Source organism: Mobula hypostoma, chromosome 10 (genome assembly GCF_963921235.1).
Source record: "Mobula hypostoma chromosome 10, sMobHyp1.1, whole genome shotgun sequence".
NCBI lineage: Eukaryota > Metazoa > Chordata > Chondrichthyes > Myliobatiformes > Myliobatidae > Mobula > Mobula hypostoma.
In genome coordinates, this window is record NC_086106.1 from 36,280,695 (window position 1) to 36,424,873 (window position 144,179).

General features: G+C 44.5%; 1 protein-coding gene across 1 annotated transcript; it reads right to left on the bottom strand.

The window, feature by feature from the left end:
- Positions 1-14,801: 14,801 nt before the first annotated feature.
- LOC134352512 (serine/threonine-protein phosphatase 2A 65 kDa regulatory subunit A alpha isoform-like) lies at positions 14,802-81,991 on the bottom strand. The gene is made up of 20 exons (XM_063059778.1): positions 81,935-81,991; positions 78,386-78,515; positions 74,854-75,011; positions 73,478-73,608; positions 72,739-72,818; positions 69,082-69,191; positions 65,861-65,951; positions 65,669-65,769; positions 62,040-62,272; positions 60,145-60,292; positions 57,136-57,291; positions 49,897-50,031; positions 44,769-44,942; positions 37,827-37,887; positions 35,943-36,097; positions 28,132-28,274; positions 25,381-25,472; positions 24,076-24,206; positions 21,209-21,365; positions 14,802-14,860 (listed from the first exon to the last, which is right to left on the bottom strand). Exons 1-20 carry the CDS (start codon positions 81,989-81,991, stop codon positions 14,802-14,804), a joined length of 2,502 nt encoding a protein of 833 aa, XP_062915848.1.
- Between the last annotated feature and the right edge of the window lie 62,188 nt (positions 81,992-144,179).

The window sequence follows — 144,179 nt, forward strand, 5'->3', positions numbered from 1 at the left end:
CAGTCCGTCCATGTGAGGCGATAGTTCACCGGCAGGTCTACCAGGGTCACCTGCTGTAACTTGGTGCAGTCTCCTCTACATTGGTGAGATTCAGCGTAGATTGGGGTATCATATAGTTGAGCACCTTCACTCTGTCTGCCACAAAAGGCAGGCTCTCCCAGTGGCTGTCCATTTCAATTCAACTTCCTATTCCCATTTTGGCGTGCTGATTGTCTCCTCTACCGCTCAAAGAGGCCACACTCAGATTGCTGGAGCAACATCTCATAGTCGATCTGGGTAGCCTCCAGCCTAATGGCACAAACACCGAGTTCTCCAACTTCCAGTAATCTTTCCCCACTCCCTCCTTCTCTCTGTTTCCAGCCCTCATGCGGGCTCCCCTCTTACCCTTCTCTTCACTTCCTCTGGTTCCCCCCTCCTCCTTCCCTTTCTTCCATGATCTCTATCAGATTCCCTCTTCTCCAGCCCTTTACTTCTTCCACCTATCACCTCCCAGTCTCTCACACCCCGTCCCCCTTCCCCCTCACCTGGTCTCGCCTATCACCTTCCAGCTTGTACTCCTTTCTGTCCCCACACCACTTTATTCCAGCTTCTGTCCCCTTCCTTTCCAGTCTGTCCTGAGGAGGGGTCTGTTTATTCCTCTCCAGAGATGGTGCTTGACCCGTCAAGCTCCTGTGTTTGTGTGACCTGTGCTGTTCCAACAAGAAAGATTCCAGTTTCAAGGTGACTCAAGTTAAGAGCAGTGGGATAATCAGGTTGTTCTCACTGAATCCTGGTCTTCATTGGTGTGTTTCCTTGCAGGGGGTGCTGTTGGAGAGAAGTGGAAACACACTAAATAAGGAGAAGTATGTGACCCAGCATGGAGCAGTTTGCAGGGGAGCCGGCTGGATTCAAACTGGGGACCTTTCGTCCCCAAGTCCGACTCTGATGCCACTACACCACCAGTCGGGTCACAGGAGTATAGATGGGGAAATGCAAGCAGTCTTTTTCCACTGAAGTTGGGTGGGACTACAACTAGAGGTCATGGGTTAAGGGTGAAAGGTGAAAAGCTTAAAGGGGAACATGAGGGGAAACTCAGAGGGTCATGAGAGTGTGGAATGAGCTGCAAATGCAAGTGGTGCATGCAGGCATCCCACCCTGCAAAAACTCATTTCAGGGAGGTAGCACCATCAATTTGCGAGAGACTCCTGGAACTTTCCGGAGAGGTGGGATAGCTGCAATAGAGTAGCTCCTTAGCAGCTCGTCGGCTAGTTTAAATAACGTTAGTTATGATAATGAATGAATAACACCTCACCTCACCTCACCTCAACATGTCTTTTACAGTCTTAGCCCACCATGGGCAATAGAAAGGTCACTGTTACAAGCAGTGCAGTGAGCAAAACGGTCATTATTTTGACCCCTGTTAGGCAGGGGTACTCTTTAGTGTAGTCTGCGATGAAGTACGTTTTATATTTTCTTTTTGCTTTTTGTGGAACACTCTGCCATCCATCCATCCTCTCTCCCTGCGCCCCCTCTCCCCTCCCGCCTCCTCCCTCCACCCTCTCCCCTCCCCGTCCCTCCCCCTCCCCCATCTGTGTGTGTCTCTCTCTCTCTCTCTCCCTCTCTCTGTGAAAAAAATCCATTTCCAGGATATTGTACATAATTTGCAGCCATCAGGGAGCCACTGTTAATGTGCGGGTGATTCCTGCAACTTCCGGGAGAGGCAGGATGTCTGCGTGTGAGCTCAATTTCAACATTTAAGAGTAGTTGGGATGGGTACATGGATGGCAGTGATGTGGAGGGCTATGAACCCAGTGCAGGCTGATGGGAGTAGGCAGCTTAAATGGCTTTCTATGAAATAGATCAGCCTGGGGCCTGTTCCTGTGTTGTATGACCTATGGAAGGCTATCTTAAGTATGAAAAAACAGTTCCAAGGGAAGCTGGAGACAGAATCGGATGCACCTTAGCTTTGGCAGAGTTTGCATGCTATTACTTCCTACAAGGTGAAATCTAACATCATAAATGGCTGAATTAAGATGAATGCCTTTTAAGTACACTTTGAAAGGCAGAATAAAATTATACATGTGTAATTTCGTGCAGCATCTTATATCTGTCTCAGAGGCCGACATCCGAATAGCTTTCCAGAGGGAGAACCCTTACAAAGCTTCAGGCCCAATGGTGTACCTGGCAAGGCACTGAAAACCTGTGCCACCCAATCAACCAGTTCTATAGGGAATGAATCTCATTGGCACTGAAAACCTGTGCCAACCAACCAACCGGTTCTATAGGGAATGAATCTCATTGGCACTGAAAACCTGTGCCACCCAACCAAACAGTTCTATAGGGAATGAATCTCATTGGCACTGAAAACCTGTGCCACCCAACCAACCAGTTCTATAGGGAATGTATCTCATTGGCACTGAAAACCTGTGCCACCCAACCAACCAGTTCTACAGGGAATGAATCTCATTGGCACTGAAAACCTGTGCCACCCAACCAACCAGTTCTATAGGGAATGAATCTCATTGGCACTGAAAACCTGTGCCACCCAACCAACCAGTTCTATAGGGAATGTATCTCAGTGGCACTGAAAACCTGTGCCAACCAACCAACCAGTTCTATAGGGAATGAATCTCATTGGCACTGAAAACCTGTGCCACCCAACCAACCAGTTCTATAGGGAATGAATCTCATTGGCACTGAAAACCTGTGCCACCCAACCAACCAGTTCTATAGGGAATGAATCTCATTGGCACTGAAAACCTGTGCCAACCAACCAACCGGTTCTATAGGGAATGAATCTCATTGGCACTGAAAACCTGTATTACCCAATCAACCAGTTCTATAGGGAATGTATCTCAATGGCACTGAAAACCTGTGCCACCCAACCAACCAGTTCTATAGGGAATGTATCTCATTGGCACTGAAAACCTGTGCCACCCAACCAACCAGTTCTATAGGGAATGTATCTCATTGGCACTGAAAACCTGTGCCACCCAACCAACCAGTTCCACAGGGAATGTATCTCATTGGCACTGAAAACCCGTGCCACCCAATCAACCAGTTCTATAGGGAATGAATCTCATTGGCACTGAAAACCTGTGCCACCCAACCAACCAGTTCTATAGGGAATGAATCTCATTGGCACTGCACTCACCCTTGCACCAGCTGCTCAACAACAATGCCTACGTCAGCCTCCTGTTTATTGATTATAACTCAGTGGTCAACATCATCATTCCTTCATTACTGATCAACAAGCTTCAAAACCTGAGCTCCTGTCCCTCCCCCTGCAACTAGATCATCGACTTCCTGATCGGGAGATCAAAACTAACATCTCCTCCTCCAAGACAATCATCAAAGACTTATTGTAACTTAGTTATTTTGTTTTCTGTATTGCAGCCACAAACAACAAATTTCACAACATATGCCAGTGATAATAAACTTGATTCTGATTTTATAATGAAGGTCCACGAACAACGCATCATTATGTATTTTAAACACTATTTATTTTGAAACTTGTAGCAATTTACTGTCTTTGGGCTGTACGTTTGCAACTTTGCACTTTACAATTTATGCAAAGCAGCTAATTTCCTGTCATATGAGACAGTATTAATAGACCTGGTTCTGGTGTCACTGGAGACTTTGCTCCAGGAGGTCATCATGCCCTTAACAATAAGTACTGCAGAACTGGTGAGTACGGTGAACAGATTGTAATTACAAATGAGGCTAGTATGTGGATCCAGACAACACCAAGGAAACTCCAGTCCTTGTATCTATTCAAGAGACTGCAGAATGGATGAGCAAAATTACCATATTACAATGGTAGAAAGAATACATTTTCCAAAATCCCACCTCTTTCTTCTTGAGGTTCCCCTCAACTGGAAGGAAGTAAATGTAACCCCACTACTTAACAAAGTTGGGAGAAGACAATTGCAGAGAAAATACTTAAAGTCTATCATTGAGTGAGTGGCAAGAGCACATTTGAAAAAGTAGGACTGATCAGAATTGGCGTGTAACTTGTCCAAGTTTGCTGAGAATTGATGAGGAAGACAGCTATGCTGATCATTAGATTTTCAGAAGACCTTGAATAAAGTGCCACAGAAGAAATCATAAAGCACATGGGATTGAAGGAAATATTCTTGTGTGGGTTGAGGATCAGTTAATAAACAGAAAATAATGACTAGGAATAAATAGGTCACTTTGAGATTGGGAGGTTGTTGACTAGTGTTGCAGGAGTTGATGTTGAGCTCTAATATTCAGTCAATATCAATGATCTTGTTGAGAGGGTTTACAATAATATACAGTATCCATGTTTGATAATGATATCAAGTTGGGGTCTGTATGGCTTGTAATGATGATGCAGAGAAGTTTTAAATGGATGTACACACAAAATGCTGGAGGAACTCAGCAGATATATGGGAATAAATGAACAGCCGATGTTTTGGGCCAAGACACTTTATCAGTGCTGGAGAGGAAGGGAAAGATGCCAGAATATGAAGGGAGGGGTAAGGGAAGGAAGACAAGTTGGAAGGTGATAGGTGTAGACAGGTGGGTGGGGGAGGGGGGAGGGAGAGATGAAGTAACAAGCTTAGAGATGACAGGTGGAAAAGGTAAAGGACTGGAGAGTGGACCATGGGAGACAGGGAAGGAGGAAGGGCACCAGAGGGAGGTGATAAACAGGGAGGAGAGGTAGTAAGAGGCCAGAGTGGGGAATGGAAGGTGCAAAATTATCGGAAGTAATTCAAGTAAGAGAAATCAATGTTCATGCCATCAGGTTAAAGACTACTTAGTTGGAATACGAGGTGTTGCAGTGTGGGATACGGGAAAATTGAGGTTGGTGGCAGTGTATGGGAGATCTCCAGAGTCAATGAGGTTGCTGGTGGTGTCAGAGATAATATCCTGATGGTCCCAAGTGAGGTCCTTTTCAAGGGGTCAGTAAGAGGAGGTGTCCAGAGAATTGACACCTGGTCACAAGATTCACAAAGCTGAATGGTTGGGTCAGCCCATTGTTTCTGCCTCCTCTTGCATCCACATACCACAACTCCATTTTACCCCTCGTTTCAGTTGCGTCCCACCTACATCTGCAAGTCACCTTCCAGCTTCTTACATCATTCCCCCCTCCCCCATCCATTTGGCTTCACCTATCACCTTGAAGCTCGGTCTCCTTCTCCTCTCCCCACACTTTTATTCTGGCATCTTCCCCCTTCCTTACCAGTCCTGATGGAATGTCCCAGCCTGAAGCATCCACAGTTTATTCATTGTTGTAGCGTGGACGAAATCACCAGAGAGACAGAGTCACTGGTAGGTAGAAAGCAGCCTCTTTATTTGACACAAGCTACAGCAGGCATCTTACGGACGGAGACGCTTTCCGCAGAAAAGTCTGCTAGCCCAATGCGGGCTCAATATTTATATGCTAAACACAAAGGCAATCGCTACTTAAAAAGTTATAGACAATGCTTCCTTTTGAGGCTACATACAAAATATCACACCACCCTTTCCTTCCGACGCCAACCTGTCTGGGTTGGTACCCACAACCTTCAGGAATGTAAGTTAAGTCTATGATACATTTATTTGGCATTTCCCATGCTAAGATAGAAAATAGTTAATATTTATAATGTATAGACAATACTGTCTTCGAAACTACAGCATCAGGTCAAACTACGGCGCCAGAAGCATAGGAAGTGCATTGTCAAGTAGAAGTCTGGTGGCCAAAGTTATTTAAGTGTCTGTCTGTCTGTATCTTGTTTTACGACGGTCGGCGTCCAGCTTAATGGTGCATTACCGCCACCGTCTGCTCCGGAATGTGCACTGGACATATATTCTAAATCCCTTCACCTAAACGCACACGCAGACACACACACACACACACACACACACACACACACACAAACCTACATTGTACCCTCCCATCTTTGACCTTTTTAGTACCCTATTCCTGTTTATCCGTCATATCCCATAAAAAACCGCTGTACCCCTTAAAAACGCTAATAATATCCAGACTTGTGCTCTCTCACCCATGCCCAGCAACCCTTTTAATGTGAATTCCTGCATCCCCAACTCCCTTAATTTATTTCTCATCATCTCTCTCTGTCTCCCATACTTCCTGCAACACAAAACTACATGTTCTACTGACTCCTCTTCCTGACATTCCTCACACAATCCTGTCTGGTGTTTCCCTATCATTTTCAATGTTTTGTTTAATGCACAATGCCCCAGCCTTAACCTAGTCCACACAATTTCCTCTCTTCTGTTTCCATTACCTACCCTAGTACCTGCAACACTCTTTTGTATTTGATATAAATGCCTCCCTTTCCCCTCCCTGTCCCATCTTTCTTGCCACATTCGGTTGACTTTTTCCCAGATTACACACTTAACCTCTGCTTTACTGATACTAATGTGCATTTCCACATTTTCTTTCTTTAACGCCCTCTTTGCCAACTCATCCATCCTCTCATTCCCCTTCACCCCTACATGTGCTGGAACCCATAGAAATTTTACCTAACTTCCCTGATTTGCAATTCTTGTAACTAACTGAAGGACTTCATAAAGTACATCTTGCCGACTGTTTGTGTGAAAAGACCTTAAACTTGCTAGAACTGAGGATGAATCTGAACATATCAATGCTTTGGCTTGTCTGGCTTTCTGCACCCATTGCAACGCAACCAACACTGTCAGCATCTCCACTGTAAACACCCCTAACTTATTAGATGTTCTTCTGCTGATTCCAGTTTCTTTTGCTGGTATTACCACCCCAAACCCTGTCACTCCTGTTTCAGGTTCCTTCGCACCATCCGTATAAATGTGAGTATAATCACTATACTTTTCCATCACATGACAGTTAAATGCATTTACCAAATCTGTTTTATATCTTTCTTTCCATTTTACCTCTAACAAATGCCAGTCTATGTCAGGCCATACAAGCTTCCATGGAGCTACTACCGGATAAACTACTGAAGGACTTCTCCTCAGATCAAATACTCCACATTCTTTCGCGATATCATTCCCTACCCGACTAAAGGTATCCCTCTGAAACCTCCCATTTTCACAGCACTCCTGCAACACTCCTTCAGCAGGGTGAGAATCATTGTGCCCCTGCAAGTTAGCCCAGTAGTTTGTCATCAGTTGCATCCTTCTTAGCTCCAAAGGCATTATTCCCATTTCTACCTCTAGGGCTGACACTGGTGACGTTTTAAAAGCCCCACTGCACACTCTCAAGGCCTGAGCCTGAATCACATCCAGTTTCCTTATAAGAGACCTAGCTGCTGATCCATATGCTATATTTCCATAGTCTAACACAGATCTCACTAAAACCACATACATTCTCTTCAAAGCTGAACAACTTGCTCCCCATTCCCTACCAGTCAAACACCTCATCACATTTATTACTTTTTTACATTTATCCTCAACTTTCCTGATATGGTCTGCCCATGTTAATCGTGAATCAAATATCACTCCCAGAAATTTAAATGATACAACCCTTTCTAATTCAACCCCATACATCCTTAACTTCTTCTCTACCTCAGCCTTTTTCCTGGTAAAAAATACAGTTTGAGTTTTATCTACTGAAAATCTACATCCCCGATCATAACCCCACTCCACCACTTCATCAATTGCTTCTTGTAGTTTCCTGATTATATGGTCCATGTTCCTGCCTCTTTTCCACAAGGCCCCATCATCCGCAAACAGTGACCTACCTATATCCACTGGTACCTTTGTGAAGACATCATTGATCATAATGATGAAAAGTAACGGGCTAATCACACTACCTTGAGGTGTGCCATTTTCCACTATGTACTGTTTTGCTAATTCTGATCCAATCCGAACTTGAATTTTTCTACCAAACAAAAAATCTTTAATCCAATTAAAAACTCTCCCACCAACCCCCATCTTGTGCAGTTTAATTAATAATCCTTCCTTCCACATCATATCATAGGCTTTTTCAATGTCAAAGAACACTGCCACTACTGACTCTCTATTTGCCTGGGCCTTCCTTATTTCAGTCTCTAACATAATCACTGAGTCCATGGAATTCCTTCCCTTTCTAAAACCACTCTGATAACTTGCCAGCATTCCCCTTTTCTCAAGCTCATATGATAAGCTTTCTGTTATCATCCTTTCCATTATCTTACATATACTTGATGTTAATGCAATTAGTCTGTAGCTCGTGGGTTTTGACGGATCCTTGCCAGGCTTCCTTATTGGAATTACTACTGCTTCTTTCCATGCACTTGGTAATCTTCCCTCCTCCCACACTCTGTTATAAAAATGCAGCAACTTCAAGAGCGCTCCTTCTCCTAGATTTTTTAGCATCACAGAGCATATCAGATCTTTCCCTGGGGAGATTGGTCCCGATCTCTTTATTGCTCTCACCATTTCTGCTAATGTAAATGGATCATCAATTATATCATCTGTCCCTTCTCTCCTGTTTAACATACCTGGGTGTTAACTCATTATTCTTTCCCTTCTCCTTCTCCCTTCTTAAGACAAATTTTCTGAACTGTGTATCAGTACAAATGACTTGGCCATGATCTCAGCCTGATCCCTACTGGAGACTGCAGTTTCCTCCTCAGATATCATTACTGGATATTCCCATTCCCTTCTATCTCCTCCCATCCTCTTAATCACTCCCCATATCTCTCCCACAGGTGTTGTTCTTCCTATCTTGTCGCAAAAACTCCTCCAACTTGCCCTTTTAGCTTGACGTATAGTTCTTCTCACCACTGCCTGTGCTTTCTTATATTGAACCAAATGCTGCATATTATGGGTTCTTTTAACTAGCCTGAATGCTCTATTTCTGTTTTTTACAGCCTGACAACATTCCTCTGTCCACCATGGTACCAGTTTCCTATTCATCCTATTTTTACTCCTAGGTATAGATCCTTCTGCTGCCATGATAATTGCTGAAGTCACCTGACTGTTTAATTTATCTACATTTCCAGAAATATCAATCTTTGTCAACCCTTCTTCACTCAACTTCTGGAACTTACCCCAATCTGCTTTTCCAAACACCCACTTTGGGGTTCCGCCACCTGGTCTTACTTCAACTCTTTCACCCACTGAACATAAAACTGGGTCGTGATCTAAAAATAAAATTAAAAAAAAAAAACTGGGTAGTGATCACTGCCTACTGTTGAAGCAGTCCAAACTCCCCAGTTACTAATGCCAGCCAAGGTATTAGACACGAATGTAATATCTAACACTGACTCAGTTCCTGTTGTTATGTCTATCCTTGTGCCTCTACCATCATTCATACACAGCAAATCCCTTTCTTCCATCAAATCTTCAATTACCTTTCCATTTGGATCTGTAATCTGATCCCCCCATATTGTGCTTTGAGCATTGAAAGCTGCACACCACACTACTTTATGTCTGTTTTGTCCTTGTATCTTTAATAGGCTGTCCAAATCCAACCTTTTACATGGATTGTAGTAGTTAATTATAACCACTCCCTCCCCTCTCTCCCACACTTCCACCACCATGTATTCCTGATCATCTCCTTTTTCCAGTACCCTATATGGTATACTTTGCTTGATTAACATAGCACAGCCCCCTCCTCCCCCTCGATTTCTATCTTTCCTCATCATTGTATACCCATATACCACAAAGTCTAAAGTTGGTTTCAACCAAGTTTCCTGAATACACACTACATCCGGTTTTACAACCATTTCTTTAATAAAGTGCTTGAATTCCTGGCTATTGGCCAGTAAGCTCCTTGCATCCCATTGTAAAAGAATCACCATAATTAGTATTAACCAACACATGACACTTCCTGGCTTGACTGATTACTGAGGTTCTCCCTCACTTCCTCCCATGCCAGTCCTACTAACCCTAAATGGTTTACTGCTGCTTTTACCACCAGCTGAATTTTGTCACTTTTTGACTTTACCTCAGCCGTACTATTAATTACTCCTGCAATGAATGTAACTAGAGCCTTTTTGTCTACATAAATCCTGTCATTTGTTCTTTGTTGCATCTCTCGTATCCCTATTGCTCCCTGTTCATTCAGAGCATTATTCTATTCTCCTGACATTCTTACAGCTTCTGCATAAGTGATCTTTCTTTTCACTCTTATTTCTTGAATTTTAGTCTCCCGCCTGACAACCTCACACCCACTATATGCAACATTATGAGCTCCTCCACAATTGCAGCATTTTGGTTGCACTCCTGTTCTGTACTTTCCATATTCATGATCACCCCCACATCTAGCACATCTCCTCTGCCTTTTACAGTTTTTAGCCACGTGTCCAAACCTTTGACAATTATAGCACCTCAGTGGCTTTGGCACATACACCCTTACTGGGTAGCTCATGAAACCCAGGAACACCTTCCTTGGCACTCTTTCTTCTTCAAATTCAATCAATACAGATTCACTTTCCTTTTTCACTCCCTCCTTTGTTGTTTTCAGTCTTTGAACATTCATTACTTTCCCTCCTTTGATATTCCTCTTTATCTCCTCCATATTTATACACATTGGTATCCCCATGATCACTCCTTTACAACCACTATTTTGTGCTCCCACCCTCCCAGTGTATTCCACCTTGCATTTCCTCATCTCTTTTAGCTTGAGTGCTTTCTCAAGTTGATCCTCATTCGCACATCTTACCAATAAGTTGCCATCATTAAGGACTTCTGCAAATACTATTTCCCCTATCTTATTTGTCAGAGTTGTTGTTAGCACAAACGGGTTAATTTTCTTCATATGTCCCTGAGCCTTCTCGTTAAACCTAATTATGACAACACCTCCTCTCTGAGCTTGTTCATCTTCCTCACTTTCAGAGCTTTCACCGCTATCATTTCTTATTCTTTTATTCCCTTTGTCTTGGTTTTTATTCATCCGACCCCTCACTACCTCCTCATTCCCTTTATTTCTCCCTTCACAATAATCCACCTCTCCCCAGCTACCCACCTCTGATCCCAAGTCCCTATCCCTCTCCTTCTCCACTTTCTTTCCCTCAACCCCACCTCTTATCTTGTCCGCCATTACCGGACCCACACGACCCCCTCCCAGCAATTTCCGTTCCTTCCCCACTCTCTTTCCCTCAACAGGTTCCAAACCACATTCACGCATCAAGCAAAACACAGCCAGCTTCCCGTCGAGCCAACTCCAGTTCCAGCCTCAGCCACCACGCCCTGGTCTCCTCGCCGGTATCAGCTGCCAACTCCCCAGCCCACCCTTTCGTTTAAGTGTAATAGAACTGGAACTTTTATTTACTACAGCAACTGCAACCACGTTTACCATGCAAGTTTCTCGATGATTTCTCCGAACACTGTCCAATCACGTTCTGACACGGGATATCACCACACGGGACACCGAGTGTTGCGAGCGGGGGAACTGGGTCACGCCATCCTGATCCCCGGCCAGGGCACGGGAGAAAGGTCCATGGGATTCGGTGCAATCTGTGAGCTGAGCCGGGATCGGAGCCCATTATAATCTGCCCAGCGCAGCTGGAACTATGGCGGCTTTATGGCTGCAGGAGTTTCGGCAGGGTGACGAGCCCCACCACTCGTTTGGCGTTCAGCAGGCCGAACACCATCAGGCCAGCAATCAGCCGAGACTGCCGCCCATTTCTCCACTCCCAACACCTCCAGGGCTTGAGGGCGACGGCAGTGCCAACCTGCTGTTCGACGAACGCTTCCCTGTGCTGGCGACCAGCAGCCAGGAGAGTTACAGCGAGGAAGTAGCAGCCGGTAGCCCCGGCATCGAGGACCTGCTCTCTCAGCTTCGGCAAACGGATAACGATCTCATCCTGGCGGCTAAGCTCGGCAAAGCCTTGCTGGAGAAGAACCAAGAGCTTACCAATCAGTACGAGATAATGCAGAGAGAGGTCACTGCCAAACTAGAGGAAAGATAATGTGGCAAATATAAGGGAATCCTTTCATCCTGCTCACCTCCCCTCTCCAAGCGTCTTTGACCCTGTTTCACATCGCATTCGTATTTCTGTCCAATTTGGTAGGGTTATTAACCATCGGTACCCCAACTTGTCATCCTTCTTATTCGTAACCACTACTATGTCATTGGACTCCACCGCTTCCCACACCATTGCATCCCATTTTTACGCTAATATATTGCGTCCACGACATTAACATCTCCCAGACTCGCCCTAATGCTGCGGGGACGCCTGAGTTCTGATGATCTAACGTCATTACATTGGCCCGGAACCTAATCCAAGACCCTCAAAAACTGGTAATATATTTGGAAATCCGCTCGTGTCCACGCTTTAATGTTCCATGATTAATCTCGAAAATGCTATTGAGACGTGTCGAATATATAAATTTAATAGCAATAATATTACATAGTAAGGATAAGAAAAGTAGTTCACCCCCTTTCATCTTGAGGGACGGGGTCAGTCCTGGTTTCGGTGTGCATTGATCGTTGCAAGGGCTTTTAAAGGCGGTAACTCAGGAAAATGTTGTTGACGTGGTTAGACTACGAATGTAGCGTTTGTCCTTGCTGTTCGGCGCCTTCCCGAGGTTGGCAATGTCTGTTCTGAAATAGTATCTGTCTACCTGTTGCAGATACCTGAAAACTACATGAGGCTCCGCTCCATTTTTTCACTTTCAGTCAAACAGGCGAAGTGGGCATGTCTTACTCATTCAAGCTTGGTTCAATGCTCAAACCTAATCAGTGTGCGGGATGTGCGCTATTTATATACAGCATGGTGGGGAAATGATTAGCAGCAAAATATTTCTTGTATGCAAATTAATATTTTGTCTGAGGTTTTCTTACAGAATTTTAAAGATAATGAAGGAGAGTCAAAGTAGACAAGTTGTGGCGAAGGCTGTAATGGTGGGTTGGAAGGGAGGAGAATGGTATTATGGTAGTAGAGCAAACACGAGGAATTCTGCAGATGCTGGAAATTCAAGCAACACACATCAAAGTTGCTGGTGAACGCAGCAGGCCAGGCAGCATCTCTAGGAAGAGGTACAGTCTACGTATCGGGCCGAGGCCCTTCGTCAGGATGAACTGATAGAAGAGCTAGTAAGAGATTTGAAAGTGGGAGGGGGAGGGGGATCCAAAATGATAGGAGAAGGCAGGAAGGGGAGGGATGGAGCCAAGAGCTGGACAGTTGATCCTCTCATATCCCTTTTGCCAATCACCTGTCCAGCTCTTGACTCTATCCCTCCCCCTCCTGTCTTCTCCGATCACTCTGGATCTCCCCGTCCCCCTCCCCCTCCCCGTCCCACTTTCAAATCTCTTACTAGCTCTTCTTTCAGTTCATCCTGACGAAGGGTCTCAGCCCGAAACATCGACTGTACCTCTGCCCAGAGATGCTGCCTGGCCTGCTGCATTCACCAGCAACTTTGATGTGTGTTATGGTAGTAGGGAATGGTATTGGATCAAAGAGAGAGAAACTGATTACCTTGGAGGTCTGATACAAACATTAGCTTCCTTCCTGATCTCTAGTGTTGTCTGTGGAGTCTACACATTCGCTCTGAGATCCCACCAGATGCATCCATTCCCATTAGGAACTTGCTGTGCAGCTACTGAGGCACACTCAAAAGATGTGCGAGTTACTAGGTTAATTGATTATTATAACAGGAAATCAGATTAGTGTAAATGAGCTCTTTGATAGAATGGACACAATGGGTCAAATGTACAAAGTCCCTATGTTGTACAATTCTGTGACTAATAACAGGGGCCAAGCAGAGCTGGGACAGCCACTCATCCTGACATGAGGGGAAGTGGTGAAAGGCTCATTGCAGAAGTTTGTTTATGCACAGAATCTTTATGGAACATTCTCCTCTCTGAACTTCAGTAAGATACCTAGTTGAGGTGCAGGTTGCCTTACACAAAGTCCTCACTGAAATAAATCACCTGCTACAATTACAACAATAGGGAAAGAACAGCATTGCCTTTTAATGTGGTGACAAATCTTTAGCGTTTGGCTTCTCTCAGATTGGAGCTGTTTTTAATAACTCACAGTTAGTTGTCCTCTGTTGTGTAAGAGATATTAAGACTGTTCAAATTTACTGAGAATGTGCAGTAATTTCACTGGAGTTGCAAGCTTAACTAGGGTACAGGGCACAATTACTGCATGCACATAATTTGCAGGCAACACTGGTATATTTTAGAAGGTCATAGCATTTCCTCAAGATCCAGTTGACGTGACCATTGGCAGTGAATCATGTAGGTCAGTGCCCAGCATACTGAATGCAGTCATGATACTTTCATTCTGTAGTGGTCCACCGATCCCATTTAGTAAGCACCCAGTGCTTCTGACCCTGCACCATCCTGTTCTGCAAGGGGCAATACAATTTGTCGGTAAGTATCACCTGGTTGACATGGCTATCTTGGTTGAAACGAGCAGTTTGTGTAACCTGTGAGATTTGGATTTGGGGGTTAATTGTTGGTGCATGGATAGAACAGGTGATGTACTCTAATGTTACATATGAGGCCTGATTTATAGTCTGATGCAAAACTGGTGATTTAATAGTCAATTAGGCTGTTGGTGCAGTTAATGGGATATGACTTTTGAAGGTAGGCTCATTGATCTTGACCGTGCTTTTGAGATCATTAAAAAAATCGAAGCAGAAGTAGGTCACTTTGCCTATTCATGTATGTCCTACCAGTCAGTGCAATCATGGCTGATCTTCTACCTCACTAACCCTTCATCCATTTATCAGAATGGTGGATTCCAGTTAATGGGGACACACCAGGATCAGTACATTTTGGCCCAATGAAGTGGCTGCCACAATTAGCCAAATTTTCATGAAAATAGTTTTAAAAGGGCAAACTATGTTCAACTGAGCAACAAATTATGTATTTAAATAAATACAGAACAAATTAGAATATTACCAATATAACTGTAGTACTATGATAACACCTAATAGTTCTCGACAGCAGAGTTGATACAGTGTACGCTGCTCTGTTCTTTTTGATTGACTGTAAATGAACAAAATCAGTGTTGAAGTAGTGTCAAAAATTGTTGCTTTGTCATTTGGCATCAGTAGGCTCAAATGAATACCATAGCACAAGCATACGCAATTGATGCTATTTAAAAACTATTTGCTCTAAGCATGCTGTAGTGTCTCATGGCCACACACATGCACACAACTGATGCTAGTTAGAAACTGTTGCATTCTCCAAATCCTCATTTTCATTGTAACATTCAAGATGATTGTCAATATCTTAACTTTCTTCGTGGTTTCTAATTTGTTGAAGCAGTGAAATTGTTTCACTTTCATTCCCAGCCATTTCTTGCATCTCCAAGCCTGACTGCTTGAAACTGCAGTGAGAAAAACAGTTCTGAATTGTCTTACTGCTTATTTCTCGCTACCTATCCCTGACATAAACCACTGCTTTTTTGAACACAAGCTGATGATATTTAAAAACTGTTCACTCTAAGCACGGTGGAGTATTTAATGGCACACAAGTGCACACAACTGACGCTAGTTCGAAACTGTTTGGCAATACTCTGCCGTCCCAGTTAAGAGACATAGTGTCCCAAATACGTGAGGAAATTCTGGCTTTTTTTTGATTAGTTTATGTTCATTTAGAGTTGTCCCAAATAAGTGGCTGTCTGGATTAACTGATAGAATAACTGACCAGAATCCACTGTACAGTATATCATTTATTCACACCCAGTCCACTCCTGGTGCAAGGTCTCAGCCTGGAACATCAACTTGTATTCTTTCTCTGCAGATACTAATTGATGAGCTAAGTTCTTTCAGAGTTTTGGTTTTGCTGGCAGATCCCAGAATCCACAGTCTCGTTTGTTTTCATATCCTTTATTAGCTCGAGAGACCAGATCTCTTTACAATATTCCAGGCACAATCTTACCAGATATTTATATAAATGCACTTGAATGTTATTATTCTTGTACTCCTTCTTCGTTCAATAAAGACGAGCAAACCATTTGTCTTTCTAACTGTTTGCTGTATTTTGGCATCAGTGATTCACGTACACTGGTACCCAGGTCACTCTGAGCACCAACTCCTTACAGTCTCTCATCATTTAACTACTCTACTTTTCTATTTTCCCAACCAAATTTCCTCTTGCACTTTTCCACATTACACTCTATCAGCTGTGACCTTGCAGATTCACATAACCTGCATGAATCCATTTCAAACACAAAAGATACTGCAGATGCTGGAAATCCAGGACAACACACACAAAACGCTGGAGGAACTCAGCAGGTCAGGCATCATCTATGCAAATGAATGTTAGAGTGAATTTTTTTGGGATAATGATTTGTTTACACTTAAATGACTTTGGCCACCAGACTTCGACTTGACAATGCACTTCCTATGCTTCTGGCGCCGTAGTTTGACCTGATGCTGTAGTTTTGAAGACAGTATTATCTATACATTATAAATATTAATTATCTTCTATCTTAGCATGGGAAATGCCAAATAAATGTATCGTAAACTTAACTTACATTCCTGGAGGTTGTGGATACCAACCCAGACAGGTTGGCGTCGAAAGGAAAGGATGGTGTGATATTTTGTATGTAGCCTCAAAAGGAAGCATTGTCTATAACTTTTTAAGTAGCGATTGCCTTTGTGTTTAGCATATAAATATTGAGCCCGCATTGGGCTAGCTGACCTTTCTGCGGAAAGCGTCTCCGTCCGTAAGATGCCTGCTGTAGCTTGTGTCGAATAAAGAGGCTGCTTTGTACCTACCAGTGACTCTGTCTCTCTGGTGATTTCGTCCACGCTACAACAATGAATAAACTGTTGATGCTTCAGGCTGGGACATTCCATCAGGACTGGTAAGGAAGCGGGAAGATGCCAGAATAAAAGTGTAGGGAGAGGAGAAGGAGACCGATCTTGAAGGTGTAAGGTGAAGCCAAGTGGATGGGGGAGGGGGGAATGATGTAAGAAGCTGGAAGGTGACTTGCAGATGTAGGTGGGACGCAACTGAAACAAGAGGGATAAAATGGAGTTGTGGTATGTGGATGCAAGAGGAGGCAGAAACAATGGGCCTACCCAACCATTCAGCTTTGTGAATCTTGTGACCAGGTGTCAATTCTCTGGACACCTCCTCTTACTGACCCCTTGAAAAGGACCTCACTTCAGACCATCAGGATATTGTCTCTGACACCACCAGCAACCTCATCGACTCTGGAGATCTCCCATCCACTGCCACCAACCTCAATTTTCCCGTATCCCACACTGCAACACCTCGTATTCCAACTAAGTAGTCTTTAACCTGATGGCATGAAACAATGATTTCTCTTACTTGAATTACTTCTGGTAATTTTACCCCTTCCATTCCCCACTCTGGCCTCTTACTACCTCTCTTCCCTGCTTATCACCTCCCTCTGGTGCCCTTCCTCCTTCCCTGTCTCCCATGGTCCACTCTCCAGTCCTTTACCTTTTCCACCTGTCATCTCTAAGCTTGTTACTTCATCTCTCCCTCCCCCCTCCCCCACCCACCTGTCTACACCTATCACCTTCCAACTTGTCTTCCTTCCCTTACCCCTCCCTTCATATTCTGGAATCTTTCCCTTCCTCTCCAGCTCTGATAAAGGGTCTTGGCCCAAAACGTCGGCTGTTTATTTATTCCCATAGATCTGCTGAGTTCCTCCAGCATTTTGTGTGTACATCCATTTAAAACATCTCTGTATCATCATTACAAGTCATACAGACCCCAACTTGGTATCATTAGCAAACATGGATACTGTATATTATTGTAAACCCTCTCAACAAGATCATTGATATTGACTGAATATTAGAATATCAACTCCTGCAACACTAGTCAACAACCTCCGAATCTCAAAGTGACCTATTTATTCCGAGTCATTATTTTCTGTTTATTAACTGATCCTCAACCCACACAAGAATATTTCCTTCATTCCCATGTGCTTTATGATTTCTTCTGTGGCACCTTATTCGAGGTCTTCTGAAAATCTAATGAGCAGCATAGCTGTCTTCCTCATCAATTCTCAGCAAACTTGAACAAGTTACACGCCAATTCTGATCAGTCCTACTTTTTTAAATGTGCTGTTGCCACTCACTCAATGATAGACTTTAAGTATTTTCTCTGCAATTGTCTTCTCCCAACTTTGTCAAAGAGTGGGGTTACATTTACTTCCTTCCAGTTGAGGGGAACCTCAAGAAGAAAGAGGTGGGATTTTGGAAAATGTATTCTTTCTACCATTGTAATATGGTAATTTTGCTCATCCATTCTGCAGTCTCTTGAATAGATACAAGGACTGGAGTTTCCTTGGTGTTGTCTGGATCCACATACTAGCCTCATTTGTAATTACAATCTGTTCGCCTTACTCACCAGTTCTGCAGTACTTATTGTTCAGGGCATGATGACCTCCTGGAGCAAAGTCTCCAGTGACACCAGAACCAGGTCTATTAATACTGTCTCATATGACAAGAAATTGGCTGCTTTGCAGCAATTGTAAGGTGCAAAGTTGCAAACGTACAGCCCAAAGACAGTAAATTGCTACAAATTTCAAAATAAATAGTGCTTAAAATGCATAATCATGCATTGTTCGTGGACCTTCATTATAAAATCAGAATCAAGTTTATTATCACTGGCATATGTTGTGAAATTTGTTGTTTGTGGCTGCAATACAGAAAACAAAATAACTAAGTTACAATAAGTCCTTGATGATTGTCTTGGAGGAGGAGATGTTATTTTTGATCTCCCGATCAGGAAGTCGATGATCTAGTTGCAGAGGGAGGTACAGGAGCTCAGGTTTTGAAGCTTGTTGATCAGTAATGAAGGAATGATGATGTTGACCACTGAGTTATAATCAATAAACAGGAGGCTGACGTAGGCATTGTTGTTGAGCAGCTGGTGCAAGGGTGAGTGCAGTGCCAATGAGATTCATTCCCTATAGAACTGGTTGGTTGGGTGGCACAGGTTTTCAGTGCCAATGAGATTCATTCCCTATAGAACTGGTTGGTTGGGTGGCACAGGTTTTCAGTGCCAATGAGATTCATTCCCTATAGAACTGGTTGGTTGGGTGGCACGGGTTTTCAGTGCCAATGAGATTCATTCCCTATAGAACTGGTTGGTTGGGTGGCACAGGTTTTCAGTGCCAATGAGATACATTCCCTATAGAACTGTTTGGTTGGGTGGCACAGGTTTTCAGTGCCAATGAGATACATTCCCTGTGGAACTGGTTGGTTGGGTGGCACGGGTTTTCAGTGCCAATGAGATACATTCCCTATAGAACTGGTTGGTTGGGTGGCACGGGTTTTCAGTGCCAATGAGATTCATTCCCTATAGAACTGGTTGGTTGGGTGGCACAGGTTTTCAGTGCCAATGAGATACATTCCCTGTGGAACTGGTTGGTTGGGTGGCACGGGTTTTCAGTGCCAATGAGATACATTCCCTATAGAACTGGTTGGTTGGGTGGCACGGGTTTTCAGTGCCAATGAGATTCATTCCCTATAGAACTGGTTGGTTGGGTGGCACAGGTTTTCAGTGCCAATGAGATTCATTCCCTATAGAACTGTTTGGTTGGGTGGCACAGGTTTTCAGTGCCAATGAGATACATTCCCTGTGGAACTGGTTGGTTGGGTGGCACGGGTTTTCAGTGCCAATGAGATACATTCCCTATAGAACTGTTTGGTTGGGTGGCACAGGTTTTCAGTGCCAATGAGATACATTCCCTGTGGAACCGGTTGGTTGGGTGGCACGGGTTTTCAGTGCCAATGAGATTCATTCCCTATAGAACTGTTTGGTTGGGTGGCACAGGTTTTCAGTGCCAATGAGATACATTCCCTGTGGAACCGGTTGGTTGGGTGGCACAGGTTTTCAGTGCCAATGAGATTCATTCCCTATAGAACCGGTTGGTTGGGTGGCACAGGTTTTCAGTGCCAATGAGATTCATTCCCTATAGAACCGGTTGGTTGGGTGGCACAGGTTTTCAGTGCCAATGAGATTCATTCCCTATAGAACTGGTTGGTTGGGTGGCACGGGTTTTCAGTGCCAATGAGATTCATTCCCTATAGAACTGGAGGTTGGGTGGCACAGGTTTTCAGTGCCAATGAGATTCATTCCATGTAGAACTGGTTGGTTGGGTGGCATGGGTTTTCAGTGCCAATGAGATTCATTCCCTATAGAACTGGTTGATTGGGTGGCACAGGTTTTCAGTGCCTTGTCAGGTGCACCATTGGGCATGAAGCTTTGTCAGGGTTCACCCTCTTGAAAGCTGTTCAGATGTCGGCCTCTGAGACAGATATAAGATGCTGCAGGGAATTACACATGTATAATTTTATTCTGCCTTTCAAAGTGTACATAAAAGGCATTCATCTTAATTCAGCCATTTATGATGTTAGGTTTCACCTTGTAGGAAGTAATAGCATGCAAACTCTGCCAAAGCTAAGGTGCATCCGATTCTGTCTCTAGCTTCTCTTGGAATTGTTTTTTCATACTTAAGATAGCCTTCCATAGGTCATACAACACAGGAACAGGCCCCAGGCTGATCTATTTCATAGAAAGCCATTTAAGCTGCCTACTCCCATCAACCTGCACTGGGTCCATAGCCCTCCACATCACTGCCATCCAGGTACCCATCCCAACTTCTCTTAAATGTTGAAATTGAGCTCACACGCACAGACATCCCGCCTCTCCCGGAAGTTGCAGGAGTCACCCGCACATCGACAGCGGCTCCCTGATGGCTGCAAATTATGTACAATATCCTGGAAATGGATTTTTTTCACACACACACACACACACACACACAGATGGGGGGAGAGGGGAGAGGGGAGAGGGGGCACAGGGAGAGAGGATAGATGGATGGCAGAGTGTTCCACAAAAAGCAAAAAGAAAATATAAAACGTACTTCACCCCAGACTACACTGAAGAGTACCCCTGCCTAACAGGGGTCAAAATAATGACAGTGTTGCTCGCTGCACTGCTTGTAACAGTGACCTTTCTATTGCCCATGGTGGGTTAAGACTGTAAAAGACATGTTGAGGTGAGTTTAACAGGTGTCATTCATTCATTATCATAACTAACGTTATTTAAACTAGCCGGCTAGCTGCTAAGGAGCTACTCTATTGCAGCTATCCCACCTCTCCCGGAAGTTCCAGGAGTCTCTCGCAAATTGATGGTGCTACCTCCCTGAAATGAGTTTTTGCAGGGTGGGATGTCTGCATGCACCACTTGCATTTGCAGCTCATTCCACACTCTCATGACCCTCTGAGTTTCCCCTCATGTTCCCCTTTAAGGTTTTCACCTTTCACCCTTAACATATGACCTCTAGTTGTAGTCCCACCCAACCTCAGTGGAAACAGTCTGCTTGCATTTCCCCATCTATACTCCTGTGACCCGACTGGTGGTGTCGTGACATCAGAGTCGGACTTGGGGACGAAAGGTCCCCAGTTCGAATCCAGCCGGCTCCCCTGCAAACTGCTCCATGCTGGGTCACATACTTCTCCTTATTTAGTGTGTTTCCACTTCTCTCCAACAGCACTCCCTGCAAGAAAACACACCAATGAAGACCAGGATTCAGTGAGAACAACCTGATTACCCCACTGCTCTTAACTTGAGTCACCTTGAAACTGGAATCTTTCTTGTTGGAACAGCACAGGTCACACTAACACAGGAGCTTGACAGGTCAAGCACCATCTCTGGAGAGGAATAAACAGACCCCTCATCAGGACAGACTGGAAAGGAAGGGGACAGAAGCTGGAATAAAGTGGTGCGGGGACAGGAAGGAGTACAAGCTGGAAGGTGATAGGCGAGACCAGGTGAGGGGGAAGGGGGAGGGGGGTGTGAGAGGCTGGGAGGTGATAGGTGGAAGAAGTAAAGGGCTGGAGAAGAGGGAATCTGATAGAGACCATGGAAGAAAGGGAAGGAGGAGGGGGGAACCAGAGGAAGTGAAGAGAAGGGTAAGAGGGGAGCCAGCATGAGGGCTGGAAACAGAGAGAAGGAGGGAGTGGGGAAAGATTACTGGAAGTTGGAGAACTCGGTGTTTGTGCCATTAGGCTGGAGGCTACCCAGATCGACTATGAGATGTTGCTCCAGCAATCTGAGTGTGGCCTCTTTGAGCGGTAGAGGAGACAATCAGCACGCCAAAATGGGAATAGGAAGTTGAATTGAAATGGATAGCCACTGGGAGAGCCTGCCTTTTGTGGCAGATAGAGTGAAGGTGCTCAAATATATGATACCCCAATCTACGCTGAATCTCACCAATGTAGAGGAGGCTGCACCAAGTTACAGCAGGTGACACAAGCAGACCTGCTGGTGAACTATCGCCTCACATGGACGGACTGTTTAAGGGTCTGAATAGTGGTGAGGGAGGTGGTCTAGGGGCCACGAGCAGCTGTGGAGGCCAAATCATTGGGTGTATTTAAGGCAGAGATAGATAGGTTCTTGATGAGACAGGGCATCATGAAGAGGCAAGGGGAATGGGGATGACTGGAAGAATTGGATGGCAGAGCAGACTCGATGGGCTGATGGGCCTACTTCTGCTCCTCCATCTTATCGTCTTATGATTAATTGGAGGTTTCTCTGGTGAGGGACACTAAGGTTGGGCTTGGGGCTTTTGTTAGGAAGAGATGAAGAGAGAAGATGCCAGAGAAAAGAGGTGAAGGGCCTGTTCCCCTGGTGTACTTGTCTCTCCACGTTGACTAAATCTTCAGTGACTAACTCTGATTTGTGTGCAAGACTTTGCTCTCTAAAACTAGCTGAACAGCACAGAAAGCTACCTCAAAAAGAAATTTAACAGAAGGAAAAAATTAAAGGGAAACGAAACACATGATATGCTTTTTACGTGTTTCTGCTCCGCAAAAGTCGCAAGGCGGTAAATCCTGCACCTCTCTGGTGTGCAACACGAAGCAGCGTTTACCTTAATCCACTTTATTAGGGAAAGCAGTCAAAACAACGATGTAATATACAAATTAGGAGAATGACGTCCACCGGTAACAGGTTAAATGTGCCTAACACAATCTCTATAATCATTCAAAAAGCTAACAGACATTAAATTACGTGATTTGCAATATTGAAATGGCATCCCAAATGTGACTAGACCACTGGAATGATACAATATTGTGTAATTCTGGTCGGGAAGAGAAGCTCAGCTATTGAAAAATCTACTTTAACTAATACGTACAGAAGCAATGGCTGCCTAACCAAACCATCAGGTAATCACAGCATCCACTGGCACTGCTGTTCAAGTCACTGGAATAATGAGGTCGGCATTGAAAGTCATTTCAATAACTGTCTAACGGGCACTCTTTCTTTTAATGTTAAAAATGATTAAAAGGGAAATTAAGGTCGGTCAAAACTTATAGCACGTCATTCAGCAACGTGGGGACAATGCAGTGCAGACACATGAGGCCCCATTAAATGTGGGCCCCACCTTAGGACCCATCAATGTGGAACCCACCCCTTCACCAGGCCCCATCAAATGCGAAACCCTCTCCTACATCAGGGTCAGGACGCATTAATGTGGACCACTTCCCCAAGCCAAGGCCCATCCAATGTGGACCCCTCACTGGGCCCCTCCTCTGCCACCCCATCCGAGAACAGTTTCAGATTGGACAACATCTTCAGTTTTAATTCGAGCATTTGCCACTGGATGCTGGGAATACAAGCGAAGGTGTTTTGGGAAAGGAGGAGGAGGCATGCTGGATACAAGTGACTGTCGACAGAGCAGCAAAGCTAATAACCTCACATCCTTGTTAACAGTTAAACCCATCGGATACACAATGCCACTGGGTACACTGCAGTCAATGAAAATAAATAAGGGGAGTAGACAGCTCGATATCTCAAGCTAAATTGAGACAGCAGAAAGACTGCAGAACTAGAATCTACAAGGCAGCTAAAATCCAGTGACACTACGTACGAGACGTTTACATTTCCAGGGGTAATTCTTTAAAGAGTGTTGTGTATGTGGCCTGGCTACACAACAATGCTATTAATAAAAATGCTGGAGACAGGAGCGAAGTTTCATGGTTCTTTACTAGTAGAAAACGATGCAGAACAAACACATACGTATCAATGTGCACCTAGTAGCGCATGCAATGACGTGTTACTACAACATAAAGTAGTCCCCATATCATACAGTAGGCTGACCCAGCTGGTGTTGTAGTGGCGTCACCCCGAGTTTGAATCCAGCCGGCTCCCCTGCACGCTTTCCATCCATGCTGGGTTACGAGCTGGTGATCTCTTTGGAAACTCACCCGGCAGAAGGCAATGGCAAACCATTGCTGTAACTTGCTTCGTACGCGGTTCCCCACTATGTTAGAGAGGCGTGGAGGGAAATCGTCCGCAAACTGGAGAAACTCCGGATGTGACGTAACTTTCCTTTTTCCTATACGGTACAAAGAGAGAGTGGAAGAAGGTTTTCAAAGATGTCAGCGGCAGATCTCGTTGCAAGTCTGGAGAGCCATTTCTTCACTCCTTTCTACGATAAGGCAAGCACTAGATAAGAAGGAAAACATGCAGATTAGATATTAAACGGAGACAAAATGGGAACGTTTCTGAAGATAATCAGAATACGCATCTATCTGTAAGCTATGACGACAACTTGTGGGAATTCTAGCGATGGAGTATGTCATTTCTAAAATATTGCAAGTGAATTCATACAATTGCCAGCTCTTAATTCCTGTTGCTTCAAGACCTATTCGGGCAGATGGGACTCGTCAGCTCATCTAGGAGAAGGAAAATTCTGATCTCAAACCCCCGCTGCCTTGCCGCTGTACCCACTCACAGGGAAGGCTCTGGGAGTAAACCCGGAGCTGGAGTCCCTAAGGCAGTCCTACGCTGACTGACAACTCCTGTGGTGCTCCTGGTACCAAACTCAATCTGCCGTTCCTTTGGGTGCGTGCAGACGGGGAGCTTGCTACATGGGGCAACAGCTTGCTCTCCATATCGTACTGCTACCTCCCTGAAATGAGATTTTGCAGGGTGGGATGTCTGGCACTAGATTTTAACACCCGTTCCTAAACCCTAAAAATCACCTAATATAAACACAGAACTCTTTACTGAGGATTGTACTCAAAACTCTGGATTGGTTCTTAAAATATTCAGCTTACAGAAACAGGGAGGGAAGTAAGAGACAGAACTGAGAACTTCATGCTTGGCTCTATAACAAGGTTTATAATTCTGAACAATTAGTAAATCCCTTTAACTGGAAACAGTTCCAAATATCACAGCATTGTTCCAGCACCTCGAATAACCCTCTTGCTGGTTCAGAGTTTTGAATCCATAATTTGTGTTTTATCCCCTTTAATGAACGTGCTGAGGACTGCATGTTTTTCCCTGACTCTCACCAGTTACACGTGCAGATTACAAAGCACACATCTTTAGTTTAAAGAGCCTTTTCTACCATCAGTGCACCTAGAGCAGGAACCCAGCAGACACCCATCTTGTCTTGTGCTCATCTTCAGAGACCCAGTGACAGACTCTAGTACAATGGAGGCCACAACTGCTTGAATGGAGAATGCTTATGCTCGTACCGAGCTGGGTCCAAAGCCACAACTTACCAGTCATGGCTTCCTGCGCGAAGTACTTTACGTCCATATCTTGGTCCTGACCCAATTTCTCCAGTGTTGGTTTGAACTTGTTCTGTAAAGTGCTGTGATTTAAAAAGCAATTTTTAGTACCTGTGACCTTCAAAACAAGACAGCAGCACATTCACTTAAATCTAAAGCGATACTGGATACTACCCAGATTAAAATCTCCTATTTCTGCCTCTCACGCAGGCTCCCACTACCACAACTGATCGTTTACTGGCCAGATACGGGTTAGAGCTCAACTAGCAGACTATGGTCAGAAACTGCAGCTGAGCTCATTTGGGGTAGTGGATGCAAAAGGAGAACAATTTGGATGCTCCATTTTTATGCCGTTGAAGAGAGGGGGCACTGAATGCATAAACTTCCTTTTAATGCAATCCATCTGTTATTTCTTTCCACACAAATTCCAATCAAATCACAAACGCACAATTTCACAAAAATCGTTCACCGGACGGGTTGGCGGGGTGGAGATACGTCGCTACCGAAGGAGGTGCAGGGTGCTCCTTCCCTCCGCAGGCCTGCAGGTCACCCTTGGGCAAGGTGCAACACCTGCTTAAGCCCCCCCACCTGATCCGGGTCACGCGATGCCGTGGGAGCAGATGGTGGACAGTCATGTGTGCAGCCGGTGCAGATCACAAGTCCCGGTTGTACGACCACTGACGCCGGGCAGACAATCTCTGAAGAGCACTGATAATGGCTGGGGGGTGGGGGGGGTCACCTCGTCTTGTAAAGACACACACGGCCCAGAAGGCGTCAATGGCACAAACCAGTTCTGCAGGACAATTTGCCAAGAACAATCGTGGCCATGGAGAGACCACGATCGCCCACGTCTCATGATGATGAAGATGGTGGTGGCGTTAACTGAAATCTCACTGTGCGGTTTTCACTTCTAACCAGGATTTATCCATCAGTGGTTGAAGGAGAGAGGGAAGATGTATTAAAGAAGATTGGAGGAGTAAACTTTTCATGCAGGAGTTGGTAGCTGAGCTGCCAAAGGAGGTGGTGGTGGTGCAGGCAGGAACAAAACCTGGACAGTCACTTGATAAACCTCTGGTTAGGTCACATTTGGAGTACTGAATTCAGCTCTGGTCAGTCCTTTAAAGGGTGTGGAGACTTTGAAGAAGGTACAGAAGATGTTTACAGGACGTTGCCTGTGATAAACCTCTGGTTACGTCACATTTGGAGTAGTGAATTCAGCCCTGGTCTCCCCTTTAAAGGGTCTGAAAAAGGTCCAGACATGCTGGCTGGTACTGCAGATGTTACCGGAGAGGTTGCTTTCTCCAGAGTGATGGAGTCTGAGGGAGGGACGAGCTGACAGAAGTTTACAAAATTCTGAGGCAAAGGCAGACGGCTCACAGTTGAGATGTAAGAGCCAGAAGAGAACAGCTCAAAGACGTGCCGAGGATTTGAGTACCTGGAACACACCGACGGGTCTGGTGGAACTGGATGCAGGTTTGAAACAAGTGTTTATGATCCAATGAAGGGTCACGGTCTGAAACACCGACTGGTTATTCATTTCCATGGACACTGCCTGACCTGCTGAGTTCCTCCAGCGTTTTGTGTGAGCATTGAAGTATTTAAGACACTGTTAGACAGGCAAATGAACGTGCTGAGAATGGAGGATATCGGCCACGTGCGGGCCAAAGGACATGGTTCAATTAGGCGCTGCTTTATTTATAAAGTCTGCAGGTGTTGGAAACCCAGAGCAACACACACAAAATGCTGGAGGACCTCAGCAGGTCAGGTAGCACCTATGGAAATGAATAAACAGGTGACGTTTCGGGCCCAGACCCTTCGTCCGGACTGAAAAGGAAGAATTAGTTTGGCACAACATTGTGGGCCAATGGGCCTGTTCTACAGGTTCAGTTAGCAAGACAGAGGGATGTGGAGTTAGTGTGGCTGAGTGGGTTTACTATAGCAAGGAGTGATTGTCAGTATAGATGTAATGGACAAGAGGGCATGCTTCTATACAGTACAACTGACTATATCCAGAACCCAAGCTTTGCTTGAAACACCCTCCACCATCCTCAGCCAACTTTTAACCCACGTTGCCAGCTTGCCAGAAGTTTTAACAATGAGGACCAGCCTGGAGGGTAGAAACGGGCCACTAAATGTTCTTGGCAAGGATGTCCTTTTTTAAAAAAAATGGGGAGAAGGCAGGCGAGTGGGGTTGAGGGGAATAATAAATCAGCCATGATAGAATGGCCCTGCAGTATCGATGGGCCGAACAGCCTGTTTCTGTTCCTGTGTCTTATGGTCTTAACCTCTGGATAGAGAAGATGATCGTTTAAGGGTACCAAAGGATCAAGGTCAAGCAGGAAAGTGAGGCAAACACCACAGGGCAGGGGGAGGCCTGAGGGTTAAGTTTATGCCCCTCCCCCACGCAGTACATGGAATGAGCTGCCAGAGGAACTGGTTGAGGCAGGCACATTAACAACTTCAATCAGGACAGGTACGCGGGCAGGAAAGGTTTAGAGCAAGGGTGCACAACTATTTTGGTGTCATGGACCATTACGCTAGGGGTCCATGAACCCCAGGTTGAGAACCTGGGACAATGGGACTGGCAGAGATGGTGGTCTTGGCCGGATTGGACCTGTGGGGACAAAAGACGGTGCGACTCCATCACTAAACGCCACCACAGTGGTGTCTCAACTTCCATTCCAAACCGGAGGTGAAACATTCTCCACAGGCCGGGTTATAAACCCCAACTCAAATACTTACCTGGCATCTAAAACCGGTCCTATTTTCTGCAATGATTTAGCCACGTTGAAGCGAACGTTTGCCACCTGATCGCCTGCCATCTGGAGAACCGTCGGTAGCATGTGCTTTGCTGTGATTTCTTGGCCACAGGCTTCAGACAACACCTAAAAAAAACCAGCAGAAAATGCAAATGTTCATTCACAGCCCCGACCTTCACGAAGCAAGACTGAAGAAAAGGTCATCGATCTGATTTGTGCGACACTCAGAATGTATTTTGCCCCATGATAAAAAGGCATAGTCCACGCTGACACCAATGATCATCCGCAAGGAGAGAGATGAGGTCCTGCAACGGAGATTTACAGATCAACAGACAAGTTGTAAAGAAGAAGTGCTGGTATATTGTAATCGCTGGACTACCCCTTCTGCCATGTACGAGCGAGTTTAGAAACAGGAAGGCAGGACGGCTGAAATGTACAAAGTGTGGGTGCAGAGCAGACAGCATCACTGGGATCTCTTCCATGGCAAGGTGACCCAAGCCAAGAGGGAACCAGGATTATAAGACGCAAGAGCGGAATTCGGCTATCGAGTCAAATATGATGGCAGAATATAGCATTAGTGGTCAGACTCTTGGCACTGTGGAGGATCAGAGGAATCTTGGGGTCTGAGTCCATAGGACACTCAAAGCTGCTACGCAGGTTGACTCTGTGGTTAAGGAGGCATACGGTGCATTGGCCTTCATCAATCGTGGGATTGAGGTTAAGAGCCGAGAGGTAATGTTACAGCTATATAGGACCCTGGTCAGACCCCACTTGGAGTACTGTGTTCAATTCTGGTCACCTCACTACAGGAATGACGTGGAAGCCATAGAAAGGGTGCCGAGGAGATTTACAAGGATGTTGCCTGGATTGGGGAGCATGCTTTATGAGAATAGGTTGAGTGAACTCGGCCTTTTCTCTTTGCAGCGACGGAGGATGAGAGGTGACCTGATAGAGGTGAACAAGATAATGAGAGGCATTGATTGTGTGGATAGTCAGAGGCTTTTTCCCAGGGCTGAAATGGCCAGAACGAGAGGGCATAGTTTTAAGGTGCTTGGGAGTGGGTACAGAGGAGATGTCAGGGGGAAATGAGGTGGAGGATAAATGCGTGGCTGAGGGATTGGAGCAGGGGGCAGGGATTCAGATTTCTGGATCATTGGGACGTCTCTTGGGGCAGGAGTGCCCTGTACAAAAAGGACAGGTTGCACTTCAATCTGAGGGGGACCAAAATCCTGGCAGGGAGGTTTGCTAAGGCTACTGCGAGTTTAAACTAGAATGGTTGGGGGTTGGGAACCGAACTGAAGAGACTAGGGAAGAGGAGGTTGGCTCACAAATAGAGAAAGCTTGTAGACAGTACGAGAGGGAGGATAGGCAGGTGATAGAGAAAGGATGCAAGGATGCTCTCAGACCGAAGGTTTGAGATGCGTCTATTTTAACGCAAGGAGTGTTGTGAACAAAGCGGATGAGCTTAGATCGTGGATCACTACTTGGAGATATGATGTGGTGGCCATCAGAGACTTGGATGGCTCAGGGACAGGAATGGTTACTTCAATTGCTGGGTTTTAGATGTTTCAACAAGGACAGGGAGGAAGGCAAAAGAGGTGGGGGCGTGGCACTGTTGATCAGAGATAGTGTCACAGCTGCAGGAAAGGTGGACGCCATGGAGGGATTGTCTACGGGGTCTCTGTGGGTGGAGGTTAGGAACAGGAAGGGGTCAATAACTTTACTGGGTGTTTTTCATAGGCCGCCCAATAGTAACAGGGATATCGAGGAGCAGATAGGGAAACAGATCCTGGAAAGGTGTAATAATAACAGAGTTGTCATGATGGGAGGCTTTAATTTCCCAAATATCGATTGGCGTATCCCAAGAGCAAGGGGTTTAAGATGGGGTGGAATTTGTTAGGTGTATTCAGGAAGGTTTCTTGACACAATATGTAGATAAGCCTACAACAGAAGAGGCTGTACTTGATCTGGTATTGGGAAATGAACCTGGTCAGGTGTCAGGTCTCTCAGTGGGAGAGCATTTTGGAGATAGTGATCATAATTCTATCTCCTTTACCATAGCATTGGAGAGGGATAGGAGCAGACAAGTTAGGGAAACGTTTAATTGGAGCAAGGGGAAATATGAGGCTATCAGGCAGGAAACTGGAAACAGATGCTCTTTGGGAAAAGTGTGGACGAAATGTGGCAAATGTTCAGGGGATGTTTGTGTGGAGCTCTGCATGGGTACGTTCCGATGAGACAGGGACGTTATGGTAGGGTACAGGAACCGTGGTGTACAAAGGCTGTAATAAATCTAGTCAAGAAGAAAAGAAAAGCTTACAAAAGGTTCAGAGAGCTGGGCAATGTTAAAGATCTAGAAGGTTATAAGGCTAATAGGAAGGAGCTTAAGAAGGAAATTAGGAGAGCCAGAAGAGGCCATGAGAAGGCCTTGGCAGGCAGGGTTAAGGAAAACCCCAAGGCATTCTGCAAGTATGTGAAGAGCAAGAGGATAAGACGTGAAAGAATAGGACCTATCAAGTGTGACAGTGGGAAAGTATGTATGGAACCGGAGGAAATAGCAGAGGTACTTAATAAATATTTTACTTCCGTATTCACTATGGAAAAGGATCTTAGTGATTGTCGTGATGACTTGCAGCAGACTGAAAAGCTTGAACATGTAAATATTAAGAAAGAGGATGTGCTGGAGCTTTTGGAAAGCATCAAGTTGGATAAATCGCCAGGACCGGATGAGATGTACCCCAGGCTGCTGTGGAAGGTGAAGGAGGAGATTGCTGAACCTCTGCCAATGATCTTTACATCATCAATGAGGATGGGAGAGGATTTTAATCTACTAGGATCGTTGGAACACACACAAATTGCTGGAGGAACTCTGCAGGCCAGGCAGCATCGATGGAAAAGAGTACAGTCGACATTTCCAGCCGAGACCCCTTCGGCAGGAGTGGAGAAAAAAGATGAGTAGATTTAAAAGTTCGGTGGGGCGGGGGAAGGTGAGTGGAGAAAGAAATACAAGGTGCTGGGTGAAACCAGGAGTGGGGAGGGATGAAGTAAAGAGCTGAGCAGATATCACAGAGTGAGAGAAGGTTTCACCGACTCCCGTCGAAAGGAAGCAGAGATCACGGAGGGGGAGCAGTGAGAGAGGGTTTCACTGAACTCTCGAAGAGACCTTGGGAGCTCAGCCCTTCCTTCCCATAACAGCCAAGGATACATTTCATCAGGCCTTGGAAACATTGCGTATCCAACTCCACGAAAGACTCCTAATACATCGGCTTCTTGCCCTGTTTGAGTTTTCCAGCCATGTCCTTCTCTCAAACAACAGGAATTCTGCAAATGCTGGAAATTCAAGCAACACACATAGAAGTTGCTGGTGAACGCAGCAGGCCAGTCGACGTTTCAGGCCGAGACCCTTTGTCCTTCTCTCACTCTGTTCCTCACAAAGTTTTCCTGGATCCCCCCTCCTTTGGGCCATTCCCTTTGAAATCGTTCGTGCTGATATCAGAGAGGTTGAGGTTCTGTACTGCTATAACCTGATAACTCGTACAACTGTGTTTTGCCTTTCTCCTTCGTATCCAGGACATCTTTGAGGAGCGATGCCTCAAAAAGGTGGCATCCATGGTGAAGGACCCCGCCACCCAGGACATGCCCTCTTCTCACTGCGACCCTCAGGAAGGAGGCACAGAAGCCTGAAAGCACACACTCAGCGATTCAAGAACAGTCTCTTCCCCTCTGCCATTTCTGAATGGACACTGAACCCATGCTCTACTTCACTACTTTTTATTTCTGTTTCCGCACTGTTATTTTATATATTTACTGTAATTCACAGTTTTCTGTTATTATGTGTTGCACTGTACTGCTGCCACAAAGACAGCAAATTTCACGACATTGTGCCGGAGACGTTAAACCTGATTCTGATTTCCTTGCTTCTGTACCTCATGCTGAATACTGGGAGAGCTGTCACATGTGACCACTCCTAGGGACTACCTGTACACTGTTACTTGAAGCTCTTTTTGCATATTCCTCCAAGGAATGTGTGGGCATCACAGGTTGAAGTGGTATTTAATTCCTTTGTGGTGGGCTGCAGTCCTTGAGGTTTGGGTGCACCCACAATGCAGTTAGGGTGGGTGATCCAGGGTTCTGACCCAGTCAATGTCAATGCCCTGGTTCAGATTTTTACTGCTATGCTGTAGGCATTTCATTTTAGCAGTTCTCTAAGAGCAATCTGTTCTGCTTTCAGCCTGTTTGGTTTTGAGCTCAGGAATGAGGTGTCATCCAATCAAGATGGTAGTATTGGGAGAAGGTGCTAGAGATTACTGGGCAGAGAGGTCTTTGTTTGGCGGGAGCTGGGAGAAGGCAGGAGGGAAGATGGTGGATGATGAGGGTGCTTTGTGCAGATGAATGGCTTCGAGGAGGAAGGACCAATAATCCCGTGGGAAAGCCTCTTTGTTCAAGATGGATTTCCAGTGACCTTCGGAAGGTGGTGTGTGCTTTCACGCAGATGGAGGGAGGGTCCAGCGCGCGATTTACAGAGAAGTTCAAGATTTGAGCTCCACTGTATACGTGACTTTTTAAGTAGAATGGGCCCTTGTTGTTTTTTTTCTCTTTCTTTCCTTCAATAACTGTTTGCTTAAGTTAACATTCTTAAATATACTCCTGAATAATTCTATGCAGTGTACAATCTGTTATTTTTTGCTGACAGGCGATTGCCAGGGGCAGTAAATCACACAGCATTCACACAAACCGGGATTTAGGTAGGCGAGACATCCGAACCTCACGGATTTTGCGGGACCAAAGTCACATACACCTTAGATGTACGAAGCCTGAAGTTTCTCCCCGCGGAGTCCAGTGGCTGTTTGCGAGGGGCTAAAAGGCTGCATTTCCAGAGACGCCCAGTAAAAAGGGGGTTTCAGAAGTAATGGCAATATATTTCCAAGTCCGGTTGGTGTGCAGCTTGCAGGTAATATTCCAATGTTTTGCTATTCTTGGCTGTTTACATCAAGTTCAAGTTTAATTGTCATTCATGAATACCCATGAATACATCCAAATGAAAGTGTTTTTTCAGGGTCAAGGTACAAAACACAGTACCAACAGTCATACACAGCACGTGGCACATATAGCAGTAAAATATAGTCACACAACAAATATAGTCCAAGTCCCTGAGTCCATGAATGTTGCAGCAGTCTGTAGTCGAACACGTACATCCTGCCTTCGGCCATGCAAACACTTGGGGGGAGAGGGACAGCACCAACATTAGCATAAACGCTGCGCTACATCACCTCCAGCGCCAGCTCTTGATGCCTCTCTCCTGGGCGGCTGCAAACAGGCGGCCCCATGGCTTGAGGCCACATCCGCTCACCCTGCAGGGGTGTCAGTCACCCCTGCTGCCAGCCCCTGCAGTCTGCAATAAATCAGAAGACCAGACTTGCAGCATTACACATTAACAATGCCGAACAGGGTTTTGCAATCACGAGAAAAGAGACTAAGACAATTGCTGGCTGCCAGTCTGCACGCCAACCACATTGCTGACTCTCTGATGCGGGGAGAGTGCGATCTGCCCCAAGTCCAGCTCCTTCTGTTTCTACGCCGATGGGGTAGGCCCGCAGCACTCTTTAAGTGCTTAACTTCCAGCAGGGTCTTGAGATCGTAAAGAAATAAACAAAAGACAATAACACCTTTGGCTGGCCCAGTAGAACCCGCCGCGCCCCAGCACACCGCCAGCTGACTGGAAGTTCACCAGTAGAGGCTTGTGGATTAGTAAGGAGTGTCCCAGAATGTCCTCCTCCTCGATATTTCAGTAATAAATCAATATTACGGTGCCATGCCCACCACACCATTCACTGAGTGAATCGTTCAGCCATTCAACCCTCTCTATGACAGTAACAATCGCCCTCCTGTGAGCTCATTTGCTTTACTAGTAACGTTGCTTACACCAAAATAAATATAATCTTGCATTTCTTATCAGACTGAGGTTTGCTCTCCTTACTGGGCTCGCTTTGTTTCCCTTCGATATTTAACTGCACGGCCACCTCAACTGTAAATGTGGCCTGTGGCCCATCCCTTTTGAGTTTGAATCCCAGCGAGCACTCCCGCAGGATGTTAGTCCTGTTTTGGTCCAGCCCGCGCAGGCATATCTTTCTGAGGTGTTCCTGCTGATCCAGAGGTCTAAAGTTCAACGTACATTGCTACCAAAGTATGAACTCCATATACAAGCAGGAGATTCGTCTTCTTGCAGGCAGCCATAAAGCAAAGAAACACAAGAGAATCCATGGAAAAAGAAAGAATCCCATGCAGCAAAGACTGTCAGACACGCAATCTGCCCAGAAAGAACAAATCGGGCAAACAAGAATAAAAAAATAGTAAACCAGTAAGACACAGAACATGAACCGCAGGGTCACCGAAATTAGGCCCACAGGCAGGGAGCCAGTTCAGATCAGTAGATGGCTGCAGGTCACAGCAATGGAGTCAGTTCCGTGCTGAGAGAAGTGAAACCAGTCCAGGGGCCCAATGGTTGCAGTCCACAGCCAAGGAGCCAGTTCAGCATGTTATCTGAGCCAGGGGCCCAATGGTCGCAGGACACAGCCAGCAAGTCAATTCAGTGCAGAGACAAGTGCTGACGGGAACAGTCGGTTCACTGCTGAGGTGTGTAAAGCCTCACAGAGAAGTTAGTCTTTCCCCCTGCGACTCTTTAAACTTTTTAACCTGGCTCGTTGCTGAAATTGACTGAACACCACTTCATTTTCCCCTCTCAGGCCACTCTCATCCAACCTGAAGTCCACTCCCAGTAATGGCTGCGGCCGCTGCACCTGCATTCTTGAGAGTCCAGCTTGCCAAATCCTTGAGGATACCGCAAAAACGCCAGGTCGTGCAGACCTCTCGACACCCTCCAGAACCTATCAAGCTCCACTTTAAATATACCCAATTACTTGGCCTCCCATCGCCGCCTGTGGCGATGAATTCCGTAGACTCACCACGCTCCGGCTAAAGAAATTCTTCATCTCCGTTCTAAAGGGATATCCCTCTGTTCCAAAGGCTGTGCCCTCCAGTCCTAGACTCACCCACTTTTAGAAACATCCATCTTATCTAGGCATTTCAACTCAATCTCTCCCTCACCTTGTCCAAACTCCAGCAAAGCCCAGGCCCATCAAATAAATCCAGGGAAAGAAGTTAATTCTGCATCTGGAATGACTGTGGGGGCCTTTAAGTACACTTGTAAATTGAAACTAGTTGCATCAAAAAACTTAAAATTCCCTCATCCAGATAATGTATAATGTCCATTTCAAGGTACTCAGATCTCTAAGCAAAAGACAGAGCCATAGTCCACTACAGCACAGAAACAGACCCTTGTGAAATAAAACTTGAAATCTGTAAGCCATCTGGTGGGTCAACAGGTCATTAAATCAGTTGTCCTTCAGCTAACACCATCAATCCATTTCCACAGGGACGGTGAGGAACTCTGCTCCACAAAATCATAAAAAGTCTCGTCCTCAACTCAATTTTTACTCCAGACACCTTGCAGATTAAACACAAAACACCACTACACCTCAGCAAATAACGCAAGCACAGAAGCTCCTATCAAGCAGATGTCAATATTGGAAGGAGCAGCTTTGGCAAAGTGTTAATTGATTTTTTGCAGAATCTAAACATTCACAAAGAATATATAAAAAGAACATTTTAAACAAATCCATAATATTTTTGTTAAATTCTTTATTCTTTAGTGTGTGTTCTAACTGTATGTTTTATTCATGAAATATATTAGCAGCTTGTGAAGTGTAATGGAAGTATTGTCAAAGTTATACTCACGTTAATGCAGAACAGGGTGGTCATTCTGTGATGGTAGTTGGGGTCACTGGCCATGGCAAGTACTTTCGGCACAATGGTGGATTCTGCCCAGTCTTTGCCAAACTTCTCCACCAACTTGGTCAAGTTGTTGGTCGCGGCCTCGCGAATGGCGTACACTGCAAGACAGCATTCACAGGTCAAGAAATGATCTGATCGCTGTTACTACTTGATTTTCAAATACGTACCTTGCTGATAAAATACAAAGTTCCAAAATGAAATGCTCGTACCACCTTCTTCAAAGTGTCAACCTGTTCCATACCAAGTTACACACAGTGGAGGAAATTATGCACTTGGAACGTAGCATTTTAATATACTTATCTATTATTGATTATTTATTGAGATACAGCGTGGAACAGGCCCTTCTTGCCCTGTGAGCCACCCCCGATTAACCCTAAACTAATTACAGGACAATTTACAATGACCAGTTAACCTACCAACCAGTAGGTCTCTGGGAGGAAACAGGAGTACCCGGAGGAAACCCATGCGGTCATGCTGAGAACGTATAAACTCTTCACAGGTGGCAGTGGGAATCGAACCCAATTTCAAAGTGTTGCACTAACCATTATCGCCCCATTAGATATCTCATTGGTCATTGTAAACTGTCCTGTGATGAGGCGAGGGTTACATCAGCCGGTTGCTGGGCAGTGCGTCTCATTGGGCCTGTTCCATGCTATTCTGTAATAATTAAATAAATAAACGTATCGGTCAAAGTCAAGTCTGTTTCTTGTTGCCATGTGTAGAAGTGTACGACAAGATTGCTTGCAGCAGCAATAACTGGGGGGGAGGGGGACGCCAGTGTTTGAACTATGATGGTATTGGACATTGGGCAGGAACCTGGGAGTACAAACTGGGATGAATGCACTCAGAAACACACAATTGAAATGTGGAAGTCATTTTGGGCTTCACTTGGATGGGGCTCTGCAGAGTTTTGTCCCACTGAGACGGGGAAAGAACAGAAGGGTGAAGGAGCCATGCTTGACAAGAGACGCGCAACAGCTCGTCTAGAAGCGTAGGATGCAAAGATCAGCCTGGGCTCCAGAGGGTTACAATGTGGCCAGTAAGAGAGTGAAGAATGGACTTTGGAGAACTAGCAGGGGCCACGAGAAGGACTTGGCGAGTTGGATTCAGGAAAACATACTTGAAGAACAGGAGGATGGCCAGAGTGAGAGTCTGGGCCGGCCAGAGCTAAAAGAGGCAAAATGTTTGGAGTCGGAGGACTTTGGGGGAGATCCGCAATGAATACTTCGCTTTAGTAATCACCAGTGCGAGGGACCTTGATGCTTGTGAGGGCAGTGATATGCTGCAACATGTTGACATTGAGAAAGAGGATGTTCTGGAATTTTGAAAAGCTCTAGGATAGATAAGTCCCCGGGGCCAGATGTGATATACCCCAGGGTTACTACGGGAAGCAAGGGAAGAGATTGCTGCACCTCTAGTGACGATCTGGGCATCCTCACTGGCCAGTCCTCACCGGAGGAAGTACCAGATGATTGGAAGTTGGCAAATGTTATTTCCTTGTTCAGGAAAGAGTGTAGGGATGACCCTGGGAATTATAGACCAGTCAGTTTTACTTCACCGGTGGGCAAATTATAGGAGAAGATTCTTACAGACAGGATTTACAAGAAGCATAGTCTGGTTCGGGAGAGTCAGCATGGCTTTGTGAGGGGCATGTCGTGTCTTGAGCCTGACCCAATCCTTTGAGGAAGTGACAAAGCACGATGAAGGATTTTTGGTTAGGCACCTGGTAGGGTCACTCAGCATCATGGAAGCACCAGTAAGATGACATGGACAACTTTGAAGGACTTTCATTCAACAAAAGTAACGATTCATCAAGGCTATACTCACCGTGATCCACCAGCCACGTCATGCACAAGGAGTTCAACTTCTCATCAAAAAACTCCACTCCCTAAACAGGTTTTGACAAAAAAAGAACGTTGATAAAATCACCCCTCGAATTTCGAGTAGAACATGCCAACTTGCCACATTTGCATTCTAGCCATCTTCACCTTTCGCTACTTACCAGTACAGTTTGCTAACTCCTTTGAGCCAATGGTGAAGGGGTCACACAAGAAAGACTGGCAACGTGCTCTAATAAACTGCACAAAACGAGATTGTGCCGTGGCAGAAGGCTACACAGAAGATACCCTATCTAAGGTACTTGCATCTAGTATTTTGACTATCCTTAATTAATTTCTTTGTGCCAATACCGGGACTATGATCCATGAAAAATAGGGAAAAACTTAAAAGTGTCCAATGGTTTAATGCAGACAGTAAGAACGTTACTAACTACTATCGGTGGCGTAGCAGTTGGCGTGACACTATTACAGCTTGGGAATTCTGATGTCACCTGTAAGGAGCAAGTACATTTTCCCTGTGCAACGCGCGGGTTTCCTCTCACAATCCAAAGACGCACCAGTTGGGAGGTTAATTCATCACTGTTACCTGTCCGCTGTTTAGGCTAGGGTTGGATCAGAGATTGCTGGGCAGCATGGTTCGAAGGGCAGGAAGGGCCTTATTCCTCAGTGTATCTTTAAATAAATAACCCAGTGAATCCTATGCTACCACATCCACAGCAGGGTGCTACTTCAACTTCACGATTTAAATGTAATTATGCATGTGCTGGATTATTTAGATTACAGATCCCACACTCCTGACCCGCACAGTATCTCTCTTCGACATGACAGTGCACCATTCTACATTCACGTCTCCCATGTGGTTAATACATTCCACTTTCTACATTCAGTCAGTGGGAATAAGTTAGCCTTTGCATAATTCTCAGGTTACTTTGCTTCATATCCAGCACAGCTAACAATTCCCAGGGTAACCACGTGGCTGAGTCGTCCAACCACAAGCTCTGCCCGTGACTCTGACTCAGACCTTGACAACCCTTTACCATAGAAAGTACAGCACAGAAACAGGCCTTTTGGCCCTTCTTGGATGTGCTGAACCATTTTCTGCCTGGTCCCACTGACCTGCACACGTACCACATCCCTCCATATGCCTCCCATTCATGTATCTGTCCAATTTATTCTTAAATATTAAAAAAGAACCCGTATTTACCACCTCGTCTGGCAGCTCATTCCATACTCTCACCACTGTCTGTGTGAAGAAGCCCCCACCTAACGTTCCCTTTAAACTTTTCCCCCCTCACCCTTAACCCATGTCCTCTGGTTTTTTTCTCCCCTTGCCTCAGTGGAAAAGGCCTGCTTGCATTCACTCTATCTATACTCATCATAATTTTATATACCTCTATCAAATCTCCCCTCGTTCTTCTACGCTCCAGGGAATAGTCCTAACCTATTCAACCTTTCTCTGTAACTGAGTTTCTCAAGTCCCGGCAACATCCTTGTAAACCTTCTCTGCACTCTTTCAACCTTATTTATATCCTTCCTGTAATTTGGTGACCAAAACTGAACACAATATTCCAGATTCGGCCTCACCAATGCCTTATACAACCTCATCATAACATTCCAGCTCTTATACTCAATACTTTAATAAAGGCCAACGTACCAAAAGCACTCTTTACGACCCTAGCTACCTGTGACGCTACTTTTAGGGAATTTTGTATCTGTATTCCCAGATCCCTCTGTTCCACTGCACTCCTCCGTGCCTTACCATTAACCCTGTATGTTCTACCTTGGTTTGTCCTTCCAACGTGCAATACCTCACACTTGTCTGTATTAAACTCCATCTGCCATTTTTCAGCCCGTTTTTCCAGCTGGTCCAAGTCCCTCTGCAGGCTCTGAAAATCTTCCTCACTGTCTACAACACCTCCAATCTTTGTGTCATCAGCAAATTTGCTGATCCAATTTACCACGTTATCATCCAGATCATTGATATAGATGACAAATAACAATGGACCCAGCACTGATCCCTGTGGCACACCACTAGTCACAGGCCTCCACAGAGAAGCAATTCTCCACTACCACTCTTTGGCTTCTTCCATTGAGCCAATGTCTAATCCAATTTACCACCTCTCCATGTATACCGAGCGACTGAATTTTCCTAACTAACCTCCCATGCGGGACCTTATCAAAGGCCTCACTGAAGAAAATCTACTTTGTGTTTGCACACCGAAACTGAGAGCGATTTGCTTCCTTAAAACCAAATACATACTAAATCCGGTATGATACAGGAGAGCTTAAGTAAGCTACAGAGAGTTATAAAATTAGTCAGCTCCGTCGTGTGCTCCAGCCTCCATATTATCCAGGATATCTTCAAGGAGCGGTGCCTCAAAAAGACAGTGTCCATCATTAAGGACCCACATCACCCTCTTCTCACTGCCACTACCAGAAAGGAGGGACAATTTGTCTGAAGACACACACTTACTGATTCAGGAACAGCTTCCTCCCCTCTGCCATACGATTTTTAAGTGGACACCGAACCCATGAACACTACCTCACTACTCCTGCTAGTTACCGAGACAGAGGAGGAATCTACAACAACCAGTTTACAACCAGCACGTCTTTGGGATGGAGAAGGAAATCGGAGCGCCTGGCAGAAACAGAGATGAGGAGTTATTTCTTCAGCCAGAGGGTGGCAAATCTGTGGAATTCACTTCCATGGACAACCGTGGAGGCCAAGATATTGGGTATAATTAAAATGGAGGCTGACAGGCTCTTCATTAATCAGGGCGTGAAAGGATACGGGGAGAAGACAGGAGAATAGGGTTTGAGAGGGATCACAAATCAGCCATGGTGGAATGTCGGAGCAGACTCAATGGGCTGAATGGACTAATTCTGCTCTCAAGGTCATTTGCTTCCAAACAATTGGTTTATTGATCATTACAGAATATCTCTCTGGTGCTTCCCTCTCCGTTCCCTTTTTCCCAATCAAAGATTCAAAGGTTCATTTTTTTTTCAAACATCTCTTTATTGCTTTTACAGAATGAAAAGAAAACACATTCCATCATCCATAGGTTTGAAAGTGCAACAAGGTTAAAGAAAAAGGGAAAAATGAAATACATAAGAAATAAAAGGAAAAAAAAACGCACAACAAAAGCAAACACCCTGCCATTAAAAAAAAAGCTGTCAATTCAATTTGTTACTTTCATCATCCCAAATATTGTTCTCCAGAAACTTGTAGAAAATGTCCCAAATTTCCCGAAATTTGCCAAGTTTGTTTTTCTGTGATGTAGTTTATCTTTTCCAGAGCAAGATACGAAGTCATTCCTTTCAGCCATTGTGAAAGTCCACTGGTTGTTGGTTTCTTCCATGAATAGGCTATGCAACGTTTGGCTTCCAAAAAACAAATATTAAGCAGAGATCTTGCACTTTTGGAGGTTAGAAAGTCCTTTGGATAAATGTTCAGAATACATAATTTAGGATCAAGGAGCACCTTTTTTCCAATAATCTGACTAATCAAATCCAGCACCTTCTTCCAGAAGCAGATTATCTGGGGCACTCACACATACAATGGAACAGAGACCCCTTTTAGTGATTACATTTAAAGCATGTGTCTGGAATGTTGGGGCTAAAGTGACGAAACCTGACTGGAGTAATGTACTGTCTGGTTATCCGTTTAGAATGAGTGTTCACTGACTGGGTTTGAACTGAGGAACAAGCTTCTGACCACTCTTTTTCTGACAGATTCTCATGCAAATCAGTTCTCCATGCTTGTAGCATGTTGTTTGATGACTCTTTGCATTTACTTGCAAACGATTTGTATGTAGCCCCCGGTAAGCCTCAGACTCGCTCAGCTCGCTTTCGTCTAGGGGGAGCAGCCTTCAGCCCCGCCAAACGGGGAGATCAAGTTTGTGTGGATGCTGCGTGATGTACCCCAAACCGCCAATTAACAGACAGTACGCCATATACGATTAAATGATTACACTTCATAAGTATTTCTTGGTGATGGGTTGGTAGAAACAAATACAATAAAGGTGCCAAGTCAGTAACTCTATCAGTTGGGTGCACACTCGTTGGAGCTCTTACAGAACCGGGTCCCCCTTCCCCCAATCGATGTCCTCTGAACTCCGCTAACCCACAAATGGGACCACCCTCGGTGATCCACCAAACACTCCACACGAGTCTGTCCTCGCCTCCTCTCCTCGCTGAAGACCCTGGGCCTCGGACTCCCGCTCGGGGTCCGTGCCATCGCCCAGCTTACAGCATCTCTCTCCTCGCGTCTCCTCTCTCTGTCCCCATCGTGCCTTCTGCCCAAAGCCCACGATAAACAATAGCTCACGGACACACAAGAAAGAATACCATCTATCCCAATTGGTTAGCAAATGAATACAATTCCTGTATCAGTAATGATAACCCAAGCAAGCTGCTCCAGAGAACCACTGTCTCAGCAGTTAACAGTACAGAGAAGCCATTTTATTAGCCTTAGCAAGTAACATAAAAGAAGAAACCCTTACATGTATAATTCAGACACTTGTCCCCTAGCTTCAGATAATTTCAGAGTGATGTCTTCGAGGGTAAATAAAGGAGGGAGCTTCAAACTGTAACTTTGCCTGGACATGATAAAACTTCGCAACTAAAGGTATTTACAAAAGTGTTTTGTTGGAATTCCATATGTGGCCTTGAGTTCTTCAAATGACATAAATGTATTGCCATTATAAAGATCAGACACCTTAGCTATGCCTCGGGGTGACCAAGTTTTAAAACCAGGATCCGCTCTGCCGGGCTGGAGCTATCATTTACAAAGATAGGAGTAAACTGGGATAACTGTGATGTCTCTCCCATTTACGCAACAGCATCGTGCCAAATCATTATTGTATTTTTTAAGAAAGGGTTTTTAGATTGTTTGACCAGTTTTTTCTTATTTGCTGAATACATACATAGTTCTAGAGGGATATTGATCAACTGGGATTCCATTGAGACCCAAGGAGGGGAGTGATCCTTAACAAAATAAATCATTCCTGCTCTAATTTGGGCCGCCCAGAACTACCATATAAGATTTGGTAGCTGTAAGCCAACTCTATCATACGGCAGATATAACAGGGAAAGCCTGAGTCTTGGACATCTATTATTCCAGATGAAATTAGAAAAAAATTTCTTTAATAAGTAAAAGAAAGATGATGGAAGAGAAAGTGGGATAGATTGAAAAAGGTACAGGAATTTCAGTAAAATTGACATTTTTAGAATGTTTATGCGTCCAATCAAATTTATGAGTAATTTCGTCCATCTGTTTGTAAGTTGAATAACTGAGTCTGTGAGAGGTTTATAATTAGTTGGGATAATTTTATCAATAGTAGGAGTAATTTTAACACCCAAATAGGTAAACCCTGTTCTGACAAAGTGACGTCATCCATGTACAGGGCTATGCGATGTTCCACATCTCCTATAGTTATTCCTGCTATGTTAGCCTGTTTTCAGATTGCCATAGCAAGTGGCGCAATGGCCAGGATAAACAGGAGGGGAGATAGGGGACAGCCCTGTCTTCTTCCCCGTTGGAGTTTAAAAGGTGCCGAAAAAAGCCCGTTAGTTAAAACTTCAGCCTGTGGGTTAGAATACAGAAGCTGTATCTCAGAAATTTTCCCCCTATTCCACACCACTCTGTCGAAGGCTTTCTTGGCATCCAATGACAGAATAGCGCCATCAGAGCTTCCAGATTTTTCATGAAGTATATTAAGCACTCTTCGAATGTTGTGGAAGCCCTGCCTTCCCTTATAAATCCATTTTGGTCAGGGTGGACCATTTTTGGCAACAGTGGCTCCAGCCTCCTAACTAATACCTTACAGAGAATTTTGAGATCATCGTTCAGAAGTGAGATTAACCTATAAGATCCACAAAGGGATGGTGGTTTTCCAGGTTTTAACAGTAGTGTGATTGCCGCCATATTAAGAGAGGAGGGAAGGGATCCAGTGTCAAATGACTCCTGATACATATCAAGCAGAGGTGCTACCAGTTTAGTCTTAAAGATTTTATATATTTCAATCGGAATTTCCATTGGGCCCGGGAGTTTTCCCTCCCTTCATGTTAGTTATAGCTTCAGACAATTCTTTAGCCTCTGAGTTAAACCCCAGTGAGGTCAAGGACGTTTCATCTCGGGGTATAAATTGTAACAAGTCGAGAAATTCCTATTGTATTTGTGCAGCTGAATCTGAATATTCTGAGCTGTACAGATCTTGGTAAAATCTCAAAAAGATATTGTTTATTTCCTCTCCGACAACCGTTGTCACCCCCTCATCTTATTGTATGGAGTTTATTGCCCTTTCTCTTTGTGTCTGTTTGATGTGCAGGCCAAAGGTTCACTTATTATCATGTACAACTCTGAAATTTGTCTTCCCCAGATAGCCAGGAAACAAAGAAAAAACATGAAAGTCATTGAATAACATCCTGATCATCAGCACCCCCCCAAAACCACCCCTCCCTCCACACAGAAAATGGAACAGTAACAACCCCAGCCCACCCCCCGCACAAAAACCAACAGAACATTTTACCCCCAAACACCCTCCCCTCGCACAACAAAATGAAAAGAAACAGGCAATATAAAAACAGAATATAAAATCCGTAAGTCTGACAAAGTCCGCAGTCCTTAAACAGGGGCCTAAACCTGATGGTCTAAACCAGGGGTTTCCACCCCTGCTTGGTTAATTGTCAATTAAAAAAAAGTTTGGGAGCCCCGAGTCTAAAGTAAGACTACCAATGTCAGTGGGCTACAAGTATAATTGTTACTATCGCACATTTGCTTCTGGTGCAAAAGGAAAGGAGATGTTCAAAGTTATTTCCGTCTTTAAACTAAAGTTTCAATTTAATATGGGCAATCATTTCCATTCTGTAAATCATCCATATGGAAGCATTGCTAATAGACTATAAAAACATTTTAGAATAAACCACTCACCAACAGCCCTGCAAGCAGAGGCATGTACTCGATTATCGCAAGGCGCACTCTCCATTTGGCATCTTCTGCTAATTCTGCAATGGCTGGCAGGAGAGACTGTGATAACTGGTGAATTCCAATAACTTCATTCACGCAGTCCAGATTGGAGATAATGTTCAAACGGACCTCAGGGCACTAGGAAGGAAAGGCAATTTTCTGAGTACAGCAAAGGTGAAAAACGTTCATACTGCGAACGCTGTCTGACAAACACACTGGCGCTCCCCAGACTCTCTGCTTTCAAAGTATCATCTTGGACATTTATGAAATATTAATCCCACAAAAGAAATATGAATGCCACTTTCACACTTACAGTACTTGGGCACATGCACATCTAGCCAGGGTGCTAAAGACTTTTGCACAGAACTGTACTTGCCAACGTGCAGCGGAGAGCAAGTTTGTAAATCTGGCGGGAGCACAGGATGTTGGGAATGGTGAGAGTGGAGTACCCACGGGAGGGGTGTGGGACAGGTGGCTGAGGAGGACTGCCAGGGGCAGGAGGGGTTGGCACGAATGCTGAGGCTTTATAAGGCATTGGTCAGAACGCAGTTGGGGGTATAGTGAGCAGCTTTGGGCCCTTTATCTAAGATGCGCTGGTATTAGAGAGGGTTCACGAGAATGATCCTGGGAATGAAACATACAAGAGGAGTGCTTGACGTCTCTGGCTCTGTCCTCGATGGAGTTCAGACGGGAAGGAAGAGGGGTGAATCTCATTGAAACTTATGGAATATTAAGAGGCCTAGAACAGAGAGGAGGTTTCCTGTGACCAGAGGGCACAGCCTCAGAATAGAGGGACATCCATTTAGAACAGAGCTGAGAGGAAATTTCTTCAGGAAAGGGTGGTGGATCTGTGGAATCCATCAACGCTGACGGCTGTGGAGGACCAGCCATTGGGTATATTTAACGTGGAGGCTGACAGGTTCTTGATTAGTCAGGGTGTTAAAGGTTACCGGGGAGAAGGCAGGAGAATGGGGCCAAGAGGGTAATAAGCTAGCCATGATGGAATGGCTAAGCAGACACGATGGGCTGAGTGGCCTAATCCTGTTCCTGAGTCTTAATTGTCCTTTATCGTCCGTTCACTCTTCCTGAGTGCAGGCGAGTTCCTCGGGAGGGCCATGGGAGGAAACAACGGTCATTTTGTAAAAAGCTGCATTTCACAAAAGAAAAACACTTGAATTTCTGCGTTTGAGAAATCTTTCTGCACCTTTGGCATAAATAGATGCAAAATACTAATTACTATTAAATTATCCAACAGTTCAAATCATTAGCCAGAGAAAGTGGCTCACCTGAGGACTGGGAGAAATTCAGAGTTCAGCAGAGGAGGACAAAGGGCTTAATTAGGAAGGGGAAAAAAGATTATGAGAGAAAACTGGCAGCGAACATAAAAACTGACTGTAAAAGCTTTTATAGATATGTAAGAAGGAAAAGACTGGTAAAGACAATTGTAGGTCCCCTGCAGACAGAAACAGGTGAATTGATTATGGGGAGCAAGGACATGGCAGACCAATTGAATAATTACTTTGGTTCTGTCTTCACTAAGGAGGACATAAATAATCTTCCAGAAATGGTAGGGGACAGAGGGTCCAGTGAGATGGAGGAACTGAGCGAAATACATGTTAGTAGGGAAGTGGTGTTAGGTAAATTGAAGGGAATGAAGGCAGATAAATCCCCAGGGCCAGATGGTCTGCGTCCCAGAGTAATTAAGGAAGTAGCCCAAGAAATAGTGGATGCATTCGTGATAATTTTTCAAAACTCGTTAGATTCTGGACTAGTTCCTGAGGATTGGAGGGTGGCTAATGTAACCCCACTTTTTAAAAAAGGAGGGAGAGAGAAACCGGGGAATTATAGACCAGTTAGCCTAACGTCGGTGGTGGGGAAACTGCTGGAGTCAGTTATCTAAGATGTGATAACAGCACATTTGGAAAGCGCTGAAATCATCGGACAAAGTCAGCGTGGATTTGTGAAAGGAAAATCATGTCTTACGAATCTCAGAGAATTTTTTGAGGATGTAACTAGTAGAGTGGATAGGGGAGAACCAGTGGATGTGGTATATTTGGATTGTCAAAAGGCTTTTGACAAGGTCCCACACAGGAGATTAGTCTGCAAACTTAAAGCACATGGTATTGGGGGTAAGGTATTGATGTGGATAGAGAATTGGTCAGCAGACAGGAAGCAAAGAGTGGGAATAAACGGGACCTTTTCAGAATGGCAGGCCGTGACTAGTGGGGTACCGCAAGGCTCAGTGCTGGGACCCCAGTTGTTTACAATATATATTAATGACTTGGATGAGGGAATTAAATGCAGCATCTCCAAGTTTGCGGATGACACAAAGCTGGGCAGCAGTGTTAGCTGTGAGGAGGATGCTAAGAGGATGCAGAGTGACTTGGATAGGTTGGGTGAGTGGGCAAATTCATGGCAGATGCAATTTAATGTGGATAAATGTGAAGTTATCCACTTTGGTGGCAAAAAGAGGAAAACAGATTATTATCTGAATGGTGGCCGATTAGGAAAAGGGGAGGTGCAACGAGACCTGGGTGTCATTATAAACCAGTCATTGAAAGTGGGCATGCAGGTACAGCAGGCGGTGAAAAAGGCGAATGGTATGCTGGCATTTATAGCGAAAGGATTCGAGTACAGGAGCAGGGAGGTTCTACTGCAGTTGTACAAGGCCTTGGTGAGACCACACCTGGAGTATTGTGTGCAGTTTTGGTCCCCTAATCTGAGGAAAGACATCCTTGCCATAGAGGGAGTACAATGAAGGTTCCCAGATTGAGTCCTGGGATGGCAGGACTTTCATATGAAGAAAGACTGGATGAACTGGGTTTGTACTCGTTGGAATTTAGAAGATTGAGGGGGGATCTGATTGAAATGTATAAAATCCTAAAGGGATTGGACAGGCTAGATGCAGGAAGATTGTTCCCGATGTTGGGGACGTCCAGAACAAGGGGTCACAGTTTGAGGATAAAGGGGAAGCCTTTTAGGACCGAGATAAGGAAAAACTTCTTCACACAGAGAGTGGTGAATCTGTGGAATTCTCTGCCACTGGAAACAGTTGAGGCCAGTTCATTGGCTATATTTAAGCGGGAGTTAGATATGGCCGTTGCGGCTACGGGGATCAGGGGGTATAGAGGGAAGGCTGGGGCGGGGTTCTCAGTTGGATGATCAGCCATAATCATTATCAAGGGCGGTGCAGGCTCGAAGGGCCGAATGGCCTACTCCTGCACCTATTTTCTATGTTTCTATGATTCGGCAGGCTTTTTTCTTGATTTCATTTCAAACTAACAAATAATTCAAGGCTGGAATTAACAGCTGACAATTTGAAGATGTACACTTGGAATCTGTCAGCTGTGCCTGGAAAATCGAGGCATTTCCGACATTTGGGGAATCTTTTCAGATGTAGCACATGAAGGGAATCAAGTCTGCAGACATTGGAAATCCAGAGCAACTCACCCAAAACGCTGGAGGAACTCAGCAGCTCAGGCAGCGTCTATGGGAATGAGTAAACAGTCGGTGTTTCAGGCCGAGGCCTTTTATCGGGACTGTAAAGGGAGGGGGAAGATGCTAGGATATAAAGGTGAGGAGATGGGAAGGAGGCCAGCTGGAAGGTGTTAGGTGAAGACAGGTGAGTGGGAAAGGTCAATGGCTGGAGAAGAAAGAATCTGAGAGAGGAGAGGAGAAGAGAGTGGACCACAGGAGAGATGGAAGGAGGTGGGGACCCAGGGAGAAGTAATAGACAGGTGAGAAGTAAAAGCTCAGAGTGGGGAATTGAGGAAGGAGAGGGGAGGGGAGAGATTTTTTTTTACATATTTAAAAATAATTTTAATTCTGTAAAAATAATGAAAGAGTGCAAATTTCCATATGAATTAAAAAATCCAGAATTTGCACATGCAACAGTTTTGTTTAAGTTCACGCCAAAATAAATAAGGAACTTGATGGATGGAAAAATAACCGCTCCATCACACCATTAACCGATTCATCTTTAATCCAATATGCACTAAGAATACAAACTAGCTCACATCACTGCTTCTAAAGAACGTACTGCACATTTGCTCTTATCTAAAGTTCTCAAACTAAAAGAACAGTTCGAGAGACTCCGGTGGAAGAAACAGTTGTTATTCCATTCATGATTCATAATAACATAAGAAATCGGAGCAGGAGTAGGCCATCCGGCCCATCAAGCCTGCCCCGCCATTCAGTAAGATCATGGCTGACCTGTCCATAAACTCAGCTTCATCTACCTGCCTTTTCCCCACAGCCCTTAATTCCCCTACTATCTATCCTCTCCAGCCCTTCATCTTTCCCACCCATCACCTGCCTTCAACTCCCCTCCCCTACACACCAACCTATCCCATCACCTGGTGTACCTATCACCTACCAGCTTATACTCCCCCCACCCTCCCAATCTTCTTATTCTCGTGCCTTCCCCCTTCCTTTCCAGTCCTGACGAAGGGTGTCAGCCCAAGGGTTCATTCCCCTCCATAGATGCTGCCTGACCTGCTGAGTTCCTCCAGCATTGTGTGTGTGTGTGTGTGTGTGTGTGTGTGTGTGTGTGTGTGTGTGTGTGTGTGTGTGTATGTGTGCGTGCGTGCGTGTGGCTGTGGATTGCCAGTATCTGCAGAATCTGTGATTATAACACTTTAGAATGCTGGACATCACCGCGCAGCTCCAAGCAAACGGCAGTTACAATGTTTGTCAACAGGAAAGAAAGCAGATGAACATGGGCCAACTGCTCTCCCCTTCCAGGAATCAGTATCAGTGAGAGTAAAAGCCTGGACACATCAGTCTGTATTGCAACACATCCCGTTCTGGCACACTTATCCAGACACCTGTATCTTGTGGTGGAGCATGGACTGCTCGTCACCTTCAGCAGATGTACAAGTTCCAGAGACGACAACCAACTTTTTGATCGCCTAATGAACAATAAGTGACCTTTCATCAGCACTCTTGACTTGACAACAGCTTTCAAACAGCACAGAGAAGAAAGCTCTCCATTGGTGTTTGCCTGATTTCGGTAGGCTATTCAAAAATTATCCACCATGCCCACCAGTCACACAAGGGGTATGTTAAAGTTTGTACTGCATGATAAAATTACCTTATCTTTGAGCTGAGCCAAGAACAGGGGAAGCAGGTGCTCAACAGTGCTGTCCTTGCCCAGGATGGTGGACAAGCCCATAATAACAGAGGCCAGAGCTGACTTCACGTGTTGATTGGTGTCAGACACAAGTTCCTGGAAAAGAAACCCATGAAATGATTAAATGAAAACCTATACAGATATCTCAGTCAACACGCACAAAAGGCTGGAGGAACTCAGCAGGCCAGGCAGCACCTACAGAAACGTCGACTGTACTGTTCCCCATAGAAGCTACCTGGCCTGCCGAGTCCCTTCAGCATTTTGTGAGTGTGGCTCGAATTTCCAGCATCTGCAGATTTTCTCTTGTTTGTCGTTAGATATCTCAGTCATGTTGCCATCCTGCTCCACATTCTTATAATCCACCTGGTCAGTCATGGATCATTCTTAAATAATTTCTTTTACAGTTTGATATTCTAGTTTATATAAATCATGGAACAGAACCGGCCCTATAACCCACAATGTTATACTTAAATTCCTAATCAAGTGGGCAATCTAATCTACACGATATCCATATTCTTCTGCTTTCCTCACATTCGTGAGCTTATCTAAACGTCATTGAAAGTGCCCGATATATCTGCCTCTACCATCACTCCAGGCAGTCAACACCATGTTAAAAAACCAGCAACACACACAAGATGCTGGAGGAACTCAGCAGGCCAGGCAGCACCTGTGGAGAAAAGGACAGTCGACATTTCTGTCCAAAACCCTTTGGCAGGACTCAGCCCTTTGGGAGAGGGGGAGGGAGCGGGAGAGGGGGATGGGACGGGAGAGGGGGATGGGACGGGAGAGGGGGAGGGGGTGGGAGAGGGGGATGGGACGGGAGAGGGGGATGGGACAGGAATGGGGCGGGAGAGGGGGATGGGACGGGTGAGGGGGATGGGACGGCAGAGGGGGATGGAGTGGGAGAGGGGGATGGGGACGGAGTGGGAGACGGGGATGGGACGGGAATGGGGCGGGAGAGGGGGATGGGACGGGTGAGGGGGATGGGACGGCAGAGGGGGAGGGAGTGGGAGAGGGGGATGGGGACGGAGTGGGAGAGGGGGATGGGACGGGAGAGGGGGATGGGACGGGAGAGGGGGATGGGATGGGAGAGGGGGATGGGAGAGGGGGCAAGATGTGACTCGTGCTTGGACATTGAGCTTTTCCAGTTACAAGCAGTTCACAGTGATAAATGGTGCCTGAATCCTCGTTTCAGGCCCACCCAAAATACTGAGGGACTTTTTCCTGAAGTGAATGAGATGAGTTGCTGCATTAATTTTAGATAGACTGGATAACCAGCCAAGAATTTGAGAAGGCATATTACCTTAAGATACGGCAAAATGTGACTTATTATGACAGTCTCCCTGCAATCTACTGGCAAGTTTTCACAGAAATCTGCAAGATAGAGTACTGCATGTTAGAGAGTTATTCTCAAACAAAACAATGGAGTCAGAGAAAAGTACAGCACAGAAACAGGCCCTTCAGCCCATCTATTCTGTGCCAATCCATTTAAATTGCCTCCTCCCATCGACCTGCATCTGGACCATAGCCCTCAATACCACGACCATCTACGTGCCCATCCAAACTTCTCTTAAACGTTGAAATGGAGCTTGCACGCACCACTTGCGCTGGCAGCTCGTTCCACACTCTCACCACAATGATAAATCAATAAAGTTTACCAGATTAAGCAATTGCTGAAAAGCATCTGCCTTAATATTTGTATCTTCTCAGAAGATAGTGGCAAGAGAAAACATACATTCTGAAGCACAATTTAAGTCACACAAGGAAAAGCAAGGCCAACACCTACAGTGTAAACATCAAGAGTCAGACAGCACAGGTTCAATTCTGGCACATCTGTACGGTCTCCCTGGAGTAAACCCCGAGGGAAAAATCCGGAGCCGGATTCTCCGAGGCCGTCCTACGTTGAGTTCAACGCTGACTGGCAACTCCTGCGACGCCACTGGTACCAAACTGTATCGGTCCTTTGGATTCATCAGATGCGTGGAGAGGGGGAGCCTGCTACATGGGCAACAGCTTGCTCTCCATATCATACTGCCCTGGCTTACATATCACGTAGACAGCTGCACGTAACATCCATGGTGGACCCTGACCAACGGAGGGCCTCGGGTTAGGCAGTCAGTGATACAAATGTAAAGAACAGCATTCACTCTTTTTCACAATCTGACAACCTTTCAAGACTCTGCACAAGCAATGAAGTGCACTTTGTAAGGAGCAGCCACCATCGAAACATGAAGTCAAGTGGCACACAATTCCTTTCCATTTGCTGTCATCCAGTTCTGGGATCAGATCAGGATGCCAAAGGGGAGGCATGCTGGCATGCTGTTCTCACTTGGAGAAGTGTCACCTGGATATGTGGTACCACATTAAATAGAGTCATAGAAAAGCACAGAGCAGAAAAGGCCCTTTGGCCCCTCTCGTTCATTCTGAGCAATTCAAACTGTCCACTCCCATCTGCCTGCACCTGGACCACAACCACCGCCCCCCCCCCCCCCGGCCCCATATCCGTACTATCCATGTACCTATCCAAACTTCTCTTAAATATTGAAATCAAAACTGCATGGACCACTTGTGCTGGCAGCTCGTTCCACTCTCATGACCCTCTGTGTGAAGAAGTTTCCCCTCATGTTCCCGTTAAACTTGTCACCTTTCACCCTTAACCCATGACCTCTGGTTGTTGTCCAACCCAACCTCAGTGGAAAAAACTTGCTTGCATTTATCCCATCCATACCCCCCCATAATATTGTACCTCCATCAAATCTCCTCTCAATCTTCTGCATTCTGAAGAACACAGTCCTAACCTATTCAATCTTTCCTTCTAAGTCAGGTCCTCCAGACCAGGAAACATCCTTGTAAATTTTCTCTCCATTCTTTCAACTTTACATCTTTCACAGGAGTTCAAAGTTCAGGGGTGTCCAGGGAAGGGGTCGCACCTCTGGTGAAGGGGCTTGTCGTGTCCATTCCGGGGCAGCTCACTCACCTTTGCTCCCCACTGGACACTCATTTCTCCCCTGTGGCTGCAAGCAGCCATTTGCACGTGACAGCAGTCTCATACTCCAGTGAGATTGGGACAAGCCAGTCCTCGCACGCAAAGTCAGCCTCAGCGGACTGGGCGGGTGCGATCTACAGTAAAACCCAACGGCCAGGAAGGTGGCTCTGCAACACTCCGTGGAGAACGAGGGGCATGAAAAGACACAGAAAACGTCCTGGTCATCCACTGCAAACAAGAAGACCCCAGTTTCTTCTGGCGCTTGTTCATACCACTGGACCCGGACTTCTGAGGCCGAGAGAGTGGAACTGCCCCAGTGCAAAGGCTTTTCCATTTTAAAAACTCTCCCGCACAGGTTTCCCGTCATCGTCGGACAAAATGTGCAACCACCATGCGTACCTTGACATTTGTCTCCTTACAGGCAGCCACAAAGCAAAGGAACCCAACAGAACCCATTAAAAACAGAAAACCATCAATCACACAATGTGCAGGAAAAAAAGACAAATTGTGCAGACAAGGAATGGAAGCAAATAATGTTCAGGACTGCACTGCAAAATGCCAGGTTGTACAGCTGGACCAAAGGCTCGTCTCCACTAGGAAAGTTACAGGCACAGATTGCAGTGTCATTGCCCAGAACAAGAGTCTATTAATGAAGTAATTGATAGTTGTTTCTGCTGCCAGAAAGTTGTCACTGTGCTTCACCAACAACATCTTAACCGGATGGAAAAGACAAGAATGAGAATTCCCAACCAACCTTTAACTTTGTTGGCCCCAGCTGCTCGCACTTCAGCCTCACAATCTTTCAACAGGTTTTGGAAAGCAGGAACCAGATCATTTTCCGCAATTTCAGGACCCACGGTTTTCTGAAGCTTTAAAGGCAAGAGAAACTGAATGAGTAACAAAGATAGAGCGGGTTTCAATAGCAGCAATCTGTGCATTAACACGTGAATAGAGGAATCACAAAGACAACACCATCTTTCTTTTCCACGCTCGTCTCGCTGCTGCCATCAGGTAGAAGGTGCAGGAGCCTCAGGACCCACACCACCAGGTTCAATAACAGTTACTACCCCTCAACCATCAGGTAGAAGGTGCAGGAGCCTCAGGACCCACACCACCAGGTTCAAGAACAGTTACTACCCCTCAACCATCAGGTAGAAGGAACAGGAGCCTCAGGACTCTCACCATCAGGTTCAATAACAGTTACTACCCCTCTACCATCAGGTAGAAGGTACAGGAGCCTCAGGACCCACACCACCAGGTTCAATAACAGTTACTACCCCTCAACCATCAGGTAGAAGGTGCAGGAGCCTCAGGACCCACACCACCAGGCTCAAGAACAGTTATTACCCCTCAACCATCAGGATCTTGAAATTCAGGGGATCAGGACACTTAAATCGATTGAGATATTCCCACAAGCAATGATCTTCCTTTAATTACTCTTTATCTTGTTATTTCATACTCTTGTTATTTATTGCTGTTTATTTATATTTGCATTTGTACTTTATCTTTTATTGATCCTGTTTACAGTTACTATTCTATAGAAATTGCGGAGTATGCCCACAGGAAAATGAATCTCAGGGTTGTATGTGGTGACATGTATGTACTCTGAAAATATGAACTTCAAAATTGAAAATCTGAACTCTACTTTAGCTACGGACTTCATTGCAAGATTAGTTTATATGTGATCTTGAGCATAGAAAGTGCCTTTTGTGATGGTCTGTCATTAGCAATGATAACAGAACATTATAAATACAATAAACTCCATACCGTTGTAATGCAATTGTTTTCCAATAATGGGTTGGTGCCAATTTCACAAGTGCTCTGGCAACCTTTAACTTGTTATGGCATATTTCCCCTTCCTTTCCAGTCCTGATGAAAGGTCTTGGCCCAAAACATTGACTGTTTATTCACTTCCTAAGATGCAGCCTGACCTGCTGAGTTGCTCCAGCATTTTTGTGTGTGTTACCTTATATGGAGCTTATTTTTGAACACGGATTAGTTATCTTATAAAGACAGACAATATAAAGTCTTTGCCTGTTCCAAGGGTAATAATCCTAAACTGACAAAATGGCTGTGTTTTCTGTGTGCTTTTCAACACTGGTCCATCTGTAATTTGCTTTAATTTTCGATCAGGTTTACAGTTTTGAATTACGTAATTTTATCATGGGTGGCGGGGTGGAAATACATCTCTACCAAGAGAGGTGTAAGGCGTTCCTTCCCTCCGCTAGCCTGCAGGTCACCCTTGGGCAAGGTGTAGCACCTGCTTAGCCAAGCCCACCCCCCAATCAGGGTCACGTGAAGCTATGGGGTAAGAGGAAAGAAACCCAGAGAAATGTTGCCATTGTGTTCAGATGTTTATCAATGAGTGGATACCTCATGCTCTGGTAAAGAAATAAATGAGTGGGGAGAAAAAGGGAATGGTGAGATAAATGGTGTCCATTTAGAAGCAGCATTCTTTAGTGTTACCCAGGTAAAACAGCTGTAATGATCTATCCTTGATAGTATATCCACAGATAAACCAGCTGCTTCAGTACAGATTTTACACTCATACAGAACAGAAAGATTTAATCTCAATGCTTTGGGGTGGGACCGGATTTTCCTGGCCTTCAGAGACAGAATTTTAAATTTTTAAAGAAAGGCAAAGTTGAGAAAATATTGTCGTCGATGGCTCTGAATCTGAAAGTATGGTACACAGACAACAACGTGAGCAATTGTAATCAGCTAGTTTCTCAGGTCAAAAAAACAACTAAATAATGTTATTTAATCATTAAATAATGTTTCTTAATTGTTAAATAATGTTAACCTGATCGTTATTGTTTGCAATTAACCTGTGTAGGCAATGTGCCTTTATTTTGAGGATTTGGATTACACTGTGGTGAGAAAAGCACGGAGATTTCAGTAGATCCGAGTGTTTTCCCAGGCTAGGAAAGTCTAAGACTAAAGGGCATAGATTTAATTGGAGACACAGAACAGAACAAGCTGTTCCGGCCCTTCAAACTGCACCGCCAGTAAGCCACCAACTTGTGCAACAATCTACAATGACCCTTTAACCTACTAACCGGAATGCTTTTGGACTGTGCGAGGAAACCGGAGTACCAGGAGGAAGCCTGAGGCAACAAGTTTGATACTGAGAACAAAGACCATCTGGTTCAAAAACTATAAACACACAGGAGATTCTGCAGATGCTGGAAATCTAGCACAAAATACTTGAGGAACTCAGCAGGCCAGGCAGCATCTATGGAAATGAAATAAACAGTCCATGTTTCGGGCCGAGACTGCTCTTCAGGGCTATAAATCTGCTGATGATACACTATTGTTGGCAGACTTTCAGATGGTAACAAGGAGCAGAAGAGGGGTGAGATAGATCAGCTGGTTGAGTGGTGTGGCAACAATCTGGCACGTGTCAGTAAGACCAAGGAACTGATTGTGGACCACAGGAGGGTGAAGTTGAATCACCACCTCCCTACACCATACCCGGTCTGTGTGAAGTCAGCAGTGGGAAGGAACCAGCAAAGTCCAGTCCATCAAAATTTTAATTAAATTAATTAATTAATGCACTACATCACAAAATTTACCACAATGACAGTAAAACCAAGGAACTGATTGTGGATGTCAGGAAGGGGAAGTCAAGGGAACACACATCAGTCCTAATCAAGGGGACTGTGGAAAGGGTGAGTAGTTTCAAGTTCCTGAGTGTCAAATTCTCTGAGGATCGTCCTGGCTTTTCGACCTTTCGGCTCATTTTTAAACAGAACTGAAGTTCCGCTTAACTTCCTCCAGTCAAATGTGAAAAATATCAGTGTCATCAACCTGTGCACTTGCTGAATCCCCAGATCCCTGGCACTATGCCAACAAGTTTGTTCTAAACCCCGTCACAGGATTATCCTTCAGATACACTGTAAAAGATCTGAGCTCAATTCAGACCAACTTTGTTCTATTTCAGATCCATGTTTAAAAGAGGCTAATTAAATGAATCTGGAAAGAAATCTCAGCACCATTTGGCATGTCAGTCAATTATATTAAAAATACGCAGGTGCTTGATTTAATGATTTTTTAAAACTATATTAGAGGAACTAATCGTGTTTTCATGACTTTTGACAGAATCAGAGGGGATTCGAGATGGAACAGAAAACTTAAAGACTAGTTTTAAAACATAAATGCACCATATCATCCTACCAAAGAGATGCACTTTGTGCTTCAGCAATAACACGTACTTCAGAAAATTTGTCTGCCACCACATAGCGAACACGCCAGGATTTATCGTCCACTGCCTGCCGGAGGGTCGGCATCACCAACGCTTCCAGGTCTTCCTGGGGCAGCAGCTGGGCTATGCTCACACAAGCCTCAACTGCCAACAGCCTCACCGAATCCTGTGAAAAAGATGTTCAAACCGGGTTTGAGCTGGTTCTTCATTAAAAAACAAAATTAATTTTCTGAAGTTAACATTAGGAAGAACTAATCTCATCAAAAGAATCATAAAAATAAATACTGACAACAAAACAATTGTTTCCCAGATGATATTCGTTCAGATCACCTAGAACGTAGCAACAGGTTTCATTACTTTGCAATGTGTGCTGGAATCTTCCCAGGATACAAGTACTGGAATGGAGATTTGGAGTGTATCAACATGCAACCTTTGATGGAAGCGTTCCTTGGATTAGTATATTAGCAAATGTCATGACAGTGCAAAAATTTATTGATGAATCAATTTTCTTTCTCCTGCTCTTGAAGCACCACTCTCTGCTGAGTGAATCTCCAAGCTAATCACCCAAGTGGTCACGTTTCACCGTAGGATGTAGGAGCTGAATTAGGCCATTTGGCCCATCGAGTCTGCTCTGCCATTTCATCATGGTTGATCCATTTCACCCTCAGCCCAATCTCCTGCCTTCTCCCCATATCCCTTCATCGAAACATGGAAATCTACAGCACATTACAGGCCATCCAGCCCCAAAGTTGTGCCGACCAAGTAACCTACTCGATAAACTGCCTGGAATTTCCCTACCGCATAGCCCTCTATTTTTCTAAGCTCCATGTACCTATCTAAGAGTCTCTTAAAAAACCCTACTGTATCCATCTCTACCACCTTTGTTGTCAGTGCATTCCACACACCCACCACTCTCTAGGTGAGAAACTTACCTCTGACGTCCCCCATATACCTACTTTCAAGCACCTTAAAACTATGCCCGCTCATGTCAGCCATTTCAGCCCTGGGAAAAAGCCTCCGGCTATCCACACGATTAATGCCTCTCATCATCTTATACGCTTCAACCAGGTCACTTCTCATGCCCTGACTAATCAAGAATCTATCAACCTCTCTGCCCTGAATATACCCAATGACTTCTCCTCTGTGACAATGAATTCCACAGATTCTCTGGATAAGGAAATCCTTCCTCATCTCCATTCTAAATGGACAAACCTCTGCTCTGAGATTGCTTCCTCTGGTCTTAGGCTGTCCCACCATAGAAAACATCCTCCCCAGATCCACTCCGGACGCCTTTCAGTATTTGACAGGTTACAATGAGATCCCTCCCCCTCATTCTTCTGAATTCAAATGAGTACAGGCACAGAGCCATCGAACGCTCCTCGTACGACAAGCCTTTCAATCCTGGACCTTTCAATCACTATCGTGACCCTCCTTTCAACCCACTCCTGTCTTGGCACACCCTTTGTTAGATAAGGGGCCCAAAACTACCTTCAACATTCCAAGTGAAGCCTTATAAAATGTGAACATTACATCCTTTTTTTGATATGCTAGCCATCATTGGTGGGGTCTGAACCTGGAGCAAGTGTGAACATCTCTTTGGCTACAGATGTGAAGGTTTATTTCCAGGAGTCACTGGACAGTAACCAGAAGAGAAGCTTACTCAACACCAAGGAGCACACGTCCAACCGTTAACCAGAAGCTAGGTGAGGGTCAAAGTATCCATCCCAGCTCCCCTTCAGCGTACCATTTCTGTACGACTCTGGCTCCTTAGTACACGAGGATACTGCGGACTGCGTCAAGCCTTTTGCCCGGGATACTTTACGTTGGAGGAATATGAAAGGACACACACTGATTAAACAGTTCACTCTTCAGGCAAAAGCCTCAAGATAACCACCTTCTTGGAGGAGCATCTCCAGCTGGAGTACTGGAATGGTGTAATCATGCCGATAGATTGACAGGCACCGCTTCCATCTGCTGTGGACAAAGGAACTTTATAAAGCAGGGGGTCCCAATCTGGGGCCCCTCGGTTGATGGTAGGGGGTCGATGGCGTAAAAAAGGGTTGTGAACCCCAGTTACAAAGGTGAACAGATGGTGCAGACTCCGACAACAGAAACTTTGCAAGCAGGAAGTGGCATTTACAAGGCGTAGCATATTGAGTACGTAGACATATTAACGATGCAACTCAGTTCTTTGCTACGGATGCACCATCCGTACTAATCTTTCCCACTTCCAGCTCATCCATACAGTAAAATGCAAGCGGTAATGTGGGGGGGGGGGGTGTGAAATCATGCAATTGCTCCAGTGAGCGGAATGACAGACAGCCTGTTACCGGAATGAGCCAAGTGCTCTCCGTTATTTCACACACTGCCATGACGTGTGGGATACAGATGCTCCTCAGTACAAGCAATTGATACACATGTGACATAAAGCGAAGGTTACAGCAGCAGCTTCAGCAAGATAAATCATGACAAGCCATGGGGAATAAGATCACCTTTCTTCCACTATAATCCACGCTTCCCTCATCCACGTCACCTGCATTCCCACCCCACAAGCCTTTCCAGCGCATCAGTGTCTGTAGCCCCCACCACCCACAATAGACTCCTAGACTAATCTCAATCCTCCGCTATCTGCAAGGGGTCTCTGCCACTAATCACACCCCCCTTCCCCCACCCCACCCTTCAGGTTTCCACAGGGTTCGCTCTCCACGCCACTCATTCATCCTCGCCGCTCTCCCCGAAAGCAAGACAAGGTCTACACTCGCCCATTTGCCTCCGTTCAGGGCTGCAAACAGTTCTTGCAGGCGAAGCGGTGCTTTCCTCTCGGGGCTATTCGCTGTATCTGGAGCTCCTGCCGTGGCCTGCTCGAAATCGGAGGACCAACACAGATGGGGTTGGGGGTGGGGGCTTCTTCATCGAGCACCTTCTCTGGGTCCGCTGCGACAGCCGGGGTATCCCAGTGGCCACCCACTTCAATTCGACTTCCCGCTGCCACACCGGTGTCTGCTCTACAACTACATACCTGCTCATCAGAAGCCAGGGAAGTGAAGAGGGGTATAATGTCACTTTTCAAAAACTCCAGCTCCAGAACCTTTGCAAATTCACCCAACTTTGATGCTGCTGCCTGGCGGACCACTGGTGTGTCATCTGAGCACAAGCTGTGGAAAAGTCTGCAGAAAAAATAAAATTAAAGGTCACATAGGAGTAGTCGCCCATTGATGCAGAACTTAACAATTCGCAAGCAGAAATACAAGCACTAAAAATTGACATTTTTGCAATTTATGTTTCTAAATCAGAAGCTACTAAAATATTTTGCTAAACCCATCATCATTATGTGCTGTGTCATATGCAATGGGTGGTCACGGTCTTTCCATGACCCTGATTGTTCTCCGTAAAGTTTTCTACAGAAGTGGTTTGTCATTTCCGCCTTCTGGGCAGTGTGTGTCTTTACAAGGTGGGTGACCCCCAGCCCATTATCAATACACTTCAGAAACTGTCTACCTGGCGTCAGGGGTCGCATAACCAGGACTTGTGATCTGCACCAGCTGCTCATCCACCACCTGATCCCATGGCTTCACCTGACCCTGATCGGGGCGGTGGTATCGAAGCAGGTGCTACACCTTGCCCAAGGGTGGCCTGCAGACCAGCAGAAGGAAGCCTTACACCTCCTTTGGTAGAGAAGCATCTCCACCACACCACCCAAACATCCAATATTTGTGGTATTCAGATTTTATCCTGAGAAATACTTCAAGATAGCAACAGAATATAGAAATATACTGCACATTACAGGCCATTCAGCCCACAATGTTGTGCTGACCACGTAACCTACTCTAGAAGCTGCCTAGAATTTCCCCACCATACAGCCCTCTCTTTTTCTGAAACAACTGACTGTATCTGAAAGTTTACACAAATGACACCACAAAAAATTTTAATTCTGGGAGTAAAGGGGCTGGAACTGAACCCCAGATGTGAGACTCCTGCACTTGGAGCAGAACAGAGCCATTGGTTGTGTACTGCAGGTGCACACAGTTACCAAAGCAACCTTCTCGTCCGACAAAAGTCAAACACCTCTGAACAAGTGAAATCCTTTGTGCGCCACATTAATCAAAATGGCCCTGAAGCAGAGCAACAGGCTTGACAAGACACGGCTCTCAAAAAGAGCACTCCTTTGTAAATGACAAGGCCACTTCAATCACACAGCCGAGAGTAAGTGATGAGCACCACTCGACTATGATGCACCTCGGCTTTTGCTCCTTTCTCACTAAAAACACACAAAAAGCCTTCAGTTTATGTCATTAAAAACAAAAATGCCGCACTTTCTGTGCTATTTTGGGGCTGATTATTCTCTAAACTAGAATCTTCTACCCACTCAGTTAAAACAAGGTCCCGTCCACCATGGTGGTAGCATCTTATCGCCAATAAAACCAAATTATACCGAAATTGGGTGGCAGGAAGGAAATCCGTCCCTGCCAAAGGAGGTGTAAGGCACTCCTTCCCTCCACTGGCCTGCAGGTCACCCTAGGGCAAGGTGTAGCACCCGCTTAGCCTCCCCGATCAGGGCTACGTGAAGCTGTGGGAGCAGGTGGTGGACGGTTGTATGAGTAGCAGGTGCAGATCTCAACTCCTGACACTGACACCAGGCAGACAGTCTCTGAACCGTATTGATAATGGGCTGGGGGTCACCCGTCTTGTAAAGACACACGCTGCCCAGAAAGAAGGCGATGGCAAACCACTTCCGTAGAAAACTTCGCCAAGAACAATCATGTCCACGGGAAGACCCACGATCGCCCACACCATACGACACGGTACATAAAAAGCGATACTACAGGATGTAGATTTTCTACAATAATACAGTAATATTCCTAGCTAACTTCTATCATGTTCATCTGCAGCATTCCAAGGAAGGAAAGTACTTACTGACGCAGCTCGGCCTTTACAGAGCTGGATACCCGAGGGTAGCAGACACTGAAAAGGCTGCATGCCGAAGTCCTGGACGTGAACCAGTCACCACATGTCAGGCGCTTCACCAGTGGCACAAAGTGGACTTCTAGGTCTGCAGGAGAGTGCTCGTGGGAGATGGCTCGCAGTGAATCGATGGCTTTATCTCGTACTACCGATTTTTCCACCATTGCCAGGTTCTCCAAGGGAGGCTGATTAGTGGGAAAGAATTAAACTGAAACACATCTTCTTTTTACTCTACTTCTAAGAAACACAATATTTAGAAACAATCTTTAAGATAAATTCTTAAATTGCTGAGAATTAGGAATTCTCATAAAGAAAATGAGACAGAGAAACATTTAAAGGCAGAAGAATATAGAGCCGTGCTGGAGGACAAAACACAAACTACCAAAAACTGTATAAATCAATGGACATATTTTCTCAATCACAGAAATTCCCAAGGTTCCTAACCAGAAAACACTGTACTAATATTAAATAAATGGAAATTACACTGACACATTCCTAATTATCAGTAATTACTATTTCATCTTCAAATTAAGTACCAATAATTGTTCATCCTATGAGGTTTTAATATGCAAATAAACATGAAGCTGCCTGTCATAATAATTTTGCCAAAGTTTGAGGGAAGTCCATGGTCATCCACTTTGTTAGAGAAAATAAAAGTGTAAACTACTTTCTAAATTGGGAGAAAGTTCAAGAATCCGAGGTGCAAAGGGACTTGGGAGCCCTCGTGCAGCATTCACTGAAGGTTAACTTGCAGGCTGAGGAAGGCAAATGCAATGTTAGCAGTCATTTCGAGAGGACGAGAATATAAAAGCAGGGATGTAATGTTAAGGTTTTATAATGTATTGGTGAGGCATCATTTAGAGTATTATGTGGAGATTTGGGCCCCTCATCTAATAAAGGAGGTGCTGACATTGTGCAGAGTTTAAAGGAGGTTCACAAAAATAATACTGGGAATGAAAGGCTTGTCACGTGAGGAGCGTTTGATGGCTCTGGGCCTGTACTCGCTGGAGTTCAGAAGAATGAGAAGAGACCTCATTGAAACCTATCAAATGTTGGAAGGTCTGAATAGAGTGGATGTGGAGAGGATGTTTCCTATGGCGGGGGAGTCTGAGGCTAGAGGACACAGCCCCAGAATAGAGGGATATCCTTTTAGAATGAAAATGATGAGGAATTTCTTTAGCCAGAGGGTGGTGAATATGTGGAATTCTGTGCCACAGGTGGCTGTGGAGGTCAAGTCATTGGGTATATTTAAGGCAGAGATTGATAGGTTCTTGATAGGTTCATGGCATCAAAGGTTACTGAGAGAAGACTGGGGAGTGGGGCAGAGGAGGGGAAAAAAGGATCAGCCATGACTGAAAGACAAATTGATAAGACTCTTGATTAATCGCAGCATGAAAGGATACAGGGAGAAGGCAGGAGATTGGGGCTGAGAGGGGAAAATGGATCGATGGGCCAAATAGCCTAACTCTGCACCTATATCTTATGGAACTATTCAAACAACAACTGTGCCCATGTTTCAGTTTAGAGTTGCAGGCACCACAGGGGCTCCGAGAAAACGTTTCTGAATTGCTATTTTCTATAATACAAAGCCATGCCATCTCAGCGTTCTTCAAGAAACACTGCTAAAAGTTTGTGATATTTTATATACAGCCCCTACCCACACATGAGCGAATTGGATTCCTTCCGTAAATGCTTCAAGAATTCTCTGCCTGTACTCGCAGGTAATTTTACACAAAAAGAAAACATTTTTGAAAGGAGTATCAATACAAAAAAATGTACACACTCTACACTCAACATACTGAATGCTGGAATGTCTAATTTGGAACCACTGCAAACAATAAAGTAAAACATCGAACAGTACAGTCCAGAAACAGGCCATTCGGCCCACAATGTTGTGCTAAACCAGCTAAAAAGAAAATGAAAAACCACCAAGAACTAATCCCTCCTACCTACACAATGTCCATCTCCCTCCATCTTTCTCATACCCATGTGCCTATCCAAAAATCTCTGAAAAGCCTCTACCATCATACCAGTCAATGTATTCCAGGCATCCACCACTCTGATGGTAAAAAAACTTACCCCTCACATCCCCCTTGAACCTACCTACCCACTCTCACCTTTAATGCATACCTCTGGTATTAGACATTGAAATCCTGGGAAACAGATACTCCTCTCTACTTTATCTATGCACATGCTTCTCATAATCTTACAAACCTCTAGCAGATCTCCCCTCGGCCTCCAGCGCTTCAGAGAAAACAACATTAAGTTTATCCAGCTCTCATGATCGCATGTCCTCTAAACCAGGCAACATTCTGGCGAACCTCTTCCACATTGACCCCAAAGCCCCAACATCTTTCCTACAGTGGGTCAATCAGAACTGCATGCAGTACTCCAGACGTGGCCTACCCAGAGTCTGATAAAGTTGCAGCACTTCCTCTGAAGCAGGCAGCATCCTGGTTAAACCTCATTGATCGAGCTACTTTGGTGGTTCCATAAATTGATTTCATTGTTTTAATTCTGAATTGTCCTATGATGAACTGATCACTGAAAATCATTTCAATTTGAACTATGCCCTGTAATAGCCTGAGGCCCTCATTATTTAATTTCAGAATCTTGTTCCCCATTATGAGTATTTAAAACCAATACAAGTATGTTATTTTAAATAAATATTTAATGCATAGGACCATTGCAGCTGGGCATTAAAATCTCTGTTTTGTTTCACCCAGTTGGGCTCATATTGAACGTATATTTGGTCAATACAGAGCAGAGGTTTCAGTGTTCGGGGGACGGTATCAGTCCATGTATGTTTTCCAACAGGCTGTGTGGGGAACCTGGATCAGGGGTAAAGTAACTACACTTCACTGTAGCAATTCTCAATGATACACCCCTCCAATATTTCAACCAGGTCCTGAAGAAGTGTCTCGGCCAGAAACATGGACCGCTTACTCTTTTCCAGAGACGCTGCCTGAGCTGCTGAGTTCCTCCAGCGTTTTGTGAGAGTTGCTTTGGATTTCCAGCATCTGCAGACTTTCTCCTGCTTACAAATATGTTGGGTGGCACAAAGCCTCATCTGCCTCAAAGATTTTATTGCAAACAATAAAAGCAGAGAGGGTTCTGTATGTGTCCATTTACCCCTCATTCAAGCAAACCATCATAACAAAGAAAGATTACAGGGACATTGCCGGGTCTGGAGGACCTGAGTTATATGGAAAGATTGAATATGTTAGGACTTTTTTTAACTTGGAACATAGAAGATTGCAAAGAGATATAACAGAAAGAGACAAGATTATGAGGGGTTTCGATAGGGTAAATGCAAGCAGTCATTGTCCACTGAGGTTGGATGAGACTGCAGCTGGAGGTCATGGGTTAAGGGTGAAAGGTGAAATGTTTAAGGGGAACATGTGCTGAACTTTTCTATGACTCATTATTAAGTCATTTACTTTATCATTGCCTGTGGAACCCTGCTGCTTTGAGAATCATCTTCTGGAAATTAACCTTTATTAAGACAGAAATACCACTTCAATGGCATTAACCGCGTGACCGTCCTGTGCAGTGCTTTGTAAATGTACGTCCGCTCTTACCAGCAAACAGTGAACATACTCCGGTCCGCCAACGAGCACCGTGAAGCTCCCTAGTTGCTCCGCTAATGCCAGCAGTGCCTCGTCTTCATCGAAAATGGTGTCTGCATCGAGACGAGAAATCAGTGGCAAGGCGACTCTGAGGGGCGATTGTTCAAACCGAGGCAGCCCAACCACACGCAGCTTTGTACCTACCAGTCAGAAGTGGGAGCAGCTCATTCCGGGTACGCTCTACCCCCAAGGCCAAGGCAGTTGTGGACAGTTGCTTTATGTTGTTCAACCGTAACTGGGGAAAGGAAAGAAATGAAATTGATCAATGCCATCCAACCCTGAACAAAAAAAGATATTTTGCTTAAAATATGCTACAATCAAAAATACACCACGAAGTGCCCCTTGTAACAATTAAATGCAGGTAATGGCGAACAGAACAGAAACCCATAGCAGAAAGCATTATTTCCAGAGCAGAGTGAGGTTATAGTTGTGACAGAAAGATTGGATCTCATGATTCAGCGATTCAATCCATTTCTTGCTTGGGCATTGTTGTGTATGTGGCCGGGTTACACAATAAAACTATAAATAAAAATGCTGGAGACTGGAGCTAAGTTAACAGGGTTTTTCACTGACGGAACCCGAACTGAACACAGATATACAGATCAATACGCGCCTAATAGCGCATGTTCAATAACGCGTTACTACACAATGAAATAGTCCCATGTTATCCAGTAGGCTATACGGTACAGGCATAATTCATTAGTACAGTTGATCAGGTTCAGTAATAACACTGGCCACTCCACTGGGCACCGCACAACATTATTCTTGTCAGCACAAGTCCTGAGCCCAGTCAGTAAAAGGTTTCTCTTTCTACAGATGCTGAGCCTCTGCTTTGGACATCCATTTCCATGAATACAGGACCATAATTCACTGAACGTGGTGCCATGGGTAGATATGATCATGAAGAAAGCTTCTGGCACCTTGGGCTTCATAAATCAAGGTAAGTTTGGATGTTATGTTGAAATTCTATAAGACAGTAGTAAGACCTAATTTGGAGTGTCGTGTGCAGTTTCAGCTGCCTACCCACAGGAAAGATGTCAGTAAAGTTGAAAGAGTACAGAGAAGATTTATAAGGATGGTGCCAGGACTGGAGGACCTGAGTTATGAGGGAAGATTGAATAGGTTAGGCCCTTATTCCTTGGAACATAGAAGATTGAGAGGAGATTTGACAGAGGTATGAGGGATCTAGGGTAAATGCAAGCAGATTTTTGCCACTTAGGTTGGGTGGGACTACAACCAGAGGCCATGGTTTGAGGGTGAAAGGTGAGAGGTTTAAGGGGAACATGAGGGGGGAATTTCTTCACTCAGAAGGTGGTGAGAGTGTGGAATGAGCTGCATACTCTTCAAAAACTTGTGAACGTCAGAAGCAATGTAGCAATGCAAAGGGTCTTAAGAATAAGTTGAGGGTGATATGAAGGATCTTCCAGCAATGGAACAGAAACAAAAAGAATAAAGCTCGATCAAGTCCTTTGAATAACCATATACTTAATTTCCTCAACAGTTTTCCAAATTAAACAATGATTATTGTGGATAGCAAATTGATTTTGGAGTAGTATATACAAACAACTTTCTTATTGCCCTAATCAAAGACTGGCAGGACAGTCAAGGTAAGAAGGTATAACATAGAAACATAGAAACATAGAAAATAGGTGCAGGAGTAGGCCATTCGGCCCTTCGAGCCTGCACCGCCATTTATTATGATCATGGCTGATCATCCAACTCAGAACCCAGCCTTCCCTCCATACCCCCTGACCCCTGTAGCCACAAGGGCCATATCTAACTTCCTCTTAAACACAGCCAATGAACCGGCCTCAACAGTTTGCTGTGGCAGAGAATTCCACAGATTCACCACTCTCTGTGTGAAGAAGTTTTTCCTAATCTCGGTCCTAAAAGGCTTCCCCTCTATCCTCAAACTGTGACCCCTTGTTCTGGACCTCCCCAACATCGGGAACAATCTTCCCGCATCTAGCCTGTCCAATCCCTTTAGGATCTTATACGTTTCAATCAGATCTCCCCTCAATCTTCTAAATTCCAACGAGTACAAGTCCAGTTCATCCAGTCTTTCTTCATATGAAAGACCTGCCATCCCAGGAATCAATCTGGTGAACCTTCTTTGTACTCCCTCTATGGCAAAGATGTCTTTCCTCAGATTAGGGGACCAAAACTGCACACAATACTCCAGGTGTGGTCTCACCAAGGCCTTGTACAACTGCAGTAGTACCTCCCTGCTCCTGTACTCGAATCCTCTCGCTATAAATGCCAGCATACCGTTCGCGTTTTTCACCGCCTGCTGTACCTGCATGCCCACTTTCAATGACTGGTGTATAATGACACCCAGGTCTCGTTGCACCTCCCCTTTTCCTAATCGGCCACCATTCAGATAATAATCTGTTTTCCTATTTTTGCCACCAAAGTGGATAACTTCACATTTATCCACATTAATTTGCATCTGCCATGAGTTTGCCCACTCACCCAACCTATCCAAGTCACCCTGCATCCTCTTAGCATCCTCCTCACTGCTAACACTGCCACCCAGCTTCGTGTCATCCGCAAACTTGGAGATGCTGCATTTAATTCCCTCATCCAAGTCATTAATATATATTGTAAACAACTGGGGTCCCAGCACTGAGCCTTGCGGTACCCCACTAGTCACCGCCTGCCATTCTGAAAAGGTCCCGTTTATTCCCACTCTTTGCTTCCTGTCTGCTAACCAATTCTCCACCCACACCAATACCTTACCCCCAATACCGTGTGCTTTAAGTTTGCACACTAATCTCCTGTGTGGGACCTTGTCAAAAGCCTTTTGAAAATCCAAATATACCACATCCACTGGTTCTCCCCTATCCACTCTACTAGTTACATCCTCAAAAAATTCTATGAGATTCGTCAGACATGATTTTCCTTTCACAAATCCATGCTGACTTTATCCGATCATTTCACCGCTTTCCAAATGTGCTGTTATCACATCCTTGATAACTGACTCCAGCAGTTTCCCCACCACCGACGTTAGGCTAACCGGCCTATAATTCCCCGGTTTCTCTCTCCCTCCTTTTTTAAAAAGTGGGGTTACATTAGCCACCCTCCAATCCTCAGGAACTAGTCCAGAATCTAACGAGTTTTGAAAAATTATCACTAATGCATCCACTATTTCTTGGGCTACTTCCTTAAGCACTCTGGGATGCAGACCATCTGGCCCTGGGGATTTATCTGCCTTCAATCCCTTCAATTTACCTAACACCACTTCCCTACTAACATGTATTTCACTCAGTTCCTCCATCTCACTGGACCCTCTGTCCCTTACTATTTCTGGAAGATTATTTATGTCCTCCTTAGTGAAGACAGAACCAAAGTAACAATAATCTTACGTCTAGTCTTTTACTGAGTCTGGCCTCCCGTGCCTTCAATCTCTCCTTCTGATACTTTTCATGCACTTCCTTCAATTTGTCTACAATAGATCTCTTGTCAGATGCTGTCTCTGTTAGGGATGCAATCAAATCAAAGTTATAACAGGTAGTAGCTTACAATTCAACCAATTCTTTATCTTTCAAAATATACACCTCAGCAGGGAGAAATCAACTAACAATTTTACTTAGTTTCTATTCATTTATCGCTACCTGAAGCTTAAGTTTCCAATTAAAATCCATCTGATTCAATGCAGTAATATCTGCCAGAATTAAATGGAAACTCTCACATACCATTTTGTTTTGTTTATCACACATGTACTGAGAGCCCCAGTCTTAGAACACATACCGACTAACACATGTAGGCTTCTTGGTAATGTTAACTGCTAAGGCTAATGAAATGGCGTCTCTGTAATGCTCACTGCTGATGTAATAGTTTCTCTGTAGCTGCGATACTTGGGTTTTAACTACAGATAACAGGGAACTAACCAAATGAGAGACACGTTATTCTATCTTGTTTGTCTGGGAACCGAGTTTTTGCGGTTTTTCGGTCGAGGCGAGTGAGGAGGTAGAACGAGTGCAGGGAGTGCTCGGTGATCACCGGATGGAGTCTACGGGAATTCAAGGGTCCGGAAGTTGGCAAAGTTTCGGTGGAGGTCGTTTAAGGAGGAACACCGGAGGCGTGAGCTCCAACCATTTTTGTGCACAAACTGTTAACTTTAACAAGAGTGGCGTCTTTGTCTTTTATATTTGGTTTCTCTACAAACTACACAACAAAATAAGAGTTATAAAGTGTAATCATTTAATAGCTAGATAGAATTGGGGACCACGTGACTGAGGCCCCAGACTGTGAGTACTCTGCGCTCATTCTTGGGGTTCTGTGGTTGGTATCGGAGATCCGTGAAGGGCTATCCAAAGTGAGTCAACCCTTGAACCAGCTTCTGTGTGGTTACCCTCCCTTGGGGAAGAAAGGGAAAGGGAAAAGGGGACGGGAGGTTGGAGAATATCTAAACCCATCAGAGCCCTTTCGACAGATGCAAAATGCGACGAGGCTTTTCAATCGCTGAAAGAGTTGCTGACCCAGGCACCGGTGCTGGCTTTTGCAGAGCCCCGACTACCGTATGTTGTATCAGGATCAGGGCACCGGGTTGAGGCCTGTGGTGTTCGTCAGCTGGAGTTTGTTACCCTCTGAGAGAAACTCTCCCACCCACAAGTTGGAATTTGTGGCATTGAAATGGGCAGTGGTGGATAAGCTGAGTGACTGTCCCTCTGGGGCCAAGTTTGAGGTGAGGACGGACAACAATCTGCTCACTTACATCCTGACCTTGGCGAAACTGGATGCCACAGGTGGTTGGCGGCCTTCTCGGTATATGATTTCAGCCTGAAGTACCGGCTGGGGAGCCGGAACATTGATGCAGATGCTTTGTCCCGACGGGTGCATGAGGGACTGGACATGGACGAGGAGTGGGAGAGTGTTCCTGCCCCTGGGGTGAAGGCCATGTGTCAGTTTGCCATAACCGTGAAGGCCGAGGAAAAGGAAAGGGCGGATCGAGCAGTGGATCATTTGGGGGCTTCTGATGATGCCCTACCTCCAGTTTACTGTAACCTGACTGTTCTGAAGACCAAGCAGCTGCCGGAATTGAGTTCTGGAGGAGTGGCAGCTGCTCGGTGAGGTGATCTGAGCACTGGCACTATTTGGTATGTATTTGGTAAGGGGGATATGGCGCAGGCGGAGAAGACAAAACCAGCTTCAGTACCTCCATTACTGAGAGAATAGCCTCGTTTGAAGTTAAAGAACCAAATTTTATACTGGCCATGTCAGCCCCGGACCGACCTCGGCGTTGCCCGCTGGTTCTGCCTGAGAAGTATCGGAGCATTGCGTTGAGGTCTCTTCATGATGATTCTGGACATTTGGGGGTGGAAAAGACCTATGGATTGCTCAAAGACCGTTTTTTCTGGCCCTGAATGAAGTTGGAGGTTGAAGAGTACTGCAAGTCGTGCATTCGCTGCATACGCCGGAAGACACTGCCTGTGCAGGCAGCTCCTTTGTCATACCTGCAGAGTGCAGGTTCCTGGACCTGGTGTGTATGGATTTCCTGTCTATAGAACCCGATGCCAGCAACACGGCCAATGTCTTAGTCATCACGGACCACTACACTGGGTATGCTCAGGCTTTTCCTATCAAGGACCAGAAGGCGACTACGGTGGCAAAAGTTTTATGGGAGAAGTATTTCATGCATTATGGCCTTCCCCAGGCGGATACAGAGTGAGCAGGGACGGGACTTCGAGAGTAGACTCATCTATGAGTTACTGGGCATGCTGGGAGTTGAGAAATTGAGGACCATGCCCTATCACCTGCAGGTCAATCCCCAGCCTGAGAGGTTTAAGCTTGGGACCCTGGAGATCAGCAAGGAGAGCAGGTGGAGTTAACATCTCGGGCATCTGGTTCACTGTACCGGAAAGGAAGCTACTGCGTACACGTCATATGCAGGAAGCCAAGGTGTTACTAGTGAAGGCTTGAAACATGGATTGTCCCATGTAACTGCTGAAAAGGCATGTTTAATTGGGGCCCATGCAACTGTCCGAGGCTACACCTTTGGTTTGGAGAAAGTGGGAGAAACCTAAGTCAAACTTGAGAGTAAGAACTCGTTCTACCAGGTGAGGAAAGATGGTGATGAAGGGGAACTGATAAGGTCTGTTGTTTAGAAAGAAGCAGAACTTTAAGGACTTCCTGGAAGGGGATGAAAATGTATAAACACTAAACCCATAGTGAAAATAATGTGATCTGGGCCAAGCAACTGAAAGTGATTGAAGTGATGGAGAGATTACAGACCAGAGAATGTTCTAAGTGTCGGTTGCCAGAAAAACATTGGCAAGAACTCGAGGAAGAACACTTCCTACTTCTTTTTAAAATTAGGACTACATTATTTGTTACACTGATAAAACCAGACAGGCTTCCGGTTACCATTGCATCTCTATTGGTAGAGTAATCCTTCAATACCGTACCATATGAACAGCCTGGATTGTGGGACTCCAGGTCGGTCTTACAAGAGATATTGTTAAGCCTGGAAAATTGTAGCTATGGAGGAAAGATTGGATAAGTTTGGGTTGTTTTCTAGTCTTGAGATATATAAAATTGGGAGGATTAAATGGCAGAAATGAGAAGGGCTTATTTCCTGAACAGGGGGATTAAAAAAAAACTGAGGTCCATAGTAACTGCCAGTAGTATTAAAAGTATTTTCACTCAGAGGATGGTAGAGGGATCTGAAATGCTTCCAAGGCAAAATTCCCCTCATATTTAAAAAGTAAATGAATATCTGAAGCGCTGTGATCAACTGGGCTACAGAGCCTGAGGTAGGACGTGGAATTAGAATGGGTAGCTCTTTTCTTGACCATCACAGATGCAATTCCCAACATATTTATTTTTATGGTTCTATGAGCTTGGCTTAGGAAATAGGCAGGTAGGTTTTATTTTTAGAAACACAATTTAGTTGTTCAACTAATTTTTAAAAGTGTTTATACTTGTAAACTTTCAACTTAAAAAACTTTCTTTTATCAAGTGTTTTTGGAATGTGTCATCTCAGGTGTTTACAGAGAGAACATTTTGAGATGCAGACGTACCCTTTTTAACAATGCAACTCAATGACACATTAGATCCTTCACCCTCAGGAAGTGATTTCCAGCTCTTTTCAGATTCAGTCCTGAAAACAAAAAGCAGAAAACTAATTTTGAGCTTAAGAGCTTGGAAGATAAATATCATATTGTCTTTGCAATTTTGCAGTGACAAAGGATCGCAGATCGACATTGTAGACTGCTTTTCTTTTCACAAATTCTGCCTGATTCTGTGCATGTTACAGCAAGCTACTCACAACATTTCTGAGCCAAATCCCACAGACTCAGAAGCACAGCAAATTTCACAGATTATCATTAAACTGCAGAATAGAATGAATTATGTCACTGGATGGAACAATCAGCTATTGAAAGAAAACCTGCTAGAAATTTAGGTAAACTTTTTGAAAACAGAAATCAAAATATCACAGGTGCTGGAAATGTAAAGAGAGTGACAAAATATTCAGCAGGTGAAGCAGTGTCTAAAACGAGAGAAACAAAATTACTGAAATAATATTTCAAAAGTCACTGTCATTGTTTCATGCTCCACCTCCTCAGTAGAAAATACTGTACTACTCTTTAAAGAACTCTGCTAAATAAATGAACAACAGTCACGTGCAACCTAATTTAAAAATAAGTACTTTCAATAGGGGAGAGGGCATCCCTTTATGATTAACTTATAAAACAGTGATACTACCAATATTCTGAGAAGTCTTTTTCCAACTAAGGCTGTATTGCCCAGTGACATTACCTTTGTAGAGAAAGTGGTTCAGCCTTGGGCTTCTCAGCAGCAATGGAGGAAGGGGTTTCGATTTGTGGTTTGGAGGAACTGGACACTTTGCTCAGTTTTACTTGAGTCCTTTTAATCGATTCATCACAGGACTGGTAATACAAGAGAAAGAAAAAGGTTAAATGTTCAAAGGTTCATTTTATTGTCAAAGTATGCACGTACAACTCTGATATTTGTCTTCTCCAGGTAGCCCTGAAATACAGAAAGACCATGAGAGTTGATGAAAGAAAAGACACCAACTCTCCCCCACCACCAGCACGAAAAAGAAAAGAAACAATAACAATCCCCGAATCCCTGAGTCACAGAAAAAAAACAGCAACAATAACAATCTGCAATCCCCTGACTCACAGAGAAAAACAGCGACAATAACAATCCCCGACCTGCTCACTTGCAGAAAAATCAGAGACAATAGCATTAAATCCACACTGCTCCCCCACAGGAAAAAAAATTACAATAACAATCCCCGACCCCCTCGCCTGCAAAAAAGAACAGTGACAGGAGCATCGAAACCCCCAAACCCCACTTTACACACAAAATATTTACAGATCACCCACCCACCAACCAGCCACAATTAAGAAAACACCAAAAACCTGAAGGAAACCAATATGAAGTACAGTCCAAAATTCACATATGTCTCAGAATATTGGAAACAGCTTTCCATCGGCATACGAAGGCATTGGCTGCAAACTCAACAAATCAGCAAAAGCATTTTCAACTTAATAAATCCAATTTTAGTTGGTAAATTAATCAAGGCTAACAACTGAAAATATTCAGAGGATGGCAAATAAATTTGGCCAAATGCTGTAAAAAATAAATTGTAAAGACTGCAACAATCCAGATTTCTCCAAACTTTCAGAAAGCGTTGCCTCCTGCTGCTTTAACATAGTAGATACAAAGCAGGAGAATAGCGGCAATTGGGGAGAGACAACCGAACGCACTATTGAATGCTGCATACTTATCAAAGACTTTTGAAAGTCAGAAGCAATATAGCAATGCAAAGAGCCTTAAGAATGAGTTGAGGGTGATATAAAGGATTTTCCAGCAATGGAACAGAAACAAAAAGAATAAAGGTAGATCAACTCCTTTGAATAATCAGATACTTAATTTCCTCAAACACCAGGAAATCTGCAGATGCTAGGATTTCAAGCAACACACATAAATGTTCACCAGCAACTTTGATGTGTGTTACTGAATTTCCTCAACAATTTTCCAAATTAAACATTGAATATTGTGGATAGCAAATTGATTTTGGAGTAGTATATACATACAACTTTCTTATTGCCCTAATCAAAGACTGGCAGGACAGTCAAGGTAAGAAGGTACGACGATAATCTTACCCTTAGTTCGTTAATGAGACTGGCCTCCTGTGCCTTCAATCTCTCCTTCCGAAGCTTCTGCCCCTTTTTCAATTTGTTTACAACAGGTTTATGTTTCCTCAGATCATCTTTCAGTGCATGAATCCTGCCGTCGATATCACTATGCTCAGATGCTTTCTCTGTTCGGGATGCAATCAAATCAAAGTTATAATAGGTAGTAGCTTCCAATTCAACCAATTATTTATCATTCAAAATACATACCTCAGCAGGGTGAAATCAACTAACAATTTTACTCAGTTTCTATTCATTTATTGCTACTTGAAGCTTAAATTTCAAATTAAAATCCACCTGATTCAATGTATTAATAGCTGCCAGAATTAAATGGAAACTCTCACATACGAATTTGTTTTGATTATCACACATGTCCTGAGATCCCCAGTGGCAGGAAATGCATTTTGAGTTTGACACTGTCCTCCTGGTACCATTCTCCCGTGAATATAATCAAAAGCTGTCACTGTACAGTGCAATCAGATCCATAACTCACTAAATGCACTCTTAAAGCTCAGAATACTACTAACACACAGCTGAGCAAGGCAACAGACTCTTAAATGCCTTCTTAATTGGCCCAGTAAGCCAATAGTTGAAGGGCAAACAGGGAAGGAAAGAAATACTGATATCCCCCAAAATACCAGTTACGCACATAGAGCCCCACCCTCGTCGGACACCGACCGGCCAGAGTCACGGCCTCGTTGGAGACGTGGCTCACACTCTCAACAGCAAATACAGTTGTGGACTCATTGAGATCATAAGCAGGGAAACATCAGGAAACAATTTAAATATAAAATCGGATTTTAAAAAAAATGGAAGCTAATGGTGAGCATTGCATCAATAGTCAGAGAAACACGCTGCAAAATAGAGCACATGCCAAAGTTAGAACTCACTGACCACTGCTTTTAAACCTTTTCCTTTGTGTGGTACAAATCTTGCCAGTGTAGTTTTCACGTTGATTTCCAGAGTTCAGTTTGATTCGGGCTATTTAATCCCACACCCTGTCAAATACAGCCTCATTAAAGGCAGTCACTCAAATCACCTGTAAATACTGCACTAACTCTGACCATGGAAAGTCAAAATGGGCATGGGGGAACAGATTACTGAAGAGCAAATGTCCCTTCAGAGCACTGTTGGTGACACCTCCCATTACTTTTATGACAGGACAGTAATTAGCCAGATCGGATATACTCTGCTTTTGGTGGATAGAACGTAACTAGGGACATGTAGTTGCCACTGACAGACCTGTACTGGATATGCTTGGCATGCTAGGCATTTAGTTCTGAAGTGCAACTTTAAGCACGACACATCGGAGGTTACCCATTTTCATTATTATTGCTGTTCCTGCTGCTCGCTCATTCTTTGATTTGGCTGAAAAATACCATTATAACAGTGAGGACTTTGGGAGGAAGCACAGATGCATCATTCACTCAGTTCTTCAAGTTGAATATAGTTTCACAAAGTTAATTCCAGGCTCTGGTTTAGTTGAAGGTGGGGATCTTCACTGGAGAAGTGTCCTCATATTAGCTAACCTATCACCATCATGACTGTGTGAACCAGGGTGGCAGAACTTTGATCAGATCCATTGGTTGGGGAACTGCTGAACTCTTAATTGAAGATGAGAAAATCTGCAGATGTAGGAAATCCAAAGTAATACCCAGAAAATGCTGAAGGAACTCAGCAGGCCAGGCAACAGCTATGGAAAAGAGTTAACAGTCGTGGAACAGTCCATGTTTCGAAACTAAACGGGCATCACTCCACAACTCTTCCTACGCTACAAAGATAACTGCATTGGTCCTGCTTCCAGCACCCATGCTGAGCTCATCAATTTCATCAACTTTCTCCAATTTCCACACTGCCCTCAACTGGCCCACTTCTGACACCTCTCTCCCCTTTCTCGATCCCCGTCTCCATCTTTGGAGACAGTTTATCTGCTGATACTCTTTACAAACCCACTGACTCTCACAGCTCTCTGGACAAGACGTCTTCCCACCCTATCACTTGCAAAAATGCCATTCCCTGGCCTCAGTTCCTCCATCTCCACTGCATCTGCTCCCAGAATGAAGCTTTTCATTCCAGAACAACTGAGATATCCTCCTTCTTCAAAGAAAAGGGCTTCCTTTCCTCCACTATCAACGTAGCTCTCAACCACATTGCACAAATCACCCTCAACCCTTCCACCTGCCGCCACACGAGGGATAGGATTCCTCTTGTTCTCACCTATCACCACACAAGCCTCTGCATCCCGCACGTAACTCTCTGCAACTTCTGCTATCTCCAAAGGGAGCCCACCACCAAGCAGATCTTTCCGTAGGAATCACTCCCTACATGACTCCCTTGTCCACTCATCCCTCCCCACTGATTTCCCTCCTGGCACTTATCCTTGCAAGCAGAACAAGGGCCATACCTGCCCCTACACCTCCTTCCTCACTACCATTCACGGCCTCAAACAGCCCTTCCACGCCAGGCGACACTTCACCCGTGAGTCTGTTGGGATCACCTATAGTATCTGGTGCTGCCTCCTATATATTGATCAGCCCAGACTGGGAGACATTTGTCAAGCAGCTTCGCTCCATCTGCCATAAAAAGCGGGATTTTCCGGTGGCCAGCCATTCCAACTCTACTTTCCATTCCAATATGTCAGTCCATGGTCTCCTGTCACTGTGAGGCCACCCTCAGGTTGGAGTGGCAAGAGCTTATTTTTTGTCTGGGTGATCTCCAACCTGATGGCACAAACATCAATTTCTCAAACTTCCAGTAACTGCCTCCTCCTCCTCTCCCTTGGTTTCCCTCTCTCACCTCATCTCCTTACCTGCCCATCACCTCCCACTGGTGCTCCTCCTCCTTCCCTTCTTCAATGGTCCTCTGTCCTCTCCTGTCAAATACCCCCTACTCCAACCCTTTACCCCTTTCACCAATCAACTTCTCAGCTCTTTACTTTAACCCCTCCACCTCTCCCAGTATCACCTATCACCTGCCAACTTGTATCTCTTCCTTCCTTACCCCACCTTCTTTTTCTGAATCCTTCTTCCTTCCATTCCAGTCGTGAAGGTTTTCGGCCTGAAACATCGATTGTTTACTCTTTTCCGTTAATGCTGTCTGGCCTGCTGAGTTCCTCCAGCATTGTGTGTGATGCATCTGTTTACTGCATGCTGCTTTTGCCATTTAACAAGCTGATGGTTCTGTGTAGCAGCTCTATTCAGTTCAGATCCACCCAGTGCAACTTGTAAAACTTCTTTCTGTACTCGCCACTGAACTGGCATTGGTTCCTAGCTTGATTGTAATGGTCAAAAGGAGTGATAGACCAGGCCTCGAGATTACAGTTTGCAGCTGAATACAATTCTGCTGATATGGACAATTGCAACCCTTCATGAGCAACTGGATTTACTGAGACTATCCCATCAGTACTGAGCTGTAATGTTAGCTGTGGTTACATGGAATTCTGTGAGTACCTACCAAGTATAAATAATGAAAAGCTCACACATAGCTGTCAGAAACTTCATACCTGATTGTGTCACGGATACAGATTCGTCAGACGAGCTGCAGGATCCTTGGCGTGACTGTAAACTAGGGCTGTTGTTAGTCTTTCTATCAGCTTCGTTTGATGAAGGGACACTGTCTTCTGAGGAAGCAGACTGCACAAGGGCAAGAGAATGGCAATAGATTAGTTCCCGAGCTGTTAGTATTTTCTGATTTGATAAAATAAAGATTAGATGGGCAGGAAGCTTGCAAACGTTTAACATCCAGCAACTTAAATTCTGTACATCCGCCCACTGGATTGCCCCCTCCCTGCCCTTTCAATGCATCCCATTATATCCTTGCATATATTTCACTAACCTGCTGCAACCTATTAGCCCAAACCCTCAAAGTTTAATGTTCTTCTCAAACATGTTACCCTTGAAAGAATCACACAAGAAACACCCCCTCGACCAAATTGATCTAAAAATAACCTACCAAATCATACCAAATAACACATAAGCCTAAAATAACACTAACAAGATCTCCTGTAGAGGAGATCTTGTCCCCTATTTTCACAGCCTGGGTTCTGTCTGTGAGGAAGTTGAAGATCCAGCTGCAGATCTGAGTGCTAAGGCCCAGGTTCCGGAGCTTAGGAATCAGTTTATTTGGAACCATGGTATTAAAGGCAGAGCTGTAGTCTTACGTATGCGTCTTTATTCTCCAGGTGTTCTAAAGAGGAATGTAGGGCCAGAGAGATGGCATCTGCCGTTGACCTGTTGCTCCGGTAGGCGAATTGCAAAGCGTCGAGGTTGACCGGTAGGCTGTGGTTGATGTGTGGCAAAACCAATCTCTCGAAGCACTTCATAGCAATTGATGTCAGAGCCACAGGTCGATAGTCATTCAGGCATGCCATCTTCCTCTTCTTCGGCACTGGGATTAACGTTGCCTTCTTAAAACACGAGGAGATCTTAGACTGAAGCAAGACGCAGTTGAGATGTCAGCAAACACTCCAGCTAGCTCCCTTGCACAGGCCCAGAGAACCCGTACTGGGATGCCATCTGGGCCCATCGCCTTCCTTGGATTTATCTTCAGGAAGGCCCTTCTAACGTCCTCCTCGATGACGATGTATCTCAATGCCACCAGGTCTGGTTCATCCGGAGGGAGCGGGACGCTCCTCTTCTGTTCGAATCTTGCGTCGAATACGTTAAATTCGTCAGGAAGGGAAGTGCCAGAATTATTGATATTCCCAGCCTTTTCTTTGTGCCCAGTGATCTCATTTAGACCCTGCCATAGTCTACTGGCATCCCTTTGGTTAACCTGGGCTTCCAACTTGGCTCGATATTGCCTCTTGGCGCCCTTAATGGCTTTCCAGAGTTCACGCCTGGATTCTGTGTAGCCACTGGTATCCCCGGACTCAAAAGCCGCAGCTCTAGCCTTTGAAAGGGACTTGACCTCATAATTCATCCAAGGTTTCCGGTTAGGGAATACCTGGATCGTCTTGTGAGACACACAGTCCTCCGTGCATTTCCAAATAAAGTCCGTGACAGCTGAGGCATACTCATCGAGGTTAGCTGCCGAGTCCTTGAATACCTGGTCCATTTCCGACACCTCCCTCCCCTTTCTAGACCTTTCTGTCTCTATCTCTGGAGACAGCTTATCTACTGATGCCTATTATAAGCCTACAGACTCTCACAGCTATGTGGTCTATTCCCCTTCTCACCCTGTCTCTTGAAAAAATACCATCCCCTTCTCGCAAATCCTCCGTCACCGCCGCATCTGCTCTCAGGATGAGGCTTTTCATTCCAGGACGAAGTAGATGTCCTCCTTTTTTAAAGAAAGGGGCTTCCCTTCCTCCACCATCAACTCTGCTCTCAAATGCATCTCTGCCATTTCACGCACATCTGCTCTCACCCCATCCTCCCACCACCTTACTAGGGATAGGGTTCCCCTTGTCTTCACCTACCACCCCACCAGCCTCCAGGTCCAACAAATAATTCTCCGTAACTTCCGCCAGCTCCAACGGGATCCCACCACTAAGCACATCTTTCCCTCCCTCTCCGCTTTCCACAGGGATCGCTCCCTACACAACTCCCTTGTCCATTCGTCCCCCCCATCCCACCCCACCGATCTCCCTCCTGGCACTTATCCTTGTAAGTGGAACAAGTGCTACACATGCCCTTACACTTCCTCCCTTCCCACCATTCAGGGCCCCAGACAGTCCTTCCAGGTGAGGCGACACTTCACCTGTGAGTCGGCTGGGGTGATATACTGCGTCCCGTGCTCCCGATGCAGCCTTCTATGTATTGGTGAGACCCGACGCAGACTGGGAGATCGTTTCGCTGAACACCTACGCTCTGTCCACCAGAGAAAGCAGGATTTCCCAGTGGCCACACATTTTAATTCCACGTCCCATTCCCATTCCCATTCCGATATGTCTATCCATGGCCTCCTCTACTGTAAAGATGAAGCCACACTCAGGTTGGAGGAACAACACCTTATATTCCGACTGGGTAGCCTCCAACCTGATGGCATGAACATTGACTTCTCTAACTTCCGTTAATGCCCCTCCTCCCCCTCGTACCCCATCCATTATTGCCCATCCTCTGGGCTTCCCCCCTCCCCCTTTCTTTTTCCCTAGGCCTCCTGTCCCATGATCCTCTCATATCCCTTTTGCCAATCAGCTGTCCAGCTCTTGGCTCCATCCCTCCCCCTCCTGTCTTCTCTTATCATTTTGGATCTCCCCCTCCCCCTCCCCCTCCCACTTTCAAATCTCTTACTAGCTCTTCCTTCAGTTAGTCCTGACGAAGGGTCTCGGCCCAAAATGTCGACTGCACCTCTTCCTATAGATGCTGCCTGGCCTGCTGCGTACACTAGCAACTTTTATGTGTGTTAATTAATTAGGTGCTGATTGCATCGTCTCTGATCTGGGCCGACATTTACATGCCAGGCGGCACATAATTAATTAGCTTATTTCGGCTTTTTTCTGGATGCGTTCCGGCTATCGCTGCACCCCTGCATGCTTCACGAGTCGGTACCGGTCCGCAGCCCGGAGGTTGGGGACCACTGATGTAGTTTCACTTAGCAGAGTCAAGAAGACAGCCAGCACACTGGAAGGTTCACACATCGTTCTATCACACATCGTTCTATCATACAGTTCTTTGTAAGCACTCAAAACATCCCGCAAACCTGCCCTGAACCTACGTGCCCTTTCAAAGTTAAAGTCATACTTTTCTGCAATCATTGCAGTATTGTCAATTGTAGTGAAAATCTCATGCAGTTCAAAGCTATGGCAGCTTAATGCTGAGATGCTGAGTGTAGTTCCCGGGGAAGAAGCTTGGCTTTTCGCCACTCTCGCAGCTCAGGGTGCGCACTGCCTCTGTAATGGCTCGCTTCACAAGAAACGCTGAACACTATTTTCGCCACTCTCACTGCTCGGGGTGCATGCTGCATTTTTTTGTAACAGTGAAAACACCTTCTTGTCAGCGAAAACAGGTAACTAATTTGGTCTTTCATAACAGCGAGGAGTCGTAAAGTGAACGTTCGAAAAACGGGGGCCAGCTGGACACTGAACACTTGCTGACAAGTTTGGAATTACCTGAGATCTTTCCTCTTCATCCTGCCTGAGCAAGCATCTGCTCCATCTCAACCCCATTTGTTCGGGAGTTATCACCTCTTTAGCTCTCTACTATTTCCTAGCTGAAGACTGAGACACAACAGTTTGTGCTTCTTATCTGATATCAACACCAAAATATTTCTCATGGTTTCTGATTTAAAGCAACTGTGATGTCATCAGCTATTGTGATGTCATCAGCCATTGTGATGTCATGACCCACTGTGATGACATCAGCCACTGATTAAAACTAATTAAAAATGCAATCTGATACAATGAAGCTATCCCAAATGCTTGAAGCATTTCATTATTTGAACCTTCCCATTATTGATTATAATCATTGGCCACAAATTTCAGTTGTGGTGGGTCTTGTGATTTATTGAATGAAACAGTTATGTATGACAGACTTTTTGTTCCAATGTACACAGAAAAGAAAATGACACAGAATTACATTCGTGATCCCAGTACATTAATATTCACCTCTTTGGGCAAGTTAGGATTAAAAAAAAGAAATCAGTCTGAATTGTTCTCCAAGGCAAAAGAATAATAAGGGGAAAGTTGACAGTTGTCCGTACAATTGGCTTTAATTGATTCCTAATCTAAATTACCTTCCCACCAATGGTTAGTTAAATAGCCTCACACCTCCTCCCTGCAGGAAGCAAAGAATCTTTAAAATATAGAAATGGTCTTTGAGGAAAACAAATCCTGGCACTTCTAGGAGAATTGCCAACTGAAGAAAACTCAATTCTACCATTGACTTGTTTCCAAAATGCATCAGGCTTGTTTAGATGTTCCTTTGCAAACTTCTGATGCTGAAATTTGTGGTAACGATGCAGGAAAAGTTTTCTTCTGATGACTCTTCCATGAAGGTCATATTTCTTCAGTGTCGCTGCACAGTAGAACAGTGCACCACCACTCCAGAGTCTGCTAAATCTTCCTGAAGGTCTTTTGCAGTCAAACAGGGGTTTTGATTTGCCTTTCTGGCAATCCTACAAGTAGCTCTCTTGGAAAGTTTTCTTGGTCTTACAGACCTCAACTTGACCTCCACCGTTCCTGCTAACTGCCATTTCTTAATTACGTTATGAACTGAGGAAACGGCTGTCTGAAAACGCTTTGCTATCATCTTATAGCCTTCTCCTGCTTTGTGGGCATCATTTATTTTAAATGTGCTAGGCAGCTGCTTAGAGGAGCCCATGGCTGCTGTTTGTTGGGACAAGGTTTGAGGAGTCAGGGTATTTATAAAGCTTTAAAATTTGCATCACCTGGCCTTTCCTAATGATGACTGTGAACAAGCCATAACCCTAACAAGCTAATTAAGGTCTGAAACCTTGGCAAAAGTTATCTCTGAGCTCAAATCTTTTGGGGTGCCTAAACTTTTCAATGGTGCTCCTTTCCTTTTTTTCACTCAAAAATTGTACAAAACCAAAATAATACACTAATCTTGCTCAATATGTTGAAAAGAATGTTTCATCTTCAACTTTATGATTTTTGGAGATCAGTTCATCTTCTACTCACTTAACTATTCACAGTAACAGAAATTTTGACCGGGGTGCCCAAACGTTTTCCTGCCACTGTATGTCAATTTAGGCAGCTGCAGGTACCATGATGTTTACTTCTGCATAGACTGCAAGTCAACGTTATATTTTTTTTCAATATTACTGGTATTGTGAAAATGGTATTCTTCATCATCCACTTCAAGGTTCGACATGTATGTTTAGAGATGCTCTTCTGCACACCACTGTTGTAACGTGAGGTGATTTGAGTTACTGTCACCTTCCTGTCAGCTTGTACCAGTCAGTTGTCGTTTTGGGCCAAGATGCTTCATCAGGACTAGAAAAAAAAAGATGAGATCAGAGTAAGGAGGTGGGGAAGACGTACAGGATTGTGGGTGATAGGTGAAACCAGGAGATGGGGAGTGGTGAGGTAAAGAGCTGAGAAATTGGTGAAAGAGATAAAGTGCTGGAGAAGGGGGAATCTGATAGGAGAGGACAGAAGGCCATGGAAGAAAGGGAAGGGGGAAGAGCACCAGAGGGAGGTGATGGGCAGGTAAGGAGATAAGGTGAGGGAGCAAAATGTGAATGGAGAATGGTGAAGTGTGGGGGTCATTACCGGAAGCAGGAGAAATTGATGTTGATGCCATCAGGTTGGAGGCTACCCAGACGGAATAAGGAGTTGTTCCTCCAACCCGAGTGTGGCCTCATCGCGGCAGTAGAGGAGGCCATGGACCAACATGTTGGAATGGGAATGGGAAGTAGAATTAAAATTGGTGGCCGCCAGGAGAAGTGTCACAGCTGCCCCTGGATCTCCTCCCTCACTACCATTCGGGACCCAAACAGTCCTTCCAGGTGAGGCAACATTTCATCTGTGAGACCCGACCCAGATTGGGAGACCACTTTGACGAGCACCTACAGTCCATCCAGCAGAAGAAACCAGGACCTCTTGGTGGCCACCAATTGACCTGGATGAGGAAGTGGAGGATTAGGTTAGTAAATTTGCTGATGACACAATGGTTGGCGGGGTTGTGGATAGTGTGGATAGCGGGACATTGATAGGATGCAAAACTGGGCTGAGAAGTGATAAATGAAGTTCAACGCAAATAAGTGAGAGGTGGTTCATTTTGGTAGGTCAAATATGATGACAGAATATAATATGAATTGTAAGGCTCTTAGCAATATGGTGACCTTTTATCCAATATTTTCATTTAATTATTTATTACTCTTTCAGTCTTTTTTTCAAAGTTTTAGATTTCATCAGAAAGTCTTTCTTTCTTTCTTTCTTGATCGTATCCTGAAAATGGACTGCCCAGTCCTCTTTTTTTTTGTTTCTTTAGTGTAGTGGGTTCTTTTTCCTTTTCATTTAAAACCCAATGTTTTTTCCTTTCTCTTCATAAACTGCTAAGACAATTGTTATTTTCATTTTTTATTATATATTTTAGACTAGTTTAACAATATCTATGATTTTGACAATGTCTATCTTAATCTTGGATTATATTGTGACCGATATATATATTTGAATGAATTCTCCTCTTGATTTGTATTTATGCTTTTTTTAAATCAATAAGAAGATTAATGAAGAAAAAGACTCTTGGCAGTGTGGGGGATCAGAGGGATCTTGGGGTCCGAGTCCATAGGACGCTCAAAGCTGCTGTGCAGGTTGGCTCTGTGGTTAAGAAAGCATACAGTGTATTGACCTTCATCAACCGTGGGATTGAGTTTAGAGCCGAGGGGTAATGTTGCAGCTGTATAGGACCCTGATCAGACCCCACTTGGAGTACTCTGCTCAGTTCTGGTCGCCTCACTATGGGAAGGATGTGGAAAGCATAGAAAGGGTGCAGAGGAGATTTACAAGGATGTTCCCTGGATTGGAGAGCATGCCTTATGAGAATAGGTTAAATGAACTCGACCTTTTCTTCTTGGAGTGATGGAGGATGAGAGGTGACCTGATAGAGGTGTATAAGATGATGAGAGGCACTGATTGTTTGGATAGTCAGAAGTTTTTTCCCAGCTGGCACGAGAGGGCACAGTTTTAAGGTGCTTGGAAGTAGGTACAGAGGAGATGTCAGGGGTAAGTTTTTTATGCAGAGAGTGGTGAGTGCGTGGAATGAGCTGCTGGCGATGGTGGTGGAGGTGTTCTAAGAGTAAACTTAAGAGTAAATTGCTAAGTTCTAAGAGTAAACCTAGCAATTATCGGCCTGTAAGTTTGACGTCAGTGGTGGGTAAATTAATGGAAAATATTCTTAGAGATGGTATATATAATTATCTGGATAGACAGGGTCTGTTTAGGAACAGTCAACATGGATTTGTGCATGGAAGGTCATGTTTGACAGATCTTATTAAATTTTTTGAAGAGGTTACTTGGAAAGTTGACAAGGGTAAAGTGGTGAATGTTGTCTATATGGACTTCAGTAAGGCCTTTGACAAAGTTCCACACGGAAGGTTAGTTAGGAAGGTTCAATCGTTAGGTATAATATATAAGTTGTAAAATGGATTTAACAGTGGCTGGATTGGAGATGCCAGAGAGCAGTGGTGGATAACTGTTTGTCAGGTTGGAGGCCGGTGACCAGTGGTGTGCCTCAGGGATCTGTACTTGGTCCAATGTTGTTTGTCATATACATTAATGATCTGGATGATAGAGTGGTAAATTGGATTAGTAAGTATGCAGATGATACTAAGATAGTTGGCATTGTGGATAATGAAGTGGGTTTTCAAAGCTTGCAGAGAATTTGGGCCAGTTAGAAGAGTGGGCTGAAAGATGGCAGATGGAGTTTAATGCTGATGAGTGTGAGGTGCTACATTTTGGTAGGACTAATCAAAATAGGACATACATGGTAAATGGTAAGGCATTGAAGAATGCAGTAGAACAGCGTGGTCTAGGAATAATAGTGCATAGTTCCCTGAAGGTGGAATCTCATGTGGATAGGATGGTGAAGAAAGCTTTTGGTATGCTGGCCTTTATAAATCAGAGCACTGAGTATAGGAGATGGGATGTAATGTTAAAATTGTACAAGGCATTGGTGAGGCCAAATTTGGAGTATTGTGTATAGTTGTGGTCACCAAATTATAGGAAGGATGTCAACAAAATAGAGAGAGTACAGAGGAGATTTACCAGAACGTTACCTGGGTTTCAGCACGTCAGTTACAGAGAAAGGTTGAACAAGTTAGCTCTTTATTGTTTGGAGCGTAGATGTTGACGGGGGACTTGATAGAGGTATTTAAAATTATGAGGGGGATAGATAGAGTTGACTTGGATAGGTTTTTTCCATTGAGAGCAGGCACGATTCAAACTAGAAGGGCCACGATGGCCTGTTTCCGTGCTGTAATTGTTATATGGTTATATGGAAAGCAGGAGATTGCGGCTGAGAGGAAAAATGGATCACCCATGATGAAATGGCAGAGTAGACTTGATGGGCCAAATGGCCTAATTCTGATCTGCATCTTATGCTCTTAACCACATTCTCAACTACCCCTTTATAATCCCTCCTCAATCCTATCGCCCTCTTTCTGATCCCACACCAGTTCCTCACTACCCACAACACAATTGTGTCGCGTTCTGGTTGCCTCATTATTGGAAAGGTGCAGAGGAGGTTTGTAAACGTAACTTTGCTGGATCAAATAACAACAGTACAAAAAGATCGTTACTTATCTTTCCACCCGTTTATTTCTTCGAGCTCAGCCGACGAGTGAATTTGGACCCGACTTCAGGGAGAGAACCTTTCTGATCTCCCCAGCAGTTCAACAAATTCACTGCCTGATGTCAGAATTGTCAGAGGTTATGAGGCCACCAATACAAAAGAACAATCAATTTGATAAGCATTCCAGCCAAGTCAATGGACTATGGATACAAAGAACAATCAGCTTGATAACCATTCCGGCCAAGTCAATGGACTACTGATACCAATGAATAATCACTTTCATAAGTATTCCGGCCAAGTCAATGGACTATTGATACAAATGAACAATCAATATGATAGACACTCCAGCCACCTTAATTCAAGAAAGGAATGTCCTGCCTGGTTTGCTGGAGCCACAACATAATTACAAAGCTGGGTCAAATTTGTGCTTTAATTCAGAAAGGAATGTTCTGTCTAATTTCCACCAGGTACTGCTTTTTGTCAAAATCAAAAGGTGTGAAAAACCCAGAGACATCTTATGTGGATCTGGGCGAACTTTAACCCTTCACTTGCTCCAAAGAAAGCAGCTGTGAGACATTATTCAAACACACTGCAGTCACAGACATAGTCAGTACTGAATCCATTGTTTACAGGGATCTGAGAATCCCCCATTCCCTTAAACTTTATCAGGTTTACCAGGATGCTGCCCAGATCGGAGAGCATGTCTTTATGGGAATGGGTGAATGAGTTAGGGCTTTTCTCCTTGGAGCGAAGGAGGTTGAGAGGTGACTTGATGAAGGAGATGAAAAAGGCGTAGATCAAATGGGCAGTCAGAGACTTTTTCCCAGGTTGGAAGTGGCTAATGGGGAAGGGGGCATCATTTTAAGGTAATTGGAGGAAAGTATAGGGGGGATGTCAGAGGTAAATTCTTCACACAGAGAGTAGTGAGTGCATGGAACACCCTGCCAGGGGTGGTGGTAGAGACAGATACATTAGGGACATTAAAGAGACTCTTAGATGGGCACATGGATGACAGAAGAATGGAGGGCTCTGTGGAAGGGAAAGGTTAAATTGACCTTAAAGTAGGTTAAAGAATAGCACCACATCGTGGGGTGAAGGGCCCGTACTGTGCTGTCAGGTTCTATGTTGTCTCCCTCCACAGCTATATATTCTTACCATCGTTAAGGACCCCCACCACCCAGGACATGCCCTCTTCTCATTGCTACCATCAGGGAGGAGGTACAGGAGCCTGAAGACCCACAGTCAACGATTCAGGAACAGCTTCTTCCCCTGTGCCACCGGATTTCAGAATGGACATTGAGCCCAGGAACACCACCTCACTGTTTCTTGCAGTCTTTTTGCACTACTCATTTAGTTTAATTTTTAATATGTTTCCTATTGCAACTTACAGTGTTTTTATGTCGCAAGTTTCACAACAACTTTCCCAATATATGTTAATGATGTGAAACCTGATTCTGATCAAGTGTGGTGATTCATCACTGGTGATACGGAACAGAATCAGAATTTGGTTCATATCACTGGGGTACATGGTGAAACTTGTTACATGGTAGCAGTACAATGTAATACATAATATTCAAAACTGTGAATGACTGTATATATATAATAGTTAAATTAATGAAGTAGTGCAAAAAGAGGGGGAGAACAGTAGTGAGCTCGTGTTCATGGTTTCATTGTCCATTCAGAAACCTGATAACTGAGGGGAAGGAGCTGTTCCTGAGTTGTTGAGTTTGTGCCTTCAGGCTCCTGTACCTCCCCGCTGATGGTTGCAGTGAGAAGAGGGCATGTCCTAGGCGACGGGGGTCCTTGATGGTGGACCTGGCCTGGTTCTTCCTGCTTCGCTTGGGATTGGTTCTGGAGCAGCGAGCAGTGTTCTGTGTCATCGGCCTTCTGTTCAGAAACCAGCTCTGGCTCAACATCTGCTCTACCTGGAGACAATTCACAGCTGTGGCCCACATTCTTCTCCTCCCAGCCGCCTGCTCGCTGGCTTGGGCTGGAGACAATTCCTAGCACTTGGCTGGTCTGAAGGATACAAAAGAAAAAAAACTTTGAAAACAGCTGGCATTTTAAAAACACTCAGTGAAATACAATCTTGGCAATCAGTGTCAGATGAACTTCCTGAACTTGTGACGCTCAGAATACCATTCAGTTTCGCCTCAAAGACTCAGAGAGGCATGCAGAAGAATCCTTGACAATGGCACCAGTGACAACAACATGATGTAGTCAAAGATTTATTTCCATGATATTATAGAATAACATGACACTAATAATGCCATTCCTGATACCGGAACAGGTCAGTGAGCAGCTGGCCCAGGGAGAGGGGACCATTTAATGTGGTGAGATGTGAGAAGCCCCAGTGCTACTGCCCTTTGAGACAGGTGATGAAGGCAGATTTATTAGAGGCAATCAGATAATGGAGGGTGGGTCAAGAGAAACTGCTTTCAGCGGCAGGAGGGTCAATAACTGGAGGAAAGAGATTGAGGGTAATTCTTAAGTTGCCATAAATCTCTTCACTTTGGTTACTGAGATTCCAGTTCCTGGGTTTCTGCTCAGGCCTCTTGTTCAGTCTGGAATCAGCCTAGGCCTGGGTCAGAGAGGCAATGAAGTAATTTCTTTTTAACATAGACAGTTGTGATTTAGAATTCACTGTGACCTGGCCTACCGAGTTCCTCCAGCATTTTGTGTGAGTTATTTTAGATATTTCTCTGAAGGGTAAACGCCACAGGGGAGCTGGACTATAATGTGTGGGTAAAGGTGTAGCTGAGTGGTGGGGTGGAGATACATCTCTACCAAAGGAGGTATAAGGTGCTCCTTCCCTCCACTAGTCTGCAGGTCACCCTTGGGCAAGGAATAGCACCTGCTTAGCCCTCCCGATCAGGGTCACATGAAACCACGGAAGCAGGTGGTGGTTGGTTGTACGAACAACCGGTGCATATCACAAGTCCTGGTTATACGACCACTGATGCCAGGCAGACAGTCTCTGAAGAGTATTGATAATGGCTAGGGTCGCCCGTCTTGTAAAGACACTGGCCCAGAAGAAGTTTGCCATTGCCCACAGTGCCAAAGACCATGATTGCCCACATCATACGGCATGACACATAATGATGATGGTGAAAGGAGTAAGAAAGTGAAATATCCTTTAAACAGAGAGAGAGAGAGAGAGCCCGACATCACAGAATGTTACTGTACAGGGAGAGCTGGGGGCGTGACAGATAGTTAACTGTGAGAAATGTAGATAATGGCAAAGACAAATGGAATTCTACACACAAAATACTGGAGGAACTCAGCAAGTCAGTCAGCATCTATGGAAATGAATAAACAGTTGACGTTTACGGGCCAAGACCCTACATCAGGACAAGAAAGGGAAGGGGGAAGAAGCCAGAATAAAATAGGTGGGGAGAAGGGAAGGAGGACACGCTGGAAGATTACGTGTGGAGCTAGGTGGGTGGGGGAACGGGATGAAGTAAGAAGCTGGAAGGTGATAGGTGGAAAAGGTAAAAGGGCTGGAGAAGGAGGAATCTGATAGGAGAGGACAGTGGACCACAGGAGAAAGGGAAGGAGGAGGGGTACCAGGGGAGGTGATAGGGAGATGTGGAAAAGAGGCCAGAATGGGGAATTGGAAGCAGGATGGAAAAAATTACCGGTAGTTGGAAAAATAGAAGTTCATGCCATCAATGTAAAGCTCTACACAATAGAAGCTTGCTTGCCACAGCCAGATTTCTTTGTCCTCAAAGAATTATAATTTACAAGGTATTGGGGCAGATTTCACTACTACAGCAGACAGCAGACAGGTGAGAAAGGTCCCAGTGGTACAGGGTAGGGAGTAGGCTTGGGACTCTTCAGTGTTATAGCCAGACACCAGGAAGCCAAGTTATCATGCCACGAGAACACCAGGTAATGATATCTCCAGCAAGAGGGCATCTAACTGCTTACCCCTAACATTCAATGATCTAACAGTTGTTAAGACCCAACTGTCAATGTCCTGGAGGGGCCAACATTGTCCAGAGTCTCAGCAGGACAGCCCACATAAATACTGTGGTACCAGAGCAGATTGGATGTTGTGAACTCAATGAAGACCTTCCCATCTTAACCCTCTTCCCTTCCTAATTCCCTTTCTCCCATGGCCCACTCTCCTCTCCCATCAGATTCCTCCTCCTTCAGCCCTTTAACTCTTCCACCTCTACCAGGGGTTCCCAACCTTTTACTTGCCATGGACCAGTACAATTAAGCAAGGGGTCTCAGAGTGAATGTGGAGAGGATGTTTCTTATGGTAGGGAGTCTAAGACCAGAGGACAGCCTCATAATAGTGAGGTGGCCTTTTAGAGATGAATAGGAAGATGAGAAGAAAGTTCTTTAGCCAGAGAGTGGTGAATCCGAAGCATTTATTGCCACAGTCAGCTGTGAAGGCCGAGTATTTTTGTATATTTAAGGCAGAGGTTGGTCAGGTCATGAAGGGATAAAGGGAGAAGGCAGGAGATTGGGGCTGAGAGGGAAAATGGATCAGCCATGATGAAATGCAGAGCAGACTAATGGTCTAATTCTGCTCCCATATCTTGTGGTTTTAGGATATTGGGAATCCCTGACCTAAACACTTCCAGCTTCTAACTTTATCCATCGTCCCCCTTACCTGGTCTCACCTATCACCTGCCAGCTTGTAGTCCTTCCCTCCACGCTCCCACCACCTCCCAGTCTTATTCTGGCTTCTTCCCAGTTCCTTTCCAGTCCTGATGAGGGGGTCTCGGTTTGAAACATCTACTCTTTATTCCTTACCAGAGGCGCTGCCTGACCTGCTGAGTTCCTCCAGCACTTGGTGTGTGTGTTGTGGGTTGGAAGCAAAATATGCTTGACCCTGATGGACTGCCAAAGGCTGAGAGAGACACAATCTCCACCTACTGGCTGTTTATTAATACGTAAACCAGTACAGGAAAAAAAGAATTGTGGTCAGCATAGAGCAGACATGATCACATCGCACGGCAGGGCAGGCTTCTGACAACCAAGTCCAGCTCCTGGCCTTCACGTCTGGCTGAGCTACTAAGACTGGCGGAACCGTTTCTACTGACAGGAGAAGGCACCTAGGTGGGTTACTGACGCCTTAAAACCAGTCGCTTTGGGCTGATGCCAAACTGTCGATCTCTGCCATTCCCTTACATTCATCAGCTGCATGGAGAGAGCTAGCCTGCTGTGTGGGCAACAACTTGCTCTCCGTGTTGTACTTCCCTGGCTTGCACATCATGTAGACAGCTAGGACACAACATCCAAGGTCCATTCCGACCAGTGGAGGACCTCAAGGCCTAGCTCATGAAAAAAAGATGGGATCAGGTAAGAAGGTGGGGAAGACGTACAAGGTTGTGGGTGATAGGTGAAACCAGGAGATGGGGAGTGGTGAGGTAAAGAGCTGAGAAATTGGTGAAAGAGATAAAGTGCTGGAGAAGGGGGAATCTGATAGGAGAGGACAGAAGGCCATGGAAGAAAGGGAAGGGGGAAGAGCACCAGAGGGAGGTGATGGGGAGGTAAGGAGATAAGGTGAGGGAGCAAAATGTGAATGGAGAATGGTGAAGTGTGGGGGTCATTACCGGAAGCTGGAGAAATTGATGTTGATGCCATCAGGTTGGAGGCTACCCAGAAGGAATAAGGAGTTGTTCCTCCAACCCAAGTGTGGCCTCATCGCGTCAGTAGGGGAGACCATGGACCAACATGTTGGAATGGGAATGGGAAGTAGAATTAAAATTGATGGCCACCAGGAGAAGTGCCACAGCTGCCCCTGGATCTCCTCCCTCACTACCATTCGGGACCCAAACAGTCCTTCCAGCTGAGACAACATTTGACCTGTGAGACCCGGCCCAGATTGGGAGACCACTTTGACGAGCACCTACAGTCCATCCAGCAGAAGAAACCAGGACCTCTTGGTGGCCACCAATTGACCTGGATGAGGAAGTGGAGGATTAGGTTAGTAAATTTGCTGATGACACAATGGTTGGCGGGGTTGTGGATAGTGTGGATAGCGGGACATTGATAGGATGCAAAACTGGGCTGAGAAGTGATAAATGAAGTTCAACGCAAATAAGTGAGAGGTGGTTCATTTTGGTAGGTCAAATGTGATGACAGAATATAATATGAATTGTAAGGCTCTTAGCAATATGGTGACCTTTTATCCAATATTTTCATTTTATTATTTATTACTCTTTCAGTCTTTTTTTCAAAGTTTTAGATTTCATCAAAGTCTTTCTTTCTTTCTTTCTTTCTTGATCGTATCCTGAAAATGGACTGCCCAGTCCTCTTTTTTTTTGTTTCTTTAGTGTAGTGGGTTCTTTTTCCTTTTCATTTAAAACCCAATGTTTTTTCCTTTCTCTTCATAAACTGCTAAGACAATTGTTATTTTCATTTTTTATTATATATTTTAGACTAGTTTAACAATATCTATGATTTTGACAATGTCTATCTTAATCTTGGATTATATTGTTACCAATATATATATTTGAATGAATTCTCCTCTTGATTGTATTTATGCTTTTTTTAAATCAATAAAAAGATTAATGAAGAAAAAGACTCTTGGCAGTGTGGGGGATCAGAGGGATCTTGGGGTCTGAGTCCATAGGACACTCAAAGCTGCTGTGCAGGTTGGCTCTGTGGTTAAGAAAGCATACAGTGTATTGACCTTCATCAACCGTGGGATTGAGTTTAGAGCCGAGGGGTAATGTTGCAGCTATATAGGACCCTGGGCAGAGCCCACTTGGAGTACTCTGCTCAGTTCTGGTCGCCTCACTATAGGAAGGATGTGGAAAGCATAGAAAGGGTGCAGAGGAGATTTACAAGGATGTTGCCTGGATTGGAGAGCATGCCTTATGAGAATAGGTTAAGTGAACTCGGCCTTTTCTTCTTGGAGCGATGGAGGATGAGAGGTGACCTGATAGAGGTGTATAAGATGATGAGAGGCATTGATCGTTTGGATAGTCAGAAGCTTTTTCCCAGCTAGCACGAGAGGGCACAGTTTTAAGGTGCTTGGAAGCAGGTACAATAAGATCTGTCAAACATGACCTTCCATGCACAAATCCATGTTGACTGTTCCTAAACAGACCCTGTCTATCCAGATAATTATATATACCATCTCTAAGAATATTTTCCATTAACTTACCCACCACTGACGTCAAACTTACAGGCCAATAATTGCCAGGTTTACTCTTAGAACTTAGTAATTTACTCTTGAGTTTACTCTTAGAACACCTCCACCACCATCGCCAGCAGCTCATTCCACGCACTCACCACTCTCTGCATAAAAAACTTACCCCTGACATCTCCTCTGTACCTGCTTCCAAGCACCTTAAAACTGTGCCCTCTCGTGCTAGCTGGGAAAAAGCTTCTGACTATCCAAACGATCAATGCCTCTCATCATCTTATACACCTCTATCAGGTCACCTCTCATCCTCCATCGCTCCAAGAAGAAAAGGCCGAGTTCACTTAACCTATTCTCATAAGGCATGCTCTCCAATCCAGGCAACATCCTTGTAAATCTCCTCTGCACCCTTTCTATGCTTTCCACATCCTTCCTATAGTGAGGCGACCAGAACTGAGCAGAGTACTCCAAGTGGGCTCTGCCCAGGGTCCTATATAGCTGCAACATTACCCCTCGGCTCTAAACTCAATCCCACGGTTGATGAAGGTCAATACACTGTATGCTTTCTTAACCACAGAGCCAACCTGCACAGCAGCTTTGAGTGTCCTATGGACTCAGACCCCAAGATCCCTCTGATCCCCCACACTGCCAAGAGTCTTTTTCTTCATTAATCTTTTTATTGATTTAAAAAAAGCATAAATACAATCAAGAGGAGAATTCATTCAAATATATATATTGGTAACAATATAATCCAAGATTAAGATAGACATTGTCAAAATCATAGATATTGTTAAACTAGTCTAAAATATATAATAAAAAATGAAAATAACAATTGTCTTAGCAGTTTATGAAGAGAAAGGAAAAAACATTGGGTTTTAAATGAAAAGGAAAAAGAACCCACTACACTAAAGAAACAAAAAAAAAGAGGACTGGGCAGTCCATTTTCAGGATACGATCAAGAAAGAAAGAAAGAAAGACTTTGATGAAATCTAAAACTTTGAAAAAAAGACTGAAAGAGTAATAAATAATAAAATGAAAATATTGGATAAAAGGTCACCATATTGCTAAGAGCCTTACAATTCATATTATATTCTGTCATCACATTTGACCTACCAAAATGAACCACCTCTCACTTATTTGCGTTGAACTTCATTTATCACTTCTCAGCCCAGTTTTGCATCCTATCAATGTCCCGCTATCCACACTATCCACAACCCCGCCAACCATTGTGTCATCAGCAAATTTACTAACCTAATCCTCCACTTCCTCATCCAGGTCAATTGGTGGCCACCAAGAGGTCCTGGTTTCTTCTGCTGGATGGACTGTAGGTGCTCGTCAAAGTGGTCTCCCAATCTGGGCCGGGTCTCACAGGTCAAATGTTGTCTCAGCTGGAAGGACTGTTTGGGTCCCGAATGGTAGTGAGGGAGGAGATCCAGGGGCAGCTGTGGCACTTCTCCTGGTGGCCATCAATTTTAATTCTACTTCCCATTCCCATTCCAACATGTTGGTCCATGGTCTCCCCTACTGACGCGATGAGGCCACACTTGGGTTGGAGGAACAACTCCTTATTCCTTCTGGGTAGCCTCCAACCTGATGGCATCAACATCAATTTCTCCAGCTTCCGGTAATGACCCCCACACTTCACCATTCTCCATTCACATTTTGCTCCCTCACCTTATCTCCTTACCTCCCCATCACCTCCCTCTGGTGCTCTTCCCCCTTCCCTTTCTTCCATGGCCTTCTGTCCTCTCCTATCAGATTCCCCCTTCTCCAGCACTTTATCTCTTTCACCAATTTCTCAGCTCTTTACCTCACCACTCCCCATCTCCTGGTTTCACCTATCACCCACAACCTTGTACGTCTTCCCCACCTTCTTACCTGATCCCATCTTTTTTTCATGAGCTAGGCCTTGAGGTCCTCCACTGGTCGGAATGGACCTTGGATGTTGTGTCCTAGCTGTCTACATGATGTGCAAGCCAGGGAAGTACAACACGGAGAGCAAGTTGTTGCCCACACAGCAGGCTAGCTCTCTCCATGCAGCTGATGAATGTAAGGGAATGGCAGAGATCGACAGTTTGGCATCAGCCCAAAGCGACTGGTTTTAAGGCGTCAGTAACCCACCTAGGTGCCTTCTCCTGTCAGTAGAAACGGTTCCGCCAGTCTTAGTAGCTCAGCCAGACGTGAAGGCCAGGAGCTGGACTTGGTTGTCAGAAGCCTGCCCTGCCGTGCGATGTGATCATGTCTGCTCTATGCTGACCACAATTCTTTTTTTCCTGTACTGGTTTACGTATTAATAAACAGCCAGTAGGTGGAGATTGTGTCTCTCTCAGCCTTTGGCAGTCCATCAGGGTCAAGCATATTTTGCTTCCAACCCACAACACACACACCAAGTGCTGGAGGAACTCAGCAGGTCAGGCAGCGCCTCTGGTAAGGAATAAAGAGTAGATGTTTCAAACCGAGACCCCCTCATCAGGACTGGAAAGGAACTGGGAAGAAGCCAGAATAAGACTGGGAGGTGGTGGGAGCATGGAGGGAAGGACTACAAGCTGGCAGGTGATAGGTGAGACCAGGTAAGGGGGACGATGGATAAAGTTAGAAGCTGGAAGTGTTTAGGTCAGGGATTCCCAATATCCTAAAACCACAAGATATGGGAGCAGAATTAGACCATTAGTCTGCTCTGCATTTCATCATGGCTGATCCATTTTCCCTCTCAGCCCCAATCTCCTGCCTTCTCCCTTTATCCCTTCATGACCTGACCAACCTCTGCCTTAAATATACAAAAATACTCGGCCTTCACAGCTGACTGTGGCAATAAATGCTTCGGATTCACCACTCTCTGGCTAAAGAACTTTCTTCTCATCTTCCTATTCATCTCTAAAAGGCCACCTCACTATTATGAGGCTGTCCTCTGGTCTTAGACTCCCTACCATAAGAAACATCCTCTCCACATTCACTCTGAGACCCCTTGCTTAATTGTACTGGTCCATGGCAAGTAAAAGGTTGGGAACCCCTGGTAGAGGTGGAAGAGTTAAAGGGCTGAAGGAGGAGGAATCTGATTGGAGAGGAGAGTGGGCCATGGGATAAGGGGAATTAGGAAGGGAAGAGGGTTAAGATGGGAAGGTCTTCACTGAGTTCACAACATCCAATCTGCTCTGGTACCACAGTATTTATGTGGGCTGTCCTGCTGAGACTCTGGACAATGTTGGCCCCTCCAGGACCTTGACAGTTGGGTCTTAACAACTGTTGGATCATTGAATGTTAGGGGTAAGCAGTTAGATGCCCTCTTGCTGGAGATATCATTACCTGGTGTACTCGTGGCATGATAACTTGGTTCCCTGGTGTCTGGCTATAACACTGAAGAGTCCCAAGCCTTCTCTCTACCCTGTACCACTGGGACCTTTCTCACCTGTCTGCTGTCTGCTGTAGTAGTGAAATCTGCCCCAATTCCTTGTAAATTATAATTCTTTGAGGACAAAGAAATCTGGCTGTGGCAAACAAGCTTCCATTATGTAGAGCTTTTCACTGATGGCACGAACTTCTATTTTTCCAACTACTGGTAATTTTTTCCCTCCTGCTTCCAATTCCCCATTCTGGCCTCTTTTCCACATCTCCCTATCACCTCCCCTGGTACCCCTCCTCCTTCCCTTTCTCCTGTGGTCCACTGTCCTCTCCTATCAGATTCCTCCTTCTCCAGCCCTTTTACCTTTTCCACCTATCACCTTCCAGCTTCTTACTTCATCCCGTTCCCCCACCCACCTAGATCCACACGTAATCTTCCAGCGTGTCCTCCTTCCCTTCTCCCCACCTATTTTATTCTGGCTTCTTCCCCCTTCCCTTTCTAGTCCTGATGTAGGGTCTTGGCCCGTAAACGTCAACTGTTTATTCATTTCCATAGATGCTGACTGACTTGCTGCATTCCTCCAGTATTTTGTGTATAGAATTCCATTTGTCTTTGCCATTATCTACATTTCTCACAGTTAACCTTCTGTCACGCTCCCAGCTCTCCCTGTACAGTAACATTCTGTGATGTTGCGCTCTCTCTCTCTCTCTCTCTCTCTCCCCCTCTCACTCCCTCTCTCTCTCTCTCTCTCTCTCTCTCTCTCTCTCTCTCTCTCTCTCTGTTTAAAGGATATTTCACTTTCTTACTCCTTTCACCATCATCATTATGTGTCATGCAGTATGATGTGGGCAATCATGGTCTTTGGCACTGTGGGCAATGGCAAACTTCTTCTGGGCCAGTGTCTTTACAAGACGGGCGACCCTAGCCATTATCAATACTCTTCAGAGACTGTCTGCCTGGCATCAGTGGTTGTATAACCAGGACTTGTGATATGCACCGGTTGTTCGTACAACCAACCACCACCTGCTTCTGTGGTTTCATGTGACCCTGATCGGGAGGACTAAGCAGGTGCTATTCCTTGCCCAAGGGTGACCTGCAGACTAGTGGAGGGAAGGAGCACCTTATACCTCCTTTGGTAGAGATGTATCTCCACCCCACCACTCAGCTGCACCTTTAACCACACATTATAGTCCAGCTCCCCTGTGGCGTTTACCCTTCAGGGAAATATCTAAAATAACGCACACAAAATGCTGGAGGAACTCGGTAGGCCAGGTCACAGTGAATTCTAAATCACAACTGTCTATGTTAAAAAGAAATTACTTCATTGCCCCTCTGACCAAGGCCTAGGCTGATTCCAGACTGAACAAGAGGCCTGAGCAGAAACCCAGATTTATGGCAACTTAAGAATTATCCTCAATCTCTTTCCTCCAGTTATTGACCCTCCTGCCGCTGAAAGCAGTTTCTCTTGACCCACCCTCCATTATCTGATTGCCTCTAATAAATCTGCCTTCATCACCTGTCTCAAAGGGCAGTAGCACTGGGGCTTCTCACATCTCACCACATTAAATGGTCCCCTCTCCCTGGGCCAGCTGCTCACTGACCTGTTCCGGTATCAGGAATGGCATTATTAGTGTCATGTTATTCTATAATATCATGGAAATAAATCTTTGACTACATCATGTTGTTGTCACTGGTGCCATTGTCAAGGATTCTTCTGCATGCCTCTCTGAGTCTTTGAGGCGAAACTGAATGGTATTCTGAGCGTCACAAGTTCAGGAAGTTCATCTGACACTGATTGCCAAGATTGTATTTCACTGAGTGTTTTTAAAATGCCAGCTGTTTTCAAAGCTTTTTTTCTTTTGTATCCTTCAGACCAGCCAAGTGCTAGGAATTGTCTCCAGCCCAAGCCAGCGAGCAGGCGGCTGGGAGGAGAAGAATGTGGGCCACAGCTGTGAATTGTCTCCAGGTAGAGCAGATGTTGAGCCAGAGCTGGTTTTTGAACAGAAGGCCGATGACACAGAACACTGCTCGCTGCTCCAGAACCAATCCCAAGCGAAGCAGAAAGAACCAGGCCAGAAGCAGGAGCAGACAGAGTTTCCCTCGGAGATCCCTGCTGAAGCACAAGAGGGAAATGCTGTGAGTGAGGCAGTGAACCAACAGGAGGCCAATGTGCAAAATTTCCAACAGCAGGCCCAAGTCCTGGATCAACAAGAGGCTGAAGATGGGGATCAGCAGCAGGTTCAAGATCTGGTCCCACTGGAGCCCCAAGCTCTGAAAGAGGCCAAAGACCTGGCACAGCAGGAAGCGTGAGATGAAAATGGGCAGGAGTCACAATACCCATCTCTGCTGGAGACCCAGCGAAAGAATCAGAAGGGGGCTAACTTTGGATCTCAGGTGCTGGGTGATGATCAATTGAACCCTGAGGTTCAGGCCAAGCCAGAGATCCAAGCCCAACAGGACAACCAATTTCAACCAGCGACCCAGGCTCAGCATGTGGCCCAGCTGGAAAACCAGGACCTGGAAGAAGGGCAACTTCAGCCACATGACAAGCTACCAAGGCAGATCAAAGTAAAGCCTCAGAGTCGGGCCCAGCCTGTGTCCATTTCATCCGAAGAAAATATAACCAATGTAAGTAGAAACAGTCTTTCTGCAGTGGTTGATTTTGGACGGCCGAATTTGAAGCCCAAGGGCTTGATCAATAGCAAGCCCAAAGCCGAGAATTTGAAGGCAGATTACAAAGTTAATGGTAGTATTCTTAGCAATTTGGAGAAACAGAGGGTTCTTGGGATCCACATCCATAGATCTCTTGAAGTTACCAAGTAAGTTGTTAAGGTGGTTAAGAAGGCATATGTTGTGTTCACCTTCGTTAGGCAGGGGATTGAGTTCAAGAGGCACGAGGTAATGTTGCAACTCTAACAAAACCCTAGTTAGTCTACACTTGGGAGTATTGTGTTCAGTTCCAGTCACCTCATTACAGGAAGGATGTGGAAGCTTTAGGTAAGGTGCAGAGAGGATTTACCAGGATGCTGCCTGAACTGGAGGACATGTCTCGTGAAGATAGGTTTAGCCAGCTGGGGCTTTTCTCTTTGGAGCAAAGAAGGATGAGGGGTGACTTGATGGAAGTGTATAAGACAGATCAATTGGACAGCCAGAGTTTTCTTCCCAGGCAGAAATGGCAAATGCCAGGAAGCATAATTTCAAGGCGATAGGAGGGAAATATAGAGGGGATGATAGAGGCAGAGAGCAGTGGGTGCATGGAACACCCTGTCATGGGTGGTGCTAAAGGCAGATACATTAGGGGCATTCAGGAAATGCTTAGATGGGCACATGATGATGGAAAATAGAGGGTTAAGTAGGAGAGAAGGGTTAGATTGATCTTAAAGTAGGTTAAAAGTTGGTACAACATGGTGGGTGAAAAGGAATGCACTGTGCTGTGGTGTTCGATGATCTCTGTTCTAAATCACACATAGGCAAGTTGAGAATTTGAATTGACCAAGGCCTGTGTCAACAGGAAGCCCAAGTCATAGTCACAGAGCTATCGGTCCCTTTGCCCTAATGCCAACCACGATTACAGGGACTTCAGGACCTGAGTTATAGGAAAAGGCTGAATTGTTTGGGACTTCATTCCCCGGGGCGTAGGAGGTGGAGGGGAGACTTGATTGAGGTATACCAAATGATGAGAAGTATCCATAGTGTAAAGGCAGGCAGGCTTTTCCCACTGAGGTTGGGTGGCACTGAACTGGAGGTGATAGGTTAAGGGTGAAAGGTGAGTGTTCAAGGGGAACCTGAGGGGAATCTTCTTCACTCAGCGTGTGGAATGAGCTGCCAGCGGAAGTGGTAAATTGTGGTTAGATTGCAATATTGAAGAGAAGTTTGGATGGGTCCATAGATGGGAGGGTAGTGATGGCTACAGTCCAGGTGCTGGACGACAGAACTCGGCAGATTAATAAATTGGCACGGCCTGGATGTGCTGAAAGGCCTATTTATGAACTAAATGACTCTTTGGTTGCTAATCTGTACTCAAATACTCTACCATTGAGCTTATAAAATTCATTTTAAAATGACAAAATTTTAGAAAATACTAGAAACTGGAGCAGACTTCATGAATTTTTTGGCCTCTGTAAGACCATAAGACATAGGAGCAGAATTAGGCCATTTGGCCCATTGAGTCTGCTCTGCCATTCCATCGTGGCTGATTTACTCTCTCTCTCAACCCTGTTCTCCTGCCTTCTCCCCATATCATTTGACGCCCTGACTAATCAAGAACCTGCCAACCTTCGGTTTAAATATACCCAATGACCTGTCCTCCGCAGCCGTCTTGTGGTAACAAATTTCACAGATTCACCACCCAATGACTGGATGCATTCTGTGACCCTTATAGGATTCCATGCATTTACAGGCTCTCTCAGGGTTAAGACAGGGTTCAGTTCCTGAGAACGGTCTGTAAGATGGAAATGAACAGAAATAGTGCACGGGACAGGGTCACGGGAAAAACTACGACAGGGGAGCAAACAGGTGTGGTAAGAGCAGCTGCCAGCCTGTCTCACTGACCCAGTGAGAGGCCGAATTGAATTTGATTGAATTGAATATTATTTCTTACATCCTTCACATACACGAGGAGTTAAAATCTTTATGTTACATCTCCGTCTGAATGTGCAATGTGTAAATTGTAGTAATTTGTAATAAATAGTGTGTCCAGTAAGTTATACAACAGTACAGTCGATATAGCTCAGAAATACAGTTGTGTCAGCGTGAATTAATCAGTCTGATGGCCTGGTGGAAGAAGCTGTCCTGGAGCCTGTTGGTCCTGGCTTTAATGCTGCGGTACCATTTCCCGGATGGTAGCAACTGGAACAGTTTGTGGTTGGGGTGACTTGGGTCCCCAATGATCCTGCAGCCCCTTTGTACACACCTGTCCTTGTAAATGTCGTGAATCATGGGAAGTTCACAACTACAGATGTGCTGGGCTGTCCACACCACTCTCAGCAGAGTCTTGCGATTGAGGGAGGTACAGTTCCCATACCAGGCACTGATGCAGCCAGTCAGGATGCTCTCAGTTGTGCCCCTGTAGAAAGTTCTTAGGATCTGGGGACTCATGCCGAATTTCTTCAACCGTCTGAGGTGAAAGAGGCGCTGCTGTGCTTTTCTCACCACACAGCTGATATGTACAGACCACGTGAGATCCTCGGTGACGTGTATACCGAGGAACTCGAAGCTGTTCACCCTCTCAACCCCAGATCCCTTGATGTCTCCATTCCTCCTGTAGTCCACAACCAGCTCCTTTGTTTTTGCGACATTGAGGGAGAGGTTGTTTTCTTGACACCACTGTGTCAGGGTGATGACCACTTCTCTGTGGGCTGCCTTGTTATTATTTGAGATCAGGCCAGTCAGTGTATAGAGAGTCTGTTCAGTGGTCCCATCACTGCTCGGTCTGAACCGGCCCCCTGATTGTAGTGGCTTGGCTGGATGGAGAATGCAGTGTGGGGAGCGAACACCAACTTAAACTAACGCCATCTGGGGCACAGGCCTTTGACAGCAGCTCACCAGAGTCCTCCATCCTGGGAGTCTTTCAACCTGTTCCCAGGTGTGGCCCATCTTCTTGGCATATCCTTCCTCTGCCAGGGATGGAGCTTCTGTTGGGGTTTCTGTAGCTCTCGGTTTTTAACCCCATGCCCAGGTGAGGGGGGTGGTGGGAGTGAAAGCAGTTGGGAAAGCTCCATTCCCACAAGGTAGAAGATTCCTGCGGCGTCGGAGAGTCATAGAAAAATATGGCAGGCCCTTCAGCCCATCTAGTCCATGCTGAGCCATTTTAAACCGTCTATTCCCATCGACCTGCACCAGGACCATTGCCATCCATATCCCCTACCATCCGTGTACCTATCCAAACTTCTCTTAAACGTGGAAACCGAGCTCGCATGCACCACTTATGCTGGCAGCTTGTTCCAAACTCTCCCCACCCTCTGAGTGAAAAAGTTTCCCCTCATGTTTCCAGGTGGCAAATGCAGTTACTGCTTTGCCCATCCTGAAAGAAACTGTCCGAGTTTTGAACAGATACTAATGGGTCCCTTGCAATTATTTCCCGAGAACATTAAACTGATCCAACACCGTGCCTTTTCTTTAAAATATCTCAGTCAGGTTAGACTGAAATGTCTGGAGAGAGCAGACATGGAGAGGATGTTTCTGAAAGTGGGAGAGTGGCGTACCAGACAGTGCAGCCTCAGAAATGAGGTTCGTCACTTTAGAATAGAGATGGGGAAGAATTTCTTCAGCCAGAGGGTGGTGAATCTGGAATTCATTGCCACAGGCGGCTGTGGAGGCCAAGTCATTGGGGATATTTAAAACCAGAGTTTGATAGGCTCTTGATTAGTCAGGGCATCAAAGGTTATGGCGAGAAGGCAGGAGAATGTGGTTGAGGTTATAAATCAGCCATGATGGAATAGAAGGACGTCCCTTTAGAACGGAGATGAGGAGGAATTTCTTTAGCCAGAGGGTGGTGAATCTGTGGAATTCATCGCAACAGACGGCTGTGGAGGCCAAGTCGTTGGGTGTACTTAAAATGAAGGTTAAGAGGCTCTTGATTAGTAAAGGTGTCAGAGGTTACGGGGAGAAGGCAGAAGGCTGGGTTTGAGATGGACAATAAATCAGCCATGAACGATTGGTGGAGCAGACTCAGAGGGCCAAGTGGCCTAATTTTGTTGCTAAGATTTATGGTCTATCTACGAATACCCACTCCCAGTCCACAATAGAGACCCGCACCAGAATCAGGTTTATCATCACTCACATATGTCATGAAATTTCTGAGAAAAGTCCATCTCCCACCCCCAATCCTCACCACATTCTACAGAGGTTGTATTGACAGCATCCTGAGCAACTGCATCACGGCCTGGTTCGGAAATTGCACCATCTCGGATTGCAAGACCCTGTAGCGGATAGTGAGGTCAGCTGAGAAGATCATCGGGGTCTCTCTTCCCGCCATTACAGACATTTACACCACACACTGCATCCACAAAGCAGACAGCATTATGAAGGACCCCACGCACCCCTCATACAAACTCTTCTCCCTCCTGCCATCTGGCAAAAGGTACCGAAGCATTCGGGCTGTCACGACCAGACTATGCAACAGTTTCTTCCCCCCCAAGCCATTGGACTCCTCAATACCCAGAGCCTGGCTTGACACCAACCTACTGCCCTCTACTGTGCCTACTGTCTTGTTTATTATTTATTGGTAGTGCCTGCACTGTTTTGTGCACTTTATGCAGTCCTGGGTAGGTCTGTAGTCCAGTGTAGTTTTTGTGTTTATTCAAGGTTCGACGTGAAGTGCATTCAGAGATGCTCTTCTGCACACCACTGTTGTAACGCCTGGTTATTTGAGTTACTGTCACCTTCCTGTCAGCTTGAATCAGTCTGGCCATTCTCCTCTGACCTCTCTCATTAACCCACAGAACTGCTGCTCACGGGATGTTTTTTTAGTTTTTCACACCATTCTCTATAAACTCTAGAGACTGTTGTGCTTGAAAATCCCCAGGAGGTCAGCAGTTTCTGAAATACTCAAACCACCCCGTATGGCACCAACAATCATTCCACAGTCAAAGTCACTTAGATCACATTTCTTCCCCCATTCTGATGCCTGGACTGAGCAACAACTGAACCTCTTGACCATGTCTGCATGCTTTCATGCACTAAGCTGCTGCCACATGATTGGCTGGTTCGATATTTGCATTTACGAGCCGGTGTACAGAATAAAGTGGCTAATAAACCTTGTGTAGGAACATTTTTTTTTAATTTGAATGTGTGCTAGATTTTATTACAGTCTTGTGGGCTGAGTAAAACTGAATTATTAGTTGTTGAATTAAGTGTTTCAGGAAACAATCAAGTGCCCAACGTGTCACCAGCACCGGACTACCAGCCATCAAGGATGTATTCCACGTACAGTAATTATCAAAGTATGCTTACGGTGCACAGCCTCGAGGCTCATCTTCTTGCAGGCAGCCACAAAACAAAGAAATGTCAGAGAACCCACTTAAAGAAAGCAGCCCACGAAACAAGACCATCAGACATGCAAAGTCACGCGAAGAACAGAAACCACAAACGAGTAACGCTGAGAACATCAAACATCAGAACGCAGGATCCCCAGAAGTGGGTCCACACCCACGAGCCACCCGGGGGTGAGTGAAGCCGGTCCAGGAGCTTACCCACCATCAAGGGCCAGTAACGTCAGGGAGGATCCCACCCACCCTGCTCACGGACTGTTTGTCCCTCTCCCATCGGGGAGGAGGCCGCATAGCATCCACGCCTGGACCACCAGACTCAGAAACAGTGACTAACCCCAACACTAACCCACACCCCAACCACCACCACCTGATCATTTCCTGTCAGAGTCACCTTCTGTACAGACACTCAGTGATTCAGGAACAGCCTCTCCCCCGTCATCAGATTTCTGAATGGACATTGAACCTGTGAACACTAACTCACTATTTTCTTTTTGTCTTTTTGCACCACTTGTTTAATTGTTTAATTTTTTTATATATTTACTGTAATTTACAGCTTTTATTTTCTATTGCAAGGTACTGCTGCCGTACAACGACAAATTTCATGGGATATACTGATGGTATTAAAGCTGATTGTGATTTTGAGACACTCCTGTGCCTAGAGTCACTTTATGCACGTACAGTCAATCCATGTATATAAGCTATCTTATGTATTTATATTTATTGTGTTTTTATTATTATTATTATTATTGTGTTCTTTATCTTATGGAGTTTATCTTAGTAGTGAGTTAAGCATCAATTTGTCGAACTTCTAGTTTTCTTCTTCACCATTCCCCATTCTCATTTCTCTCTCTTACCTTATCTCCTTACCTGTCCATCACCTCCCTCTGGTGCTCCACCATCGTCCCCTTCTTCCATGGCCTTCTGTCCTCTCCTATCAGATTCCCCCTTCCCCAGCCCTTCATCACTTCCACCAATCGACTTCCCAGCTCTTTACTTCACCCCACCCCCTCTTCCGGTCTCACCGATCACCTACCACCTCGTACTTCTTCCTCTCCTCCCCCACCCTCAACGTCTCCTCCCTTCCTTTCCAGTCCTGATGAAGGGTCTCAGCCTAAAGCCTCGACTGTTTACACTTTTCCGTAAATGCTGTCTGACCTGCTGAGATTTTCTGGCACTTTGTGTGTGTTGCCTTGGATTTCCAGCATCTGCAGATTTTCTTCTGTTTGGCTTGGTGTGTTTTATTTATCTCCTGCATCCCATCCAGAGTTATGATTATTTCATTCTCCTTGACACTTGTGTACTGAAAATGACACTAAACAATCTTGAATGTTTTTCGATAGCTAAAGTATTCAGTTCATACCCCAGACAGGATCTGCTGCAGGAGCTGGTTACGGGACAGTGCCGTGGAACCCGACTGCAGGAACCCGCCCGAGCACCAGCAGAATCAAGTTGCCGAGAGGTTTCCCAACGCGTCTGCCTATCCCGAGAGGGGGAGCGGAGGGAAGCTGTGCGTGTCCTCCGAGCCCCCAGCTTTGCTCCTCCATGGCTCTACCTGTTCCACAAAACCCAGGATTAGACAAAGGGACCTCAACAGTCATGGCAGGTAAAAACAAAAGGTGAATGCCAGAAGTTTTATCGTACTATTGGTTCCAGCCCCTCCACCCATCTCCTTGGTGGCCTTTTCTTGACCTTTGACTCTGCATTTAATTTCAACTCCACTTTCGCCCAGTTTTCGCACGCTCCTGAGGGTGGGGAATTCTCCTGTCCTGTTCTATGTCAGCGTCTTGGGCACACGCACAGAGTCTAGCTCTCATTTTACGCCCTTCACGAGCTAATCCAGAAACCTGTCCATGGGGTGCAGGACCGAAGGTACAGTGCTGTCTCGGGAGGTAGTGCTGAGAGATTTCCTGAACCTTAAAAACTCAGAACATACAGCAATAGAGCACAGCACAGGCCCCTCTGCTCAAGATGTTGTGCCAACCTTTCAACCTCCCTCAAGATGGTGGGGCGGCCCAGTAGCACAGTGGTTAGTGCGATGCTTTGCAGTACCGGTGACCCGGGTTCAAATCCCACTGTTGTCTGTAAGGAGTTTGTACCTTCATTCCCGGCAACACGTGGGTTTCCTCTGGGTGCTCCAATTTCCTCCCACCGTCCAAAGACGTAGTGGTCAGTATTTTAATTGGTCATTGTAAATTGCCCCGTGGTTAGGCTGGGGTTAAATCGGGAGATTGCTAGGCGGTGAGGCTTGAAAGGCCGGAAGGGTCAATTCTGTGCCGTCTCTCAATCAATGAATCAATCAACCTAACCCTCCCCTCCCGCACAGCCTGCCATTTTCCATCATCCGTTAGACTATCTAAGTGTCTGTAAAGCACCACAGTCAGCGTAATGCCTTCAGTGCCACCAGGTTCAGGAACAGTTATTACCCCTCAACCATCAGGGTGAAGGTTCAGGAGCCTCAGGTCCCACACCACCAGGTTCAGGAACAGTTATTACCACTCAACCATCAGGGTGAAGGTACAGGAGCCTCAGGACCCACACCACCAGGGTCAGGAACAGTTATTACCCCTCAGCCAGGGGTGCAGTGCTGCCGGATCTCACCAGAGTGCCACTCCAGCACCTCTGTAAAATATGTCAAAATACACAAGCGGGGAATTTAACAGCGGCCGCTATAGTTGATTGGAAAGAGGCTCTTTTTCTCTTTGTGTTGATAGGAAAAAGAGTAGTGAGCAATGAACGAGACGAAATACATTTCCAAACTTCCCAAATGGTTGCTGTCCTCCCCTGTTAACATTTCTCACTTACAAAATACGGTATTTTCTATTCGTACAGATACAATTATAATTTCTGTAAAGATTCAAGCTTCTTTCACTTTTTATATACTTAAAGACTAAACAGGATCTGTATTGGTCTAACCATGTAATACCCGATGTGTGAGGATATTGTGAATATCCACACACACAGGTACACTTCCTGCCCAACCATTTCTGTGAGAGAAACGGTACGAGGCAGAGTTGCCAACCTACCGCTTTTGATACTATTATTCACCAATATTCGTGGCTTTACCAATCGTTCATCAGACGTTCTTGTTTCATACTTGATTACTTGGTTCCAATTTAGGTGGCTGAAAGTGTAAAAAACTTATTTGCTTTGTTTCTGTTATTTTTATACCTGCTTAGGAACACTGCTCAGCACTGCGGGCCCTGCTGTCTGCTCTGAATCAGCCGTAGAAGTAAGGCTACATCTGTGGTGGTCGCCAATACAAAAGTAAATTTTTCTCACTAACAACCCTATGGCTTCTAAGCAAACAACGTTACTTTACTTGCTTGATAATTATATTTTATGATAATTAGTGAGTACAACCATGCAATACTTTGTCATATTATTAAATTAAGTATTATATGTTTTATTGTACCAGTTATACACTGAAGTGTAGTGATAGGCTATAATCTTGTTAATGTCGTAACTATCACTATATTTCTGTGGAGCTTGGGAATTCATGTATTTCTTTCATCTTGGTTCAGTGCCTGATATTATAAGAAGCCCTATTCACATATATATGTCACACCCAATTTGTGCACCTGCTCAAGGCGAGTGAAGAGGACGGACGAATGTGGGAGCGGTCGGCGATTCCGGGATGGCGGATACTGGAATTCGACGGTTCGGAGGTTGTTGGAGGTTCGGAGGTCGTTTGTGGACGGATCGGGGAGGTGTGAGCTCCGACGACTTAATCTGGTGCACAAAACTGACAAATTTACTGAGTGGCACCTTTGTTTTTTTTGTGTCCACTAACCACACCACAAAAAGAGTTATAAAGTGTAACTTAACTGTACATTGTGTATTGTCTGATATTTTACAGTGTGGGCTTGTATCGGGGTGCATTACGTAGCGTCTACGCAAACGTGAGTACACAGTTTGGTAGGGCCTACGGCAGTTCCCCTGGATGGACGTGAGTTGATCGAGCCAAGTGTTACATATCTATCTCGCTAGGGTGCCTGACACTTTTGCACACAGCGCTGTATTTGTCAACATGGAGCAGAGAGCGAACTTGTAAATCTGGCAGGAGCAAAGAATGTTGGGAATGGCGAGGGTGGAGCACCGCGGGAGGGGTGTGGGACAGGTGGCAGAGGAGGAGTGCCAATGCACTTGGATGGCATGGTTGCAGACACACCCAGCCCTGAGACACCAGGCAAGGCCATTTGATTCCAAACAATTGGTTTATTGGTCATTACAGATGTCTCTCTGGTGCTTCCCACTCACTGCCTCTCCCTTCCCCTATTCCCAACCATGATCCCCCCTCTCCCAGTCCACAATAGAGACCCACATCAGAATCAGGTTGATCATCACTCACGTACGTAATGAAATTTTTTTTTTTTGCAGCAGCAGTACAGTGTAATCCATAAAATCACTACAGCACTGTGCAAAAGTCTTTGGCACGCTATTTATATATATGTTTGTGTGTGTGTGTCTGTCCCTGAGAATTTGGCACAGTACTGTACATATTTTGATAGAAAATTTTTCAAAGTTCCAAGTTCAAAGTAAACTTTCACTTTTCATCTTGCAGGCGGTAACAGTCCACGTTGGCAATGATCTGCAGAAAAACCGCTTCAGCCGTTTCTAGGAGATTCAACGCCTCCACAGTGCACTGATACCCCTGTCCACTTACACTCCAGCCTCTTCCGTCTTGGACATGATACGATGCGGCTTAAATTTGAGAAGAAATCATTTTATAACTTACTAATCTACTGTGTGGAAATTTTAGTCCTTAACTTCCTGCTTTTTGTAAATGTATCTCTTTCCAAAACGTATTAAATATATTTAAAGTTTGCAACCCACTGTAATGTTGCATCAGTTCTTTTGCCTCCCCAGTAGATAACGTGTTGATGATATTTTACCTGTATGGTTGAGGGAGGGAGAGATAGCAGTGGGAACATTGACACATAGAAACAAAGAAAATCTACAGCACAATACAGGCCCTTTGGCCCACAAAGCTGTGCCGAACATGTCCCTACCTTAGAAATTACCTAGGGTTACCCATAGCCCTCTATTTTTCTAAGCTCCATGTTCCTACCCAGGAGTCTCTTAAGAGACCGTTTTGTTTCCGCCTCCACCACCACCGCTGGCAGCCCATTCCATGCACTCACCACTCTCTGCATAGAAAAACTTACCCCTGACATCTCCTCTGTACCTACTTCCAAGTACCTTAAAACTATGTCCTCTCATACTAGCCATTTCAGCCCTGGGAAAAAGCCTCTGATTATCTTGTACACCTCTATCAGCCACCTCTCATCCTCCGTCGCTCCAAGGAGAAAGGGCTGAATTCACTCAATCTATTCTCACAAGGCATGCCCTCCAATCCAGGCAACATCCTTGTAAATTTCCTCTGCACCCTTTCTATGGTTTCCACATCCTTCTTATAGTGAGGCGAACAGAATTGAGCACAGTACTCCAAGTGGGGTCTGACCAGTGTCCTAAGGAGCTGCAATATTACCTCTCAGCTCTTAAACTCAATCCCACAATTGATGAAGGCCAATGCACTGTATGCGTTCGTAACCATAGAGTCAACCTGCGTAGCAGCTTTGAGTGTCCTATGGACTCAGACCCCAAGACCCCTCTGATCCTCCACACCGCCAAGAGTCATCATTAATACTATATTCTGCCAACATATTTGACCTACCAAAGTGAACCACCTCACACTTATCTGGGTTGAACGCCATCTACCATTTCTCAGCCCAGTTTTGCATCCTATCAATGTCCCGCTTTAACCTCTGACAGCCCTCCACACTGTCCACAACACACCCAACCTTTGCGTCATCAGCAAATTTACTAACTCATCTCTCCACTTCCTCATCCAGGTCATTTATAAAAAATCACAAAGAGTAGGGGTCCCAGAACAGATCCCTGAGGCACACCACTGGTCACCAGCCTCCATGCAGAATATGACCCATCTACAACCAGTCTTTGCCTTCTGTGGGAAAGCCAGTTCTGGATCCACAAAGCAATGTCCCCTTGGATCCCATGCCACCTTACTTTCTCAATAAGCCTTGCATGGGGTATCTTATCAAATGCCTTGCTGAAATCCATATACGCTACAACTATAGCTCTACCTTCTTCAATGTGCTTAGTCACATCCTCAAAAAGTGCAATCTGGATGTAAGGCACGACCTGCCTTTGACAAAGCCATGCTGACTATTTCTAATCATATTATGCCTCTCCAAATGTTCACAAATCCTGCCTCTCAGGGTCTTCTCCATCAACTTACCAACCACTGAATTAAGACTCATAGGCCTATAATTTCCTGGGATATCCCTACTCCCTTTCTTGAATAAGGGAACAACATCCGCTACTCTCCAATCCTCCGGAGCCTCTCCTGTCCTCATTGATGATGCAAAGATAATTGTCAGAGGTTCAGCAATCTCCTCACTTGCTTCCCACAGTAGCCTGGGGTACATCCCGTCTGGTCCCGGATGACTTATCCAACTTGATGCTTTCCTAAAGCTCCAGCACATCCTCTTTCTTAATACCTACATTCTCAAGCTTTTCAGTCCCCTGCAAGTCATCCCTACAATCGCAAAGATCCTTTTCCGCCAAGACTATATGGTCAGTAAAGAAACGAGAAAAAAAACAAGGGCCCAATCTTATTAAACAACTGTTGCGCAAAGTTGGAACTCACTGATAAGTCGATCGTTCAACTGCGACTTCCTCCGACCGTCGCTGCCCTTCGGACTCTCGCTCCACGTCCGGCGGTCTCCCAACAAGTGCAGGTGTAATCTAAGGCGGGGGGCGGGGGGTGGAGACTGGTTCCCGGTCACATCGCTCTGGGTAGTTTTTTTCTGGATATCCGTTCTGACACGTGATGTCCGGCGCCGAGAGGAAAACTTCCAGGAGCTAACCTGGCAGGGGAGAGACGGTGATGAAGAGCTAAGATCAAGCGTTCTTTACCGGAACGCTCTGATTGCCGGTGGTCATTTCAGCACACAGAGAGCGTTGGCAGGGGAGCGGCCTCGGGCTGACACGGGGTGGAATGTGGAGGGCATTGGCTCCGAAATCTGTCCCTTTCCCCCTGTGCAGCGGCGATGGAGGGAAGCATGGCTGGAGAGACGAGCGCATCAGAGAAGAGGAAGGCTGGAGAGACCAGCGCTTCGATTCGTGGGGCTGGGGTCAAGAAGACGGTCAGACTGAGCGTTCGAGATTTGAAAGAAGGCAACGGTTTCAGTAGGGAGACCTTCATTCGCAAGGTGCTACCGGATTGCCGTGGCTTCAAGGTGGACGATCTTTACAGCGTCCAGGATTTCGCCGGTTACTACGACGTCACCTTCGGGCATGCCCCAGGGTGGCAGAAGTTACGTGACTGCTTCAGTGAGAAGGGGAGCGAGGCGCCGCTGTCGCGACTAAAAGCGCAGCCCCTCTACGCCGACGTAACGCAGCAAGAGAGAACGGTTCTGGTACAAATGTTCAACCCCTATGTACCGGTCGTTGGCATCCTCACATTCCCAGCGCGATATGTGGAGAGCGTGGGCAAGTGTGAGAACGTCAACGGCAGTCTGGGAGTGTGGACAAGTAAAGGGCAGGTCAGGGTGAAGCTGAGGGTGGGCACCAGCGGCTGTGTCATCCATCCATCCTCAGTGTTCGCAATAGGAGGGAACCGGGGCTTCCTGGTTTGTGCCGGGCAACCCAAGGTGTCCCGGAACTGCGGTAAGGCGGAGCACATCGCAGCCCAGTGTAAGGCTGTGCTGTGCAGAAACTGCACGGTGGAGGGACACGGAGGCCAAGTCCCGCCACCTCTGCGGGCAGGCGGACCACCTGTACAGGGCCTGACCGAAACGGGCGGGCTCCTACGCACAGGTGGCCGGGAGAGATGATAACATCGGAAAGGCCCGGGATGAGGAAGAGGCACAAAGATCTTTCTTTCTTTTTAAATCTTTTTATTGAATTAGTACAGAAAGAGTAAAACATATAGCAACCGATACATTGTTAGGATATAAATATAAAAGTAATATTAATACAAAAGAAAACAATACAAACAACGTATTTAATTATAGAATAACAAGGTAATATAATTGCATACTAATTTTCATATATACCAATAGAACGAAAAAAAACAGAAAAAAAATCTACCGTGCAACTAACCTAACAAAGCAAAGCAATAGGCTAACTGGGTATATACTGGACTTTAAACAATTAAACAATCGCGTCCTTAAACCCGACCTCCGCTAATAACAGATAAAATCCACGAGGGGAGTGTATATATGGTCAGAGAGAAAAAAAGTTACATTAAATGAAAATATTGAATAAAAGATCTCCAGGTCTGTTCAAATTTAACTGAAGTATCATAAAGATTACTTCTGATTTTTTTCCAAATTTATACACAGTATCGTTTGAGAGAACCAAAAAAGTAGTTGGGGCATTAATCTCCTTCTAATGTTGTAGAATACATCTTTTCACCATTAAAGTAAGAAATGCAATCATTCTACGCGCTGAGGGGGGTAAATTATTAGAAGTTTTAGGTAATCCAAAGATAGCAGTAATAGGATGGGGAGAAATATCACTATTCAGAACCATTGAGATAATATTAAAACTGTCTTTCCAAAAAGTTTCCAGAGTAGGACAAAACCAAAACATGTGGGTCAGGGAGGCTATCTCCCCATGACATCTATCGCAAAGAGGGTTAATATGAGGGTAATAACGAGCTAATTTATCTTTAGAGATATGTGCTCTATGGACAACTTTAAATTGAATTAAAGAGTGTTTGGAACAGATAGAGGTTGTAAAATATAAACTGTAAAACAAGTTGTAAAATATAGGCCCAGTCCTCAGCCGGGATAGTAAGACCCAATTCCCTTTCCCAGTCAGTCCTAATCTTGTCAAATGGAGCTTTCCTAAATTTCATGATAGTATTATAAATAGTAGCCGTTACACCTTTCTGAAACGGGTTAAGGTTGATGATAGCGTCTAAAATATTTCTGGGGGGAGGGGGTAAGGCCGGAAAGGAAGACAGTATGGTATTTAGGAAATTTCTAACTTGCAAATATCTAAATAATGTGTTCTTGGTAAATTGTATTTATTAGATAACTGTTCAAAAGACATAAGGGAGCCATCTGAAAATAAGTCAGAAAACCGTGATATACCATTAGTCTTCCAAATTTGAAAGGCACGGTCCGTAGAGGAGGGGAGAAAAAATATATTGCCAGTAATAGGAATCGCTAGCACAAATTGATTAAGATCAAAAGATTTTCGGAATTGAAACCAGATACGTAAGGTATGTTTAACTATCGGGTTGCAAACCTGCTTATACCGTTTCAAATCGGAGGGAAGAGAAGATCCTAATATAGAGCCAGGTGCATAGCCTTGAACAGAATGTAATTCCAATACTACCTATTTAGGAATGGATAGTGTACCTTGGTCAAGTAACCAAAATTTCATGTGTCGAATATTAATTGCCCAGTAATAAAATCTAACGTTAGGTAATGCCAAGCCTCCATCTCTCTTAGCTTTCTGTAGATGTATTCTACCCAATCTCGGGTTTTTATTTTGCCAAATAAATGAAGAGATTTTAGAGGCTACTTTACCAAAAAAAGGATTTTGCAACAAAAATCGGTAATGCCTGATATATATATATAAATTTTGGCGGAATAAACATCTTAACAGCATTAATACGACCAGTCAAAGTTAAATAAAGTGGAGACCATTTAAAGGAAAATTGTATGATATGGTCAATTAAGGGCAAATAATTAAATCCTTATGTTTACAGGTAATTTGAATCCCAAGATATGAAAAGTGATTATTCACCAATCTAAACGGCAGGTTCTGATATAAGGGAACTTGCTTATTAATAGGGAAAAGTTCACTCTTATTAAGATTTAATTTGTATCCTGAAAAAAGACTAAATTGGGCTAATAAATCTAGAGCTGCTGGGATATATTTTTAAGGATTGGAAATATATAAGAGTAAATCATCAGCGTAAAGTGATACTTTATGAGACCTTAACCCACGAGTTATACCAATAATGTTAGGAGATTCTCGAATAGCAATTGCTAGTGGTTCTAAAGCTATATCAAATAATAAAGGGCTAAGAGGACACTCTTGTCCAGTACCTCGAAATAGAGGGAAAAAAGGTGCGTTTTGAGTATTCGTACGAACTGACGCCATAGGAGAATGGTATAACAATTTAACCCAGGATATAACTTTCGGGCTGAAGTAAAGCATTTCAAGCACCTTAAATAAGTAGGGCCATTCAACCCTGTCAAAGGCTTTTTCAGCGTCTAGGGAAATGACGCATTCAGGATCGGTTTCTGACGGGGTATAGACAATATTCAAAAGTGTACGAATATAATAAAAAAATAGCGATTCTTAATAACACGCATTTGATCTTCCGAAATAATTAAAGGAAGTGCTTTTTCTAGTCTATTTGCTAATAATTTAGAAAAAATCTTGGAGTCAACATTTAACAAGGATATTGGTCTATCTGAATGTTCTGGGCATACGCAGGATGTTCTGCTATGGTGGAGTGCAGCCCTGTCCTCTCGTTCCAGGTGGAGAAAGTCCTGAGTAGGGGCCCCATTAAGCAGAGATCCATTAGGCAATGGTTGGCCAGAATGTGTTTGGAGTCCTGAGAAGAGGAAGGTAATGTTCCTGATGGGATGTAGCCTGAATGGTGGTGAAGCAGCTGATCATTGTGCCTCTTCATCACTCTTACTCAAGAACTGATTTTTTTTTATTGACTCTTGTCTTATTTCTTCAGTAGTTAAATGCGAATATGACTCTATAACCATTTCGGACCATGCTCCACTTAAGCTTTCTATTAAGTTATTGGCCAATGCTCATGACAATAGACAATGGCGTTTTAATTCGCTGTTGCTTCAGGACTTGGATTTTGTTAACTTCATGAATGAACAAATTGATCTTTTATTCACAATTAACAGTACAGAGGATAGATCCATGAACACCCTTTGGGATTCCTTCAAAGTTCATATTCGTGGCCAGATTGTTTCGTACTCTGCTGCTTTGAGGAAAAGGTTGAAGGAGGAAGAGCTTGCTCTTGTGGACAAGATTAAGGAAATAGATAAGAAATATGCTGCGGCTCCTTCTGAGAAGCTGTATAAACAAAGAACTGAACTTCAAATGGAACACAGTTTATTACTTTCGTCCTCTATTGCAAACCAATTAATGAAGACAAGAAGTGAATTTCATATACATAGTGAAAGAGTTGGTAAACTGTTGGCTAATCAGTTGAAGACTAACTCTATTACACTTCAAATCAATCAGATTTATAATCAAAAAGATCAACTGACGTTTGATCAAGCTGAGATTAGTCAATCCTTCTTTGATTTTTATTCCTCTTTATATCAATCAGAATCTCCACGAGATTCTAAACATATGTGTGACTTTTTAGATAACCTAGACTTCCCTAAGATATCACACGATATATGTTCTATGTTAGAAACTTCCTTCACTACTGATGAGATTAAGAATGTTATTTTTTCTATGAACTCGGGGAAAGCTCCTGGCCCTGATGGGTTTACCATGGAATTTTTAAAAACTTTTGCACCCTCATTCGTCCCCTGATTATCCAGGGTTCTGGAGGCCTCATTAAAACTTGGTAAACTACCAGAAACCTTTTATAGAGCATCGATTTATTTAAAATTAAAGGAAGATATAGACCCCACTCAATGTGCATCTTAGTCCTACAGCAATATACCTGATAAGCAAAATTGATTTAAAATGAATCCATTTGCCAAAGATACACGTATGTTGTTTATTTTCATCTAATTTCAATAGCTTCACAGGCTTACAATTGCCAGGCTACATGAACATTTATATTCTGGCACTTATAGGCCTGTGAGCCTAATATCAGCAAAAGGAAGTTGACTGGAGGAAAATATGTGATCCAGGGGGATACAGCATATAGGATTCATAATTGATTCACAGAACTCAGAGGATGATGGCTGAGGGCTGTTTCCTCTGAAGGACTGTGTCTAGTGGTGTGGCATAGTTGATGCTGGGACCTTAGTTGCTAATGATGTACATAAATTATTTGCATTTGAATGTACAAAGCATGGTTATTATACGTGGATGATACAAAAATTGGTGTTGTTACAGGTGGTACAGAAGGTTATGAAAAATTACAGAGTTATCTTGACTAGATGGAAATCCGAGTTAAATACTGGCAAATGTATTTCAATCCAGATAAATCTCTTATATAAGACATTGGTGACGTTTCACTTTGATTCATTATCACTGAAAAAATGTGCAAAATTTCAGAAAACTTTCCCAAAGCAATCCTTTCACTTGGGGAATCCTGGCGAATTAAGTATAGACACGATGTGGTGTACAATTTCAACCCTGAGGGAATCCAACTGATATGACTAATCTAGGGGCGCCTCATAACCCATCAGTAGTTTGGTAAGACTCCCAAATTCCGCATTGTTGACGGTCTACCCCGGGACACTGCATTGCTCAGACAGAGGACCCTGTCTGTTAAATAACGTTCGAAAGATATAAATCTCCCATTCTATCACCAGTCCTGCTCGCAGCGCCAAATGTTACGAGGAAGCAAGTTCACAGGCTTGGTGAGACAAAAGGCACTGATTACAAATAAGCACGTTAATCGTTTATTTACAACAATAAAACATTTGACGAGACATCTAAGCCACCCTCAGTTACATAAACTACAAACATCCAGTAATGCTTCAAACTCAACCGCTACCTTATTAAGTCTCCCGAAGTTACGCAACTACAAAACTAAATAATCAGATTCTTAGCTAAGAGTGTACAGTGCCTCTTATATCTACAGTGGTTTACCAATGGTTCTTCAGCACTGGCCGTGACGTCGGTGTGACGATGAGTCACTGGAGACAAGAAAAAGTCCCTGAGGCGCCTGAAAAAGGACACCAGTACCGTAGCACAAATGGTAAACTATGGGAATGAGCTCCTGTATCCTACAAATGGGCAATCGGTTACCGGCACAGCAGAATCAGCTTTGCAACGACATGTGCGCTAACTCTTCCCGTTATAACGTGTCAAAAAGCCCTTGAAGTTTTGTTCCTATTAGCAATAGGGTGAATACAACACCACTGCCGAAGTTTGTTGCTTAGTCGCTCTTTAGATGTGCCATACGACACCCAGTTGTAAGCGGCTTGCAGAGAAACGACAAGAAGGGCTGAAGAAGTCATGAACTGCCGTACATTTCAGCAACTTAACAGCAAAATAATGTAAAAATTCATATAATTTATTCTACGGTGGTTGATACCCCATTCCGATAACTTCCGGTGCATTCAATCACTACAGCTTCAACGGAAAAACGAAATATATAACTGTATTTTAAAACGCAAACAACAGGAATTCTGCAGATGCTGGCAATTCAAGCAACACACATCAAAGTTGCTGGTGAACGCAGCAGGCCAAGCAGCATCTCTAGGAAGAGGTGCAGTCGACGTTTCAGGCCGAGGCCCTTCGTCAGGACTAACTGAAGGAAGAGTGAGTAAGGGATTTGAAAGTTGGAGGGGGAGGGGGAGATCCAAAATGATAGGAGAAGACAGGAGGGGGAGGGATGGAGCCAAGAGCTGGACAGGTGATTGGCAAAAGGGATATGAGAGGATCATGAGACAGGAGGTCCGGGAGGAAAGACAAGCGGGGGGGGGGGGGGACACAGAGGATGGGCAAGGGGTATATTCAGAGGGACAGAGGGAGAAAAGGGAGAGTGAGATAAAGAATGTGTGTATAAAAATAAGTAACAGATGGGTTACGAGGGGGAGGTGGGGCATTAGCGGAAGTTAGAGAAGTCGATGTTCATGCCATCAGGTTGGAGGCTACCCAGACGGAATATAAGGTGTTGTTCCTCCAACCTGAGTGTGGCTTCATCTTTACAGTAGAGGAGGCCGTGGATAGACATATTAGAATGGGAATGGGATGTGGAATTAAAATGTGTGGCCACTGGGAGATCCTGCTTTCTCTGGCGGACAGAGCGTAGGTGTTCAGCAAAGCGGTCTCCCAGTCTGCGTCGGGTCTCGCCAATATATAAAAGGCCACATCGGGAGCACCGGACGCAGTAAATCACCCCAGCCGACTCACAGGTGAAGTGTTGCCTCACCTGGAAGGACTGTTTGGGGCCCTGAATGGTGGTAAGGGAGGAAATGTAAGGGCATGTGTAGCACTTGTTCCGCTTACATGGGTAAGTGCCAGGAGGGAGATCAGTGGGGAGAGATGGGGGGGACGAATGGACAAGGGAGTTGCGTAGGGAGCGATCCCCGCAGAATGCAGAGAGAGGGGGGGAGGGAAAGATGTGCTTAGTGGTGGGATCCCGTTGGAGGTGGCGGAAGTTACGGAGAATAATATGTTGGACCCGGAGGCTGGTGCGGTGGTAGGTGAGGACCAGGGGAACCCTATTCCTAGTGGGGTGGTGGGAGGATGGAGTGAGAGCAGATATACGTGAAATGGGGGAGATGCGTTTAAGAGCAGAGTTGATAGTGGAGGAAGGGAAGCCCCTTTCTTTAAAAAAGGAATACCACCGCTCTGCACTGCTATTGTGACTCCCGTCTCCCCTTCCCCCACCACCACTCTGCAACTCCGTCTCCCTCAGATCCCACCGTCAGATCCTGGGCCCTCAGAGGCTCCATCTTCCTCTCACCCCAACCATCCCCTCTCAACTGACATTCCCAGCCTCTCCCCGCACCCCTCTGAACCCAGCTGTCATCCGTGCCGGGTCTTTACCATCCCCTCCGACCTTCAACTGTCGGAGGCAGAGCGCTCTGTCCTCAGTAAGGGCCTCACCTTTGTCCCCCTTCGCGCACACCTCAGCGAGTTCGCGTTCGCCATGATGCCGAACTCCTCTTCCGCCGTCTCCGTCTCCGAGCCTACTTCTTCGGCAAGGACTTTTCCACCCCCACCGATGACCCCTTCTCCCGTCTTCAACCCTCCTCCTCTTCATGGACACCCCGCTCTGGTCTTCTGCCTGCTCTGGATCTCTTTATCGCTAACTGCCGACAGGACATCAACCGTCTCGACTTCACCGCACCTTGTTCCCATTCCAACCTCACTCCTTCGGAACGCTCTGCTCTCCACTCCCACCGCACTAATCCTAACCTTATTATTAAACCCGCCGATAAGGGGGGCTGCTGTTGTAGTCTGGCGTACTGACCTCTACCTTGCCGAGGCACAGCGACAAATCGTGGATACCTCCTCTTATTTACCCCTCGATCGTGACCCTACTAAGGAGCACCAGGCCATTGTCTCCCACACCATCACCGACTTTATCCGCTCAGGGGATCTCCCATCCACTGCTACCAACCTTATAGTTCCCACACCTCGCACTTCCCGTTTCTACCTCCTACCCAAGATCCACGAACCTGCCTGTCCTGGCCGACCTATTGTCTCAGCTTGCTCCTGCCCCACTGAACTCGTTTCTGCATACCTCAACACGGTTTTATCACCCCTTGTTCAATCCCTTCCGACCTATGTTCGTGACACTTCTCACGCTCTTAAACTTTTCGATGATTTTAAGTTCCCGGGCCCCCACCGCTTTATTTTCACCATGGATGTCCAGTCCCTGTATACTTCCATCCCCCATCAGGAAGGTCTCAAAGCTCTCCGCTTCTTTTTGGATTCCAGACCTAATCAGTTCCCCTCTACCACCACTCTGCTCCGTCTAGCGGAATTAGTCCTTACTCTTAATTATTACTCCTTTGGCTCCTCCCACTTCCTCCAAACTAAAGGTGTAGCTATGGGCACCCGTATGGGTCCTAGCTATGCCTGCCTTTTTGTTGGCTTTGTGGAACAATCTATGTTCCCTGCCCATTCTGGTATCTGTCCCCCACTTTTCCTTCGCTACATCGACGACTGCATTGGCGCTGCTTCCTGCACGCATGCAGAGCTCGTTGACTTTATTAACTTTGCCTCCAAATTTCACCCTGCCCTCAAGTTTACCTGGTCCATTTCCGACACCTCCTTCCCCTTTCTAGATCTTTCTGTCTCTGTCTCTGGAGACAGCTTATCCACTGATGTCTACTATAAGCCTACTGACTCTCACAGCTATCTGGACTATTCCTCTTCTCACCCTGTCTCTTGCAAAAACGCCATCCCCTTCTCGCAATTCCTCCGTCTCCGCCGCATCTGCTCTCAGGATGAGGCTTTTCATTCTAGGACGAGGGAGATGTCTTCCTTTTTTAAAGAAAGGGGCTTCCCTTCCTCCACTATCAACTCAGCTCTTAAACGCATCTCCCCCATTTCACGTATATCTGCTCTCACTCCATCCTCCCGCCACTCCACTCGGAATAGGGTTCCCCTGGTCCTCACCTACCACCCCACCAGCCTCCGGGTCCAACATATTATTCTCCGTAACTTCCGCCACCTCCAATGGGATCCCACCACTAAGCACATCTTTCCCTCTCCCCCCCCTCTGCATTCCGCAGGGATCGCTCCCTACACAACTCCCTTGTCCATTCGTCCCCCCCCCCATCTCTCCCCACTGATCTCCCTCCTGGCACTTACCCATGTAAGCGGAACAAGTGCTACACATGCCCTTACACTTCCTCCCTTACCACCATTCAGGGCCCCAAACAGTCCTTCCAGGTGAGGCAACACTTCACCTGTGAGTCGGCTGGGGTGATTTACTGCGTCCGGTGCTCCCGATGTGGCCTTTTATATATTGGCGAGACCCGACGCAGACTGGGAGACCGCTTTGCTGAACACCTACGCTCTGTCCGCCAGAGAAAGCAGGATCTCCCAGTGGCCACACATTTTAATTCCACATCCCATTCCCATTCTGACATGTCTATCCACGGCCTCCTCTACTGTAAAGATGAAGCCGCACTCAGGTTGGAGGAACAACACCTTATATTCCGTCTGGGTAGCCTCCAACCTGATGGCATGAACATCGACTTCTCTAACTTTCGCTAATGCCCCACTTCCCCCTCGTATCCCATCTGTTACTTATTTTTATACACACATTCTTTCTCTCACTCTCCTTTTTCTCCCTCTGTCCCTCTGAATATACCCCTCGCCCATCCTCTGGGTTCCCCCCCCACCCCCTCGCCTCCTTGTCTTTCTTCCCGGACCTCCTGTCCCATGATCCTCTCGTATCCCTTTTGCCTATCACCTGTCCAGCTCTCGGCTCTATCCCTCCCCCTCCTGTCTTCTCCTATCATTTTGGATCTCCCCCTCCCTCTCCAACTTTCAAATCCCTTACTCACTCTTCCTTCAGTTAGTCCTGACGAAGGGTCTCGGCCTGAAACGTCGACTGTACCTCTTCCTAGAGATGCTGCCTGGCCTGCTACGTTCACCAGCAACTTTGATGTGTGTTGACTGTATTTTAAAAACTTTTTTTTATTTTATCAGAAAACGTTGCTGGCCATTAGGAACGTAAAGTAATACAGGTCTATCGCATTAGCGATTTGCCGTATGGTGGATAAACTGAAAGAGCTGAACTTGGTGCAAATCGTGCCTGCGTCAGAGAGGCCTTTCGGAGGTGTCTGTGTGCGAAGGCGTTTGGCAGTCCAACAGCTAGTGATCATCTTAGTCACTTTTTTGGGGATCGCAAGACCCTGTTGGATATTGTTAACGTGGAATGCTGCAATCCCATTCAGCGATGTATTGGTGCACGGCGCGTGAGCTGTGTAGCCTCGGTCTTAGCAAGGACTTGGCCGTGAAGACGCCTGTGTACAGCACCTTTGCACCGTGGCCCAGAGTAATACTGTTTCGTTTGGCTGTGTTCAAGGGTATTCATGTTTCGTTGAATGATAATTGTGTGAACTTGAACTTGAAATTGAGGGGTCCTTTTCCCCGATTAACCACAATTGTTGAAAATTTCTAATTCCTGACCTTGAATGTATAAAATGACCAAACATTGTCATTCATGGCAGAACGTTCTTAAGTGTTGAATGATTTTACATAATAAAGTAGCTTCATATCTCACTCCTAAATGGACGGCTCTTTGGCTTAATAGTTTACTTCCGGAGCATCTTTTTTTTGTCCAAAAGAAACAGACCTTCAGCATCCACACAGAAAATCATTTCAAGAAGCTTAAACGCTTTAACAGGATCGCCGTTCGTAATTCTGCACTATAAAGATCACTGAAAAGCATTTCTCCCTGTTTCTCCGGCACGAGTCAGCTTTCTAAAAGGTTGAATCGTTCGATTTGAATGACATATTCGTTAGAGTAATATCAGTAGCTGTACGATCACCGACGTGTCAGGGAAGATCGAATCTGGGTTGTACGTGCACATTTGCTCCTCAGTTCCATACTTTGCCCACCAACTCCATGCATCCGACGATTTTTAAATATTTTGCAAATCATTCCTTGGCTTAAGAGGTAGTACTATGCTTACGCGGCTTTTCTATCGATACCTGTATGTGTTTGGGAACTGTGGAATCACAGATTAGAAGGTGGTTTTCAGTTCTTGTTCAATATAGTCACTATCATTTATAGTTCTTTGAAACAGCTATTGTATCATATCAACGAACATTTGTCTCACTGGCTAAATTGCGCGGGTGTAAAAAAGTAGACAATGATCATCACTGCATACCGCGGTTATTTCTATACAATATCCCGTTCTGCAAAACTAGACAATATTTCTCCACGCCGCGCCCTCATGGGCTTTGACGCTGCATCTACCCTGCGATTTGCGGTCCACAACGCGCTTCTCATCTAGAGTGTTTGTAATGTCTGTGTTAAGATTTTTTTTAACACATTGAGCATCATTTTGGTGGGGTGGTAAATTGTGGACGTAGCCCGTTGATTGCAGAGACTGTGAAATGCGTCCATTGTTCTCGGCGAGAGGAGAGAGGGTAAGAGTGGGAGAATGCGCAGCTCTCCACAAAACGGCATGAATGTTGCATTGTCCGATTGCAGTAACCGACGCCCCTGATGTTCTGCATCCAAGCACACTTTCTTCTGTCCACCTAATTTTTTCGTTTGTTCACCCATTCCCCCGTACCACATTCTTCCGTCGATAATTATCTCTGTATTTTGTCCTACTCATCAGCTAACAGCTCCTTTCCTAACTCACTAAGCCAAAAGGTCCTATCTACTCACTATCCGGTCCCCATCTAGTTATATAAATTACTTGCGCCAATCACAGCCCCCGTACGTACTGCCATAAACTTTTTTTTTCTTACATCTCTCATCCTGATCCGAAGAGTCGACACACATCTCCTACCTGCACTCTCTCTGCTTGAATTGCCGAATTCTTCTAGTGTCTCATTTGTACTTCGAAGTGGATCTAACCTGAACTCGTGTAATCAGTTTCAGTTCTGAGTCTGGAAGTAAGCGGTCTTCCCAGTGCTGGGTGGTCAGATGTTTCCATAAATTGTTCGTAAATTGCGATTTGTTACAGCAGAACCCTACATTTATCACACTAAAGAATAATGCTGGTCAGAACTGATTGAAGCGTCTAGCGAATATTTGCCCGGAACTATTAGTCCAATTGGTCATGTGTCATTCGTTTCGCTCTGAAGAGATTTTGTGTTGGGAAATTTGGACATGGACAAGTTGTCCATAGTCGTCAGATTTTGCGTGTGCGGTTATGCTGCAAAATCTTGACGAAGCAGAAGGAAAAAGAGTGTACTCCGTGAATTGTATTCCTGAGTTAATCCAGTTCGTCAAAGTAAATGACTTCTCAAACTGCAGTATTTCTAAAGATAATTTGTTTTATAAGATCGTGTGGTCTCCTGAAAAATGTTGGCTATGTGCATAATGTAGAATATTTCCAAGAGATAGAGATTGATTGAAGATATGGACGCCGAAATGGCAGGTGAAGTTTACTCTGGTCAAGGGTGAGGTGTTAGATTTTGATAAGTCAAATATAAGGGGACCGTACACGGTTAATATCAAGACACTCGGCACTGCTGATGTATAAATGCACACTGGGGGCCAAGTCCATTGGCGCTGAAAGCGGACAGCCTGATAAATAATGTGTACGTACGGTATGCTTGCCTTTACTAGTCGGAGCATTGAGTTCTAGAGTCGGCAAGTAATGTTGCTGTTTTATAAAACTCTAGTTTGCACTGTCTGGAGTACGGCAAAATGGTTCGTTCTAATGTTGAGATCTGACTCTGATCCATAAGACTTCAGGCTGCTCAGACTTGTACCACAAACTTGCGCTGAGTCACATCAGTGCAGGAGGTCGTTGGAAAACTGACCAGAGCGTACGTTATTGAATGCGTTCCTATATTATAAGCAAAACCTACAACGGCAAATTGAAATCAAGGACACATAGGTTCAGTTAGAATAAACCAAAACACACATTTATCAGTAGTGCTAAATCTTGCAACCTACTGCATTAAAAAAAACAAACATTCACTAAATTTTTAGTATTAAGGGGGAAAAAGAACAAGGGCTAATTGAGGAAAATGGGGCGAAAGTTAAAGATCGCCTATCTTCTCACTGAACGGCAGAGAACGAAATTGTATCTGAAAGGCTTCGGCATGTTCAGACTTTCTTAAGGTCTGCAGAGGTTATAGTAAATTACTGCACGTTCAAGAGGCAAAGCTGCGCTGCTTTGATTAGAAAAATGCACCATAAACATTCAAACATTAGAATTTACAGAATCCAACAATTCGATTCACAGACCATTTTAGCCCGTTCTTTAACTCCTTTCGAAATTGACTCTGAGTGCCCACATAAATAAATGGATTTATACAAAAACTCAAAAGTTGAAACATAAATGCACTTTCCTCCAAAATAAACTGAGTTACGATCATCGGAGCCTGAAAAATAACTAAGCTTTGCAATTCGAACATAAAGGAATCTAATTAGAAACATAAACCATAATAGGATGAATCCAGCAGAAACGCAGAAGAGCAGCAGAATAGATTTTCTGCGGCTCTCCAACTCTCCGTCTGTCCGCCTCTCTGTGTTTTTATTGGCAAGCATTTTTCTTCGGATTTTCATCGTCATGACGATGTGTCTGACGGTGAGTAGATTAAACAGCAATATAAGAGTGAATGGAAGCAACGGGGCACAAATGATTAGAAAGGTGTCAATTTCAATCCACGACCGAGAGGTATAAAATACAGACTTTATATAGTAAAGCCAAGGTATACCGTTAATTACAAAGTAGGGCTTATATATGAAATAATAAGGGATATGTGTAACACAGCTGAGAGCACAAATCGTTCCGACAACCACAACAGCCGTTCTTTCTGTACAATACTTCGTTTTCAGCTTTTGGCAACAAATTGCAACATATCGATCAAAAGTGAACGCCACAGTAATCCACACAGAGCAAACTCTAGCTCCGTAAGTAAAAGCATAATTCATTCTACAAATCGGTGTAATGGAAAGGAAGCTGAATTCAAAAAGGTTACCCACAGTACGGTTGAATATCGCTGCCGATATAATGAAAAAGAGATCGGTCACGGCCATCGCCACCAGGTAACAGGAAATATATCGAGACAGACTACATCGTCCCCGTAGCAGGATCACAATCATTACCAAGTTCGCTGTAAGAGAGACGGGATTTATTGTCAGTTAACACTCGAATGTGAGGCGGAACAAAGGAGCGCGGAACTGTCCCCAGCAATATCAGATTCCATAATCAGCAAAAACGGGTTGGAGTTTATATTAACTTTACTAATTTATTCATTTTATGCAATCAGAATATCGTTAATAATACCGTTTCGTGCTGCTCGTGTTCGTCTATAGATTGAAGGAGCAGCTAAGCATCAATTACATTTGTGGCTTAACATATACGTTGACCAAAGCAGACAAGGACCGTGGATTTACTTCCCCGAAGTACATCAGCGAACCCGAAAATCTTGATGTTTCATGATTGGGAATACCAAGATGATTTTTTTTTATTTAAAATTCTAGAAACAACATTTACACCAATCAGTTTCCAGGCGAAGGCGCCGTCGTCAGCAGGATGGTCAGGTGCAATGAAACCCGTATCTTGGGTGTGAAGTCTCCCCATTGCCTCAGGACGTGTCCAATAATAATCCGTGCTCCCCTGCCTCAGTGCACACCATCATCACTTGCTGCCTCAGAGTTTTGGGGATAAGTCTTTGGAGAAAAAGTATTTGGAGAAAATAGTTATGAGATAATATCAAGAATCTGTATGTCTATTTTTCATATGTACATGAACTCAGGTCCTCTAAATGACGAAAGTCGTCACCTGAACGACGCCTTTCTTTTCCTTTCGACTTTGACTGAAGATGGAAACAGGCATAATTTGGCAGGGTAAGTGTCATTACCGCCTTGTTTTTTAATGTTTACGTTGACGTCACCACCGAGCGTAAATCTAATAAGGGCAAGTTATTCATAGATTGCAAATGGAAATTTACAAAGTCCCACATGACAACCCAGCCAACAAAATTGCATTCTTAACATCAAGAGACAAATTTCAATTGGAATCCTAGACTTAAGGGAGAGGCCGAAAACATACACGAGAAGAGTGTTTTGGGACTGAAAAGCCGTTAGTAAATGATCCCTCGCAATTCAGTTTAAAGTCATTTGCTTTTGTAAACGGCATTAATATTTTGAATATAAATGTATGTGAGTGTTTGTGTTATGGAAGATTACAGACGGTAGAAGAATTGCCCGTGTGTGTGTGTGTGTGTGTGTGAATGAAAGTAGGCTGTGGAAAGTAACTAATGGAATGTTCATTTTGGGCACACAAACGGCGAATGGAAATTCTCTCACATAAGCATCCTAAAATCAAATGGCAGGTGTAGCAAGGCAAGAAAGGGTGGTATATAATTACAGTGCAGAAAATAAATTACTTGAATTGTCCGTCTACAGATACGTTTATTTAGCAGAATAGGCGAAACGGACGACTAATTCGATGTTATCTTGGTTAGTGAATTAATCAACAGGGACGTGAAGCTACAACTACATTTAACGCAATTTTTCTTTTACGTTGAGATGAGCTCACATTACAGATAATACCTGGTAGAAATATGTACGAGCGCATTTAAAATAAGTAAATAGAACTATTAAAAGGAAAGAGTGGCAGGATTGCAAACTTTAACACCCTAGAAGTTAAAAGATGAACAGATCACGTTCTGGAGAAGTGATAGAGGAAACTACTGCATCACCTTCGAAGTAATTTTGCTGAGCCGCTGGTACGGACCGTGCTGGAAGGTAGGATGAGTTTGCTCAACTCTATTTCAGCAGATTCAGCGCAGCGCAAGGGAGAGGATTGCTTACATTAGTGTCGTAGAATCTCCGGGATTGTCTGATTTTCTGTGAAACTATTCGTGAGTTTGCCGAAGACACAAAGTAATCGCGTCGATTTAAGGCGATGAAGTGCATTGTACGACAGATATCCGCACTGATATCAGTAACAAGCGAACTACATCTTTACACCGAAAATCAGTCTACCGTTCTTCTGGAGTCATGATAAGAATAGACTCTATTATGCCCGATCTTGTTACTCTGTGATTAATCGCATTCAGCTATGGTGAAGAGTAGAGGTAACAATTCAACAGCGAATTACTTAGCTAGAGCATCATTGTCGTACATTACCTGGAATGCCGACAGCTGCAACGGCAGAATAGTAAAGGGCAAACAGCAAATCTCTCGGTATTCCGTCCATTTCTGTCGGAGGTTCTCTAACACTAACTGTTATGTAAAATCATTCTTATATTTGTACCTGATGTCATTCCCCGGAGATGATGTAACGTTTCATAGGATCAGGAATTGAACAAAATAGCGCAGCCACTCATGGGATTAAAGTTATTTTCGCCCAACTGAATGACATAAATGGATCTGGCAGGAACAAAAGAATATGTTATAAATATTATTTTCATTTAATAAAAGACAATTTATAATTGTATATGCAATTACATTGAGTGTCACCTGTTTGAAGCGTTTTAAACCAGAGCTTCACAATATTTGTATAACGAACTAGCAATGTTATTCCCTGTTGGCTATTCTGCCAACTTTCGAGCTGGTCAATACTCAGCTTTTGCATAAATTGGCATCAGCCGAGTACCCTTGTTGAAATATATGTCGTAAGAGTAGAGACACTTTACCGGTGCTTCCCTAGCGGAAATATATTTCGGTCGTCTGTTTTCGTGGTTACGTTCTGTGCACATTGATCGAGTAAACAAACGGGTGGGAAAATAAAAGCTTTGTGAATTTAAACGTTCACGCGTCGAAGTCCAAAGCAACGGAGTTAATTTCGATGTGTTAAAACCCATTTGAGCAAATTTACAACCGTGAAATCTCTGTTCAGAGCTGTAAAATTGCCATATCGGCTGTGATTTCAGTGGCATTAATTCACTACTCACATCCAGTCCAGTAATTATGAATCAATACGGCCAATGTCTGAGTGTGCAGATAACGAAGCAGAGTTCATTATTGGCCTGCACGATTAATTTTAGGTGAACAATTTCAGTGTGGGCGGCTCCAGTTTAACATGTATATTTCAGGTGTTGCAGGACAGTTACCAGTGCTATGAATATGTGTAGACAGAGCAATGGCCTTGAGCAAAGGGATTGAAACGCAAAATCCTAATTCCACAGATACTACCAGATCGGCAAAGTGCTTCAAGTGTTTTTCGTTTTTATCACTGGTTTCCGATGAGCGTCACAGAACACTGATTAAATACAGGATAAACGGCCGTCACTGGCAACGGGGGTTTGTGATTTAAAGTGGGACAGTACAAGACAGCTCCCGTGTAACGCTGCTCGAACCGTAGCCCTTGCAATTGTCGAATAGCTGCGAGGATCGCATTGGACAAAATCAGAGACTTCATAGAATTTTCGCAAACTGACAACAGCTGAAAACAAATACGACCATGCTTGGAGACGATATGGTTGAAAATGTAGTTGAAGCCTGAGACGCCATATTCCCACATTGATTTATCCTTGAAAAATCAGCATACAATTATATGATCAATGTTAACTCCTTTGAAGGACCATTGACTTTTGTTTTGCTTAAGCTTTCCATATATTTCCAAAATGCATGAAGTACGATATCAACATTTAGGTCTTGAAGTTAAATTAAGTCTGGTGAATGGTAAAATCGGTGAAGAATTGTTGAAAATGTAGGGAAAATAAACAAAGAGATTACAACTGTATCGGTGTATTGTATTGTGTGGTTCGTGGTTGCTATGGACTCGTCGAGCAAAAGATTATTTGTGAATATGACTCGGTATGATTAACCCGAGTGTAAGGACCGATACAAGAGTCAGGCTCGGTTGCGAAGTAAGCGTGGCCTGAAACATATAAGATTGCTCTGAGTAATGGCATGGACTCAACTGCCCCAAAAGGTCTGCTTGTACGTCGTCAGAAATATCTATCAAAGTTCCGTCGTTAAAAGCCAAGCTTAAAAATGTGATGAAAAGTATTGCAGTAATTGCAGGGAGCAAGTTATTTCCCACATCACTTTTCACTTCAATGCTCTGCTGCGCAGAGCCGTTAAAGTGCGCAGATTGATTAATGTTGTTTTAGAAAGCAGATATTAATAACTTTGGCGCGCATTCAAGTAAAATTAAGTTTTCTTGGATCCCTTCTTAACCTCCTACCCACTAATCCACCATGTACATCGGAGACGAATTATGTCACTTCAAAGTTTTCTCGTTGTTCCAAGTTGGTGTTGAACTGGAAACTCCTGAAACTTGCGGATGATTGCAGTAGGAAAAGATGTTGTTGAAGTCAGTATTTCAATGCTCGCACGCAGCAAATCGATAGATCGAAGAAGCAGCTATCAGGAAGGAGGGATAGCAGCCTTTGGACCCACATCACCAGGTTCAGAAGAAGTTATTACCCCTCGAACATTGGGTACTTGAACCGCCCGGGATAATTTCACTCACCCTAATACTGAACTGTTCTTTGTATCTACTGTGAATGCCCACAATCAAGGACTACTCATCTCATGTTTATCTATCTGTCTCTCTATCTGTCTGTTTATCTAATTATCTGTTTCTTTATTTAATCATACAGATTGCTGTCTTTTGTGCATGGGTTGTTTTTTTTCCCCGTCTTGTTGTGTGCCGTTTTTCATTAAATCTATTGTATATCTTTGTATCTGCTCTGAATGCCTTCAATAAAATGAATCTCATATTTGTCTATGGTGACATATATGAACTTTGTTAGTAAATTTGCTTTGAACTTTGTAGTTCGGTTGTGAAAGCACAGATGATTCAGCTTCGCTGACTATATTATGCCAACTGTTTCCACTCATGAACAATTTTAGATAATAAATGTTCCCTGAAAAAGCAGTATCATGGGGTCAAAGTGTCATACAGAATGGAAGCAGAGCTTACTTCACAATACTCCAACCAGAACCAGTGAGCACCCATAACATTTGATTCCACGTTTTATCACCTTGCTTTGGGCCTTCTATGCTAAGGCTTTTCAACTGCTTTCAGAGACTCAGCTTCTAGTACTCTCTTAGATTGGTACTGCATGTCCTCTGTGATATCCAGTTAAAAAGCTTTTACACAGATCACTTCTAAATCTCTTACTCCCTAACCCTTTGTAACTCAGAATTTGTCTATGTTCCAAGTCGAGGTTGAACAGGAGATTGCTGAATCATGTTCACGATTCCAGTTCGTAAAGATATTCTTGAAAGTATTCCTGCATGAGCATACAGTAAGTAGTCAGGTAGGTACTGTAGATAGAAAGGGGGAGAGAGAAGATTAATAGAGAGAGATAATTGGGTGAAATATTAAAATTTGCTCGACGTATGTAATTTTTAGAGAGTAGTTGTGAAACCGGCTGATTCTCTTTAAACAAACGCATTGTTTCATGCATTCATCTGCTTGATTCAGTCAGCAGCCGTAAGAATACTTTATATCAGATCCATTTTTTTTTTCATTAACTAAGTGTTTTGATGAGGACGGAACTATAGTTATAGCGACATCATTAAGGCCTTTGAAAAACCCACACGTGGTGACTGGTCCAATAGCATTTTGCCAAAAGAAAAACAATCGCAGATTGGCATGGCAATAGGAGCAGAGTGTTATGGTAGAGGGTTGATTTAGGAATGGATGTCTTCACTAATGGCGTCCTTGAGGTTAAGAGTTAGGACCATCGTGTTTACAAAGAAAGATGAACAAGTTGCATATATGCATATGAAGCATTATCAATCCTTAATTATGTCAAAATTGGCAGAGACATGGCTAGTGTGGAGCCTGCTCATGGGTAAGAGAATAATATCAGTCTTTTCGAGCAATAGGTTGATAAATGTCAGATGGAGTTCAACCCCATAAATATGCGGTGGTTTTGGGAGTATGGGACATTTGCCATGAGCTTTGCGAGCTTTAAAGAACAGAGTGACAAGCTTAGAACTCCTTGAAGAAGAATATGGAAGCAGACAGGTATCTAAGAATGCATATGAGATTCTGGCCTTCATTATTATCAGCAGTGAAACAAAAAAAAAACAGAGAGATTATGCTCCACCGTTTTTAAATTCTAACTAGGCATCAATTCAAATACTGAGCATAATCCTGTGTGACACACTATAGCGAGGATTAATTACGCTCAGATATTATAGAGGTGATTCAGCAAAATGTTGCTGTGATGGAACATTTCATTTATGAGAAGAGCCTGAACAAGTTAGTTTAGACCATAAGACCATGAGAAGAATCAGGCCATGACAAATCGAATCTGCTCTGTAATCCCATCGTAGCCGATTTATTATCTCTCAAACCCACTTTCCTGCCTTCTCTCTCTAACCAGTGATGACCTGTCTAACCAAGAACTTATCAACCTATGTTTTAAATATACTCTATAACTTAGCCTCCACAAACGTCTGTGGCAATAAATTCCGAATATTCGCCACCCTCTGGCTAAAGAATTTCCTTCCTATCTCTATTCTAAATCGGTGTCCCACTATTCTGAAGCTGTGCCCTTTGGCCTAAACTGACTCACTATATCTCCACGTACGTTCTAAAAGGACTTTCAATATTCAATAGGTGTCAATGAGATTCCCCCTCATTGTTCTAAACCCCAGCGTGTACAGACACAGAGCTATGAAACGTTAACCTTTTCATTTCCGGAGTCTTTCTCGTGAAATTCCTTTGGATCTTCTCCAATTCCAGCTCATCATTTCTTGGATAAGGGGAACAAAACTGCTGATAATACCCTGTGCCGTCTGTTCAACCCCTTATAAAGCATCATTAATCTTATGTTCTAGTCCTCTTGAAATCAACGCTAACGTTGCAATTGACTTCCTTACCAGCGAATCAACCTGCAAGTTAATCTTTAGGGAACCTTGCAAAAAGACTCTTAAGTCACTTTGCATCCTTAATTTCTGAATTATCTCCCCTTTTCGAAAACACCTTTATTCCATCGGCCAAATTGTAGGAAAGTCTACACTATATTCCATCTGCAACTTCTTTGCCTATTCTCCCATACACTACCTACACCGCCCCTCCCCACCTGTCGTTGTATCATCAGCAAACGTGGCCACAAAGCCGTAAATTCCATCCTCCAAATCACTGACATGCAATATAACTTGAAAAGAAGAGGTCCCGATACCGACCCCTGCGGTACACCATTGTCACGGGCAGCCAACCAGAAAAGGCCCGTTTATTCTGACTCTTTGCCTTCTGCTAGTCAACTAATCTTCTATCAATGCTAATATCTTTCCTGTAATACAATGGACTCTTATCTTGATAGAAGCTTCATGTACAGCACCTTGTGATAACACTGGTCAACAAAAATTTTGCTTCCGAAATACTTTTGGGTACATCTTATGGACTTTTGGCTGCTGGTCATGAAATCCCTATCAGCAACATATTTTATAAATTCCTCTATTTGTTATTTCAATTCATAATTCAAATCAATATGACTGCTGCCAAGATTAAGGAAGGAATCTTTGTAGGTACATAAATTAAACAGGTCGTCAATGACAAGCAATTCGAAGAACTTCCGGTGGGACCGCAGAAAATAGCAATCGATTTTTCATGACAACAATTCTTCATCAATGCCCCTAATTCATTCTATATGAGATCCCGAAATGTAACTAGTCAAAATGCACTTCAGACCTTCACACGAAGAGTCATAGTAAAATAACATGATAAGAGGCATAGATTGATTGGACAGGCATGTAAATGACGCATTTTACTGTACATTTGATGTTAAGATGTTTCAGATCGCATCCAAGATATCCTGCAGTGGGAGGGAGAACAGCCAGCGGTCGTGGTACATATTGGTACCAATGACATAGGTAGGAAAAGGGAAGAGGTCCTGAAAAAAGACTACAGGGAGTTAGGAAGGAAGTTGAGAAGCAGGATTACTCCTTGTGCCACGTGACAGTAAGAACAGGAATAGAATAAGGTGGAGGAGAAATGCGTGGCTGAGGGATTGGAGCAGGAGCCAGGGATTCAGATTTCTGGACCATTGGGACCTCTTTTCGGGCAGGAGTGACCTGTACAAAAAGGACGAGTTGCACTTGTATCCCAGGGGAACAATATCCTGGCGGGGAGGTTTACTAAGGCTACTGGGGAGAATTTAAACTAGAATTGGTGGGGGGGTGGGAACCGAACTGAAGAGACAGGGGAAGAGGAGGTTGGCACACAAATAGAGAAAGCTTGTAGACAGTGTGAGAGGGAGGATAGGCAGGTGATAGAGAAAGGATGCTCTCAGACCGAAAGTTTGAGATGTGTCTATTTTAACGCAAGGAGTGTTGTGAACAAAGCGGATGAGCTTAGAGCGTGGATCAGTACTTGGAGCTATGATGTGGTGGCCATTAGAGACTTGGATGGCTCAGGGACAGGAATGGTTACTTCAATTGCTGGGTTTTAGATGTTTCAATAAGGACAGGGAGGGAGGCAAAAGAGGTGGGGGCGTGGCACTGTTGTTCAGAGATAGTGTCACAGCTGCAGGAAAGGTGGACGCCATGGAGGGATTGTCTACGGGGTCTCTGTGGGTGGAGGTTAGGAACAGGAAGGGTCAATAACTTTACTGGGTGTTTTTCATAGGCCGCCCAATAGTAACAGGGATATCGAGGAGCAGATAGGGAAACATATCCTGGAAAGGTGTAATAATAACAGAGTTGTCATGATGGGAGATTTTAAATTCTCAAATATAAATTGGCATCTCCCTCGAGCAAGGGGTTTAGATGGGGTAGAGTTTGTTAAGTGAATTCAGGATGGTTTCCTGACACAATATGTAGATACACCGAGAGGAGAAAAGGTTGTACTTGATTTGGTATTGGGAAATGAACCTGGTCAGGTGTCAAATCTCTCAGCGGGAGAGCATAATTCTAGGGAGATAGGAACAGACAAGTTAGAAAAGTGTTTAATTAGAGTAAGTGGAATTATGAGGCTATCAAGCAGGAAATTGGAGGCTTAAATTGGAAACAGATGTTCTCAAGGAAATGTACGGAGGAAATGTGGCAAATATTCAGGGGATATTTTTATGGAGTTCTGCATAGGTACATTCCAATCAGGCAGGGAAGTTATGGTAGGGTACAGGAACCGTGGCGTACAAAGGCTGTAATAAATCTAGTCAAGAAGAAAAGAAAAGCTTACAAAAGGTTCAGAGATCTAGAAGATTAAAAGGCTAATAGGAAGGAGTTTAAGAAGGAAATTATGAGAGCCTGAAGGGGCCATGAGAAGGCCTTGGCGGGCAGGGTTAAGAAAAATCCCAAGGCATTCTACAAGTATGTGAAAAGCAAGAGGATAAGGCGTGAAATAATAGGACCTATCAAGATTGACAGTGGAAAAGTGTGTATGGAACCGGAGGAAATAGCAGAGATACTTAATGAATACTTTACTTCAGTATTCACTATGGAAAAGGATCTTAGTAATTGTAGTGATGACTTGCAGCAGACTGAATGTGCTGGAGCTTTTGCAAAGCATCAAGTTGGATAAGTCGCCGGGACCGCCTTTCCTCCTTGGAGCGACGGAGTATGAGAGGTGACCTGATAGAGGTGTATAAAATGATGAGAGGCATTCATCGTGTGATAGTCAGAGGCTTTTTCCCAGGGCTGAAGTGGTTGCCACAAGAGGACACAGGTTTAAGATGCTGGGGAGTAGGTACAGAGGAGCTGTTACGGGTAGGTATTTTATACTCAGAGAGTGGTGTGTGCGTGGAATGGGCTGCCGGCAACGGTGGTGGAGGAGGATACGACAGGGTGTTTTAAGAGACTTTTAGATAGGTACATGGAGCTGTTTGTAAAATAGAGGGCCACAGGTAAGCCGAGTAATTTCTAAGGTAGGAACATGTTTGGTACAACTTTGTGGGCCGGAGGGCCTGTATTGTGCTCTAGGTTTTCTATATTTAAGATGTAATTGTGACTAATAAAAATATTTCTTATTCCCTTCTACTCTATTCTATTCAGCAGCAAACAAAGAAGGCATAATACACGTGTTAGATTTTGTAAGAAATTTCTTAATTCCAGCTACAAACAAAATAAAATACAGAAAGAAAGAATAACAGTTAATAAGTTTGGAAAACAGATAAACTAATACTTATTAACCAGTTACTAAGCTACATCACATAATGTACTGTCGGAAGTGGCTGAAAGGTTTTCCAGTTTCTCTTTCTCGTTCTCTCTCGATGTCCTTGTCTGTATCTATATCTCCTCAAACAAATCGCGACTCAGCCAAGGAGGACATTCCCACATACACAAAGAAATTGTCCCTTTTTATCTTTCAAAAATCCAACATAATTTTTACTCCAGAACATTTCCATCCCCTGCTGGGATTCGCCTACATTGTGACCTTTGGCCTAGGCACGTATATACTTAAAAACAAGGCATCTGGTCTGTAGGGAGGAAAATATCCTTCAACAGTATCACATTTCAGGGATATATGTTCATGCTTATATTCAGGCTATTACCACGTTTCAAAATGACATCATTTGGTCTCACAAGTCTCCATTTTGTGTTACACATTTCGGCATATACCAATGAGGAATTGAATTTCACATAGTTCACTCCTTGGTTCCTCATCGGTACATTATATCAGAAAAAAAATACAGATTATTATAATCATAATATAATTGTTATTGTAATAATAATTATATTATGATTCTAATAATAATGATAATACTTATTATTATCATCATCATAACATAATTGGACTGGGTTCACTTAAGGAACGGTTGATGGATAGTCAGTGCGTGAAAGGTTATGGGGAAAATGCAGGAGAAAGGCGCAGAGATGGAAATGGATCAGTCATAATGAAATGGCGGAGCAGATCCCATAGGGCAAATGGCATTATTCTACTCTTCTGTCCTATGGTGTTATGGTCTTCGTATATAAATCAAAGTATTGAATACGGGATTTAGAACGATATGTTGATGTTGTATCAGATGTTGGTGAGGCCTAATTTGGAATATTGAGTCCAGGGTAGGCCACCTGCCTCCAGGAAAGATATCAATAAGATTGAAAGAATGCAGAGAAAGTTTAGAAGGGTGTTGCCAGGACTTGAGGACCTGAGTTATTGCAAAAGGTAGAATGTTAGGAATTTAGTCTCTGGAGCTTAGAAGAATGCGGAGAGATTTGAAAGAGGTATACTCAATTATGAGGGGTATAGACAGGGTAAATGCAATCAGGCTCTTTCTACTGAGGTTAGATTAAATATGAAAGGTGAAATATTGAAGGAGAACATAAGGGAGAACTTCTTCACTTAAAGTGTAGTGACAGGTGAAATAGGCTGCCGGTACAAGAGCTGGATGAGGATTCAGTTTCAATACTTAAGATAAATATTTTGATAGGTAAATTTAGATAGGTACATGGAAGGGAGCGGTTTGGAGGACTATGATCCATGTGCAAGTGTTTGATACTAGGCAGAGTAGTACTTCACCATGGAGTAGAAAGGCTGAAGAGCCTGTTTATGTGCTATAGTGCTCTATAACCCTGTGACAGTGTTGTATTTGAACATTTGTTCCCCAGACCCATGCTTTATTTTGAGTAATATGAACCCAACAACAGTTAATAGTCAGATATCCATGAACATGTTGAGGGAGAGGAAGGGTTCATCATTAAAAACCATTCCTTCTTCCATAATACGGCTGCTCTAATATCTCCATAGTTTTTTCGCAAATTGCGATTTTTTACGGCTGAACCACATATTTATCACAACAAAGAATAATGCCAGTAGAACTGATTGACGCATTTTGCGACTATTTCCCCTAGCCTAGTTTATTCCAATAAAGCTATGCATTCGAACCCATTCGTCCAATTGGTCATTTTGCGCTGAAGGGATTTGGTGATGGCAACCTTGCAACTGGGTAAGTTGTTCCTCATCTCCAGAATTGGTGTGTGCAGTCATGCTGCAAAAACTTTGCGAAACAGAAAAATTAGCATACTGAGTAAATTGTATTCCGGGGTTAATATTTTTTGTGATAGTTTAACTTCTCAAACCGCAGGATTTTTAGATGAATTATTTTATAAGATCTGGTGGTCTCTTGAATTTTGGGGCTGTAGATAATGTAGAAGTTTTCCAAAATATATATCAGAATACAGATCGGTTGCAGATATGGACAGGGAAATGACAGGTGAAGTTTAATCCGGTCAAGGGTTAGGTGTTACACACTGGCAAGTCAAATATAAAGAGACCATACACGGTTAATAGCAAGACACGCGGCACTGTAAATGGACAAGTGAATGCTGTGATCCAAGTCCATACTCAGTGAAAGTGGCTGTTCGATTTGACAGGATGGTAATAGAAACATAGAAACAAAGAAAAACTCAGGCACAATACAGGCCCGTCTGCCCACGATTCTGTGCCGAACATATACTTACTTTAGAAATTACCTGGAGTTACAGATAACCCTCTATCATTCTCAACTCCATTTACCTATCCAGGGGTCTCTTAAAGGACCCCATCGTATCCGACTTCAACACTGCTGCCGGCAGCCCATTCCACACACACTCAGCACTCTCTGCGTTAAACAACTTACCCCTGCATTACTTCTGTACCTACTTCCAAGCAGGTTAAAACTGTGCCCTCTCATGTTAGCCATTTCAGCCTTGAGGATAAGCCTCTGACTGTCCACACGGTCAATGCTTCTCATTGTATTATACACCTCTATCAGGTTACCGCTCATCCTCCGTCGCTCTAAAGAATCAAGGCCAAATTCACTCAACCTATTCTTATAAGGCATGCTCTCCAAACTAGGCAACATCGTTCTAAATCTCCTCTGCACCCTTTCTATAGTTTCCACATCCTTCCTGTAGTGAGGTGGTCAGAAATGAGCACAGTACACCAAGTGGGGTCTGATGAGTGCCCTATATAGCTGTAACATTACCTCTCGGCTCTTAAACTCAATTCCACGGTTAATGATTGCCAATACACAGTGTGCCTTCTTAACTACAGAGTCAACCTGCGCAGCAGCTTTGAGTGTGCTATGGACTCGGTCCCCAAGACCTTCTGATCCTCCATGCTGCCAAGAGTCTTACCATTAATACTATATTCGGCCATCATATTTGATCTACCAAAATGAACCACTTCACACTTATCTGGGTTGTTCTCCATCTGCCACTTTCAGCCCACTTTTGCATCCTAACAATGTCCCGCTGTAACCTCTGACAGCCCTCCATACTATCCACAACATTTCCAATCTTTGTGTGATTAGCAAATTAACTAACCCATCTCACCACTTCCTCATCTAGGTCAATTATAAAGATTGCAAAGAGATAGGGTCCCAGAACAGATCCCTGAGGCAGACCACTGGTCACTAACCTCCACGCAGAATATGAACCACTAATTCTGGATCCACAAATCAAGGTCCTCTTGGATCTCAGGCCACCTTAATTTCTCAATAAGCCTTGCATAGTGTACCGTATCAAATTCCTTGTTGAAATCCATATACACTACATCTCCTGCTCTACCTTCATCAATGTGTTTAGCCACATGCACAGAATATTCAATGAGGCTCGTAAGGCACGACCTGCCTTTAACAAAGCAATGCTGACTATTCCTAATCATATTATGCCTTCCAAATGTTCATAAATCTTGCCGCTCATGATTTTTTTCCATCAACTTACCAACCACTGAAATAAGACGCACTGGTCTATAATTTCCTGGGCTATCTGTACTCCCTTTCTTAAATAAGGGATCAACCTCTGAAGCCCTCCAATCATCTGGAACCTGTCCCGTCCCTATTGTTGATGCAAAAATCATTGCCAGAGGCTCAGAAGTCTCCTCCCTCGCCTCCCACTATAGCCTGGGGTACATCTCTTCCAGTCTCCCGGCGACTTATCCAACTTGATGCTTTCCAAAAGCTCCAGCACATCCTCTTTCTTAATATCTACATGCTCAAGATTTTCGGTCTGCTGCATGGCATCACTACAATCACCAAGATCCCTTTTCGTAGTGAATACTGAAGCAAAATATTCATTAAGTACCTCTGCTACCTCCTCGAGTTCTATACACACTTTTCCACTGCCGCACTTAATTCGTCCTATTCTCTCATGGCTTATCCTTTTGCTCTTCACACACTTGTAGAATGCCTTGGGGTGTTCTTCAATCCTTGGTTTTCTCCAAGGCCTTCTCATGGCCCCTTCTGGTTCTCCTAATTTCATCCTTGAGCTACTTCCCGCTAGCCTTATAATTTTCTAGATCTCTATCATTACATTTTTTTTATCCTTTCATAAGCTTTTCTTTTCTTCTTAACTAGATTTTCAACAGCTTTTCTACACCACGGTTCCTGTACCCTACCATCCTTTCCCTGTCTCATTGGAACGTACATATGGAGAACGCATGCAAATATCCCCTGAACCTTTGCCACATTTCTGCCGTACATTTCCCTGAGAACATCTGTTCCCAATTTATGCTTCCAAGTTCCTGCCTAATAACTTAATATTTCCTCTTACTCCAATTAAACGCTTTCCTATCCCTCTACAATGCCAAAAGGAGATAGAATTGTGATCACTATCTCCAAAATGCTCTTCCACTGAGAGAACTGACACCTGACCAGATTCATTTCCGAATACCAGATCAAGTACAGCTTCTCCTTGTCTAGGATTATCTACGTATTGTGTCAGGAAACCTTCCTGAACACACCTAACAAATTCCACCCCATCTAACCCTCTTGCTGTGGGGAGATGCCGACCAATACTTCGAAGATTAAAATCTCCCACCACGTCAACCCTGTTATTATTACATCTTTTCAGAATCTGTCTCCCTGTCTGCTCCTCGATGTTCCTGTTACTATTAGTTAGTCTATAAAAAGCACCTAGTAGAGTTATTAACTACTTCCTGTTTTCTAAATTCCACCCAGAGAGACTCAGTGGACAATCCTTCCATGACTTACTCCTTTTCTACAGCAGTGACACTATCTCTGATCAGCAGTGCCACGCCCCCACCTCTGTTGCCTCCCTCCCTGTCCTTTCTGAAATATCAAAAGCCTAGCATTCTGAGTACCATTCCCGCCCCTGAGCCATCCAAGTCTCTGTAATGGCCACGACATTATCGCTCCAAGTACTGATCAACGCTCTAAGCTCATCCACTTTGTTCACGATCACTATACCTCTGAACCACGGTGCCATACTCTGATCCAGAGGCGCGGCCACTGTTGCTTCTGCCAGGTAGGCCGTCCCACCCAACAGTACTCAAACAGGAGTCCTTTTTGCTAAGGGGGACAGCCATAGGGGTACTCTCTAGCATCTGACTCTTGCCCTTCCCTCTCCCGATTGTTACCCACTTATCTGTCTTCTGAGGCTCCGGTGCAACTACTTGCCTATATCTCTTCTCTATCGCTTCCTCACTTTCGCTGACAGGACGAAGGTCATCGACCTGCACCGCCAGTTTCCTAACCCGGTCTCTAAGGAGCTACAGCTCGACGCACTTGTTGCAGGGGTGGCCTCCCGGTAAGCTGGGTGTCCCCGGACTTTCCTCATCCGACACCCTGTACAGAACACCCAGAACAAAGAATGTGGACGGCACGTTTGCTTTATTAGTCGAGGCACTGAGTTCTAGAGTCTGGAAGTTATGCTGCAACGTTATAAAACTCTAACTATGCTCTTTCTGGAATAACAGTTTCAATTCCGGTCGTCACAGGATGTGGAGGATCTGTTGAACACAGGCAGCTGACATGAAACGAAGGCTCCGCGTGACGTGATGCTGAGAATGTGATTGTAAGATCGCAGATCTCATGATATGCCACATTATCAACTCACAGGTCGAGAATTTCTGTCCTTATACTTTTGGAAACGTGCAAATCCACAGACTGTACGCTTTGAGTGAGAGTCAGCGAAGGGCAACAGGCAGTCGGGATTGTACTTGCGGACAACAAACATATCATAATTCAAAAAAAAATATCCAGACCCTGCATAAATTAATGTTGATTGCAACAAACCTCTATTAATTTACCGTTTTCATGCGCTACTGCTGAAGTTATAAACTTGTTTAAATTAAATGGATAATCTTCTTAAAATGACAACATTGGACCGAAGTTACATTTTTGAAAAGCCACAATGTATTCAATTCTTTCCTCTGATTAAAATAATAGCAATGAATTTAGGAACCCAAACGTGCAGTTGTACTTTCATGAATTCAATATCTTGTCTTGTTTGGATCTTTGGCGCAGCGATGAGAGCTGCCGAACTGGAGCGTTAACAAACTCAACCCTGACTTGTACTATGTATTGCATATGACAGCATTTCTGAATATAAGAACACAAAAATTCTAAGAGAGATTAAGTCCAGAAAATGGCCAGCTCTAATGCTGAGAGAACAAATCACCTAAACTTTTAAATTTGACTATGATTTGGAAGGCTTCAATATGCCCAGACTTGTACTTCAAGCTTGCGTTCATCCATAATAAGCACGACGTCACAGACAAAATAACTAGAAAGTATGTCATTTAATGCATACCTATATTATAAGGAAAACCTTCAACTGCAAATTGCAATAAAGAACATATAGTTTCAGTTAGAACAAATAAGGAACTTGGCAAACACACGTTTACATGCAGTGCTAAATATTGCATCCTACTGAGTTTACAGATCGGTGTGATGAAACGGAAGCTGTACTCAAAGTAGTTACACAGACTTCAATTAAATATCGCTGCCGTTATAATGAAAAAGAGATCCGTCACGGCCATCGCCACCAGGTAACAGGAAATACATCCAGACAGACTACATCGTCCCCGTCGCAGGATCACAATCACTACCGCGTTCGCTGTAAGAGAGAGAGCATTTATTATCCATTAACAGTTAAATGTGAGACGGAAGAAATAGAACTGTCCCCAGGAATTCCAGATTCTGTAATCAGGACAAACGGTTGGAGATTATATTATCTTACTAATTTATTGATTTATGCAATCTGACTGCCGTTATTAATATCATTTCATGGATTGAAAGAGCAGCTAAGCATCAATTACATTTGTGGCTTATCATTCACGTAGGCCTGAAGCAGATAGGGACCTTACATTTCCTTCCTCGAAATACATCAGGGAAACCCGAAAATCTTCATTATTTATGATTAGGATTACAGTGATTAATATTTTTATTTTAAATTCTAGAAACAACAGTTATCCAATCCATTTCCAGGCGAAGGAGACGTCATCAACGGAATGGTCGAGAGAAATAAAACCCATGAATTGGGTATGAAATTTCCCCATTCCCCCCAGTACGTGGCCAGCAACATCATCATCACTGGCTGCCTGGACCTCACATTTTAGGGGATGCGTGCTTGGAGAAAACATTTATATGAGATAAATGGTAAATGGTAGGGCATTGAAGAATTTTGTAGAACAGAGGGATCTAGGAATAATGGTGCATAGTTCCATAAAGGTGGAATCTCATGTGGATAGGGTGATGAA

What these genes read in the sequence shown, in the direction of transcription:
- LOC134352512 (XM_063059778.1), bottom strand. Translation starts at nt 81,991, where the DNA reads ATGGGGTTGAGATGGAGCAGATGCTTGCTCAGGCAGGATGAAGAGGAA. An exon ending in GAACCACTTTCTCTACAAAG is followed by an intron (nt 72,819 to 73,477) that starts GTAATGTCACTG and finishes TTTTGTTTTCAG; the next exon opens with GACTGAATCTGAAAAGAGCT. An exon ending in CCACCAGTCGGGTCACAGGA is followed by an intron (nt 14,861 to 21,208) that starts GTATAGATGGGG and finishes GTTCATTTACAG; the next exon opens with TCAATCAAAAAGAACAGAGC.